We start from the raw sequence: 133013 nt of genomic DNA, 5'->3' as shown, positions 1-133013 counted from the left end.
CCAAGGCCGTCCATCACAAACCATCATCAGAATGATGGGTAGGCATTTCGCCCAGCCATTGATTCAAAAATTAGACGGAGTGGAGCAATGTGCGAGCAAATCCGCTGTCATTTGTTGCGTAGGGGTTTCGTGAGTAACTATCGGGTACGGAATACGCACAGTGAGGGCGGCCTTAATGAATCTAAGACAACAATAAAATACAAAAAGATCGGGCTGCAGCCATGCATGGAACCTGGGGGGGGGGGGGCTCTACCGTTCGATGGTAGAAGCGGCTCTGGCGGAGTGGAAGACGGAGGGGGAGGCTGATGAGGAGATGGATTTCGGATCGGATGATGAAGCCTTACGGGCTAAGTATAGCCAGTTTCGCCGCTTCTGGATGGCTCTATGGTCCAACGTCTTCGGTTCATTCGATGGCATCAGTGAGTTCTCGATTACTCGTCTGCATCTATTATCTTAACAATGGTTCATTCGGTTCATTCGATGTTTTGCATCTGGATCGATTGGTAAGGTAATATTGCTAACTTACCCTGATGTTTGTTAAATCCCACTAGATACATAGATGTGTGTACAGTAGTGGAGGAACGTGCTATTGTAGACATTATAATGATTGCATTTGTCAACAATTTTTCACTGTTTACACACGCATTAGGTAATTATCCAGTAAAGATTCATGTACGCATGCTGTTGGTTGCTGCCTAGTGCTGTATGCCTGTATGTACATGGATTTGGGTAATGGGCATTTGAGTTTAAGTGCTGAACGGTGTTGGCTTGCTGAACTAGTAAAGATTCATGTACGCATGCTATTGGTTGCTGCCTAGCTAGTGCTGTATGCCTGTACGTACATGGATTTGGGCAATGGTCACTTGAGGTGTTGGCTTGCTGAACTTCGGAAAAGGTCATACAGCAGAGGGACTCTCCCAAAATTCTTCACGTGGGTCCATGCTCAACCCTTGTTCCGCCTTTGTGTGTGTAGGGCCAGTAAATTACAATAGATATTCTACCCCGCACATGATAGTTACTGTCATTTTTGCTATTATTACTGCTGCTGCTAGTTGATATCATCCTAACCCACGAAATATCCTTCAACATTGTGCAGCGCACATCCCTGCCATGCGTTATACAGATGATCCTTCACCACCACGGCATGCCTGTTGCTGTCATACTTTACAGTTCTTTTCAGCTAAGATCGCAGAAATAAGAGGGGGCTTACAGTTTCCGCTCGATGTATTTGGTATCATTGCTGTACGTGACTCAATTGAACCAAGACGCAATATTGTCTTCAGTCGTCCAAGGAACAACTGCCAAACACTCACTCAGCAGGTTCACAGCATTTCTTAATCAACATTCATTCTTTTGGCTGTTTCTTGCTTTGCTTCCTATCACACCTTATCTTCTACAAAGTTTCAGTTGAACCTGTATTCCTTATTAATTTTCATCACCATGCATTCGTGTATAAAGTTAGCAACCAACTTGTATTTACTCATGTACCATCTCAGTCAATCCATTCAATTCCGTCAATGACAGCCTTTTGTGATCTTACAAAACAGAGCCCATGGTTTTTCTTTGCATTAGAGTCATCTATACAGATCAACTTATGTGCAAGAAGGTGAAAAGAATATTAAGATAGACATGTTGTAAAGATCATCATATGAGAGCTGAGCATCAGTTGGTAGAGCAGTGAGTCACTTTAGGTTTAGGGGTTGCCCCCACTTTTTTATTTTTCAAACAGGAAAAAAAATAGTCATATTACTGTGTGAGGGCACATGTGTTGTTCACTTGGACAAAACCAATTAGGCAATTACTGATTCAACACATCAGCTTCGGTTCTTGCATCTAGCTTCGGTTCTTACATCTTTAATATTGGGATAAGGGAGCTATTCCAAATTGTGGAGTACATGCAGAGCCTGTAGGAAAACACATTCTGCATTTGTTTAATTAGATGCTGAAAGTACCATTCAGAACTCCAAAACCTTTACATGCCAGTGCTAGATGGTTTCAAGCATTTCAAGCCTGGCCTGTAATTGTTTCAGGTTTTATCTGCAAACCATTGGCATAAAAATACTTTTAATGGTACACATCTTGATGGCTCTGGTTGTTTGTGCCTAGCAATCCTGGTCTTTTCATCATAATCATTAAGTTAATAGTTTCGTCCATCCTTTTGTGTCGCACACCGTACATGTTATGCTGACACTTTGCCGCTAAATTTCTACCTCTTTTTAACCTTTCCTTTACCCATTGTTTATGTTTATGTAATGGTTCGCAGGATCCATATTTAGAACTGATAGGCCCTACTCGTGCCATTGTGGTAAATGATCCTGCGACCATTGAGGTTATGCTAAAAGTGAAGGGCAGTGCTGAATCTGACGATAGAATCCTATGCATTCAAGCTGAGCAGTTACGAGTCTCTCCTACAATCCAATGTCAGCGCCTGTTAGAGAGAGCTTTCATTAGCAAGCGTAGCACAGTGTTTTTTACACTTGGACAAATTCGTTCATCGGTGGAGGCCACAATCTTTGTTCGTGTCATGGGTGGGTCATGGCGATGTGGTTTTCATGGTCAATTTGGTGCCCGTGTTACCAGAGATCCCCGTGGTCGTGCTCCTGACACCAGTATTGATTATGAGAAAGTCACCCTGCTTGTCTGTGAGGACTTGGTTGAGCAGTCACGTGTCACTGATTCAGGAGACATCTTGCTTTCCCGCCGTGTTCTCTCTGCTGTAGCTGGTGGAAAGCTGATAGTTTTTGTTAGGGCATGGCAAGATGACGGCAATATTGTGAGAAATGAGGCTGTTTTCACGCCGAAGAAAGCTGGTAGAAGCACATCTGATAAGCTTGAATTTGGTTTCTGTACAATGGAAGTCACTGTCGCCTGGTCGCTCATATCATTTCGGGAATGATTGGTGTGTCTGCTAATTGAAGCTTACGGCCTGTTTGATCCAGGGACTAAATTTTAGTCATGCACTTTTAGCTACATGTGTTCGTGGACATGCTCCTGTTTGGTACCTAGTTAAATTTATGCGTCTACAATTTCATGGGCAGGCGTTTTGACGTTTGTCACAAATGTCAATGTGGCTACCCATGCCTTTTCGACTCGGTGCTCCACTTATTATCTCGATCATGTGCCACTTGGCATGGTTTTAGCAAAAATGTGTGGTAGGGTGTGGAAGCAGCAGGCAACAGGCCTTGATTACATTGTTCTCGTTAGCGGGGTTATAAGCTTCATACGCCATACATTGTGACTCCCTCTTCCTGCATTACAGTAAACAACATGGATCCGAATACTCATCGCCACTTGTTGAGAAATATCATGGTCGCTGCTTGTTAGGAAATCAGGTTTAATTTAGCGCACTTTACACAAGTTTTTAGGAAAAAAATGTTTTAGCAATATAAGCAGTAGGGAGTGGCATTATGCACAGGTTTCATACTTTCAATCCTTACGCGAAATTGGTAGAAAGCATCAAGTAGCACCAAACAATTAGACATAGATTGAAGACTTGGGTTTTCTTAATACTTCCTCCGTTTTGGCTTAGAAAGCATAAGTTTTGGTGCTTTTCTAAATACATAGATTTTACTATATATCTAGATATAACGTGTATCTATATGCATAGCAGAAATCATACATCTAGAATTGTCAAAACAACTTACAATTTAAAACTGAGGGAGTAGAATATTAAGATTGGAAGATTTGCTAGAGGACATCGAACAATCATGGTCATTGCTACAGACACTTTCCGTCTGCAAATAAAACCCCCTTCAGTATTCCATAGCAATTACCACAAGTTTAGTGTGTCCTCTAGCAAATTTTGCCACCTCATGGGTGGTGGCTAAATAGTTGTTACCGTGTACATGGTTAGCAAGTAGATGCAAAAAGGTAATTTCACTTAGACTCTCGTATATTGTGCTTGTTTATATTGCAATCATCTAAATCTGTATGGTTAGTAATTTTCTCCCCACGAGATTTTGAACAGAAAACATGCTTTCAGATATTGAGATGGCCTTCTATGGAGTTTATAGTATTAGTGTCATCTATGGAAAGTATAGTGTTGTAAAACAACAGCAACAATAATTAACTGAGAGAAGAGAAGATAGTAGAATAGAAGATAATTCAACTATATAGAAAATATTGAGATTGTAAGTAAAAGGACATATTTAAGAAGGTAACAGGAAAAAACTTTATATCAGAGACTTAGCACTGTTAGGTCACCGAAATTCAAAATTATATAACTCAAAACGATGGATATTTCTTCACCGCGTTTCTAAAAGATTATAGTCTCATTAGATCACAGCTAATTATATACAAGACCAAGACGAAGTTTACAACTTCAGAAACTGCTCCAATGATGAACACAGGAATGATTTACGCCATTCCAGGAGAGCAGGCAGCAACTGCAGCTAAAAAGCACCTTTTGGTACCATTCATGCCATCCCTTGAGAAATGACAACATTCAATGCCTTCTCATCCAGCAAAGATAGAATCAAAAGAGAAAAAAAGAAGAATCAAAATCCCCAATCATCTCTATGCAAAGATAATTCTGAACCTATGCAAAGATATGTTACTGCATATAATTCTTTATCAGTAATTCTGAATGTGAATGCAACTTCAAACCCAGTGCATAGTAAACTTTTCTCAAGAAAAAGTTGACCATAGCTTTACATCAACCATAATACTCAGACATACTTATTTTTTAACTATAAATTATAAACAATTTGCAATTGGTAATAGAAGGGGCTGTTTCCTTTTCATGAATTAAATTGGGCTACCTCTTTGGATCACAGTGGCAAAGTCTTTGTTTGGGTGTGCTGGAGCTGGTTACAACATTCCTGAAACGAACATGATTCAGCTGGGCACAAAAGAAACCAACAATGAATCAAATAGCAGCACATAGATGCAAATTTTACCTGAGAAATAGATAGCTGAAGAATTTTAATGTTCGAGCAGAGAAGCATCAGTTAAGCTTCCACATAAACTTGAAGCTAATTTTCCATTGTTTGCAAGCACATAGCCAGTCGAAAGCTCTATTAGGTTCCCAAGCGCACTATGGCTACAAAGAAAACTGAGTGAAAAATGCTACGTACTGAGGGAGGGAGGGCTCACTGACCTTCCGAAGGTACAGGATCCTGCAGTCTTGGTGAAGCTTATTTGGAGACCAATCCTGCAATTTCAATAATAAGAGATCCATTAATCATGTGTAACAAAAAGCATAAGGCTATAAATGTTGAAAACCAGAGAGCCATTGGAGATATTCAGTGAGAAGCTCTTCACTGTCTGAACTTCTGGAATGGCAAGATCTTTCTTTCGTTTTTAGATTCACAGTGACTACAATGCTGGAATAGTAGAATCGGGATTTCAGAGTCCAAGCAGATCATTAAGGGGTGTTTGGTCTGAGCAACCAACCTATTCTAGATGAAGTGGTGCATCATGAGTCCATTCCTCAAATTTGGCGAAATAATCCTAGTACTAATTATTAGCTTGCGAGGATTGGAGTGATGATGGATCAACACCTTCCATTCTATAAACCCAATAAAAAAAAGTAAGGAATGAGAAGATGATGGACTACCTAATTCCTCAAACCAAACACCCTATAACATTACTGATCTCTGTAAGTCTGTATTCTAATTCTTTGGTTGGGAGATAACCCTAGTACAAGAAGAGAGAGGTTTGCATTGACAAGGGAAGAAAAAGGGCAACTGACACAAGGAACTCAAAAGAATTAATCCATCCAAGCATCCATCGCATTCACAGGTGAGAGATTTCAACATGTAGAGAAAACATCAATCTTTACCGGCAGCTGTAGCTGGTTGAGCAACAGGCGCCCTGAAACAGGAGCTGGCGAATGTCTGGATGGTGAGCACGACACGGCCCCGGCGTTGACGCCGAAAGGCATCTGCGAAGTCCGGCAACCCGCGCCCAGGAACGTGCCGTCGTCGTCCCACCCGACCTCGACACGCCAGGGCTTGGCCTTGCCGGGGGGAGGGGCCGACGACGAGGGCCTCCCTGGCACCTATTCTCGCAGGGAGCTCGTCAGGGATGTGCTGCAAAGCAAATGCAAGATAGTCAGTTCCACGGCCGGGCCGGAGACAAGCACCCCGGCGAAACGAGCGCAAGCAACTGAGTGTCGCAGGTAAAGGGCAGCCGCACCCTTGAAAGCCTGGCCGTGGCGGCGCCACCGCTGGCTGACGACGCCATTGGGAGTCCGCCGGACGCGCGCGGATGAGGGTGGTGAGGCTTTGGGACTCCGCCTGCAGTGCCGCCAGCCCCACCGCCTGGCGCCTGTCAGGCCTCCGCGCGTTCCCTAAGGACGGCAAGCCCGGCCCTCCGCACCGACGGCAGCAACTCAGCCAGACCACGAGCGGCGGCCATCACCACTATGAGTTGCGGCGGCGCTCGCCGCAGCAACCGCGTGGATCACGGCTGGCCGCGTCCGCGCTGCTCAACCCCACCGGACGACCTTTTTGATCGGTGAGGGCACCTGCCAATGGCGGTGGCACCAACCCCGGCAGCAGATCCCTTCGCGACTGGCCTCGCCTACTCCGGCGGCGCTCGCTTGCCATGTGGATCCGATCAGCCAAAGGGACCACGGCGCGGAGGGGCTCCCCCGAGCAGCGGCTTGAAATTCCCCAGGCACGGCAGCGGCCTACTACCGAACAGAGGCCGCCTGCAGTAGCTCCCCCTCCTGCACAACTACAGAGGAGTCGCGGTCGGGATGGTCGCGATGAGGTGGCTCCCGATGGTCGCCGCGGTAGCGTCGTCTGGTGCCTGCCCATAGCGTATGACGGCTGCTCGGGCACGCCGCAGCAGCTCCCCATTCCACTCCGGCGTGCCGCCAATCGGATCTCCTCCTGTTTCCCTCCGCGGGTGCCACCCCGGGATCGTAGAAGGTGCCGCCGATCCGTTTGCCGGAGATGGTCCGTGCGCCGGAGATCGATGGAGCGAGGGTAGGCAGGCGGCTGCTCGGGCTTCTGGCGTTGGGAGATTGGGAGGCACAGGGGGAGTTGATGTTTGCAATTTACGAGGGCTATTTTGCAAAATCGACTCCATCGGACAATCTCAGCCGTTTGCTCTGGATCAGACGCTCGACAAACGGGTATAGCGGAACGACGTACGACGAAGCCCTTCTTTCTTTTCATTATACAGCAAAAAATATTATTTTTGTCTGATGGAAAAAATTCATGTATTTATACAGCATATTTTTTATACAGTCATAGATATAGAGTTGTGTTTTTTGTAGTATTAGCTGGACCGAAGGATTATATTCCATTGAACTGGCATGATGCATGGTGCTTCTCTAGCGTCGTTTTTTTTCTAAGCACACAGGTTTCCATGGTAGGTAGGAAACATGCTTTCATGCTTTGATGGGAAGCACAGTCACACCCAACATAACCGCCCAGATGTATCTTGTTCATTGCTGCAACTTCACTTCGGGCTAATGCCAACACCGACTCCAATGATGATTTTCTAAGTATGTTCTCATTCCGGTACATTAAAAAAACCTCCGTTCAGGTACATGCACTGTCCAAAATTCTAAACCAAACAATGAATAATGTAAGATACAAATGGATGCAGAGCTAAAACTTTGCAACAGACACCATCTATAGAAGTAGAACTGAAGATATACAGCTAGAGTATGCTACTTAGTTAAAGAAAGAATAGTAGCACGTAGTTTCATGACGTTGCAGAGAACAAGCACTCCATTTCAAAACCATATAGAAATAGAATGCTAGCATGTAGTTTCATAACGTAGCAGAGAAAGTGCAGATAAACACTCCGAAACCATCACACAGTCTTTCTAACTACCTCCAAAAAGTGATAGACTTCTTCACGTACTGAAATCTCATTAGTTTACGGGATCCTCATCGGCTTCGGCTCCCCCCTGAGGCTCATCGAACCCCGATTCTTCCACCTGAGTGGCTGCACCTTGCTGCGGTGTGAAGAGGGTCAGCTCCTCATCATCCGTTAGGCCCAACTTGCTGGTGTCGATCCTGACGAGAAGAAGCTCCCCGTTGTTGCCTGGTGCCGAGTATCCCGCCCATCGTATCGAAACTGTGTACCTCCATGTAACGCTAAGGCAACCTCTAGTCAAGTGCTATAGTACCATTGACACAAGCATCCAGAACCTCTTCTGAGAACGTGCTGAAGTAGTGGATTTTCTGCCAGTGTTCTGAGATCAGCTTTGTCGGAGGAGCGTTGTTGGCGATTCTCTCATCCATCTCCCTTTCTAGAGACCCCAGCCATCTCGGCTCGCAGTAGGTTACCATCATGTTGTAAACTGCCCGCTTGAACTGGTCAGTGATGCACTGGTTATCTTCAAACTTGGCAAGCGCAAACCACATGTTTACGAGAGAGTAGTCGCCACCAGGCATAACTTCGTCACCTGAGAAAATCACAAAAGTTGCACTGGCATAGAGTAAATGTACAACATCAATATAAAGGGCTGCTCTGTTCTAAAAAAAATGCACATGGAAGCGAAGTAATGAGTTGAACTTACGCTGAGCCGTAACCACTGTTCAAACTGATGGTTGTAGCGTTGATGAAGGGTGGAAGAGCAATATCATGGTCATTGAACTGAAACCACCTGCCATTGGCTTGCACTCCAGCTTGAATCTCCTCATCTGTTAGTAGAAGCACTCGACGAAAGGTGAGGAAATACAAGTCACTATCCCTGATAAGGAGATCCACTGCCCAGTAACGTCCGAAACATGATGAGTTGAACAACCTCAGTATATGGTGGCTGGATATGCCCTGATAGGATTATGCACAGGAGTGACTACCACAACCTGCCCTTCAACCACGACAAAAAACGGAGCGCTGGCAAATGTCCATCTCTTGAGAATGCGTAGAGTCTCTCTATAACTGTCAATCTCTCCAGCAACATCGCCATGGGCAATGGGAACATCCTAGCATCATATCATAAAAATAATTTGTTAAAATATGCAATGCATACTTGGAACATTATAGAAGATTGTGGAGATCTCAAGAGACTAACTTTGCCATGTATAAGGATAAGATCATGGCAAGGTATGAAGGTTCTAGAAAATTGGGGAAAATGCATAAGCCATAGTTGCCATGCTTCATGGTGAAGTATAGAATACTCTAAAACTAGATATTTTAGTATGGTAGAAATATAAGAAACTAGATAGCGATGAGGAGGATTTTAGAATTAGGATATTTTGTATGGAAGAGTGTGGAAGTTGCCATATGGCAACATCACAATGATCATGAGCACCTATAAATAGAGGTGCTCCCCTCCCTTCTAGCCATACCATGGCATAGAGTGGCATGTGAGCCATAGGTGAAGAAATGGAAAGGTTGCAATGTAGTGTAGTGGAGTCATTGTATGGTGGTCACATAAAGAGTGTAAGAGTGAGTGTTGTATCAAGTTGTGAGTAGGTGAATAAAAGATTTGAGTTCCCTTGTAGAGAGTTGGTCTCCCGTATTGGTGCCAATGCGAAGGTCTCCTCAGAGTAGTGTGAGTATAAGGTCCACAGAAGAAGTGGTGCCACACCACTTTGGTGCCACTTCTAGGGAGTCGGTATTAAAGTTTGGGCGCCGATTTCTTCACATAATTATTTGTAGTTTATGGAGAAAAGAAATCCCCATGGATATGTATCTTGTTCATTGCTGCAACTTCACTTGGGGCTAATGCCAACACCGACTCCAATGATGGTTTTTTAAGTATGTTCTCATTCCGGCACATCAAAAAAAACCTCCGTTTAGGTACATGCACTATCCAGAATTCTAAATCAAACAATGAATAATGTAAGATATAAATGGATGTAGGGCTAAAACTCTATAGCAGACACCATCTATAGAAGTAGAACTGAAGATATACAGGCAGAGTATGCTAATTAGTTAAAGACAGAATGGTAGCATGTAGTTTCATGACGTTGCAGAGAACAAGCACTCCATTCAAAAACCATATAGAGACAGAATGCTAGCATGTAGTTTCATAACGTAGCAGAGAAAGTGCTGAGAAACACTCCGAAACCATCACACAGCCTTTCTAACTACCTCCAAAAAGTGATTGGCTTCTTCACGTACTGAAATCTCATTAGTTTTCGGGGTCCTTATCGGCTTCGGCTCCCTCTTGAGGCTCATCGAACCCCGGTTCTTCCACCTGAGCGGCTGCACCTTGCTGCAGCGCGAAGAGGGCCAGCTCCTCATCATCCATTAGGCCCAACTTGCTGATGTCGATCCTGACGAGAAGAAGGTCCCCGCTGTTTCCATCGGTGCCAAGTATCCCGCCCATGGTGTCTAAACCGTGTACCTCTATGTAACGCTGAGGCAACCTCTGGTCAAGTGCTATAGTACCATTGACACAAGCATCTAGAACCTCTTCTGAGAACTTGCCGAAGTAGTGGATTTTCTGCCAGTGTTCTGAGATCCGCTCTGTCGGAGGAGCGTTGTTGGCGATTCTCTCATCCATCTCCCTTTCTAGAGACCCCATCCATCTCGGCTCGCAGTAGGTTACCATCACGTTGTAAACTGCCCGCTTGAACTGGTCAGTGATGCACTGGTTATCTTCAAACTTGGCAAGCGCAAACCACATGTTTATGAGAGAGTAGTCGCAACCAGGTATAACTTCATCACTGGAGAAAATCGCAAAAATTGCAATGGCATAGAGTAAATGTACAACATCAATATGAAGGGCTGCTCTGTTCTAAAAAAATGCACATGGAAGCAAAGTTATGAGTTGAACTTAAGTTGAGCCGTAACCACTGTTGAAACTAATGGTTGTAGCGTTGATGAAGGGTGGAAGAGCAATGTCATGGTCATTGAACCGGAACCACCTGCCATTGGCTTGCACTCCAGCTTGAATCTCCTCATCTGTTAGCAGAAGCACTTGGCGAAAGGCGAGGAAATACAAGTCACTATTCCTGATAAGGAGATCCACTGCCCAGTAACGTCCGAAACATGATGAGTTGAATAGCCTCATTATATGGTGGCTGGACATACCCTGATAGGATTATGCACAGGAGTGATTGCCACAATCTGCCCTCCAACCATGACAAAAAATAGAGGGATGGCAAATGTGCATCTCTTGAGAATGCGTAGAGTCTCTCTATGATTGTCAATCCCTCCAGCAACATCGCCATGGGCAATGGGAACATCTTAGTATCATATCATAAAAATAATTTGTTAAAATATGCAATGCATACTTGGAACATTATAGAAGATTGTGAAGATCTCAAGAGACTAACTTTGCCATGTATAAGGATAAGATCATGGCAAGATAGGAAGGTTGTAGAAAATTGGAGAAAATGCATAAGTCATAGTTGCCATGCTTCATGGTGAAGTGTAGAATACTCTAAAACTAGATATTTTAGTATGGTAGAAATATAAGAAACTAGATAGCGATGAGGAGGATTTTAGAGTTAGGATATTTTGTATGGAAGAGTGTGGAAGTTGCCATATGGCAACACCACAATGATCATGAGCAATCCTATGTACACTGATTTTATCGTATAGTGGTTGAGGTTTAAACGTAGCAATCCTATGTACAGTTGAGCCTTATCACTTGGATCGCTCACTTGGAACTCAACAGCCACAAAGCACATGCTGTGGTTTATCCTACATAGGCTCAACCCAAACCAAATAAATAATGTTGTTTTCAACGAATTAAATTGTGAAATAGCAATAGTAGGTAACAAATGTTAACTAACTCACATGTTGTATACAGGCAAAAGGTAATAGACACAAGTTTTTAGTTAGTTGCAATAATCTAATTTATTTGCATATTGAATAGAAATATTTCCTAGATGCAACAATGCTAGCCAAAAACAATCAAACTAAGGGCATTTGTCTTGCAACTACATAATTGTAGCTCTGTTGATGCTGAGAAGTTCCCTAAACCAAATAGTACTTATCAGTAACCTCGAATGAGGTACCGTTGCAGCCACTACAATGGAGCGTGCAGGTCCTGACCACCGCTGGTGCATGGAAGAAGGAGCAGCGACCCTTCCTGCGACGTGGCGGGGCATCTTGGCGCACGGCTGCCTGTGGCCGCCACGATCGTGCTCCCCTTCGAGATAGGTCTCCCCGGATCATCGAGGTGAGCAGCTAAAACAAAAAAATAAGCTAGATGTGGAGGAGGGGAACAGAGGAACTCCCAACTCCATCCATGGAGACCTCCTGTTCCTAACCCAGTTGATGGAACCAGCTACATTTGGGTCATGCCCCCTAATCTACACCCGCGAGGCTACATCCGCGAGCCATCAGATCTGTGACGGAGTCAGGGTTTAGGAGGAGCGAGCTGGAGTGTTTTTTTTTTGCGATCTACTTTGCAGGTGACACAGTGATGATGTCGGCGGTGATGGTGCAACGGTTAGGTCGGCCGCAAGGCAGCGGTGAGGTCGGCCGCGACCCGCGATTGCTCCACTTCCGATCAACTCCAAACGAAGTCCCAACACCAAGTGCGTGCCAGCAATAAAGGGCGAGATGAGAGTTTTTTTTTACCACAGCCTAGCAGGGGAGCACGCGCACATCTGTAGCGGTAGAGTTCAAGACCTACTGGCGGCGCTCTTGCCGGAGACGGGGGAGAAGTTAGGGTACCATGGGGTTTTCGACGCCAGTGGCGATGACGGCTGAGTGTGAAGCCTGTTGTCTTAAATGCAGGATGGGTTAGCGTGGGGTTTGAAACGGCCAGGACATTGTTTTAAACTGATGCGCAGCGCAAGCGCCAGTCAGGCACGACTGCTTTTGCAAAAGCATGGCAGGGCTAGGCGAGGGGCGAGTGCTACCTGACAACAGGTCACAGCTGGAGAAGTTGAAAGGGTAAGGGTTCTATTCGCTTCAGCTTATAAGCCACTTGAAAAGCTGAAACGGCTGATTTGTTGTGAGAGGAAAACACTGTTTGGTGGCTGATAAGCTGAAGCGAACAGACATGATTCAAAAACTCAAACACAGGAAAGTAAAAATAAACGTTTAGATGTAGCATAAAAAATACAAAAACGTAATAAGAGAGGGTGACACAAAGGAACCTTTTACGAGGTTCAATACTTGGTACAATTCCTCCAAAATCTCCGTAGAACAAGCCACCCTAGTACAAATTTTATAAGATTTGTAACAACTCAATCGTTTGTTCTAAAGGGCTTCATAGAAAAGTTTCCTATAAGATTTTTATTCTCTAAAATTCCTCAAATCTTCCTTCGTTCCAAATGGGAGAGACGCTAAGTTTTGCTTTTCAAAAAATATTAAGTCTATATAACATTTAAAGATACTATAATGGTGTCTTATTAAATCTTAAATATTTTCTTGAGTAAATTGCATTTATTATACATCAACTTAACAGGCGTGTACAGATTGAATCAACAACTTGTAAATTGCTTAATTTGCTGCGACAACTTGGTAAACTTATGTAATCTTCTTGTTTTCTTTGTTTTGTAAATATCTTTTATCTTTTTAATATATAATCATCATGGGCCTCACACCCTTTCAGTTCCATAAAAAATAATTTGGCAAACTATTCATCCTAATTTCTCTTTACATGAAAATAAACTAATATACACCATTTTTCTGCTCCACCTAAACCAAGCAACAAGAACTCCTTCCGACGGATGTTAGTACCAGGGGTACCTGCATGTCAATGGCTGCAGGCCCACCAAGTAAGACTACCGGCGCGTCCACCGTATCGCTCTACCTCACCTAGATTAATCAGCGGGCCCAATTGAGGGGTTGACATCATCCGCGTCTTCCTAACCTGTCCGAGTGGATGGGCTGAGCCCAGGTGCGGGACCTATTTCCGATCCTCCTAGGCTGGCCCCTGCCTCGAGAACCTGCCACCCGTCCTTGGATGCCAGCCTCGCAGGCGCCCTGACCCCGTGAAGGGGTTCGAGCGGGGAGGGCGCGACCAAGGCCTTGGTCAGTCAAACATCCTGTTGACCCTCTGTGGCCGCCCGTACTCGGCGATGCGATGCAAACAATCAGGCCACATCTAGCCCTATGCTACACAGGACCTGACACGAGCCATACCTAGCACTATGCGGGGCGTGCGCTCCACTATTCTAACCACCCCTGGCGTTGCGCCCGCACCGCCTCGACAACAGCGGCACAACAATGGCCACGCCTCCCATGACGCAGCATAGGATCTGGACGGTGCTAAGACCGCGTGAAGAGACTACAACGGGCTTTGTTGGCACTCCTTAGCCTTACAGAATAAATCCGCAAGCGTACGTATATCGATGTAGCGTTCACCCGGGAGTATTCCAGAGTATCGATTTTCACGGGGAATGTGAGGTGATCTAATCCTAAACTAATTTATCTAGATGGATGGTAAGGGTGATGACAAAGAGAGAGGAGATAGATAAGCAGGAGGGTAGAGAGGGTACTTGTGTAGTAACACCGACTATTCTGATGAATCAAACGGATCATAATTACACACGCGAGTTCACTTCGGGCCTATCCCTAAGTCCTATAGTCCAGAACTAATGTGGTGGGCTACGTCGACTGGATAGGACTGTCACCATGGCGGCTACTAACTATTCCATTGAACTAGGTGCAAACCAAGGTAATCTCTAGCCTAGACACCACGTCAACACTTTCGATCACTACCTTACTCGAGCTCAGAAATAAGGCACTCACTCAAAGTAGGATAAACTACTAAGCAGCGAACGAGGAACCAGTGAACGAACGTAGGCAAGAACTCATGCTTAATTACTTATAGGAACAAGAGTTACCAAACAAGAACTGTATGATACTCAAAGTTGAGCCACATCTGCCGAGGTACAAGGTGGAAGAGGGGCCGATAGCTCCGGCTCCTCCCCTACATTCTCACCTCACCTCTCTCCCTATTTTCTAAGTGTAGTATTAGCAGCGCTTCGCTTCTTGGATCTCCTCTTCTTGTGTGTTTGCAAATGAGGTGAGATCCTCTTATAGCTTCAATAGGTTGGTTTTGGAGGAGGGGGTACTCTTGTAGGTGAGCAGCAGAGGTGGTTTGGTTGTGGACTTGGGGTCGGCCGCCATTTGCACCATCTGAATTGCTTCCTAAGGTCGGTTGGATGATGGACCAGGGTTGACTTCCTGTCTAGATAAGGTTTGGTGGGTTGGCCCACCTTGGGAGGGTCGGCCCTAAGGTTGGCTGAACCTCGTTTTCCACCATCTTGACACGTGCCATAGCATGGATGGCCTCCTGGAGTCGGTAAGTGTCTATCTTGGGGGTTGTATATCCGTGGCCGCCAAGGGTGGGCTCGGCTGAACCTAACTACTGGCCTTGCAGCCCTCCGATCCACTGCTCTGAGTCCTCCCTTCCCCCGCCGGCAAGCGTGTCGCCCCTTCTGGCCTCCCTCCATCGGCGAGCGCGCCGTCCCTCCCGACCTTCCTTCACCGATGAGCGCACCACCCCTCCTAGCCTCCCTCCACCACCGGTGGTTCTCCATGGCTGCTTCTTACTCCACGGGGGAGGTTCTCCATGGCTGGGCAGCGGATCTAGGCGTGGAGCTCTTGGGCCTAGGCAGTGGATGGAGAGGGGTGCCTAACCAAAATTTGATTTCAATCCCTTTTGCACATCCAAACTGGAAGTTGAATTGGAATGATTCCAAGGATTCCAAAAGTCAATGCATAGTCATCCAAACAACAGAATTTGAATTGTGGTCCAATGCAATACCATGACAGATTTGGTATTGGAACCAATTCAATGCCAAGCTCTCCAATATCAACATCCAAACGCAGCCTTACCCGATTCACTGCTGTGATGCCGTTATAAATAATGGAGGAAGGTATCCCTTTCGTTTTCACCTTTGCCATCTGCCTCTTCATCTCCTATACTATAGCCCTAATGCCACCGCCACTGTCCGACCTTGAGCACTAGCGCTGCCATCCCTCAATCCCGAGCCCCCGAGCATATGCAAAAGCAAACACTCATGACATCTAGGATGGGGAGGAAGGCATCCAGGTCCAACCCTGCCAAGGAGAAGAAGAAGAGTAGAGGCAAGAAGAAAGAACCTCAACTGCCACCGCCCAAGTATGGGCATGTCAACACTGATGCGTCGCCCAATGCTATCTATGCTTGGAAGCGCTCGACGACGATGGAAGAGGACATCCAGGCGCTCGTGGGTGCCAAGCTTCTCCAGGACAAGGACACCGTCAAGTGGAGATGTGCTCTAGGGAACACAATTCCCCTAGAGACCTACGAGAACAAATCGGTGATCTTCCCTTACTTCATCGCGCGTGGTCTTCTTAATTATTATAAGTTGGAGCTGGTGCATCTCAACCCTAACGGGATCCTCCATGTCTCAATCTTCGTCCATGTTAGTATATTTAACGATCACGAATAAATCTGCAAGTGTACGGATATACCATTGTAGCATTTCACCTTGAGAGTATTCCAGGGTATCGTATTTCCCAAAGGAAGGCGGGTATGTCAAAATAGTTTACTTTGTATATGAGTATATCATAGGATGAGTAGATACATTACACAAGATAATGATAGGATGGGTAGTGTGACACACACACAGAAGAATCATCTTAAGATAACTAAGCTAGGAAGAAAGATCTAAGAGTTAGCTTTAGGTTCATATGTATTTCCTTATATACTGCACAGATCATACAGTTAGGGGGCTCTTCTATCTGGCTTCCGGAAGCTACTAGATAGGAGGCGCGGCTTAGAGGTCCAGATCCATCTGTGGCCCGTCTTTTTGACAAATAACGCTAGTCCATCCACCGCTCCTGCTATCATCTTCCCCAGCGCGCTGCCACTCCCGCCCCCTTATCCTCCACCCCGACCAGCGGCTAGCTCGCCGCCGCGCCGCCCGCCCACCACCGACCTTCTACCCACCCTTCCTAACCCGGTCATATCTGCCCCTGCCACCAGCCACGGGCCACTGGAGATCCGACCCTGCTCAGCTGAACCATCACCAACACCGGGCCACTCCCACCGCCGAGGCGCCGACCTCCTCCTCTAGAACCGCCGGCTATTAGAAGCTCGGAAACACAGAAACCCTAACCCTAACCCTGCCGACCTCGAGATCGCCGCCGGCCGCTCTGTCCACCTTCCACCCCCTTCCCAGCTCTCACTCCTTGCCAGTGTGCGCAAGTGACAGCGACGTCGTTCCTAGTGATCGGAAGAGGAAGAAGGAGATCATGCAACCCTCCGCACGAATCTCAAACAATAGAAGCCATATAGCTTCCGGAATAGAAGACTGGTCCAGCTGCTGTGTGATGTGTTCGGCCCAGCTGTTTTGAACAGCCCATCAGGGTCCATTTTAAGTGGTTAATCTTTGCAAATTGCTAGTTAATCACTGATGTCTTGTTTAGCTACTTAGTACTTTATTACTCGATAATCTCTGTTAATTATTTATTTAGAGAATGCTCAGTCAAGTAATGGTTTAGTGGTGGTTAGCTTAATTTTCTCTTTAGTGCAAGCTTTTCAGAGACTCATCTTCCGCTATGCTTTGAGCTTTTCCAATTATTCTTAAAGTGAGCAGGTCACAAGTTGGCTTGTGTTATTTTGGCGATTAGAAGAGTGGTGTATTGGGGGTGGCAATTGGAATATAGGTCTTTGTTCTCGGAGAGAGTTTTAAAGGCTCCCATTCACCCTCCTCTGGTTGCCCGTTCTGATCCTTCATCTCCTTTTTGAGGCCATAGATGTAACAATTCTCTAGAAAAATTAAATCAAGTGTAATTAAATTCATGTAATTCGGGTTCCTAAGATTGCGCTTTGGTATATGAAATATCGCATCAGCATCTCCTTTTTTTTATCATGTATCACTGTTTTGTTCAGAAGAATGCATGCAGAAGGAACAACATAACAGGCTCGCGTGATTAAGTCATTTGTTAGATTCATTGGCAGGTTAGGAATCCATTTAGCGATCCAAATAATGGTGATGGTCTGATGGAAAACCCTTACAGTGGGCGGTGTGGCCATTGTGTTTTCCACGATTGACTGCATGGAGCCGCACTTGATGGTGACTCCATTTTCGTGTCTGATGTGGTAGTACCAACCACCTACCCTATAAGCATGTACAACGAAGATAAGGTACAAGAGGCATGGCGAATATTGTAAAACGAATTTCGTTCAAAAAAATATTGTAAAACGAAAAGGTTGAACCTTTTGTTGAATCTCACTTTCGTTTCTTGAATTTAAAAAGTGAGTATGCAGGAAAATGAATGAAAAGGTAGAATAAGAAAAGGTGAATGCGCGTGATCAATTCACTATGCAGGCGTGTGCATGATTGATCTGGAGCGAAACAGGACGAACGTGAATTTTTCATTTGTACATGCCATTCATTTTTAACTTAACAGTGAGATGAATCATTAGTAGGTGAGAAGTATATGAGGTAGGTAGTGGATTAACAGTTGGATGGAGAGAAATCAGCGGTTGAGATAAGCTATATAGTTACGTGTACATGTAGTTTTGCATTTTTTCCGGACAGAACCGTTGGAGAACTTTAGGACACATACCCTACTAATGTTCTTATGTGGACCGATGTCCATGATTCCTTATCAAAGTTTAAACTCTTAATTTCATTTCTTCTTTTTCGAAGCAAAGACAGTGATTCCGGCCTCGTTGCGTGAAAAAATGAAATAAAATTAGTGCAAAAGCGCAAGTGCAAACAAAGCCGTGTTGGTCGATCATCAAAAAGGCTTAGTTAGCATGCACAACATCTAAACAAGAAGTGATCAGTGGTCAGTAGTGATATCTTCCTCACCCTTTCTGCCTGCTCGGTCCACTGACCCCACTTGGTACACCAGAAACCCGTCGATTTTCCTCACCTCCTTTGGTGCCCTGCGTTCCTCATTGTCTTTCCCGTTGCCGTGTTTGGCAGTATTTTAACTCTGATAATTCTTCTCGTCTGTCACTGTAGCAACTATAACTGCCTAATTTGTCGCTGAAAGAAAATTTATAAATGTCTAATTAATCCTCGCCAGATATAGTAGCTATTACTGCCAATAAAAGGGAGGGGACAGGCCACATATTCAGCTTTCCTTCCTGGACTCTTCTCAAGTACTGCAGACACAAGGTTAGGTTAGAGGGTTCCGACCTTCCATCTACAAGAAGCCATCGGCGCTGCTCTGTTCTGTTTCTCCTGGCTCTTGCCATCGTCTGGTAGCTCTGGTTCAAAGGTACGATCCCTCTGAAATCATCCCTCTTCTTCATGTGGGTAATTTCTTCTCTTTGCTCCTGTTGAATCACGTCAGTTTCCCCTCTAAAATCATCTGTCTTGGATTAGGTTTCTCGGTTCTTGGCACCGTCAGCGTACTCATCTTTCTTTCCCGTCAGTTCTCGTCGAACCCTTCGTTTTCTTCTGCTGAATTCTTCAGATAGCCGCGCCGCCCCCCTCGTCGAAATTCACAAGCTTCACTGAACTCAATCTTTCCGTGCCCTTCTCTTCCACTCTTGGCCGCCAAGTTTGAAGTTCTTCAATCCCCCTCTGTTATTTGTGCAACGAATTGGGCTTTATTTTCCCTGGTATCAGGTTGCAGAATTAGTATTGTTGGATTTTTCACGATTCGATCAAAGTTGCTGCTCTTACAAGAGCTGACGTTAGATGCATGATTCGTATCTCTCTTCATAGATGAAATTAGTAGTTGAGGTCTTGAGGATGTGCAGGCTGCAGAGAATTTCCCTGAAAAACATAGGATGTGCGCTTGTGCAGCCAAGGATATGTTTTCCATGTAGCTAGATGTTTCAGCTTTACCAACCGTTGCTGAGATTAAGAAGCACACACGCAAAAAAGATGGTGGTATTAGTTCATCCCCAACAAAATAGTGTCATTTGATCCTGACCTCCTGAGTCAGGAGTCGGGAGTGGGATTAGAAAATTCGCGTCTGACTGTGACGCACGCGTATCACTATCCTCGCCTTCCAAGAGTCGTCTCTTGTTCGGCTTCTGTTGCATCATGCCATCATGGTGGGTATGTTATGTAATTCATTCCAGAAGGCTGCAGGGCTAAAGAAAGTAGTAGAATTTGACGATCGCAAACAAAACCAACCATGAAACGCATGGTGCTCCTCCCTATTGTCACATTGTCTATACCTTTCAAAAATTTTGTGCACTGCAATCCGAAAATAAAAAACCAGGACGTTGAGGGTGTTTTTTTTAACAGGAGCACATTATTGGATTTACATCTCTCCTGCATATCTTTGGAAAAAAAGAAGAAGTAATATTGTGTGCAAACCAAAAAAAATCAATGTGATCATGCTAAACTCTGTTTGCTATGATTCCTTGAGCAACTTGTTTGCTGAATTACTTGCCCTAGCTTTCTCTCCAATACTCATTTGACTCATCTGATGTCTTTTATGTGCCTCAATTAGTCTATCTGATGTATGCATTGGCATTGTCATCGTAGCAGGTGGTTGCCGAGAATACTGTCGGTTGGACAGTGGAATAGTAAAATGTTGGACAAAACATTGCACGGATGCCTGCTTCTTCTCGTCGTCCTCCTCGCTAACGCATCAGGTACGTGCAACGTAGCTTTCGCTCCAGTAGTCGCATCCCGTTTCTCTCTTTCTTTTTCTCATTATTGAGATTCCCAAGGTCACTGAAAATCGTCATAAAAGTAGAGTAGCTGTTGTGGTTGTGAATAGCTCTTAAGCTGAAAAATATCTACATACATGACACTCTAGAATCGCTTTGCCATCACTTTCATGCCGTAATATCAGTGAAAATCACTGACGCTCTTTGTATATTGATCCAGTACTTTGTACCCTTTTTACTTGTGCATGTCAAGTTCACTGAATCACTGTCACTTAGTTCCAAGTACATATACATCTTTACATGTATGTCAGTATGTGTGTAGGAAAATAATTCTTAGGATCTAATAGCCTAATGACATGAACACCTAAGAATTTAATTAATTAAGGACTTAATGGCACTTACTTGTAGATCGGTAGAAGCCCCTAGGCTGCTGACGTCCCCGTGCCTGCTTGTGGAAGCAGGCGTGATGCTGAAGAACTCCGGATGGAGAACACCATCACGGAAGGATAGTGGTTGACACAGATCATCTAGTCCGTGCCCATACCGAGATGATAAGCCTAATCTCGGTTCCCTTCTTATAGTACAGGCCGTCTTAGGGATTAAGCCATTAGTTGAGTTTGTTGCCTCTTAACCAGGGCAATGGGGGTGGGGTGGCTGTTAATACCTTAGAACTAGGTCTTTTTTATTAAGCCAAGATCAATTCCAACATGTGGAGGTTGTAGTTTTGCTTGTGTGTTGATTTGTGGACTCTAGAACACAATATTGGCTCTGATGTTACGCGTCACAACGTCCTCTGCTCTCACAACATGCAGGCAGCCATGCTGAAACCACCGTGGATTCAGAGCAAGCGTTGGCGCCGGCCTTGCCAGATTCAGATGAAGGCAAGAGGCGATCCCTGGCCACGGGGGGCGGCATGTTCTGCGTGGCGAGTCAGGGCGCGGACCCGGCGGCGCTGCAGGCGGGGCTGAACTGGGCGTGCGGGCCGGGGCACGCGGACTGCACGGCCATCCAGCTGGGCGGGCCGTGCTACAAGCAGAACAACCTGCAGGCGCTGGCGTCCTACGCCTACAACGACTACTACCAGCGGAGCGCCAAGACCAGCACCGCCTGCGACTTCAACGGCACCGCCACCACCACCACCACGGATCCCAGTAAGTACTACGCAGCCACGCTCTTTCCTGTATTCTGTTTCCTCTCTCTGTCGAATGTTTCTTTCAGAAGATCTTGAATAGTTGTATGTAAAATGTGTGTTTCTCTGTTGTACAAAGATTCAGTCTCCCGCCTTTCAAAAAAAAAAAGATTCAGTATCCGGGAAATTGGCAGTAAAATTGTGCCAGAATTCAGTTTCAGGAAACTCCATAGCACAATTGATCTCATGCAGTCTGTAGATTTTTTTTCTAAAAAAGATAACTGTTCACGATATTGCAGACAAACACAAATTGTTGTTCAGTCTGAATGAGCAATGTTCACGATCTCTAACATCTGAATTCCCGTTTCAGGCTCGGGACAGTGCGTCTTCACAGGAAGGTGAGCATGTCTAGAGTACAGAATACATTCATGCCGTACATGCCATTCTCTGACAAAGTTCAGAAACGTTCATCAGCTAACACGTAGTAACACTTTTCTTCGCGTGCAGCTCCATGGCAGGAGGTGGCACTCCGACGGCGAGCGCCCCCAGCGGCCTGTCCCCGTTCACGCCGGGCACGGGTGGCTTCGGCAACGGATCGTCGTCCTTCGGCAGCCCGACCGGCGGCCTGGTCCCTTTCGATGGCGCGGAGAGCCTCTTGTCCGGCGCCCGGTGGGCGGTCTGCGTCCTGCTGCTGGCTCTGCCGCTCTTCTTCTTCTTCCTCTGACCAGCTGCGGATGTGGATTCAACTACTTGCTAGAGCGTTTACAGCTACAACGTTTTGTTCTTGGGTAGATTCGCTTGTGTGGTGGGTGTACATGCTGTCAGGATCGCGTTTGGATGTGTTGGGAGATTACATAAGCTGCTGCACAGATGGATCGTCTGTGGACTGGACTGGACTGGACCCCGTCATGTTCCCATGTATTTTGGTCTCGGATTCGTTCATGGTAGAACCCCAGATGTAAATGAATCATGTATTCATGTTGCACACAGAGATGATGACTCTACATGTACAAGGGAGGAAGGCACACCAGGCTAGGATCATCAGCGAATTCTAGCTTTCAGAGGCTTCGTCTCTGGCGGCTGATGCCGTCACGTCCAGCGTTGGCCTGGCCCTGGACGCTGCTGCTGCCTTCTCCCGGCGGAACCTCTGGAAGTCGGCGATGAGGCTCACGTCCACGTCCCGCTTCATCTTCTCCGCTAGCGTCGACAGGACCTGCATTTTCATCCGAAGCCGAAGTTTCGAGGCCTGACGAGATCGATCTAGCCTTAGAATCTGCAGACGACACGCCGATCTAATCATCTTACCGATTCGGCGACGCCGCGCAGGACGCTCTCCGGCACGAGGCGCAGGGGCGGCGGCAGGACGGCGGTGATGGAGATCTCGAGGTGGCCCCTCATCCGGCACCCGGCGCGGCGGCCGCGTAGGCTCCGGTCCGCGTACAGCGACCCGCTCACGCCGAGGTCGAAGCTCGAGGGCGCGTGGTCGCGGTCCAGCCCCCGCAGCTCCCACTCCGTCTGCACAAGGCGGCATTTCGATCACCACACCACTGGCGGTCGCCGGAAGGTGCACGAAGAATTGGTAAAGCTGGGGGTCAAGCTTTTACGCACGATTCGGAGGTCGAGCCCGCCGGCGCGGTGCCGCAGCTGCATGACGACCACGGGGCGCACGGTGACGAGGAGGAACTGCAGCGGCAGCATCTGGACCCGCCACTCCCCCTGCAGAATTTCGTTCGCTGCTCAAACACTAACCAATCGATTCGGCGAACGGGCTGATGAAGAAGAAATCGACGGAGCGCGGGAGCGCGTGAGGGGTAATGGGATTACACACATCGCCGATCCGCTGGCTCCTGCTCTCGTCGGGGAACATGGCGCGGAACACGCGCGCGCGGTCCTGGAGGTACTCGTCGAAGGAGGCCTGCACGCCACACGATTTCAGAGCAGCAGCTTCAGCTCTCGTCCCCCAATCCACTTCCATGGCCGCGGATTGCAAGTGGGTAGGTAGGTAGGCAGCTTAATTAGCTTACCCCGGGGGGTTCGTGGAGGGGCGTGTTGGTGGAGATGCTCGCGCTGTAGGTCACGGCGTCCGGCGACGACGGCCGCACCTCGGCCGCGCCGGCCTTGGTCCTCGCCGCCACCACGGCGCGCCGCGGCGGCCTTCCCGCTGCCCACGCATTCGGGGCACCGGCAAATCCCGTGCTAACCAGCGCTCTGGTCGCCGTGGTGGCAGCTGGACGGCCGCTGCTGCGATTGGCGCTCGCCGCAGCCAGCGCCCACGGCTGGTGACCACGGGCGGCTGTATTTGCCACGGCGGCCATGGCCGGCCGTAGCGCACTAGCGCCCCGCCCCTAGAGCTAGCTGACACGCAACGCCGCAGTAGCAAAGCAGAGGCGAGTCACCACTGGTCACTCTCCCTCACGCCCCGTTTCAACCACGTGTGATGGGTAGCGACACGCCCCACGCTGCGCCCGGGGAACGCTGGCCTCACATGCGTTTTGGGCAGCGCAGCGTTCAACGTGTCCGAGCGACGGAAGGGAGAGCCTTGGATCGCCGATGCTGCAGCGTTTCCGGGCAGCAGATGTTCTCAAGGGCTCTGTGCGTGTGGTAGTGACGTCCCCAAACTCGACTGCAGGGTGCAGCCAAACGGTCGCATGTGCTTGTGCCTTTCCGGTCGTGCCGACGTGGACGCGTCATCTTGTACGAATTTTACGCAGGTACTTTCTCCGCTCCCAAATTACTATTTGTTTTAGTAATTTATTTGAATTTTCTAAATACACATATCTTGATATGCACCTAAATATATATATTTATATCTAGATAGATAATAAAAGTGATGTATCTAAAAAGTCAAAACGAATAATAATTTGGGACGGAGGAGTAAGACTGCAATATAGAAAACTGCACGCCCGAAGACGACACCCTATGTCTTTTTGAAAAGTTAGCGAAATACATAAAATGGATGTACACACACCTATTAGAAGAAGCACAAACCTCTTTTATGTTGAAAGAAGATTGTTGTGATCAGTCAAGTATTTATAAGTCATGAGTTTGATAGAAGAACATTTATAAATTCAAGCGCGAAGCTATCAAAATTGGCGAGTCGTATCATATTTCCATGCATCATTATCATTTTGTCAAAGGATTGTAAAACATTTATTTTTTATTTATGAGTTTGGTGCTGGGTTTATGAGTTGAAGTAGTGAGATGCGAAAATTAAATGAGTTATATATGTTTTGGCCTTTGAACAAATGAATTTAGTTACATATGAATCAAAATTTAATGAGTCAAAGCTGTGGAACCCGTTTCAATTTAACGAATTATTCTTCCTCTCCAATTAACTGACAGCTATCACAGATTTTCACAGTACGCACAGCGGCAAGCAGGCGGGTCACGTCACGAGTTCACGACTCGCGAGTCGAAAGCATTCCCGACGCGGCGCACCGACGCCGTGGATCACATCGTTTCGCAGATCTCGACCGCCAGGCGTTAACTCACCTCCAGGTGGGCCCACCTGTTGACGCCATCTCCTTTTAAACCATCGGGCGCACAAAGCGAGCCCAACGAGCGGCCGCGCAACCGTAGGGCGGAGGCGGAGTGGCCAGCGGAGCGGCCCGCGTGCGGCGAGGATCGTCTCGAGACGCCGTAAGCCCCCCTTCCCCCCTTCCTCACTCCAGAACCTTCTAGAATGTACTCGATCCCCGCCGCCGCCTTGCTGCGTTTGGGGGCGGAGGTTGATTATGTGCGTCCTTGCTCCGCCATGGCCGGGCCCGTGGGTGGTTGGTTCAGTGTGGGGTTGGCGCTTCGTTTCTGATCGAGCGGGGGGTTTGCATTGGTGGCGAACTGGCGATCGGGCGTGTTGCTCCGCGATTCCTCCGATTTCAGTTTCCAGTGTCCTCGCTTGCACTTTAATCGTTTGTTTTGCGTGTTCATCCGTGGCAGTTCGGTTCGCCATTTGGGGTTTTGGTGTGGGTTTTCTGATTAGATGGATGCGGCGCTCTGGAGCAGGTAGCTTGTGGAATTTTTTTCTCGTTTTCTTGGTGATTTTTAGATAATTTTGCTGTCCTTTCTGGGCGATTTCTGGCAATGTCGTCTCTATGGTCCTATCTGCTTTGGTTGGGCCCTTATGTCCCAGTTCGCTTCTTACTTGCTTCAACGCTTGATCGGTTGGTCCGTTGGTCGATTTGATGTCCCAGTATCTTTCTGAAACATTGATTCGGCTCGGATCGTGCGGGAGCACTTGTGGCTGGTATGCTGTGCCTGGATCGTTTCAATTTATGGTTGACTATTCGGCCCCAATTCTGCAGGCAAATGTGTGAAGTTATGTTGCATGTCCTTTGTTGGTTATTTACCTATTGTATCCAGACACGTTATTGCCCCTGATGCTTGGATTGCTCCCCAATCAACTGCTTGGGTGGGTTTATTTGTGGTTCGGGCATGGTTAGGGCCTAGAGGAGTGGAGTAGTGAGGCAGCATCGGTTGTGCTGGAGTCTGATGATCATCTGTTTTCTAGGAAGTTACAGCTTGCTTGTACTTGAGCCATACAGAAAAGACGTGACGTCCGATTTTGCTATGGTGTTTGGATGCTTCTCTATTGTTTTCGATTTTACGTTTGGGGTTCTTTTTAGCTTGTGGCAATTGTCCTGTTAGTCCAGGAGGTAACTCATAGGCCTTTTGTTGATCCTGATCATTCTATCTTAATTTTGGTGGGATATATCTCGTAGATTATGTTTTCGTCAATATGTGAATATTTGATGAATGTGTTGAGAGGCACGATCATCATGGTATTGTTGTGAGCCTTCATGTTTTTCAGTGATGAGTAATAAGGTTATGTTGATTCTTCGAAGATTGAAAGTTGCTGTCCTGAAATCATCATTACAGGCAAATAGTTTGTTTGCAAATTATTTGTTTGCAAATTATTTTCCAGCTAGCGGTTTGGGTCTATTTGATACCTTCAGTTTTGCTATTATACCTTGGAAGGACTAAGAAACAGGATGGCTTGTGAGGTCCCATTGAGACTTTATGGTTAGCATCTTTGTCCATTTACAGTGCCTTAGTATATGACTCAATTTACTGCCAAATTGGCACTTTATCCTTTATTTAAGCAATTTGACCATCTTTATTCAACATTCTCTGTAGTTTCTTTTGCTCATAGCACTAGTGCTATATGTAGTGTTTTTCCTTTTATCTATTCGTATCATGTGATGAACAATTAATATTCTTTTGTTGGGCAGGTCTTACAGTTCATAAGAGCCTTTTGGGAAGGTCCTCAATATGGATCTATCACATTCGCTAACTTCATCCAGTGACAATGAAACCAGGGCACTCAATACATTGCTTGATGTGTTCGGCTGTGCTTTTTCACTTGATGATATAGCTGATGCATATGTCAAATCAATGGGTGATGTCAACAAAGCTGGAGATATCTTAACTAACCTTCAACTTTCTTTGCCTCATAACAATGATTTCGAGCCAAGTGTCAAGACTAACCTTTCCCAGACTGATAAGGCGGTTGAAGAAAACTATATGAAGAATTCAAGCCAACCAAGAACTCTTTCCCAGATTGAGCAGGCAGTTGAAGCAAAGCATATGGAGAATTTAGCTCAAACAAGAATGCCTGAAAAGTTGCAAAAGTCTAGTGCTGCATTTGGTACTGTCTCCAGCATGTTAGGAAAAGAATCTTCCAGGGCTACAACAGCAGTGAATGGAGCATCAAAAAAAGACAAACCTCTAAAGGTTGAACTGCCAGAGTACATGCGTGATGATTTTAAGGTGAAAGCTGATGATTCCAATTCTGCCCCACGGAGAGAGACTTTGAATAACAGTGATGTTGAGGAGTTTCTGTTTTGCATGCTGGGTGAAGGATTTAAGCTTAGTATGGAAGTAATCCGTGACGTTCTAGGTTAGCATGTCTGTTATATCTGACCTGCAGTTTTCACCCATTCATTTCATTGTTCCAAGATACGTTTTGACTGTTTCTAATTTCTTTTTGCAGGTAGCTGTGGATATGACATTAAGAAGGTACCAATACATCATTGTTGTTATTATATATTTTTTGTCACTCCTCATCTTTACAAATGCAGTGAAAGGGTCTAGCATTAAGGCTTTAGGCTTTAGAATACATAATTTTATTCTTGGCCTAATAATATAGCTGTGCTTTTGTATGTAGAGCATGGAGGAATTGATTTCATCTTCTGAAAAGCATCTAGACAAAAAGGTAGAAAACAAACATAATGCGATACAAGTAAGACTTCTTCTGGCCTCTTCATCTGTAACTTCTAAACTCTGCTCCTGTAGCTTTGCAACTTGTTACTCTGCTATGCTCATCAGAATTCTCTTGAGGACTGTATGTTCTTTAAATATTTAGATGTACTATCATATTTTTTTTGGTCATTCTTTGTCCTGAACTCTGAATGTAGCCTTTTACTATTCATTTTTTGCCAGATTGGATTGCCCACCATTTCTTGTGCTGATGTTTTTTTTCAAAAAAATATATTTAATGAAGAAAAACCATTTAGTACTGATATATTTTCAATGTAGTATATGATCTTTAATACATATCTAATAGGGCTGCCCTTGCTAGCTTGACATGGTATATTTATTTGTTGTGTTGGTTAAGATCTTGTTTTGTTCCTTTTGAATAGTAGTTCTGTGCCCAGTCAACTGTTGGTCCATGTTACCATGTACCATTGCTCCTACTGTGCTAGTCTATATATGAAAGTTCCCTCTGAATGCATTTGGCATTTCTTTAATTTGTTACAGATATTTGACTAATTGTAACCCATAATGTATCCATTGTGCAGGATGTAGCAGTCGAATGCTCTGTTTCCAAGAGAAGGTGCTTAGGCTCACAGTCGACCCATAGCTCTTATTTATTGGTTTCTCCCCTCATTCCGCCATTGAGTTGATATTTATTTTGCTTTCTGTAACATTTCTCTTTGTAGCACCCAATCTTCGCAAGAGGGGATGCAGAGGTCAAAACCACAGATTTCTCCAGGAGAGTTGATAGAAGCTATCTTCACTGTACCTGGAAGATTGGAGGAGGAGCCAAAACTAAAAAGAAATGAACTGGGCACAAATCGAAGAAGAGTCTCATATCAGAAACCAATATCGAAACCTCTTGAGGACCTTTCAACATATTCTACTGATTTTCCCATGAAAGTTATCGTAGGTAGCAAAGGTATACTCAGCATACTAATGCTTTCTTTGTTTTCAGAATTCAAGTTAAGTGTGCATTTTATAAGAAGTATATTCCATATAAATCTTTGTCCAGGTGTCTTCTGCTATTTCTACATATATAATCTTTTGCACCTACATATTCAGTTAAGCCTATAACACATTTACTGTTTACACTTGAAAAAGAAAAAAAGGGAAAATCTCTAAAGTGAACAGATAAAACCAACCATAACACAACCTTTCCAGCCGCTTGACATATTATACTGATAAATAAAACCAACATCAGTATCAAGCCAGCCATATTAGTTATATGATTCCGCATTGTTGTACTGATTTTATGTGTTAGAGTTATGTTTACAAGTCCACCCACTTAAAATGTATGGTAGGAAAAAGTAAAGTTATCATTCATTTCGTACCTGTTGTTAATATTGTAAAAAAATGTTATCTGAACACTAAGTTGCTTCTAGGTGTTCTCTACAGGATTTCAGCTAAATGAATTTGATGTATTTTCCAATGACAAGGTGCAAACTGTGGGATATGTAATCTGTTTTTTTTTTCTTGGATTGAAGTCTGGTGAACCTTAGCAAATCAGATCTGTGTCCTATGGTTTCTCAAAGTGTACTAAGGATGCTTATGTTTACAGCACAAAACAGGTGTCCTGAATCAGAACAAAGAGCTTAATTGCTTTTGTGTAACATTTTGATAAGTGGGTTAAAAGTTAAAACAGCTAACATGAAATCAAGCCCCTAAATAATTTAAAGCCTGTGTTTGTACTATGTATCATAGTGAATTGTTTACCCGGTGATATCATTCTACCTTTTATGGAAAATTCTTATAACTTATTTTGAGTTCTTTGGATTTATATTTAGAACCAGCTGTGAATGAGGAGGATTACCAGAACTACCGCAGGGCTGCAAAGCAGCACTGGGATATGATGAAGCAGTACTATGAGAAGGTAAGGGGTTCCAAGATGATGTTCGATTTTTTTTCTTTGGAGAACACTGATGGCATCCATTGTTTAATTCACTTCCACTAAACATATGTGTTTATTTATCACTTGTGCTATGTTCTGCCGAAATTGCAGGCTGCTGATGCTTTTAGGGAGGGCAACCAGAAAGAAGTCGATTATCTTATACAGGAAGTAAGTGTCACACTTATTTTTTTGGGGAGAAGAGAATGGATGGAGACTACTTTCTTTGTCACTTTTGGCCAACATAGACTACATAGCAACTGCATACAACTGTTGGGGATTTTGTTGTGTGTAATGACCCGAGGTCTGAACGGTAGATGACGACAAGGGGAAGGGAGCAAGTCCCTTCTGCCCTGCTCTGGGCCTGCTTAATGCCTTTGAGCTACACTAGATTCTAATGAAAAGATTTCTCTACCTGTTAAACATAAAACATGCTAAGGTTTTATCTACCTGTCTGGTTATGATGGCTACATGATTTAAGAAAATAAATTACTTTCTTTGTTGGATATCCAAGGGCAAGCGCTGTTATCAAATGGCTCGACTGGCTGATGAGAAATCTGCTGGGGAGATTATCATGTCCAAGTAAGTATACTATTTCTTTTGCATGTTGGCTGGAATTATTGGGCTGTTTTTGTATTTTTTTGTGTAAGAGCTAAGTTTACTTTGGTTACATGGTTTGAAGTGACACTTGTTATTAAAGGTGGTTCGAGGTGCACCAAGTGCATTGTCCAAAATGAAATTTGCTCGTTCTGTAATATTAGAATGTGAACTTACAATAACCATATATTGCATTGCTGCAGGAAAATAGAGTCCAGAAATGAATTTTGTCTTGATTTGCGCACACAAGATCCAGCAAACGTATCTAATCTCTTGAGACTTCATCTTAAACAGTTGGCAAACATTCCATGTAAGATCAGTGCGTGGCCTTTTGAGTTTATAAATTCTCTTGTTGGAAACCATCCGATTTACTTGATGCTTCATGTTTGCAGCTTTTGATTACCTAAAAGTTATTATTGGTGTTGATGACGGCAGTTTCAAGATGGGACAAAGAAGAAGAAAGGTGTGGTTTTATCAGATTATCTGCTACATGACTATACATACTTTTGCCTTCTCCCATCTGTCTTCCACCCAATGGCAATAAACGCATTGTATGCCGGTCTTCACCTATCAAATGCCTCAATATTCTATGTTTAGCAGACTCCTGTTATAGCTCACGCAGATGCTGCTATACGTCTTCATCTGACTAGTTTGATTGTTTGAATATTGACAGGTGATGAAGTATCTGGAGAAGAATTCGATTCAGTGGACCGAAGAAGAGCCCCACTCTGGGAACATCCTCGTCGGGATTAATCAGTTGGCAAACTAAAGTGGCGTGACACAAAACTGACAGAAGACGATCATAGCTTGCTGTACATATTCGGGTGCCGTGCTGAATAGGTGTTATCTGTTCTTTTGGCGAACGAGCCATGTAAGCTGCAATGATGGCATTCTTTTTGTGCACAAATAGCAGACGTTTCAAGTTAATTGATACAGTACATCTCTAGCGACTAGAGATGAAGAGGGAACACAGGTGATGATCTGGCGGAAATAGTAGCGTAACAGTTAGATACTGAAACGCTGGTCTGACGCTCTGCATTACCAGTAGCTTCTGTGTTACTAGTGCGCATGAACAAGTTGTTGTTTGGAAAGTGGAAACCATTTCGCCCTGTTCTTTGTTGGATCAGAAGCTACGGTCGATGCTGATTTCAATTATCATCTGGAACTCTACTCCATCATGGAATCCCCACAGCTCCATTACATCTAGGTGAGCTTAGACGCCACCTTCTCAAAGGTAGACAAGTATTTGGCAGGATGGCAAGCTACTCTACTAAGTCCGGCGTGGCGCACGGTTTTGATCAACTCAGTACTAGATGGACTGCCAACCTACATCATGGGCGCCCTCCAACTACGGCGTTCTGAAACAACTGGACGCACGCCGGCGAGCCTTCTTGTGGACAGGCACTGACACGGCTTCAGGAGCTCAATGCTTGGCAGCCTGGGAGACTGCGTGTAAGCGAAAGGAAGGAGGACTGGGAATTCGCCAACTACAAGTGCAAAACTCCTGCCTCCTCCTAAAGCTGATCCATCGACTACACCATCCAAATGGGTCTGCCTGGGCTGCGTGGGCACGGGAACGAGTACACCTACACTCTCTGCAAGGTGCGGTAGAAGGCTCACACTGGCAGGCGCTGCGCGACCTGCTCCCAGCATACAGGTGTATCACCAGAGTGCAACTTGGTAATGGCCACACGACAGACTTCTGGGAGGATATCTGGGAAGGCGAGGTGTCCATGTCAAATGCGTTCCCGGCTCTTTACAGCCACGTCATCAAGCCGGGGGCAACGGTGAACGAGATAGCTGACCAAGGGCTGCTGTCCTCTCTTGCACCACGGCTGAGCTCTCAGGCCACGCGCGAACTGCAGGCCGTGGAAGAGCTTCTCGCCGACCTGGTGCTCACCGAGGAAGAGGATGTGCGCACGTCCTGCTTTGAATCCGGGGAACATCACCTACACTCCAGTCAGATCTACCGTGCCTCAGTCCACAGAACGGAGATGACTGCGATCTGTTCAAATTCGTCTGGCGCAGCCATGCCACACCCCGCGTCAAGTTCTTTGGTTGGCTCATGGTGCTAGACAAGCTGCAATGCAAAAATAATCTGCTAAAGAAGCGAATCGTAGACTCCGCTACTTGTGATCTCTGTCATCAGGAAGAAGAGGACGCCGAGCACCTGTTCTCCAAGTGCCACTTTGCCCGCCTGTTTTGGACAAAGCTAGGATGGCTGGAATCCTCGCTCCCTTCACCAGCCTCCATCTGGAACTCTAAACCCCCCGAGGGGGGTCCCTGACACTTTGCTCTCGACCTTCCTTCTCTTATGCTGCTGGAGACTATGGAAGCACCGACACGACGTCCTATTCCGGGGAGAACAACCTAACCTCGCCCGGCTGTTCTGCGGTTGCAAAGAAGACTGTGTGCTTTGGAGACGTCGCCTGCCTCGCAAGTTCCGCTCGATAGTTGGGTGTGGTGTAACTTGTTTACTATGGCGTGAGTTCTCCTCCCTTTTCCCCTGTGTAATATCTAGCCCAAGGGCGCTATGACTCTGTAATCGGTGCAGGCACCCGGTTCGCCGGCATCTGTGGAAAAATTTCAGGTGGGGACACTCATCCCCTCCGTCGTTACCATAAAAAAAAAAAGAAAAGCTTAGACGCCACCTCTGCATCATATCACACCCTTTTACAATGTACAGAAACAGAACACGTCAGTCACTTGGTCAGTTCTCTGCGAACAGCATCACGTTCTTCTTCAAGAAATCAGAACAAGAGCAAGCACAGGAGCACGAACACGAATCGAACAGCTCATTCCCCACCCCTCCGACGCGCATCGGACGGTCCAGGCCGGAAACAAAAAGCTTGCTGCAGTCGCCGCCGCCGCGGCCCGTGCGGTTTCCTGTCCGCATTCCGAACGAAGAAGAGAAACAGAGCTCCCGCGCGCGGCCGGGTGGATAGCTGACTGCTCCCCGTCCCCCCATCCGGCGGCCGTGCTCCACAGTCCACAGTCCACACCGCGTGGCCAACAGCATGCGCGGCCGCTTTCTCCTAAACCCCCTCCCGCTCCTCCTCACCCCTAAACCCCCCTCCCGTCCCCTCGCCGCCCACTTCCGCGCCGGCGCCGGCGCCGGCGCCGCGGCCCATCCGCCCGCACCCTCGCCCACGCCGCGCCGCGGGCCCGTGGACGAGCCCGACGTCGGCATCTCCCGCTTCGCCTCCTCCGTCCTGGGCTTCCGCGGCGCGCTCAAGCAGCGCTACTCCGACTTCATCGTCCACGAGGTCGCCCGCGACGGCGCCCTCGTCCGCCTCACCTCCTTCGATCTCCCCGACGTCGACGAGGTCCCCCTCCCCCGAAGCTCCCGCGCTGCAGTCTTATCGGGCACCCGTGAGGCTCTGACCTCGCTTCGGCTTGTGTGGTGCTTGCGGATTTGCAGAGAGGGGATAACGCGGCGGAAGGCGACGCCGACGCGGACCACACGCGGGCGCTGGAGTCGTTCCGGCTGCTCTGCGGCGAAGCGGATTACGACGCGTTGAGGGGGTTTCTGGAGAGGGTTTTGGAGGGAGATGGGGATTTGTCGCCAATCATTCTCTCAGCAGATGCCGATAAGGCTCATCGTTTGGTGGGTTTGGTTCTCGCAGTTGTGGTTTCGATGGTTCCTGGATGATCAGTGTGTCATTGTTCTGTTCTACATTGTTTTTGTGCAGGAGGTGCACGAGTTCATCAAGAGGAATTTCAAGTTCCTGATCACGGATACGGTTGAGCACGGTGATGGGATTCAGAAATGTATTAGGGTGCGGTTGGGATCAGGGCCACACGGTGGGAGAGGGAGGAATATGAGAGGCATGGACGGTTCAGGCTGGAGAGATGACAGGCCGTTTGATAGTAGAGGCTCTACATCCTGGCCTTATCACCTGGGGAAGTTCCTGAGGTGATGACATATTGTTTGTCATTTGCATCTATCCTCACATGGTTTTAATCTATGACCTGTTGAGAAAAGAATGTGTTAGGATGCACATTTGGCTTGCAGTTCGTATTTGATGTCTTTTGAAACACAATTGCTAGCTGATAATAGTAAACAATATTACCAGGTTTCACCTTTATAAGGAGAACAGAGACACACAAGAGGCACTAGGAGTTATAGGAAAGATGCTAGGGGTTCAGGTAGGTGCCATGTTCTGCTTCACCAAAGTGCTTTTGCAGGTTTTCTGTTTTGAGTCGTTGAATCCATTCATCGCTTCTGTTGATTGGTTGGTGGCATTGATTTCCACAGCCACGATCATTTGGATTTGCGGGGACAAAGGATAAACGTGCCGTTACAACCCAACAGGTACGCCCTGAGTTGTTTTCATTGGTTGGTTTATTGGACAATCTGGGTTCAACTTCAACATGGTCTGGTCGGGAAACAAAGTATCTGAATAAGCTTTATCAGATGAAAGTCTGATCTTAGTGGTAACTGCAGCCAAGAAAACCTTTATCGGAAGCATATGTGGTGTAGTTTCAAATGAAATACTAAAGTTGCACTTTTTTTGGTCATTGAGTTAAGAATTTTCTGATTCCCTGTCTTCTGATCAGGTGACACTTTTCAAAGTACATGCCAGTAGGTTGGTCGCTCTTAATAGCAAACTCGCAGGTATCAGAGTTGGAGACTTTAGGTAACCAGTAAAGCATATGATCTACGAACTCCTTTCTTAATAAATTAACTGACAACTTAACTGCAAATATTTCCCAGTTATGTGAATGAAGGCCTTGCTCTTGGTCAACTCAGAGGGAACCGGTTTGCAATTACTTTGAGGTGCGTATTCTCCTTGCTATGTGTGACACTATTGGCACCATATCATGCTGGTAGTATGTCAGGTACGGTCTTAGTGAAATTGTTTGCACTTTGCCAATGTTATGCTACACACGTGCTGTGAAATATGCTATCAGACTCATGATAAAATACTTGTTGGCTTGCTTTAACACAATGTTTTCAACTATTCCATGGTGGCTATAAGTTTTAAGTTACAACTTACGAGGAATTGTAAAAGTTTGTCCCTCATTGTGGGCTACTATCTTTAGTCCATGCACTTGTGCCACGACCTTGTTTTGTAATTAAAGAGACAATGGATAATTCATGCTATTTCTTTCCAGGAATGTTGTTGCAGAATCAGATGATGTGATAAAGGCTGCTGTTGATGGCCTGAGTAAAAATGGATTTATCAATTACTACGGCTTACAGGTAAAGGAAACCTACCTTTTTTTCCTAGCCAAGTTCATACTATTTTTAGTTTTTTGTGTCATGGGTAGTTCATCATTTTTGCTTGTTATACCTTTTTAAGAATGTTTCCATTGTGTTGGCAGCGCTTTGGTAGCGGTTCAGTACCTGGTCACTTTGTCGGTGTTGCTTTGCTTAGAGGAGAGTGGAGACATGCTGTTAGCTTGATTCTTGGTACAAGGGTAGGTGATATTGCTTTTTCCCTGTTAAATAACTTAATATTTTATGTCAAGTGTGAAGATTTGAAACTTAATTTCATTATGCAATGAATGAGGTGCAGGTACATTATAAGGGCCATGGCGATATTGATGCAGCACTTAGTGGAATCCCCCGATATCTCACGATGGAGAGAGCTATGGTAGGCTCTCTTTTTTTCTAGGCTTACATGTTGCCAAAAATAAATCCGTAGACCTTTTCCTTCCTAGCATATCTAGTACATATCTTTTGGATACATATGATTGGATTTATCTTTTGTGTTTCCTACCTGCCATGAGCTTGCTTTACCATACAGTACATAGTTTCTGTGAACCGTTAAGGTGTCCATGCCGTGCCATGCACGAATTTTAAGTTCTGCTCAACTATGTGCTTTAAACTATAATACTAGTTTAGGCAGCCCTAGGTCCTATGCATCACCATGCAGCCCATCTTGCATGCAGCAGATTGAAACATTGGAGAGCACACAATTATATATGTTCCATGCTCCATAATGTTATGATGATCTAGTTTTGTTACATCTTCTATACCAAATATGCCCACCCAATAGAGAAAAGTTGTCAACTTATACAGTAAGAGGTAATAAATAAAAGTATTTCCTTTCTGTCCTGCTATTTCGAGCTTGAGTTTTGCATTTGGTGTTCCCATATTCACAATTTTACATATTTTAATTTTCTCTTTTACCATTTTAGCATTGACTTCTATTGCATTAATGTGGGACCCTTAGAATTATGCTTTCTTTCATTTCCAGCTTCAGCGTTTGAAGAAGTACCCTGGCAACTATCTACAAGCACTAATGGCTATACCTAAAACATTGAGACTGATGTATGTTGCAGTACATTGACCTAAATTCTCGTTTTTATTATTAACTATGTGATGAAGAATGTAGCACAACACTATTATGTTGTTTAAGAAATTACTATCTACAATCTCCTGTCAGAATAGGTTGCTATAGCGTTTTGTATTTACTGTCTGTGCTCTGGTATTCAAATAGAACCATGCTGTGCAGGTATGTACATAGTTACCAGAGTTACCTATGGAACCATGCTGCAAGTATGAGAGTTGAAAAGTATGGTAAGTCTACTTGTGCAATGTGTTCTGCTGTACTCATTCAGGCTGCTGTTCTAAAACTATATTTCGGTTTTCTAGCATATACTCTTGTTTTGTCTTTATATGCTAATAACTGCTGAACTCGCAGGTATTTCACAAGTTGTAGAGGGTGATTTGGTTTACAGAAAGGGGTGCTCTCTTGGAGAAGCAGCCACAGTAGATACTTTCGACAATGATGATAGCAATACTAATTCACCTGAAATGGAAATATCTTGTGAAACACTTCCTGAAGAAGTGATCCAGTCTGTGAAGGTTTGCTAGACAATTGTTATAGAGATACTTATACTGACAGCAAACCTGTGCATAACACTGATATAACAAAATTCCCAATCATGAACTTCTCTTGTAGATAGTTGATTCTGAAGATTTATTGAACACAGCTTACACGTTTGAGGATGTTGTCCTCCCTTTGCCTGGGTGAGGATCACATGCTTTATGCTGTATAATTTTGTGATTCAAGTGCTATCCTTACCTTTTCCACGCGCAGTTCAGAAACATTGTTCCCTGGGAATGAAGTTGCTGAGATTTATCATGAAATAGCCAAGAAGGTAATGAATTTTATGATGAACATTACAAATATTTCAGAGGATTGTTGTGGTATAAATGGAAGGAACATGTATTAACAAATAATTAAATACGTTGTACAACATGCATTTTACTTGGAGTTTAAGTTATGATATTACACGTTTTAGTCTGAAAGTTATGGTAAGGAAACAATTTGTTAGGGCAGGAAGTTGGTTTCAACTTTTAGCATGGTTATGCTACCGGTTAATGCATTATCTCCTTTTTAGAGAAATTTGTGAGATTGAGAATCTTTGACAAACTTGTGGAATACAAAATTTTTCCAGTCAGATTATGAAGAAGTGATTGAGTTTCACACATTCAAATAATTTCTTCTCAAACGATTGCCATGACATTTATCTAATTTTGTGACTCAGGATGGCATTAGCCTGGTAGAGAGTGTCCATGGGATCAAGTAAGTCACTCTGTCACAAGGTCCATTTTTTTCTAGCTGTCTCCTCTTTTGAACAACTTTATGATCCTACAAACTACAATCACAGTGCCATCATGGCGTGAATTTGGATTCACGCCAGATGGTTAATGAGGACTTAAAATGACATTTATCTATGCAGAGTCCATATGTTGTGTCTTGCATATTGGGAATATAACCATTTTGGTTCCTTACACGCAATATCCTTAAAGGCCAGCAGAGCAAGTTCTTATCTGTCATATTTCCTTGATTGTCATTTGTTAGGGACTTCTCGATTACCAGCATGAAAGGAGGTTACCGTCGGCTACTCCAACGACCTATTGATTTTGAATGGTACACACAATAGAAGTAGAGTTTTCCTGTTTTGTTTAATCAAATCCTTTGTTCTTGTCTTTTAGTTGTAAGTTTGCTTGAAACTATATCTATATTTTCTGCAGTGAATAGCGTAGATGAGCAACCCTAGCTGTACATGTACTCATGCAGTCATGTAGGATATTTGGTGCTATTCAATTAAATTTGTTTTTAATGGTTGCAGGGACCTAATGACTTACACAGATGACAATGTACCTTTATTGGAAACTGATTTAGTTGTTCTATCCAAAACCAACCCATCAGAAGCAAATAAGCTGCTATCTGATGGGATTTCCAGTTTCGCATCATGTGATTCTGGATTGGATGCTTCATTGGACACCTCTGGACCAACCACTGAAGCTAGCTCAGTGAAAACCAAATCTAATGGCATCTCAGAACCGTTACCCGAGAAACTGGCTGTAAAATTAGAATTTACTCTACCAGCATCATCCTATGCCACAATGGCCATCAGGGAGTTGACAAAGACTTCAACTTCAGTATGTTCCTGACCATGTAGTTTATTTGGTTTTTAAAGTACTTCATCAGTTATCTTCTCTATCAATGAAATAGGCACAATCTCATAAAAAGCACTTCATTATCTTCGCTAGTCCACTTCATCTTTTGGTCCTTGAACTGAACCACTGGGGCTGTACCAGGATTGTATGATTTTCTGTAGGCATCACGCACAATGCTTTTCTTTTGAAGAGACTGCTAGTGCAGTGGCACTTCAATGCTTGGACTCATCCACCATCTCTTGTGTACAGGTTTCTTACCAGAAAACGTTGAACTCCTGAGCCTTTTTGGGTAAAATGCATTCTGCACAAAAGCTGATCTCCATTGTGACGAGAAACATCATGCAGGTTTAGCAGGTAATTTTCCTCACTAATTTACTAATTTTCCTCAAATTCCATGTTATGATTTTCAGACTTTATGTTTGTGCTTGCAGTAAGATATTTCTATTAAATTCACATCATATGCGGATATGCTATTTGTGGATAGATTGGGAACTGGAATGACCGCTATCGTCTGAATCTGAGTTCCAAGTTGATTTTTCCCCCCTTCTGAATGAAGTCCGCACTGAAGGACACATGCCGTGGGAGTGTTGTGTGTGTTTGCTGTGACATGGATAAGTTTCTGAAGGGCAACCATCCGTCGGCTGGAAGCTGGTCGGTGAACGAGTTGTGGTAGAAAGCGCTATCCAGAGATGCGCTATAGGAAGAGATTATTAATAGGGGCAAGAGGAAGAAATTATTCGGGGAAGACGAAATACTCCGGGGGGAAACTTGAGGTGCTTGTTTATTCATTGCTTGCTGAAACAGAAGCATTGCAGCGCCACTAGGATCCAATAGTTGCAACATGAGCATGTGGTGCCCTGGCCTAGCAACATGACATGAGTGCAATAGCACAGGACTAGGGAGCAGTAGCGGGTCATGGCACATCCGCACCGCGTCGGCACGTGTTCTGTAGTCAGTTCTGAGTTCTAACCCAAATAAGAACCAAGCCAACATGGTGCAAAACTCTGCAATTGTAGTAACAAAGGCAAGCTTTTGTTAAACGGAAAGGGTTTAGGATCGAGTGACGCATGCATGTGCACTAAAAAAGGGGAACTTTACCACATTACAAAAAGGGAAACTTTTCCGCATTTTATTGCAGTCAATGCCAAAAAAGCATAGTATATGCTAATATGCTTGCCAGAGGGAAATCAGAAATGTCCAAAATTTGCTTATCCTCTCATCTGATCTTCTTTAATCAAGCTTTGCTTTCCAAGAGAATGTGTAACTTCAGTGCTGTCTGACTTTGGCCAGGCATCAAGTGGTGCTAATCCACACGTCTATTTATTAACACAAAATACTTGGTCCTCAATGTTTATCTCTTGTACAATAGGCACCCATGCGACGAACCAACCGATACATATTCCCACAAATGATGAACACCATTACCAAAGTTCTGATGTGGACGTGGATCATCATATATAATCATACGGCCACCCTGAAACTTGCCGATCGGCCAATCGCCATAGAGAAATCAGAGGCCAATGAATGACAATGTATTTCTTTACCCGAGGATAAGGACATGTTGATAAGCATGCTCACGTCATTAGACCAAAACACAAGTCTTGTTTCGAAAAAACAAACAAAAGCACAAGTCAATATCAATATCTTTCTCGTCCTACAAAAATATCGACGTCACCGTCCATCCCATCAGTTGCTGCACGGAAAAGAAAAGAAAGCGAAAAGCTAGCGGAGCAAGGGACCGGTTGTGCACTCGCGGAGACGGGAGACCGGGTCTCCAAAGGCAGAAACTTTGTCAAAATCCTGGAATCCATGTGCCGCACATGGAACGCGGATGCTCACCGGTCACCGCTGCTTTGCCGACCACTGCCATCACTGGTGATTGGCGAACGGTGATAAGCGCGTCGCCCTCTCGCTGTCAGCCGCGGGATCGGAGCACGCGAGCACCCCCAGCGAGATACGCCGACGCACACGCAGCGCCGTGTCAGCCTCAGGGTGCCCCGGGAAAGCATGCGCCTTTGTTCATCCATCTGTCTAATCCCGACTCCCGAGCCCGTCGCTTTTCGAAACCGGAAAGAGAGCTCGACGGGGACTGGAAGGAGAGCACGCATGGCGATGGGAATGGGATCGCGCTCGCTAGTCGCTACTGAGGCAGCGCCGCGGTTGCATGGCCAATCAGCGTGTTGGTCGCCTACACGGCTACACCGTCTTCTGCACGGTCGATTTCTCCGAGGTTGCTGTAAATTTTGGCCAGTCATGTTCGCCATGCTCTCGTGCAGGCCCCGTGCGTGCAGAGTGGATGGCTCGATCCGAAATGGCTCAGTCTTGGTGGCAATTTCGTGGAGAATTCAACTCTTTGCTTTCGAAGTCAACGGCACGCACGAAAATGGAACGAAATGAAGCGAATGGCGTCCGCTCCGTGGAAAAATCGCCGGTTTTGGATGCATTTCACTTCACCCTGTGGGTCCGATTGGCCTTCCCAAGCCAGGCTGGCACAAACGACAAGTGGAGGGAGGCGTCGGTTAACGGGTTAAAAAGCAAGCGGGTTAGCTCGGGTTTATTACTGATTACTCCTTCCATCCCTTATTATTTATTGCTTGGGAAGCGGGTTTGTGAGGGAACATGATTTTCTAGAGACGGATAAAAAGGAAACATAGTTTTTCAGAGACAGATAAAAAGGGACAGAGGGAGCAGCTCGCAGCGTTCAGATCAGATCTCATGCACGCGGCCCGAGGGAGAGTTAAAATCAATCAATCCCCCGCACCGGAATAATAGGATTTCCGGAAAGGAAGCGACACACACACGAAGAACCTCTGCCCGCCCACTCATCATCAGATTCATTCGGTTCGGACCACCACGCGACGCGCCCTGAGGGCCAGGGCGGGAGAGACCGAGAGATGAGCGGGGCGGAGGACGCGGCGGCTGCTGCGGCGGGTGGAGGGGGCTCGGGCGGGGGGAGCAGCGGCGCGGGGTCGTCGGGGGGCGGGAGCGGCGGCGGAGGGGGCGCGCGGCGGGGGAGGTTCGACGACAAGGGCCTCGTGGCGCGGACCTCGCTGATCCTCTGGCACACGCACCAGAACGACGTCGGCGCCGTGCGCAAGCTGCTCGAGGAGGACGCCACGCTCGTCAACGCCCACGACTACGACAGCCGCACGCCGCTCCACGTCGCCGCGCTCCACGGCTGGCACGACGTCGCCGAGTGCCTCATCGCCAACGGCGCCGACGTCAACGCGCAGGACCGCTGGCAGAACACGGTGAGTGGAGCGGGTCGGGCCAGGCGACCCGCGATCGATCCTTCTCCTGCCTGCCTCTCTCGTTCCTTGTCTCGGCGTTTGGGCTCGCGATTTTTGCGTGTTCTTCTGGCTTTGTTCCGATGTTACGGGCTTGATTTGGGTTGGGTCGTGCTACTGGCCTCTGTTCGTTGCGTGTTGAAATGGTCCGGATTTTCGGGTACGGGTCCGTTTTGAGATCTTACTAGCTTCTGTTGGGATACGATTTCATGTGTCGTGTCATGAATCGACGATTTGGGAGGAACACGATTAGCTGCAGCCCTTAGTTTGCGCTCTGGAGCATTTCATTCGAATGGGTGGTGGTAACTTGTCATGTTTTCTTCGTTGGACTTGGAAAATCGGTTTTGTTTACTGTTTGCACCTTGCTGCATTTGACCAATTTGTAGCTTATCCTGTGAATTCCTGGGGGCTCCTGCTATGTTTGGTTGTCAATGCGTGTTACTGCAATGATCCTTCGTTCATCCAGCTGCTGAAGCATATTTGTATGGCATTTGTAGCCTTGCAATGTGTCGCACTTGCTCATTTGGTTTGGTTTGTTGTTAGTAAGCTTTGGTTTCATGTAAAATTGGTGTGCAACGTTAATGTAAAGTGGAACTTTAGGTTTCTGATTGCTAATTGGGGTTGCGTTTGTGATGCAGTGGTGTAAATATAGGTTGGCTTTGTCTAGACTCTAAAATATGATGCCATATTGAGGACCATTGCTAATGATGCTAACTTATCTTTTTTTTTTATGAACAGCCACTAGCTGATGCGGAGGGAGCTAAGAGGCAGGCTATGATTGAGCTGCTCAAGGAGCATGGCGGATTGACATATGTATGTGGTCGATAACATGGGTTTGATTTAACAGGTTGCCTTGATCATCGCATTGCTAAGTTTTAGGGTTGTTTAGGTTTGACCAGTAGCTCAAGATTACTAAATCTATAACTTGAACACCAGGTATTCCAATTCCACCTGTCACTGTATGATATGGATTTAGTGGGTGAGTCCCCTGTATATTGCTCTGCAGCTGTTACCGGTATAATGTTTCTGAATTTGTATCCAGGAGACCATGAATGGTCCCAAATGTTGTTATCGGAAGTAGAGGTGTCTTTTCTTTTGGAAGCAAAATATTAGGTGATCTAAGCTGGGCATTATTAAGAATTTGGATAGCTTGGTGATTCACACATGGCTATGAATTTAGACATGGAAGAATGTATAACAATTGTGCCTCCATTGATAAACAAAGAGATAGCATCCACTTTGGGGGATCATATGTGTTTATGTGTTCTGTTAATTGAGAATTTTGGTGTACCTTTTGCTCGCAACTAAATCAACCATGCTCTTTTTAGTTAGAAAAACAAATGCTCTACTGGACTGATAGTTTTGAAACTGGTCATTTTGATATAATCAGATTTTGTTAGGCTGATGCATCATATGATCTTTCTCATCTCCTTCGGGTTTGTCCTTTAATTTCCTGTAGGGGAAAACTGGAAGCCATTTTGAACCGAAGACAATTCCGCCACCTCTAACAAACAAGGCTGACTGGGAGATTAACCCACTTGAATTGGACTTCACAAAAGCAGTTGTCATTGGAAAGGTTCAAGTCTTCAAACATCTCTTACTCAATGCAGTTATTTGATAAAGCATCATCATAGTTTACTGATGTACGGTACTTCACTTTTAGTTCGTTTTGTATTTGGGTTAAATGTAAATCTTAAGTTCGTCAAACCTGCTACCTACAACAGGGCTCTTTCGGTGAAATTCTGAAAGCAAATTGGCGAGGAACACCTATTGCTGTCAAGCGCATTCTTCCATCCCTATCTGATGACAGGCTGGTGATGTAAGTAAACTATCAGAACAACTGTTAACCTCCCTGAGTACTCCAACCGATTTGATTACATGAATTTAATATGAATTGTGTCAAACTAATTTTGGTTGAATCTGTAACTGTAGGTGTTCTAGTTGTAGGACACATGTTTGTGTATGTGTTTTTATCTAATATTTTCTTATAAAACTTTTGCTTAATCTGCAGCCAAGATTTTAAGCATGAAGTCAACTTGCTAATAAAGCTGAGACATCCAAATATTGTCCAGTTCCTTGGAGCAGTTACAGAAACCAAGCCTCTAATGCTAGTTACTGAGTTTCTACGAGGAGTATGTATTTTGTGTCGCAGTTCAACTATCATTTTGTGTGTACTATTCGGAACCTGTTCATGAGTAAGTTAAATGCATTTTCAGGGCGACCTTCATCAATATCTGAAGGAGAAAGGTGCACTCGGCCCACTTGTCGCAGTTAATTTTGCTCTAGACATTGCAAGGTATTTTCACCTCATGTGCTTAGTTATGCCACAAACACCATATCCTTGAGCCTTCATGTACTGCCTGCCTGTATTTCTGACTCACTGCATCACATACCAGTGTCATTCATACAATGCGGTAATTTGGTTTGCAGTAATTCTGACCTGTTATAATTGATTCATGTGTCATTGTCTTCATTGATTTTCTGTTTTGCAGGGGAATGGCATACCTTCACAATGAACCTAACGTTGTGATTCACCGAGACTTAAAACCAAGGTCCGTCAGATTGTTTTTTTTAACATGAGAACATTTTTGGTCCGTTCTAACTTAATGTGTCAACTTCTAGAAACATTCTTCTGGTGAATTCTGCTGCCAACCATTTGAAGGTTGGAGATTTTGGTCTTAGCAAGATCATCAAAGCTCAGCATGCCAATGATGTATACAAGATGACTGGGGAGACAGGAAGCTGTAAGCTTCAGGAGCTACCACTCAACTTTGAATCACTTCTCTTGAATTTGTATGTTAACTAATATTTAACTGTTTTGATTTTCGTACTAAAATAGACCGCTACATGGCCCCTGAAGTTTTCAAGCATCGGAAATATGACAAGAAAGTTGATATCTTCTCTTTTGCCATGATACTATATGAGGTAATTTTTTAGCCTAAAAGCAGGGGTTGACCCAAGGGCCACTCAGATCATTTGGACCTTTTCCTAGAGCCGTGAAGGCCCTTGCGCTAGTGGGTCCCCGATCAGTTTTTGGGCTAGGCTGAATGACCAATTGTTCTGTATGATTATAGATGCTGGAAGGCGATCCTCCTTTCTCCAACTATGAACCTTATGAGGCTGCTAAGTACGTCGCAGAAGGGCATCGCCCGGCTTTCCGTAAAGGACATACTAATGAACTGAAGGAGTATGTACAAGCCAAACAACTCTTGACACTACAATTGTCACGTTAAACATGGCTGCTATTTTAGTATTTTAACTTGCTTTCTTTTGTTGCAGTTTGGTTGAGCTATGTTGGTCTGGGGATATCAACCTGAGACCTTCTTTCTTGGAGATCCTCAAGAGGCTCGAGAAGCTCAAGGAGCAATTTTCACACGAGACCCACTGGCATTTGTTCCAGTAACAGTGCATATATACATTCATTACTACAGGTGGTGTTTTGAATAGGGTTTTCTTGGGAGATCTAACATTGATGAATGTACAAAATTAGGTGCCTCGAGAAAGCTCCACTGAGACGGTGAAATTTTCTTGCTGTTTTACTTCGATGCTATTTCTGTTAAAGAAAACAGAAACCTTGTTTGTACTGCAGCATTACCTCTTTTTCTTTAGGTTTCGCTCTGCTTCAGCTAAAATTGTGAAAAATCTTGAGAGCTATTAGATCATAGTTCTGCAGCATATAGGTGGATGTGGCCATGTGGGGTTCTATAGATCAGAAAGTTTCCTGCTATTTTCTGTTTCAAGATCTTTAGTTTGTTGATGAGAATTGCTTCGCTGCCTTTGGAAAGTGATTCCTCGTGCATATTCTATAAGTGTCAAAACAATTTACTGTAAACTTATAAAGAGAAATATTGTTGGATTACAAGGTTTTGTTGTATGATCTAAGTTTATACCCTGTAGAAGCTGGTTCTTTGATCCGGTTTCTTGGATGATCTGGTCATCTTACGGCGCTGCAGTCTCAAACTTTCTTGCAACCTTAGCATATCATAGTTGTCAGGTCATGAGCTACAAACCAATTTGATGCAGTTTTGGACGAGGCTCCCGTTGCTGTAGATGCCGCTGCTGGAAGGCGCCTCTCTAAGCAAGGCTCCCGTTGGCCGTTGCTACTTTCTAGCCTGTTAGCCATGCTGCATACTATAAGCAGCCATTACGTGTGCCGTCAATTCATTAGGTCCAGGGCGGGTGCATTTAACTATAAGGATGGCAAAATTATGACGATCACAGCAATTATCTGGCATGGCAAAGAACGAAAATGGTGCCCCCCAAATTACAACATGAATTATAGACCGGAACGCATTTGAGTTTTTCTTACAACTTTTTTTTTTGAATTTCGACTGAACAGACTAAAGCACAGTGAAGCACATTTCTCAAGTATGACACACATCGTTTCTTACATGGGTTCACGCTCTGTAACATAGATTAACCGTTCACACAATAAAGTTACACCTGTCCGCTCTAGTGCTGTGTGCTATCGTGAATAATTGGGGAACTACAGCAGCTTCTTTCTCTCGAAGAAAGTCTTCAGGTGCCACAGCTGCAAACCCGCCACTGATAAGCAGATGCCGAGCGAGAGGAACCCGAGCCAAGCCATCCTCGAGTTTGTTCGCCTGTTCAGGTCCTGCATTTCCTCCTCCCTGGACACATGACATGGCCACAATGTGATACAGGAAATGCTTTGCCAACGTTAGTTTCAATGTTGCCAGTCATAGTCGATACTACGTACTACCTTTCACGGAGATAAAACATTTCTTCATGTATATTTTTGATGGTTTCCTCTAGCTTCTTCAGCTCTAATTCCATCATCTGCAGCATACAAGCAACAACACATGCATAAACAGAGGTACTAGCTATAAGAAACAACATGCAAAAAAGCACTATATGCACCATTCTCACAAAACAAGACAAATATGTCAATTCGAAGAAATGATTACGAGATCCTATAAGTAGTGTTGGCACAGCTAACAGCGAACCTGAGGAGCAAAGACTAGATGACACAATTATTAGCAAGATCAGTAAGTGTTCAATTCCTAGGTAGCACTAACAGTTTAATCTGCAGACCCAATTATATGTTAATGAGGTGAAAATACAATAAGCTACCCAAAGTCCCCTAAGTCAAAGTCAGAAACCATAAGTCTTCTTTTCTCCCATTCTTAAGTTAAAAAATATGCTTATGATAAGCATTAGCAGGTTTCGCCTCTGTTCAATCAGAATATGATTCTAAATGGCAAAACACAGTTGCAAGGATGTGACACTCATAACTAAGTCATGCATAACTAAAACAAGAAAGAGAAAACACCAAATCAGATATTAAAACATACAGATGTCAATTGTGTACTTATTGTCCATCCAGGCACACTCAGTCCTCCATTTTTAAACCATTTGCATAACTTTTATGAAACTGAAAAGCACATAAGTAACCTGTAGGCTACTAAAAAAATCATACTTGAACCCAACCTCAGGGTTAAAAAAGATTAACTACCACTTGAAAAATATGCTGCTCAACAAAAAGTGGCAACTCTACAAAGATCCAAGTAGTGAAATGACAAAATATGTGTTCATACCTAGATTAAACCTAGTGTTGTTTTCTACACCAGTATACCAACAATTGAAGTACTCAAACCAGTAGAATCTAGCAGCCCACTTACAAACACAGCAAAATCACAACCAAGCTGAACGGTGCAAACCATGCTCTCAAACATCAACATGACACAGAATTGATCAACAAACTATCAGAATGCGAATTAGTAAATTACTCCTGTCTAATGCTAATCACCCAAACCCACAACTTAATCCACACCCAGGCACCCAAATTTACAGAGCAATCCTGCAATTTCTGTTGTCACAACCAAATTGGAATCATGATATATTTGATTAATTCGACAAACTGAATCACTAACCAACACTACAGCCTGACCAGATTGGTAGCGATTTGAGCAAAACGAAGGTAAGAATCTGGAGGGCGAAATACTCACATCGACCTTGCCCTTCTTGGCAACGCTGGGCCAATCCTTGGCCGAGACGCCGCTCCTCCAGTCAAACTCGAAGCCGATGGTGACCGGCGGCTTGTGGTCGGGCGCCCAGAAGCAGGCGAGGTAGTCGCCCGCCTCCGTCGCCGTGAAGGCAAAGTGCCCCGACTGCACGTTCTCCGCGTAGTGCATGCTGTTCCCGTACGGCGACGTCACCTGCGCCACCATCAATCGAAGCAAAGAGCCCCAGTTACTCAAACACAAGCATGGCCATGGCTTCCGCATCCCAAATCACCGGACGCCGACGGGCGCATGGCGCTGCTCGCTTACCCTGAGGGAGATGCGGTGCGATTCGGGGAGCTGGGCGTCGGGGAAGTTGGGGTCGGGCCCGACGACGTGGTACTTGCCGACGGCCATGGAGTTGACCTTGATCTCATCGGAGATGCACTTGGTGTGGCCGGACTCGAGGTCGAACCGGAGGGCTCGCGCCGGCCGCGGGGCCGAGAGGAGCGCGAAGGCGACAAGGAGGAGCAGCGCGGACGGGCGCGGCCACATGGAGGCGGGGGATCCGGGGCGCCGCGCGGCCATCGCCGGAGATCGGGGAGGTCACGGGCGAGGGACTCGCGTTTGGCTTGTGGGGAGGGGAAGGTTGATGTGCTCGTGGACGCTTGGACCTTGTGAGCGCGACTAGTTGAAGAAGGTTTCTCGAGTCTGACGTCAGAGTGCTTAAAGCTGCAGTGTTAGCTTGCAATTGCAGATTAGGGGAGCTCTAACCAAAGCTTGGTAGTATGACTGGTTTGTCCAATATTTGTTCGTTGTGAATTAAGGTTTAGAGGACCATAGAAGTCTTGGCACCAAACTAAAAAAGTATAGCAAATTATGGTGAAATTAGCGAAATCTTGGCTTGGCAAGATTAATATGCTATCGTCTACTTTGTCCTAAATATCATATATTTGAAATGCAGGCACCCAAAAATTCTTATACCCACTTTAAAATTAGCTTGTCCTAAACATTGTATGTTAAACTAATTACTTTATCCTAAACATCATATATTCAGAAAAAGGAAGTATTTCTTAGGATCCCAAACTGAAGGCACAAAAAAAAATATGCAGTGTTTGGTTTGCACCAAACCAGCCCTCACAAAATTTAAGCGGATTGGCAACAAATGCTAGGGTACATCATAAAAGAGAACGCTGAACGCAGTAAGAAGAGGCATGCAAACAAAAGCCGAAATTCTTTATATTAGCTAATTTTTGGTTTGCACAAAAAGGAAATCAAATCGGCATGTGCGTTGTTTGGGGATGCATCATTTACACAATCCAGAGACAAGGTATGTTCCTGTCATACTGAACATAATACTACGGTTTACTCCGTACTGAGATCATTGGTTAACATACTACGCGTGCGACCAATACCAGCCTCGTCAGTTTACAAGCAGGTGTATAGACACAAGTCACAACAAAAATGTGTCGATCAGGAAGATGGCAACACGAGTACTTCAGTGATCCAACTGTTTTCACCGTATTGGTTATACTCTGCCGGCACTAGCCTAAACTAGGGCTACTGCTAGCGCAGACCTGTACAGAGTTTGGTAAAGTTCGACACATTCTTGAAGTAGGTCAAGTCTGAATTATCAAGTCATTACTCATTAGAGTTTTCAGTTTTCAAGTCATTAGTCTGAATCAGAGTCTGACATCTCCCACTGACGTGCATCTTTTGGCTCAACGTCTGCGATAGATTCAGAAGGCTGACCAAAGAGGGACGTGCTAAGCTTCGGACGAGGCCTCTTGGTCCTGTCTTTCGGAGCTTTTTCCTGTGAACCGCACGATATAGTATCAGAGTTCTGAAAACTGACATTGATGAATCCAACATAAACATGCTTTCTGAACTGCAAAGAACAGTATGTTCTGATTTGCTAGAAAACATAGTACTGTAGGTTTTGTAGGTTTTATGAATGCAAAAAAACATCAGATCAAACACCATCAGAGTGACACTTTTTTGTGGAAACTAATGAAAGGTGAATCATGTGGCAAGTGTAATGATTAGATGGTATGAGAAGCAAAATAGCATTTGCAATTTATAAAATTTGCACATGCATAGGCGCATAGCACACACACAAAACTAATGCGCATCATAATCTACGTGTAACTGACTGATCAACGATTACTAAAACTGTGCATGGGAAAACTCCAAAGTTGTTTGAATCAGGAAAACACTGAAAGAGAATGCTCATTTAACTTGCTAATCAAGCATGCACTTACCTGTCGAGTGCTCTGAGCTGGTTTGTTGTTCCTCAGCCATATTATTCCCAAAGAAACACATCCGCACATAAGCAAAGTTGAACCAATCCTTGGGTCAGTTAGGTAATCTTGGAAATGGAAACCAAAGTTCTCTTTTAGACTTTTCCCTGCTGAACGGATACTTTTGGTACTTCTTAGCCATTCCTTGCTTGTTTCCTCGGGCACAAGATCTGGCACCTTTGAAGTCTACAGACAAAAGGGCAATGGAAGAATTAACAAAGAGGGGATTTGGTATACTCTTTGGGCAATGTAAGCTTTGAAAACATTATTTTAAGAGTTTAGTGAGAGCATTTTCCACAACAGCAGTCAGTGTTTAGACCACAAAAACGAAAACCTCTACATGCTATAGAGTTTGTTCAAATCAAGTCATGGTGAAATTTTACTGGTAGTGCCAATAACTAATATAGAATAATCTAGGTGCTTGGGTAGATAAAAGGGGTGGTCATAATACAACAATGATTAGAGGCAAGTTTCATCGACCAAATAATGCTGACTGCCGTTAAAAACAGGAGGTACATTGCATAAAGACTGGATCAAGCACGGACAAGTCAAGCAACTGAGCGAGGCAACTTTTGGTATTCTTTTTCTTAAAAGATGTGTTGTTCATATTTTTAATTTCTTGAGCATTCTTTAACTGAAAAGGCCAATCTGACTCAAAATCATGACGGAATGGACAATCCTGAAGTCTACATGTCTAGCTAACCTTGCACACAAATGTCTTTTTTTCCTTGTAAAACAATCAATTCAACAAGGCAAAAGTTGAGTGCAAGGACTGGCAGATTTCAAGTTACAAAATTTAGTGTTGCAACCTGCAAGAGACTTACAAAATAAGGAATTTCTCGAGTATCACCATCTTTGATAATCTGAGAGATCCACCTGTTTATCTGCAGTATTAGTTAAGAGGTAAGGAATCAGAAATGCATCTGATCTTTTAGTGTTGAGATACCTAACTTGATCTAATTATCAAGGGGCACATAGATAAGGCACTAGAATGTAGAAATCATTAAATTCACACCTCTTGAATTTCATCTGGACCCTTGTGCCTTGCCACTAGCTGGGAGGCATAAGTATGCTGTCCCTGAAGAGCCTCCATAAGATTGTTCCTTTTTTCAGCTTTCAGCGCCTCATATGTTGCATTTCTTTGGAATCGAACAATGAAAACTTCAGGTTTCTCATTGTCATCTCCAAAGCCTCTAGGACCACAGGCTCCACTATAATCAGTGGCAAGGTAAAAGGCACAAATTTGCTGCAAAAATGTACACGTATACTGTTATATAAGATTCTACATTTACAAATAAGATGAGGAATCAAAGAACACACTCCTTTTTTAGAAGATGCAGTTATTTATTTGATAGCTAACAATGATGCCCCCACCCCCAAAAAAATTGCTGAAACCAGGATCTGATGTATTTCCATTACTCAGGTTTCAGTGACATACATGTGAATTAAGGACAACCTTAAACATAACTGGAGTATTTCATTTGGTGGGGGATGCATCTTCCAGGATCATTATCCACTACACAGTTGAAACTTGAAAGTGATAGAATAGACAAAAGAACAGACCAATCTTGCACGTTGTGTTTTTTTACAGAATCAATGAAGCATGCAATACTCCTGATCCACAGAACCATTATGACTTGGCGGATCTTTTTGAATCAATCAATCAAATCTACTATAGTTCTGTCAACAATTTTCTAGCATTCTGGCCTCTAAGGTAGAACTTGTGATCCTCAGATCACATGCGGGATAACTATCCCAGAAAAATGAGGCCGCATGGCACGCTTGAAGAGGAGGGACTTTTGGAGAAAGATGAGACTATGGACTGGTCCGAACAAATCAATCTAGGTCTTCCAACCAACAAGAGAGAACCTCCAAACTAGATATGATCATATCCTGAAGATGACTAGATAAGATATGGAAATAAGAGATAAATAGTAAAGTTTAAAATTCTAAAATGTACCTTCTGTACTTCTCCATCTAACCAAACAAAGGTCAACCTTTCATCTTTAAGGGCAGTTGCAGCACTTGATATCTCCACTGAATCATCCACATTCCCAGAAGTACTTCCGTCAACAGCACCTATCAGTTGGTCTTGGGCCATACGCAAAATCTAGTTTCAAATTGCAAATCAATACACTTAGCAAACTAGCATTGCAAATAAACCAGATTATTCAAATAATAAATCACACCAACTTGCCCATTGCAATTAACTTTGAAACTTACTTGTCTCTTTTTACTTAATTCTACACCAGGACGACCAGCGACAATTACACAATACCAAATTGTTGCATCATTGCCAGCACGTGAATGGCCTCTAGCATCACAGCCCAGTTCCAAAGATGTGTCACTTCTTAGCTGTCGCAGTTCTAAACAAGAACAATAAAGGAGTGAGTGCAATTATTAAGGGGGAAAACATGTTTCTTTCAGGTAAAGAAACAACATCCTCTTAGATACTATGCAAAGCTTGACAATTCAGTAAATAATTGGTTCACAAACTGTTTAACAATACCATGGTGCTTGTGCTCCTCCATCATCTCTGTGAACTCTGACTTGCTAAAAGTTCCTGAATTAGAGGTCAGCAATCAGCATAAACTCTGCATTGCAAAAATCAAAGAGCTTAAGGGGGGAGAAACTTGCCATGGTGTACAACAGGCTTTGTGCCTGGTCCTTTCAAGAAAACTAGTGCAGGAGCTGACTCCACCCCTAACCTGATCCGGAATAGACAAGAAAATTTTAATGACAAGATCGTGTGACCAATTTACCATATGTACTAACAGATGGAACCATGTTAAGATTTTGCTTCATTAAAATGCTATGCTCAATTGCTCAATGCTCACTGATTTCAAAATCACAACTTTTGGATGCTAAGTAGCTACTATCCGCAATATCCGCACTCGATGTTCAGACTGTAACCCTAATTATATGATTAGGAGTTTCTCTACACCCAGCAACTGGGAAACTTTAAAGTTAAGGTATATAAACATAGCCAAAATAGCACTTTGGGGGCAAAAGGATCAGAAAATAGATCATCAACTAAGCTGAGTGAGACTTTATTGGACTATAAGGCTGTATGTGCTATCGTATGTTAAAGTATATATACACATATAAAAAGACATGCGCAATAGGACTAAAATCAATGATGATGATGATAATAGTAGTAGTATATAATACTACTCATCAAAACAATAAAAGCAGCAAGATGCGAAGGATATAGAAAAAATGGGTTGGTTTTGATTCAAACAAAGAGTACTTGGGTAATTCTAATCCAATAAATCAAAATATAATATCATGTCATCTGAGAAAATTGATTATTAGCTACTAGTAGCTAAGCACGAAATAATTACTGGAATTATGAAGTGAAAGAATACAAATGTCCACATGCAGATTCTGCGGAATTTATTTCTGCAACCAATTAGGCCTAAAACACTAGCGCTCAATTGTTTAAGTAAATTGTATCAGCTGATGGTATTTTTCATATTTACTCATTCTAAACATGTATTCAATATTAAACTGTTAGCTAGCTACTGTTGTTAATATATTATATATAAAGGCATGATTTAGATAACAAAAAATTGGACACCATGCACGTACGAGTTCCACCAAATCTGGGACTCATCTTCTCTCCATAGGACAAATGCAAATGATACATAGCTCGAATACTCTTGGGCAGCTTGGCGAAGGAACGGCGCAGCACGCTCTCCAGTACTTGAGAAAAAGATAGCTTTGACCTACATAATGCATGCAAAAGATGGCATGAGCAATTGTGACTGGCCAAAAGGTAAAGGTGCTGCAGGTTAATTGCATTTCTCAATGTTTATTCCTTTTAAGTTCCAACAGATTCATCATGAAAGATAACTGTCTTCACTTAGAACAGAGTATGTGCACTCCAGGTTATATTATAGAAAAGAATGTAAAGTAGTTTCAAAAAAAGAAAAGAACGTAAGTAATTCCATAAGACAAGAGATACAGGAAAAGCTAGTCTACCTTATGATTGCCGCTCTTCCCAATGAATTGTGGCCCCTGAAAATAAAAACAGCTCAGCATCAGAACCATAATTTCTCTCAGGTAAAGTCTATCAAAACTAACTATAATTGCCGAATAATAACAATGAACAAGGCAGCAATCTGCAAAACAACAAGAACAACACATACAGGAGTGGTGTTGATTGGTTATACTTTTATAGTTACATCAGCCATATGTTAGGATTGTGCAAATAAAATCGAGTCATGATGTCATAAGATAAGTGTCCCAAATAAATGAGCAAGAAACCTAGTCTAAAGTAAGAAATGGTGAATTCTTAGCTAATGAAACTAGAATCTGTACAGATGCAGATTCATACTCATCATTCAGTAGTGTCATATTGATCTTACTTACTAACTCAAATAATAGATTATTCACCAACAGGCCCTCAATTTGCTTTGAATTTTGAATCTTTAGGAGAACCACATAAATATAGAATAAAGTAAACCAGAAATACAACTAATCATAAGTCTCACCAATGTCTCCTTTGAATAGTACAAGATCCGAGGCAATCCTATAACTGATGTTGCAACCCAATCAACAACAGAATCCACAAAGAGCCCACCTGGGTACCTAGGCACAGGAAACAAGGTTAGTTAGGCCCCGCATACCAAATATGCCATGTCCTTAGCACATATGGGAAAGGGCACAGCATAAATCTCATCATGAAAATGCTGATAACAGGAAAAGAAGAGTCACAAACTTAATATAATTGTGTAACTGACAGTCTGGCCAAAATAGTCACCTCATGTAACAGGATGGACTTCTGCAGTTAGCTGGGTACGCAACAATTGCTGGTACACCTACACATATAGAACGAGCATGGAGTGAATGAATTAGAACAAAAAAAAAAGCATACCTTTTTCTCCCAAAAAAAATAAAGGATAGAATCCCTCCCATATTAAAAATTAGCAATTCACTTGAATTACTTCCCTCACGAACCTAATTTGACCTACTCAGCTGGACAAAATCCATGTAACAAACTAATAATGTTTAAAATAGAAACTCAATATGTTGAAGTGGTAAGTGATGCCACCTGCAAACCTAAATTAACTTAAAGTTCATATCATTATGAATAACAGGGCATGTTGCATACTTGCATCAACATACCATTACGGAAAAATGGCTGTTTGGAGAACCCTTTTTCAGTGAAATGACCAGCCAGCTGTGAATCACCAACTTCTACCATAGCAATTTTGGCGATACCATCCAATCGAGTGCCTAGACCATGGAACCAAATATTGTCAGGGGGGAATGATAAAGGAGAATTTTTTTGGGAATTTTAAATTAATGATGTTTGTCGGTAATTATGTTGGCAACACCAAATTATTTCTGAAGGAACGGAAAATACGGTCAACTCAACTGCCAAAAGATCCACAAAAGTATCCTCACAAAATATGGCTAAAATTCAAAGTTTGCTCCCTCAAAGAATATTCTCAATCTTAAATAGCAAATCCAAAATAGAATGGTTGAAAGTGGCAAAAGTTTGTACCATCCAAGTACTTCAGTAGACAAATTTGATTATATCAGAATATGAAACTTTTCTCTATATATGGCATACCACTTGGCAGTGCATTAAAATAATGAATATGTGTTTTCTATATCTCACACAGCAATACCTCAATTCAAATTTTATTCATCCTTCAATAGTATTAAAAGCTAAGTTGATGCAACTTTGTTCATTGACAGTAAATACTTTCATGTAAGACTGTCAGAGGGAAGCGACAGACAAAATAGCAGCCAAGCCCAAATATTTCATCCTTCAATAGGTTGCCTTTTCCATTAAGTGTCCAAATGTGTTGGCCCTTTTTTCCCAAAAGAAGGCAACAAATAAAATAGAAGCCAAGTCAGAATGAAGAAAGATACCAATTTGCTTCCAGTACTCAATAAATTGAGCACACCGAGGACTACCTTTTGAGTATACCTAGAAATTAGAGCAAGAATCAGCAGGCAGTCTAGTGATTCTTTCCAGCAGAAGATACTAAGACTTGTGCATAAGTAATGTAAATGTAATATCCAAAACTTTACTTAAAGAGATAGCTAAAGGAAACAACTAAGGCCTTTTAACTAACCATTATTATTAGCGGGTATTCTTCAGCAATAGCAGCATTGAATGACTCATGTGTGAGTACATTGAAGGCATCATCAGTCAAACCTAAGGAACGGAAATAGTTTTATGTCAAACACAACAAAAGCAAGGAAATATATAAGTACATTAACAAGTGATTGATAAGCTGAACTTACTAACTACAGAGTCTTTTAACAACGGGAGATCTATTTTCAGAAAGTGCTCCTTTTGATATTGTTCTTTGACTCTCTCAAGGACATCCTACCAGATGAAAGGAAAAAGTCAGGTTAGACCAGTAAGGAAAACAGGAGTAATCAAAGTGAAGAAACTTTCAAGCGATAGACATGCACATAAACATAGAGAGGGAGGGCGAGGGATCACCATATGCTCATCCAGTCCAAAAAGATCATAATCCCTCTTTAAAATTGGATTTGTCAACAGCTCATATGCATAACGGATCTGTACAAACCATCAAAGAATTGTGAACTTCCATATTACTTCAATAACAGGCCAACATCAAACATTTGGAAAAAGGAAAGAGCGCTGAACGGTTCCAGTTTGTAATCTCAATGGTTCTTAAAGCTGAATGACAGAAGGTGTGCCATTCAAAAGCGTATAGTATGCAATATCATATATAGAGACATGAATGGAGAATCTGATATGGGAGGTGCTTCCATACAACATGGAAAGTTGTCTCCATGCATAGGATGTAGAGGCATTACTTACAAAATGGTCACTAAATTCTATGCAAACATTACCAACTACAAAGTCTAGTAGACTGAGCTCTGGATTTTGTTCTCACCTTTATAATATCAACAGTTGGTTGGTGATTCGTTTCAGATAGCCTGAGTTCACATCGACAAAGGATTCACTCAGTTTCCATGAAAGAAGATATCCAAAAGAAGAAAAGCAAATGCTACAGAGAAAAGGCTAAGAAGCATATTTCTAGCTCAAACAACTTTCCTTCCAGGTTTGGAAATGCCTACCCGTCCCCCATCGGAGTCAGTGAGTCACATTCCACCTGAACCTATCTCTTTGCAGCTACAGATAAGCAACAGACAAGCATTCATCCACAGTATATTACTAATTTTCCCTCAAACAAACAGTATCTAACTAGCACTGGATTGGAAAAACGAATAATATTTCTGCACTAGCTCAAAGCTGGGGATCCAGGCAGGCATTGATCATGTCCAGACAAACTCATCCATATAGGCAAAGCAAATTAGATTCCAATAACATAAACAAGTACAGAGACACCACCAAACTGGTAAACTCCAAATAGATTACCCCCATTACGACTTCCAGTAGTCGAGAATTGCACTTTCCACTACGAAATCCGCGGAACAAACCACACTGCCGAATTAATTAAATCAGACAGCAATCAGCTAAGTCAGATCAATCACACTCACCATTCCTTGGACAGCCGCTCGTAGGCCTCGACCACCCGCTCCACTGGCGCAAACCTCTCGATTCCCAGCGCTGCAAATTACAGAGCCCAGTTAGCCCGTAAAATATCTCAGAACGCGGCCGCACCGGGCGTCGAATCATGGGGAGCGAGGTGGGAACGGGGACGAGAGGGCTCTCACCGTCGTAGTGGGAGGGCGGGAAGTGGCCGGGCAGGACGATGAGCTGGAAGAGGAAACCAGCAGTGAAGAGGAGGATCGGCAGCCAGTAGCGGCGCACCTCCGCCGGAATCTCCATCGCCATCGACGGAGACGGACGGCGCGACGCGGGCGGAAAAGGCGAAGGTATCTGGGGGTTTGCGTGGGGACGAGGGGGTTAGCTTTGGTTAAGCTTTTTAGGAGGCGCTTAATTTGAAGATTTTTCTTTATCGCCGTGTGCTTTTGTTAAGATTTTCATACGTCCAAACGATCCTACGGATCGGTGTGCTTTGAACGGTCGAGATTAGGCTGGGGAGCCAAGGCGAGCAGACGCGTCATCGCAGCGATATTGACTGATTTTTGTTCTTTTGAACGGTCGATGATATTTGCGGATTTCGCGTGAGTTTCAGTGCAATGGCGTATGGTTATTGTTATTGTATTCTGCTATTCGCATCTTTTTAACAAACTTGTCTCCAATGTTTTGGCTGAAACTTGTTGATTTATTTTATTTTATTTTATTTGCAGAAAGCTGCAACATTTTACATGGAAACGTGAAACAATGCACAAATACTTGCCATGTTTGATGGCCCACAAATACATCGCATACGAGGCCGTAGGGGTGCAATGTCGACGGCCAAAACTATGTCGTCCTTAATAGCACAAGTGGTTAGCCCACTTCATTGTGCGCCACAGGCAAGATCGTGCTGGCGTCTGGGGTGTGCCGAACGCCAATCTGTGTTCACATTCGCGTGATTCTAAAAGCAGAAAGGGTTTGGCCCTACCTATAAAGAGTAGGCTTTTTTTTAGTTTTAGGTATTTGGTATTTCGGCCTTTTGTATCGTGACCGTGTGTGCTTTAAATTTGAATGTAGGGATGATATTGGCATGGATGAAATTTCTTGCAAGTTGCAATAGCAAGCAGCGGCTGAATTTTTTTTTTTGAAAACTATACAGCGGGGGAGACCCCCTGTGTATGGCTGAAATTTCGTGCAGTACCTCGTCAGGGAAATAAATTGTGAGAGACTGCGAGGACCTGAACGTTCAGACAGCAACCGTACAGCCTGGGCTCGACAACTCACGTTCGCTTGGGCTTGTAAGCCGGCTGAAAAACTGAAATGGCTAATTTGTTGTGAGAGAAAAATACTGTTTGGTGGCTGATAAGCCGGATGAATAAGCTGAAGCGAATACTATGAATAAGCTGAAGCGAATACTGTGGGAACATCTTGTGCTTGCAATTTTGAACAGCTCAAGAATGAGCAGGTTAAAAGAGCAAATGGACCCTCAATGTTAGAGGCAGTTTATCAATTTATTCCTTTCGAGCTTGAACATTACACTACACGCACTAAGCTTTTTCTCTGGCATTATGGCTGTCAAAAAAAAGTGTGCTAACTGAAGATAACTTCCTAAAGAGAATATGGAAGGGAGATCTGAGTTGCTAAACATGGTTCAGCTGAAACATAAAAACTAAGTTTACTTTCCAGATGGATCATGCATGATACATGCCATCACAAACATTCTGAAAAAATGTCAGATCGTAACTCACATCTGTTCTTGACTGCTGCTATGTATCGCATGTGGGCACAACTCTCTCAAGATTTCTACTTTCTTTGAAAGCGCAATTAGCATAAGAGCGTGTGTTCATTGCAGGCCGGGAAAATCTCCCGGTATACAACAATTTCACTCCCAACCTTTCATTATCGCATCTTCTTTTTACTCATAATAAGGAGGCAAGAATAGAAGCTAGAAACTAACACTTGGCAAAACACACTATTAACCTCTAAATTGACATAATTCAAAATTGACGCCTTGGCTTTGATTCCGCAACTGTGACTCGGATCTGCCTGCCATCCAAGTCCTGCATTACAAACAACACTCAGTTAGCACATTTTCTAATTGAAATGACAATGCAGAAGATACACAAAAAAAACCAACAGGATGTAGAACTTACGATGCCATCAAGGTTTGATATGGCATTGTTGACCTCCTCAGCAGAGCCATAGGTGACAAAACCAAATCCTCTTGACCTGCCGCTCTCCCTGTCATAGATGACCTTAGCATCAAGCACCTGCCCTTGCTCACTGAACAGGTTCTCAAGCGTTGAGTTGTCGACACCCCATGAAAGGTTCCCTACGTAGACCTTGTTTCCTGAATCCACAAAGTTTCCACCACCACCACCACCCCTTGGTGCTCTTGGTGCAGAGTCATCCCTAGGCGGTGGTGGCCCAGAGTTCACCCTTAGTGGTCTGCCTTGAAATGTCTGTTTGAGAGGCAAGGCTAATTAGTCAGGAGCTCAATCTGCTACAACGCACTATGCACTCAAGAGAAGTAATTCAGTTCCAAAAGCTATGATGAAGTTGTTCCTAAAGTTTTCGGTTATGCTTCGATTCACATTTCAACCTTTTATAGAAATGCAAGCTTCAGTGCAAAACCTGCATCTGATCTTAAAATGGCTAGACAACTTTGTCTGTTTAGTGTTGTTATATCTTTTTATTTTTCCTTCAACTGGATAGTTAATCTTCTCCAGAAGCATACCAAGAGAAAGGTAGCTTAAACCATGGAAGTATACTCACATAACCGTTGAATTGCTCAACAGCGGCTCCAGCTTCTTCAGCTGAAGACATTGTCACAAATCCAAATCCACGGCTTCGTCCAGTCATTCTATCATATACAACCTGCAAAGCAGTTATGAACTCTTAGAAACTTAGAATAGTGAAGGGGAAATAGTGAAACGCAGAAGGTTCACTCGATGCATACAGCTCTGTTGGACTTCACAATTTGAATATTGTTTCGATTTCTGGTCATAATTTACCACAAGTACATAACCATATCGGTGTTTCAAATAGTGTAACAATATGTAACTTTACTCAATTACTCCTGACTGGTCAAGTTGTCCAGTACTCCAGTTCCATTCCAGGTGACCATACGACAGTGAGCCAGACTTTTTTAAAAAATAATATATTTCCTATTTTAGCAAAATGACAATTTCTGACACTAATTACATAGACGGGGCGGCACAATTAACTCGTATATACCTCGACCATCTCGACGGAGCCGGCCTGCTCGAAGAGCCCGGCGAGCTGCGCGCTGTCGACGCTGAAGGGCAGGTTCCCGACGAACAGCTTCAGGTCCTCGGAGAACTCCTCGGCTCCCTCCTCCTCCTGCTCCGCGCCCTCGGTCTCGTACTCGGACGACACCGCGACGGCCACGGGCTCAAACACCCGCCTCCCCGGCGCCGACACAGCGCGCAGCGGCAGCCTGAAGGGGAGGAAGGCGGAGGCCACGGTCGCAGCGGGCTTCGGGGAGGATAGGGCGAGGAAGCGGGGCGAGAGGGAGGTGGAGAAGAGTGCGGCGGCCATGACGCTCGGGATGGGGATGAGGATTTGGATGGAGATAAGGTTCCGGGGATTGGAGAGCTGGAGGTGAAGGTCGATGGCACGGGGGGAGTGGGAGAGTGAGGAGGGTTTATATACTGCACGGGAAGATGGGGGAACGGCTTGCGCCTAGCTGTTCGGATATTTGTCAGTCTGAGATATTTTTGTGGCGCTGGGAAGAGGATTAGGAATGTATGGCCCACTGTCAGTGTCAGTAAGATACTGAGAGGCCAGCCGACTGTTTTGCTGGACGAGCTGCTACCGCGTAGAGCAATACGGCAGCGCAGAGTCGTGAAACTACGCGACAACACTTTATTCTGTGCAGTACCGCTAAAATGCAGAAATTTTATATGTGATAGAATAATTCACGAAGTAAATGATGTGACGTTGCCACATCCAAGTTAAAACCACACGGAAACAAGTGGGTAAAAAGATGATAGGCTTTACGCCCGAACACAAAATAAAGGTCAGTATACTAAGAATCCAATGATACGGTACAGCAAGTGAGCAACAGTCTTAGAGTGCAGAGAAAAATACAGGCACTTCATGAAGCCGAAGGTCAGAAGTCAGGAGTACATTACATGACACACATAACACCCTGCAACTTCTTCCCTGCTTGACAATTCACTCTTTTGCCATGATGGAAATAATCAATTAATCACCATAACCATGTATGCTCACTCAAACAGGCTTTTTTGTACAGCTAAGGATACTTGTAGCAAGTGTTGTCTCAGCAGTGTCATTCGTTCGTCAAGGTGGCAGTATCTTTCAAGCGGTCGCGCAGTATTTCACCAAGCTTACTGCAAGCATCCATGCAGAGCTCAACAGCCTGTAGATGAACATAACAAAATGTTAGTAACTGTGACTGCTTACATACAACCACAGTATATGTTAGTGCAGTAGATAGGGCATACATTGGTGATTTTGCCATCACTCCACTCTCCAGTGAGTGTGAGTTGGGTAATCTCCTTGCGGGCTGGCATGAAAGCTACCATGAGGCTTCCGTCTTGCCATGCTTCCTCATCCGAGGTTGGATCGATGATGATGTTCTTTCCAAAACAGGACTGGCACAAGGAAGTAAAATATGATCATCCTCAGATTTAACTGATGGTTTAGGTGCAAGTATCATAGAGCAGAGACAACATGGGGACATACCACAGATACAGATGTAACGAGGTCATACATCATGATTCCAGCATCTGCCAGTGCAAGACTAGCGCACGATATAATGATTGGTAGATCACCTGAAATAAAACAACTGCTAGTAAGGTCCAGCATAGTTCAGATCATCTTAACGAAGGAACTTATGCAGTTATGCGGAAAGAATTAGCCACAAAAAAGGTTTCCATTGGAACAATAAAATTGGAGATGGGATGCAATCTGCTGTTGGACACTTGGACTGTAAATTATTTTTTAAGGGGAAAAAGGAGCTGTACCATGGTTTATGGCAACAAATTAGCACTATAAGACTGGCTCAAGTATTAGCAACTCAAAACACATTAACTCTACAGTTTTGAAAAACAAATATTAGAAAAGGTAAACACTAAGGTATAAGTAACATGTTCAGACAGGGCATTTGTTAGAGCTTTAACTCGCGAGGCTCTAGCACGTTAAGAAGATGAGCAGGCATTTCAAATTTTCCTACTTCAGCATGAGCAGAACTTCAACAAATGTACTAGACTACTGAACCCCCAAAAAAAAAACATTGCCTTCACAAAAATGCAAAATCTAGTGTATTATACTTGTCACCAAAAGCAAAGGTTAGAATAGTATCATACTGCCACCAGACTCAAGAACCAAGGCAAAAACATCAACAGTGGTCTTTGGAAAAGTGTGTAGCATTACTGCGCCTTCCAAAGCTTTATGAAGCATTGATGAGTACTCTTTGTTGTCCGCTCCCTGGAAATAAGATGAATGCTGTCAACTCCAAATACCTTCTAACAGATAGTCCGAATAGAGATATGAGAGGTAAGTAAACAGTTTACCTGTCCACGTACTGGAGTGGCAAATGTCGTATAGCTCACATTGCAATTGAGCCTACCAACATCACTATACATCATTGCTTTCTTACTTTCTCTTGGCCCAAACCTGCGAAGGTAATCATTAACAAAGATGGAAAATCAAATAATACTGTTCAAAATTAAGATAGAGGAAATTAAAATATTGACGTGCTAAGAAGCACATAGTAGAGCCCAGGAAATTTCTGCAGTGAGCAATGGTTGACCGTATAGCTAAACATCATAAGTGGCAAGAGCATTAGTAGCATAAAACTAAACCATGATTTCCACGTCACGGACAAGAAGTACAAGTACATAGATCCAACTGGAACAAACAAACTCATTGAAAGCCGGTGTTTATTAAGGTACAGACTACAGGCTTACTTTGGTTGACCCTAACTTGCTCGTATTTGATTCCAAAGACACCAATATAAATCTTCAACAGAACAAATTTTACACTTGTAGACCAAGGAGACTACACTAATTTATGGAAAACTGAAGTGAAACACAAGTTTTTGCATTCAATATCCAAAACATAAGACAGCTGGTTTGAAGGATGTTGCACTTACACAGAGACAATGACCTTTGTCTTCCCAAATTCTGCATAAGCAGACCCTGATGCAGCAGTAGTTGGTCCTGTTTGCATAACTGCAGGACACATTTTAAATGATCAGTGACTAATGACTCTGATGTGCAAATGAATTCAACAAGTTTCAACACCGTAGAACACAACATTATTCACATTAAGGTTGATGCAGAATTGCAGAGTCAGCAAATTACTTTTGTATACATGACCCAGAGGAGACAACTCAAAAAGGCATGGCACCTAAGCATCAGCAATGAAGTAACTATACAAATTTAAAACCAACAAATGGCATATCCCCGTCGCGTCAGACATGCCCCTACTCCTCACGCATAACATCGAACACCATAAGTGCGGCCTGGGCGAGAGCAGACCGATGGCGCGCACAATCCTTTAGGACAAGCATTCTACCGAGGTGGCCGCTACACGGGAGCAAGAATTCAGACGAGGTTGGGGAGCGAGGAGTTACACGCTGGCCGGCAGTCATGGAAGGAGCGTCCGTCGGCGCGGGGCCAGTCGGCATCCTCGGCGAGGTGGCGCCGCAGCTCCTCCCTCCTCTCCCGCCGCTTGTCCCCTGACGCAGCCGCCGGGGAGTACGTCCCTGTCCCCGCCTGCGCCGACATCGCCTGAAGCTACGCGCGCGCCGCCGCCGGCAGCCTGGCCGAACAACAGCGGCGACACGGAGCCTGCGCCGGACTAGCTGTTGAATGGAGACGCGTGTGGTTCGATGGTGCTGCTCCTCCCGTGGCTTTGCTAGGGTTTTTGCTATGCTTGGACCTATGGGCCCGCCTTCCATTACTACATGAAATTAGACCCAAAAAGTGTAATCTATGGGCCAATTTTGATGCAGCAGCGAGCGGGAATGTACATTGGCCCATAGTAGGAGTCCAGAAGAAGATTTAAATTGCAAAAAAAAAAAAAAAAAGAACACGAAAAAAAAACATGGCCTATGCAGGTCTCGAACCTGCGACCTTCGCGTTATTAGCACGACGCTCTAACCAACTGAGCTAATAGGCCTTCGAATAGGAATGAACTAAAAGGTTATTTGATATAACAGTTTCATTCTTTTCATCCTTCAAGTCAACCTCATTCGCCATTGCTCGGATGAGTGATGATGCCGAGAAGCCGCAGCCGCAATCTGCAAAGGAATCGTATACCGCGCAAGCGGTAGTTGAAAATTGCTCGCTTTATTTATGCCCGTGTGGAGTGAGGATTACTGCATATCTGGCACGCCTCCCGCGATCAGAATCTCAGGAGAAAAGCAGCCAATTCCTGGGCTCCTCTCTTTCCAATAGCAAGAATATATTCATGCAATGGAAACCAGCGATGATTGCTCGTCGCGTCGTCGTTTATCTTATGCGCGGTGTGCCATTCACTTCACAGTTAGAAAATCAACCACACCTCAGGAGCTCCAGTCCAGATAGGCGATAGCCAGGTATATAATAACTGGTTCGGCCAATTCGGTACGCGGCATGTCATTTTAACTCATTTCTCTCCCCCTAACTTTATATGACATATCATTGCAGTATATATATTTGAACAAATTTTGGTTTGAACTAATTAATGACCCAAAACAAATGGTACTTAGGTCCCTAGCAATAGCAGTGTGCACACCTGCAGGCCACCGCCGGCCGGCACTGATGTTTCCTGTCAGCTACCTGCTACGAAGCTAAGCCCACCCCGCGCGCGCACACGTTAGTCATATCCCATCAACATCTCGCACGACCCCTCGCTGGGCTGCTAATGCCAGTGCTAGCGACCGTCGATCCCCTGGCTCTCGTAGTCTCGTTACGTACCCCGGCTTGGACCCGTCCGGGGCACGTCGGTGTCAGCAAGCTTCCACAACGCCAGCGGCCAACTCTGCAGCACCCCCCTGGGAACCTTCCTGGAAAGACGGCAGCAGGGCAGCAACCTCTGGATCCCGGCCGGCATCAGCGAAAAGAAGAAGAAATATCAAAAGCTGTGTGTGTCCTGATGAAAAAGACCGGACCAAACTCGGCGAATTCGGTAGGGACGGACCCAAACAATGCTTGAACGTTGAAATCATTGCTCATGATTTTGACCCCCGATTCGCAGAAATTTTAGGCGCGCGTGGTATACTACGAACAGTGAGCTCAAAGTTCCAACACATGGACTTTTACCGTCAAAGACATTCAAAGAAATTATGTCGTCAAGATAACGTTCAGGAATCGTCAGTAGATCACCAAAGTGAGTTCTTTGCAAATTGATCAGCTCCATTGATTTGTTTCCTTAACTTGGGAATTAGTGCGTTAATCGCTGCACAGTCCATCATCCACCCCCAACTCACGCATGGCAGGAGGAAAAAAAACACACGCACACCGTCTCCGAGGATACACCACTACTCTCACATCTCCTGCCACGAGCTGAGGCGACGAAAGGAATTAAAAGGGGGGAAAAATGAAGTAAATAGTCAGTTCCTCATCCGGCTCTCATCACAAGCCGTTCTCGAGGAAGCCGACGAACTGGAACAGGCTCATCCTGCCGTCCCTGTCGCCGCCGGCCGCGTCGATCATGGCGCGGCACGACGCGGCGTCCTCCCGCACGCCGAGCCTCGCCAGGGCGCCCTGCAGGTCGGCCGCGCCGATGAACCCGTCGGCGTCGGCGTCGAACACCGCGAAGGCGCCCCGCACCTCCGCGAAGCTCGGCTCCTCGGCTTCGAACAGCCCGGACACCTCGTCCCGGCCCATGACGGCCGCCAGGCCCTCGCCGCGCCCGGCCGCCGCGAGGCCGATCGCGCCCATGATCGCCTCCACCTCCTCCTTGCTCAGCGCGGCGTAGTCCTCCGCCTCCGCATCCGCTTCGTCTCCGTCGCAGCGCGGTGCGGGCAGGTCGGCGCTGACGGGCGAGGCGCTGTGCGCGCACTTGGCCGCCGCCGCCGGGACGAGCGCCCTCGCTAGCGCGTGCAGCAGCGAGGAGTGGCTCCGGACGAACGCCGAGGCCGCGGCGGCGAGGAAGGTGAGCAGGTACGGGATGATCAGGAGCGGCTCCCTGAACGAGAGCATCCGGCGCAGGAGCGGCCGCATCGCGTTGTTCCTCTCAGCCATCGATCGAGCTTACTCTGCAGTGCTGTAGAGTTGTAGACGAGCTAGAACACGAAGGAGCCTTTGTTCTGGTTGGAGAGACGGTGGGGGAGGGAGGCGAGCTTTATATGACCCGCGGGGGAGGGCAAAGCGGGCTAGGAATATGGCGAGGTGTGACAGCTTTGGACGGGGAGAGGAGGAAGGTCACTTGCATGGTGGCGTCGGCTTGGCTCGGCGCAGCAGGAAGGTGCCCGTCTCCTTCCGCGAAGTACTTGGGCTGCGAGGGATGGCTTACGTCACCACTTGGGCTGCGAATTCCGCCCGAGGAAAATCTTTACTTAAAAACGCTTGTGGAATAAGTGTGGGCGCGAGAAAATGTGAGGAAACTGGTAGGGGTGGGTGTGTTGGGTGCGGGTTCAATTCGTGTGGATGGATCGGTTGACACTGCTCGCTCGCTCACTGCTGGGAAGCTTCCCGGAAAGTGTTGGGTGTGTTTGGGTTAGCCGGCAGTGAGAGTTCCTGAACTGATCCGACTAAATCTGAGTCCACGCATTCATTTCTGGATGGTTGCAGTTGTGAGGGGCCTGTCACTGTGATCTCGACGTGCTTGGCATGAAGATTGTGATCGAGAGATATTCGGATAAGTCGTGCCGTGCGTGGCTTCCTATGAGCGTGAAAATGCATGTAAGTTTCCTTTCCTATCGTCTCAGCTCTCAGGTAATTAGAGTGGAGACGTGAAACGTTTCAGCCGTACAGATAGGACCGACCGTGCAGTGCGAGAAAGAAAAAAAAAGCAAAGGCGCTCGTGCTGGATTGTTGGGTTTGGGAGTGGAGGAATTGAGCGGTTTTACAGTTGACTATCCAAGTCTTGGGGTTCATACCCCTTAGATTCAAAATACATGTTGTTCATGCTGTGTTAGGTAGGTTAACTTTGCGGTGGCCTTGTAACTCTGTCCTTCGAGGCTATGTTGCCGGAATTTCGGGGGGTTTTTTTCTTAATAAATACGTGCCCAGGCATGTTTTCAAAAAAAAGTAAATGGTGTTTAACATACGGAGCATCTAGTGCCTCTTGATCTATGGAAATCTTTATACATTAACAACCAAAGATTTAAAAAATAATTGCATGGAAATGCATCACAAAACGAGATGTATTTTGAATCGGATCAACCAAAGATTTAAAAAATAATTGCATGGAAATGCATCACAAAACGAGATGTATTTTGAATCGGATGGAGCAGCTCGTCGAGTACATCGAGCACAGCTTGCTACTTCCGCGCTATATTGGCCTAGTATTATCATAGCTAGGATTAGCGAAATGTGTCACGCGAAAGAAAAAGGGTAGCAATTGTAAAACATATGCAGAGCCCTCTTCTGTCGACCGCAATGTGCAGTCACCTGAGCTGTTAAGCAGGTTACTTAGCAGCGCAGAGTTACATTAGTAGTAGTACAATAAAGCATAAATACAAGTGAACATCAGCTGTCCATCCCACGCAGGTCCGGCAAAGAGAATCCCCATCGAAATTACTACTACGATCTGATGAAGTTCTGAACCAATGTCCCAGGCCGGCAGTCCCGGCCAGACGGCCGACGTGCGAGCTCACACCTGGCTCGCAAGCATCCGGATCGCACGCACGCACGTCGACAACCACACCCACCCGATTAGCCGATTAATCAAAGTGATTAGTGGCCATCCTGCCCCCATTTCTTTATCGCTGCACGTACGCTGATCCGGATCTGGTGTCGGGCCGACCCAGGCTTAGCGCTAAGCAAGATCAGGCAAGTGGCCTCGCGCGGCCTCGCTGGCCGGGTACGGGCGTGTCGGGGCGCTGTCCCGGCCTGTCAGGGTCAGTACAAAACATCGCCGGCTTGGTTAGCGTGAGCGTCAAAAGACGAGCCCCCTTGCTCGATGCCGTACGTGTGCTCGCGTACGTCGTGGACACGATCTGGCCGCCGCCATGTGCGTGTCCCGTCCGCTTGCCGCACGGTTTAGCTGGCATCACGCCGCGGTAAAACCCCGGATCTGATCGATCGGGCTTCTTGTTTTTATGACAGCTAAGTGAGAGTGGTTTTATAATTAGGGGGTGTTTGGGAACACCGTGTTAAAGTTTAACACCTGTCACATCGGATGTTTGGATGCTACTTAGGAGTATTAAACATAGGCTAATTATAAAACTAATTGCACAGATGGAGTATAATTTGCGAGATGAATCTATTAAGTCTAATTAGTCCATGATTTGACAATGTGGTGCTACAGTAACCATTTGCTAATGATGGATTAATTAGGCTTAATAGATTCATCTCACCAATTAGCATAGGGTTCTGCAATTAGTTTTATAATTAGCTCATGTTTAGACCATTTAATTAGCATCCGAACATCCGATGTGACACTGTTAAAGTTTAGCACCTTGTATCCAAACACCCCCTTAGTGCAGTGATAGAGAGCATGCGTATAAGGAATTGTACTAGCAAGCAATGGCATTGCAAGTTGAGACGAGAGTGATTAGAAATGCTGCAGATCGATGGACAGCTATGGCGGCATATTAATCGGAACATTAGTTTTTGGCATGGTGTTGTTTGAACTAGCTAGCTAGTAGTGGATTAAATTAAAAAGCCTGTGCCAAAACTTGGTCGTGTTCGCACGAGTGATTGTCAGAAGATGCTGGATCGTGACGGGAAAAAAACAATCGCTGCTGGCGGCCTGGCGGGCCGGCAGGAAATGATGCTGAAAGTTTGGAGTTTGAACGAGTACGGACGACGCTGCTTGCTAGACCCCGTCGTCAGTCGGAGCGGCAGCCGGCCGCCCGGCTCGTTCGCAGTACGAGCATGTCGTAACGACCATCGGTTAAGGAATTAATCGTACGCGACCATCTGAGAGAAAATACAGCTGAAATAGCGAACAGGGCTATGTCAAACTGATAACATTTTGTGGAGTACGCTTCAGTTCGCTCGTCTACTTGAGGTTTCTTTTTTTAACGCCAAGTCGATCCGGATGACATGAAAAGAGCCGTGCAGGCTGCTAACCACGCTAACTGGCTGCATAGGCTCGACGTAGACCGCCCGCGGCAATCGTTTTGGACCGTGGAGGGGGACTTCTTCACCTGAACTCAACGGTTTACAGCGACCCCGTCTACACTGACCGGCACCAAGCTTTGCCACGAAAGCGTCCAACAGCACCCGGTCCGGTTTGGGTCGATTCGATCGGCGCTTGCGAGTCTGACCCTACCCTTCTTCGCACTTCGCCAGCCGGTCGCCTTTTCTACCGTTAGTCCTCTTGGAACTTGGAAGAATCGGAACGGGAAGGAAGGACGGCGGCTTGACTCTGCAGGAGACTTCCAAGAAGCAGACGTTGCAGGCGCAGGCAAGTCGCGGAGCGGGAGGACCGGAGGAGGGCTCGCGGGGCGCTACCGCGCGGTCACCGCGTCTCGTTTGGCGGGATTATTCGCAGGGGGCCGCCGCACAACGAGCGGACCGCGGAAACAAAGGGGGCCAACGTCGGTGGGCTTCGGTGGTGGAGCGGTTCAGCCCGTGGCCCACGTGGGTCGTCTGAATTCTGGGCGAACGGAGGCCCACATGTGAGCCTTTCATGGGCTTGTTCTGCGGCATCTGTTATAAGAGAAGCCCAGAAAAGTTCTCCTTTTTTTTCTTTTCTTTTAACTGATTTCTCTGTATTTTTTTAAATAACATTTTTTGATCGATTTCGAGCTGCCTTATTTCCTGTCGTCAGGACAAACCTGTAGGAATTGCAGCCGATGAGAGGATATGCATGTGCTCTCATCGACAGCTAGTGGATGCTATCCTCCTTTCCGTAGGCCAACAATAAATCCACTTCGAAAATCTCAATGGCATTGATGCACCTATGAATTTCTAGGCACATGCAAATCTACAATTTCTAGGCGCAAGCAAATAGTAGTGGATGAAATCCTCTTTTGATAGCCTACAAAACTACCACTAGGCTGTACAGGAGTGCAACTCTGCTGACTTTTTGAGAGCCTTTGCCGTTGCCGTGCTGCAACAGCAACGCTAAGTCAGGTTAGCACCAGTGATTGAATAATCAACGCTGATCTCTGCATCTCATAACCTCAGTGTCCTCACGGCCGCACCTTCACACTGTCCAATTAAGCAGGCATTAGCATACATCATTCCATCTGTACAGGTACTCAGTCCTGAATCTGAAAATTGCGACTCTGTATTCTTGCAGAAAACTGCACAATCATTCCACATAATTAAGGTTTGTGCGGATTCCACAAAACGACTCAACCACGTAGCTCAATGATTTGTTTTGAACCACTCGTTGAGGTCTCCAAGGGTCAGAAGCAATCACGCGCTCACATCAACGTGACAGCTGCTTTAAAAACCAAAAAACGCATGATGAACACGGTTGACCTTATCGGCACATCTTGCTTTCATCCTAGTGTCCACCAGCCCGTTTTCAGTTATCACTTCAAATTCCATGCACTCGTGTCACGCATAAAGACAATGGCATGAGCTAAACAAGTACTAAGACATCTGACCACATGTTTCTCCAACAGTCACATATTCTCGTTCTTCTTCTGAAACCCTGATACATCGACTGGCCAGAGATAGCAGCAAGCAACTCGTGCCAATCATTCAAACGACGCAAATTAGCGTAGAAAACTTCAAGAAATCAGCAGGTTGATCAAGCTGACAGTACTTCTGAATTCAGATCATTCTCTGGCACTGGATCGTGAACTGGACGTCAGTGTGAGTGCGACCCAATGCAATTATGCAGAGAAGAACGGTGCTCAGCACGTCAGCAGATGAAGAGATCTTGGGACGCTACCCTTGATTTGGTGCCGTGCTCCGTCCAGCAAGGCCGTCTACGTCTACTGCTACTGATCTACTGCTAGCAGCTAGGGCTGGGACTCTTTCCTATCTTTCTGCAAGACCAGTGCACAAAGCCATGTTAGGTAGGCGGCCAATTGCGTTTGTGGTGGGCGTCAGAAAAAGACTTCTTTTCCTCCGTGTGCTTTCCTTTCCAGAGTTCCATGATTAGGTGTCGACCGTCAAAGACGCAAGAGGGCGGCCACGCCATGGCCTCGCAGGTCGCAGCTATTTAACCTCGCCACATCGTCCAGCCAAGAGTCAGACACGCTTCGGAGGTGGAAGCCATGGCGATGGCGAGGCTGACGGCCGGCCGGTTGCTGGTGATCCTGCTCGCTCTGCATCTCCTCGTCGCGTCCACTCATGCAGCTCGTTTCACAAGTAATAATTCACCCAAATTATCGTCTGTTTCTTTCATGCGTTTCCCGATTAGATGAATAATTTGATGTGGATGCAGGGAGATTCAGCGCGAGGATGGTTGAGCTTGAGGCTCCGCCGTTGAAGGGTGCTGAAGATACAGCAGAGGTACTTGACTAGTTGCAGTGGTAGTACAAATAAAATGCTTAGAGATTTAGGTGCTTGATTTTGTTCTTCACAACCTAAATATTTTCATTTGAATGAAACGTCAGTTGAATTACTTGTCTTTGTATAGTGTGGACTAAGCGCAGAAACAGTAAATGATTCAGAGTTAAGAGGTCTGAAGCTGCAATATGCAAGTGTATATATTGAGTTATCTGAAAGTGTGATTCGAGTTCATCATTCGTGTAACGGTTACTCAAAAACAGTAAGATCAAACAAGATGATATGGCACACACGAACCGTACTCCGTAAGCCATGTTCATAACTTATGCCAAATGTTCAGAGAAGCCTGCGCAGTGGTCGTAGTCTGTATGTCTGAGTTCATCTCAAAGTGGCCATTTCCCAAGAACTAACCTTACTGGTTTTGTACGGAATGTTGCAGGATAACTGGAGAAGAAACGCAGTGGTTGAGGAGATGTTTGGAAGGATGGCTCTGCAGATAACCGACTACCCTGGTTCAGGCCCAAATGATCGTCACACTCCCAAAGCACCGGGTCCATGATTTTGACAAATACAAATTATGAGCTTTTGCTGAACTATGACGACATGTACAGAGATTAGCAAGCCCATCATTAATCGTCTATCAGCTAGTAAAACAGTAGCAGCCTTCAAGTGTAAATTTTTAGTGTGAACTTTTCGTTCAGAAAATTTGTAGCATAACAGTGCAGCTCCTGCCTGAATTCTTGCATAGTGGCACCAGTCCATGGAAATTCATGGAAGGCTTTGGGTGCTTTCTATTTGAGAGCAGGGATCGATGAATATATCCTGTTACTTACTTCTGTAGTTGTAGAGTAAGAATTGTACTAAGTATGAACAAAGTAGCTGCAGATTCTCTGCACAGTAAGCTACACACTGAACTTTGAGACCTTCAGCAGAACCTGATCAGTTGTTCAGTTTTCTCAAAGAGTAAAATACACCGGTGGTCCCTAAACTTATCTTGTGGTGTCATTCAGGTCTCTAAACTCTCAAAATGCATTTGCAGGTCCCCAAACTTGTCTCAAGGTGTCATTTGGGTCCATAAACTATCAAAGCGTATATTTAGGCCCCCGAACTTGTCCTCGGGTTTCATCCGGATCCCTAAACTCTCAAAATACATTTTCAAATCTTAAAACTTGTCACATGTCGCTGTTGGCAACGCTTCCTCCTCGCTCGTTGCCTTCACAACCACCTTATGCTAACCGCTCATGTGTTCTTGGTGCTTTGATTGGGTATGTTAAAATGCACTTTGAGAGTTTAAGGACTCAGTTGACACACTGAGATAAGTTGGGGGATCTGAAAATGTGTTTTGAGAGTTTAGGGACCCGAATGCATCTTGAGATAAGTTTATGAACTTGAAAATGCATTTTAAAAATTTAAGGACCTAGATGACACCCCATGACAATGTTCATGTATTTGACTCTTTCTCAAATGAGGGTCCACTACTCCACTGTCCATACTGATCCAATTTGCCAGTCTCGGCAGGATGAGCATACTCAATTAGTCAATAATGTGGATCCTATCTTTTCGCAGGACATGGATCGCAAGAAACAGCACAGAAGCACTAGCTTCGTTCTCCATCCGTTGTGCAGAACTGAACACATGGAACTTCAGTCATGATACATGTGAATCACCTGCTTTGGTACATGAGAATCACCTGCTTCATCCATTTAGCAGGTGCGCCATCTGAAGAAGTCAAATCTAGGACTAGAGGTTGCATTAATCCTCACCACGGGCGCGGTCGTCAGCACGCATCGTTGAGGCCCTCGATCCAACTCCAAGTCCAAACGGCGGCGCTGGCTGGATCCAGGGTGCTGGAACATCTCGACCCGCCAGAGCTGCGGGCGGGGGAAACGCGCGCGACGGGGCTGGGCGGTGTCTTCCCAGGCGGCGCTGACCACGGGCACAACGGCGCGCGAGATGTCGGTCGCCGGCGGCGGCGGAGCGCAATGCGGCGAGCGGAGGCGCGCAGGAAATGGCGCAGGACATGATGGCAAGCGCGACGGCGCGGCGGAGCGCGCCAGGCCACAGGAAGGCTCGGGGTGGACGGTATTTCGTTTACCGTCCACCCCTGAAATATTTATAACCGTTGGATCGGGAGGTTACGGTCACCGATTCGATAGGGGGACGCGGCAGCGCAGCTGGGCCAAGCGGAGGCCCAGTTTATTGAGCCCACCCCTCTTTTGGTGAGGCCCGCGTTGGGGAATTAGTTGTCCGCGCGTAGTGCAGACGTTGACCGCCGCCTGCCGCCTGCCGCCAGTCCCCGTCCCTCCTCCCCTTCCTCACTCTCTCTCTCCCGGTCTCCCCGTCCTCTTCTCTCGGTCCCAACAAGCACGGGGACGCCGGCAGGCGGCAGCTACCTCGCGCGCGGGCAGCTGCTAATGGGGGCTCCTGCATTGGCGGAGAGCGCTCTAGCGCGCCCAGAGGGCGGCGCCGAGCTCCGCGCGGGCCCGGCGGCGGCGCTTCAGTGGTGCTTGCGCACGTGGTTGGCGGCGGGCGGCGCGCAGGCGGCTGCGGGGAGCGCTCGAGCGCGCGCGAAGGACGGCGGCGAGCTCGCCCGCAAGCAGCGGCGGTCGCAGTAGCCGGGTTACGCGGGAACAGCGGCGAGGACCTCGGGTGGCGTGTATCAGGTGGGGCCCAGGCGATGGAAACGACGGGCCTGTTCGCTTCAGCTTATAAGCTGGCTGAAAAGCTGAAACCGCTGATTTGTTGTGAGAGGAAAACACTGTTTGGTGGCTGATAAGCTAGCTGAATAAGCTGAAGCGAACAGGTCAAGAGTCGACCCAGCGGGGGTCGGTCTCAGCCTCAGCTCGGCGAACGGCAGCCTGCCATAGATGGCAGGAGGCTACGGCCAGGAGTCGGAGACCTGATATTCCGAGCTGAAGCCGGAAGCCGTACGGCGGCGGGTTGGGACTATTTCTACGTCTCTGCGCCACGGAACCCACCCGAAGGGCCAAAGGCTACAAGGACAAGACCTAGGGGTACTCGGAGCGTCGCCGACGGCGAGGACGGTTTTGCTTCGCCGTGCTCTGCTCGTGCGCGAGCAACCAGATACAGAGATGACCGAATATGATGAAGACTCCTGGATGACGCCAAGCCAATTTCGCCGTGAATGGGACAATCTATGGTCCGGCAGCTACGGTGTCATCCATGTTACGTAGCTAATGTCACTATATGCACGGATCTCTCTGCCGGTGCGGGGCGGCAGAATGAATCTACTATTGTTTGGCCAGGATTGCAATGGGGGCATCGATGTCGGTATCGGTACGGTGGTGAGCTAAAAATTCTGTGGAAAGAAGGCAAAGAGCGCGGGAGAAAGCTTAACACTACAGCGAAGGCACGTCGCTCTGCCGATAGCTGGAAATCTCATGCTACTACGGGGATGGATCATGGATGGGCCCTATCATACTCAAAAAATGCGGAGCATGAATTTCTTGTGAATGATTGAATCGACTTGACAAGGTTAGCTTATAAACTAGCTGGATTTGCCTGGTCCACAGCTCAAAGCCTCAAATCATGGTACAAACAAACGGTTTCAAACTCAGGAACGCTGCCTTACCAGCCAAGCATAGATTCAGAGTTGGAACTGAATGAAAAACGAAGCGGGCAGAGTATTAGCACACACCTGAGCTCAACGCCTCCCTACGAGTATCCGCAGCACCATGTCCCGAAGTCGCACGCAAGAACTTTCCCTTGTACCGCAGTTCTTCTCAGCTGAATCAGAACAGAGTCGTCTTGGCTCTCGAGTCTTGGCAAAACCACCGCCCTCCGCGGCCTCTGAACCGCGGCTTATACTTAGCAGGTTTCACGCGACGGTGGGATCGGGTCCCGGAGCAAGAACGACGCGGCTGCCTGGAAAAGGAGGAGGCGGCAGCGGCGGCGGCGCCGGCGGCGTCCCGGAGAAGCCGGAGACGGTGAACTAGAAAGGAGAAAGAGTCGGTAGGAAGGAGGAAGAGTCGGTGTAACGTCCCGAAAAATCCACCAAGTTAAATCACTCATTAAAAATCATTTTCAAAATTATTTCACCGTTTAAGTTCCCAAATTCCGTCTTCCCGACGATTCCACCGTCCTGGCACCAAAGCCGACCACTGTCCATTTTCCTTCTTTTTCACCCGTGTGTCGCGCCACGTTGCCGGCCCGATCACTTCTGCGAATCTCCGCCGACCACCATCCATCGTTTTCCCTTTCTCCTCTCCGCGAGTCACGCCGCGTGCCGGACGGAAGACCGCCGCGCGTGCCCACGACCGTTCCCGCAATCGCCGCCATCTCTCTCTTTTTCTTCTCATTTTCCTTCCCCTTTTTCCCTTCCTTTTTCTCCTTTTCCTTCTCTTCCTTTTTCCCTTCATTTTTCTCTCTCCCTTTCTCTTCTCCTAGCCGCGCGCCAGCGCTCCTCCCTGGCTCCCAGCACGCACGCGCCTGCTCCTGCGCCCCAACGTCGACCCCTCCCCCTCGCTCACAACACGCGTCCACACCGCTTGCCCCAGCACCGGCCCCGCACCCACACGCCTCCATGGCACGCATGCGCCCGCTCCCGCGGCCTCGTGCCTAGCCCGCGCCGCGCCCTCTGGCCCGGCCTCACTTCCCGCACGCCGCGACAGAGCCGCGCCTTGCCCCTGGTTCATGGTCACCGCGCTTGGCTCCCAATGCGCTAGCGTGTGTCCCCGCTCTGCGCCCCGTACGCCGCTGCCTGCCTCGCGCCGCGCCGCACGCTCGCCCAGCGTGTGCTCCTGCCCAGACCCGTGCCGCGCGCACCCGTGCGCCACACACACACGCCACCGCGCCCTGCACCTTGGCCACACCCGCGCTCGCCCCGCACGCCGTCGCCCTGCTCACCAACGCTGCGCCGCTACCTGCCGCCTCGTCGTGCGCGCCCAGCCCCGGCCACACCATCCACGCGCACCGCCGCTCGAGCAGGCCACCCCGTCCCTGTTCACCTTGCTGCGCGAGCCCGGCCCCGCCACGCCGCGCACGCGCAGCTCCACCTCGCCACGTCACCGTCCTATGTGCCTCCTGTGCACGAGCATCCTGCTGCCATTAACTCCGCACGTTCCTGTGCGCCTCTCGTCGGTAGCCCCCTCCCCCTCACCTCCGGCCTATAAAAGGCCCTCCACCCCACCACCGAGCTTCCCGGATGACTCCCCCTCGCTCACGAGCTTCCAGTGCGCTCCCACCATCTCCCGCGCCGCTGCTGTGGAGCCGCCTCCACGAGCCGCCTCAGCCCGAGGTAAGAAGAGGAATCGAACCCCCTCGGTCTCCTCTCCATTTTCCCTCTCTTCCCGACCGTCACCGCACCTCGGCGCCGCCTCTCCCCAACCATGCCGCCTCTCATGTTTCTTCTGTTTCTTCCCGTGCGTGATTCTAGAGGAGGAAGAAAGGGTGGTTTTGCATTTTCACCCATCCGCTTATTCCTTTTCGCATCCAGGCCCTCCCACCTCTCTCTTTCCCTTTTTCATCAAAGACCTTTCCACTTCCGAAAATAATTACAGAAAAATCCCTGACTCCTTACAAATAAGCCCTCGATCCCCTATTTAGCACCTAAAACCACCTTTACCTCGTCATTTTATGCACCAATCCCCTCCAATGAACCCCAAATTCGACTACGCCATTCTCAAATATATTTTCACCGAGTCATCTATAAAATCCCTGAAAATACTCTTCATTTCCTATTTTTAGTTCACTCCCTCTCTTCGAGCTCAACGGGTAAAACTTTATTTTCTTTTATTTATTGTGTGCCCGTTTGTGTGCACCATAGATCGCGCAATGACCGAGGAGGAGCTCGAAGGAGAGTTTGAAGATCAGTACCGCGAGCTGGAGCCTGAAGACCAGTACCGCAAGCAAGAACCCTCGACCGACTTTGAGGACGGCAAGTCCAATCTCATCCTTTGATGCATATTTATCCCAGTTTTTCAAACACAACCTATTGGCCTGTTTTATAAAATTGCATATTATTTTATTGCTGAAACACGGTTGGACACCTTGATTGTTATGAATATTCCTTGACGTCCTATAATTATCTCTAAATATGACTTGCTCTATTTGGATGATAATTACTACTAGAATGCTTAGGACCTTGTTACTCATTTTATTACACCCCAAATATGACTACAATGTGTTTTATCAAAGAATAAATGTGTAAATGCTTTAAATGAGATAAATGGGTTTTCGGGAAATAAAGGAAAGAAAATGCTTAGATGAGATGAATGGGTGTTTCTTGTCTGAAATGTCAAGTTGGGCTCATATCTTTGTGGTTGAGTAGGTTGGGAGATATCCATCTTGTCACGGTTAAGGACCGAATTGATGTGCCATCTTGCCTAACCTAATTTACTGTGCAACCACTTGACCGTTGTATGCGACAACGGCTTAGCATAAATCCCACTAGCTGGTCTGTTAGCCATCAGGAGAGCTAGTGAGCAACGGGAGATCATGGAGAAGGAGTAAGAACTATGTGACTTAGATCCCGGTTGAGACCTCGTTGGTAGGTCATTAACCCCTTGGTTGCTTTCGTCTTGGCTAGTCAGGCTTAGCTAAGGTGGGTAATAGCTTTGATAGGATCTGCAATGATACTAAGGTGATCGTGCTGTGGTACCCTACTTGTGGGTAAAATGTACACTTCTGCAGAGTTAAAACCTATCTGGGTAGCCGTGTTCACGGCATTGGACGAGTTACGGCTTGGACACATGACTAGTGTTTGGGAGATGGATAATTTTTATGGTGTTGTTGGATTTTGGAAGTGTCCGGCAGTTGTGCCGTGAGCTACTCCGAATAATATACGTTGTGCTAATTACAATTTTACCATATCAAAAAATAGCCTATACTCCATACTACCATCTGTAGTATTGTGCACCTTAAAAGAGCTCCTCCATTAACCATCTCAGGCCTGCCTTTTGCTCATCTCTTGTGTCACATCTCGATCTGTTGATAATGGAATAATTGTTTGATGCTACCTCCTAGTCTGTCAGGAATTGCCTTTAAAAAATAGTCTGTCAGGAATTATCGGTAATACCGGCATATCGCTTATTATGATGATGTTTATTAGATAGTTGACATGTAAACTTGTAAAGCACAGTAGCTGAGAAGCAAACCTTGCTCAAATTCTAGTAATGGTCACTACTGTTGTTGCTATTACTTCTGCAGCTATTGGACTCCATCCTAAATCACTTGAATTTTGAAATGTTTTGCAACTACTTGCAGCAAGGATCCCGTCCATGAGTTTCACAGACGATCATACCACACATTACAGCGCCTATCCCATGGATACTGTACAGATCTTCTCAGTGAAGCTTGCTGCAACAAGAGGGAGCTTACAACTGCCGCTTGATGTGTTTGGCACGGTTGAGGTGCGCGACCACATTGACCACAATCGCAATATTATCTTCCAGCGCACAAGGAACGACTGTCAAACCCTTACTGAAGAGGTTTGTAGCACTTCTTACCTGTTCGTTGTTTTGTTTGTCCTACCATGCTGCCTAAGCGAAACACAACTCTTATAACATTCTACCTCTCTGATTAAACCTTGTCTACCCTTCCTAATTTTTATTATTACGCTACTCAATATTCACCTCTTTCGCTTCAGTTTCATTTTATGGTATCTTGCATGCAGGATCCATATTTGCTACTGGCTGGTCCTACCCGTGCTGTCATGTTCATGGTATCGAGTCCTGCGGCCGTCGAGATTGACCTTAAAGTAAGGGGCGCTCCTGAGTCCGAGGATGAAGACTTGAGCTTTCTAGTTGCGCCAGTGACATGCTTTTCGACGATGTATTCATGCCTGCTTAACTGTGCTTGCACTAGCAAACTTAGCACACTGGAGTTTACACTTGGCCACATTATTAGCTCTGTGGAGGCTACAATATTTGTGCGAGTCATTCATGGGTCATGGCCAGATGGTTTGCATGGTGTATTTGCTGCCTTCACTACCGGTATCTACGATGATGCTGTTTTTTTGGAAAAACGTGTCGCTGGCATTGGTCATGAGAGAATCGTGCTGCTTGATTCTAGAGGTGAGAGATTGCCTATTACTGGTGATGGCAATATCAAGCTTTCACGGCGTGTTGTTTCTGTTGAAACTAGTGGAAAGCTGGTAGTCCGTGTCAAGGCATTGGAAGGTGATAAACAAGTGGAAAAAGAGACCAGCTTCGACCCTTTGGAAGCCAGTAGCAGCATCAGTGACCTTGAATTTAGCTTCTGTAAAATGGAAGTCACTGTTTTTTGGTTGCTTATCTCATATTATCCTGAGCTTTGAAGTTAAGAGATTGTTGAGAGATGAATTGGTTTTTTTCTAAGGAATCCGAAAGTTGGAATGTGAGACATCATAAGGCAGTAACCCTGCTATGAGAGATGAATTGGTTTTTTTTTCTAAGGAATCTGAAAGTTGGAATGTGAGCCATCATAAGGCAATAACCCTGCTTTGAGAGATGAGTTGGTTTTTTTCTAAGGAACCCAATGCTACGTATGGATTATTGATGCAGGCTTTTGTAAGATGTTGCTGTAATTAGTCTGCTTAATGTATTGTAGTTTCGGAATCTTAACTATTTATGCTGAAAATGTTGCTTGTAAGTCAGTATGGATCTCTAAGTCTATTTTATTCTGGGCGTGTTTCCTGTGCTTTTTGTCTCTCTACTTCGAGGAAATGCTAAACTTTGGAAGAAAGAGCACTTGAATTTTGTACTCACGTAGAGTTCCAGGGCGGGATAGACGACATGTCTGATGGAGGCTTTTGCTGAGGGAGGAACCCAGTCGCCCATGTCTGAGGAAACCATGACGACATGCGCAGAGATTAGCAAGCTCCATCGTTGAACTAGTTCCTAGCAAAGCGGTAGTGACTAGAGACATTCAAGTGCGAATTTGTAGTTTAACAGTGCAGTTCATGTCTTAAATTAATTCTTATATGCTGCCAGAGGGAGGGGACAAGGAATTTGGTATAGTGTGTTTTCTATTTGAGTTTCGACGAATAAATGATGTTATTAGACTTTATATTTGTAACAGCAGTTGCAGTGTAAGATTTGCATGAACAGGAGTAGCTGAATTTTTTCTGGACAGACTTGTGCACCATCCTGATTTTTCTGACCGTCAGCTCCTGAACAGAGTTCATCAGTTACAGCATGAGTTTTGTCTCCTGACAGACCAGGTTTCAGTGTTTCACTGACCCATTGGCCAATCTGAACATCATGAAAGCAGTGTGCCTATCCTCATAAGTCAAATTGAGGTCCAACACCCATCGACGTATCAGGTTTCAACTAAAACCCGTATATCCATGAACAGAGACTAGCTGTACGCTTCAAAGACTATTAGCTGTACGCTTCAAAGAAAAAAGAGACTCCAGCTATAGCAGGTAGGGACGCCGTCGGCTCCTTACGCCGGAGCAGCAACACAGGCGACAATAATGATGGCGAGAAACAGAGAGCAAAACCGATAAACGAGTGAATTCGCATGAATTTTGCACAACAGCTGCTTATCTTTCCGAAAACGAGTAACATTGATCCAGGAAATTGAACCCCCGTGGTACATCGTCTCAGGAATAACGAACTATTCACAATTTCCCATATCTCCCCATGGCCACACCACTCAGATCTACCAGTATGTACAAAACCACCTCCACCTCAAAACCAATCCGTAAACCAATTGGAAGAGACTAGAGGCCTAATCCTAATCCTAATCCTAATCCACGTCCTCTATCCTAATGGTCCACGGCTCCTCTCTCTCCGGCTCCTGCTGCTGCTGCGCCTCCTCCCGCTGGCCTCCGACCACCAGGTAGCTCACCAGGACCGCGGTCCTCGGCCTGCGCCTCTCCTCGCCGCCCTCCGCCGCCGCGTTGTCCACCTCCTTCGCCGGCGGCAGCTCGTGGCGGCAGGTGGGGCAGTTGCCGTGCACGCCCAGCCAGCGCTCCAGGCACTCCCCGTGGAAGCGGTGCCCGCACGGCATCTCCTTCCCGGCGTCCTCCACGCCGTCCAGGCAGATCGCGCAGTCGCCCAGCGGGCCCCCGCCCTCGACCTCCCCGGCCTTCACCTCCTTCAGCGCGGCGATCGCGGCCTTCGACGCCGGCGGCACGCCGCCGCCGACCCCGCCCGAGAACAGGTCCCCGTCGCCGTCCAGGATGAAGTGCTGCACCACCAGCACCCCGGGCCCGCCGCCGCCGCCGCGCTGCATTGCCGAGGGGACCGGCGCCCCCGCTGCCATCCCCAGCAGCAGCCGCAGGATGCCCGCCGCCGCGCGGTCGCCGTCGTTCGCCGAGGCCATGGGAGGAGGAGGCGATCGAGCACGAGAGAGAGAGAGAGAGGTGGAGCCTCGAAAGAAATGAAAGAATCTGACTATTTTATTTGTTTGATTTTTGGTGTGATTTTCCGGTGGCTTGAATTGGCGGGTATATATGACCTGGGGAGGCAGAGTGTGGTGAAGGTTCTGGAAGATTCCGGAGCTGGCGGCTCGTGTCTCTGAGCTGTGGGCCCTAAACGGCGGGGTCCGTTTGGCGGTTGGACACGCCTCTCCTCATCCGCGTTGGGAGGTAGATGACCCGTTGCCGTTTTTGTTGGGTTCGGTAAGGAGCATGTGCAGGTGGTTCCGGAACCTTCCAGGGCCAGATATTTTCCTCGGCTCTTGGGTCGCTGACTTGCGGGGTCCACGCGGGGGACGACGGCGCTCGATAGCTTCTACACTCCACTGGAAGGTTGCGGAGAGCCGGAGAGAACGGGAGAACAGAAACGGATAGCCGACCGAAAGTATCCGTTACTGATGATGGGCCGTTTCTGGCTTTCTGCGCCCAGAAGTTTCGGCCCTTTCAGATGGAATGACCTAAATCGAGCGAGTATCGGCCTATTTATTTATGGATCGAAACCCACGGCTTGTTCTCGCAGGCCCATGATAAAAGCAAACTAGAATTGAGCCCAAAATATCCTGTTAATTTTTATCTTTGGAATTCATTTATCTTTCTATATAAGCCCAGTGACAGCGACGCAAAGTCAAAAGGATTTTTCAGCTGGATTTGATACCGACGTGGACCCAGCTCGCGACCAATACGGAATCTTAGCCGTCCAACCAGGCGTCGACGTCTCAGATGAATCCTCCGTCCACCTCCGCGCACCGTCACCGTTGTCTTATGGCGCTTTCACACCCGCACATGCCTGACACCCTGGCCCACCTGAACTCGACGCCTCTCTCCCTCTCATCTCCCTCCCTCTCACCTCTTGCTTCTCGCGCTCGCGTCCGTGTCGGCTCGCACGTAAGATCGGGGGGAGGGAGGCGGTGGACTGGTGGTTGTTACCCCGCCGGCGGCGAGGCTCGGGGCATAGGGTTCCCTGGCTCGGATCCGCTGCCTGGCCTATGGGATCCGAAGGCTTCGTGGCCGCCGCGGCCGCGTGCCCAGCCGCCGCCGAGGCTTTCGCCAAGTACTACGGTGAGCTCCCCGCCGCCGAATTCGCTTTCTCGCGGGTGTTTCGGTCGATCCGTAGGTAAAGGGTTACGGTGGATTCCCTTCGGTAGCGGCTTGCGGGTTTAGGTGGGTTTTCAGTGGTTCGCCTTTTGGATTCTTGGGCGGCTTTTTCTTTCTTTCTGCGAATTTTGACGAACCTGGTGGTGTTTAAGTTGCGAATTTTTCGAAACGAGTGGTTTTGATTACTAAAGAAGTGATCTTTTAGGTTATTCCTTGGTCAATTGTCTGACTTGTTGACGGAAATAGGTCGTTCTTAGTAGTTCTTGCCTTCTTGGGCGTTAAAGATTTCCAAGAAGTGCTTGTTAAGCACTTAGGGTGTGCTTGTTGGTATCAAGGTAGATGCTGGACGAACGATTTGTGGAAAATGATATGATGTTCGTTACCACAATTTATACTTCGCGCGTGTATATGTTTGATAATTCTTGTGCATTTTGATCATATCGTCCTCACCTAGGGTTGGCATTGCCTTCTTGGGTGTTAAAGATTTCCAAGAAGTGCTTATTAAGGACTTGAGCGTGTGCTTGTTGGTAGCAAGGTAGATGCTGGAGAAACGATTCGTGAAAATGATATGCCATTCTTTACTGCAATTTATACTAATATGTTTGATAATTCTTGTGCATTTTGATCATATCGTCCTCACCTAGGGTTGGCAAACTTTTCTCTGGAATTAGAACTAAGCTTCGTCAATAGTACATAATTTTTTTGGTCCAAAATTAAGGCTAAGTTTCATGTGCAGTGAATTGTTCTTTTGTTGAAATAGTTAGCTAGATTATGTTCATTGGGGCACTATATCATCCAATTGGTTCTTTTGGCCTTTGTTTTGCTAGGTACTGTGTCAGGAGGTACAAACGTGAAGGCAAGACAAGGATTGGTTGAGCTTTCACACGCTATAGATGGAATCGAAGGAATGAGGTTAGCTGTCTTGAGTACACTTTTGTACGCCATGTACTTCTAAAAAAAAGCGGATGTGGTGGTTTCCCCCCTTTTTTGCCATGATGAAATGGAATTTTATAAGACTATGCATGTTTCCCCCCTTCTTGCCTACAAACGCGGAGTTGAGAGAAGAAACATTGTCTGAAAACTAAAGAAATGCATCGACCCTTATTACTTTCTATTTACAATCTGGTAGAGGTGTAGTTTGACTGAGATTAAAATGTGAACAGAACAATATATATAGTTGTTTGTACTTATCTTTATGTTGCTGTAGTTATATAATATATATTCTGAAGCTTATTTTCCTGTGCTAATATCATGGTGGCTAAACTTCAAATGTTACAAATATCATGGCGGTTTCCATTGCTTGTGGCTCGTAAATCCTGGCCAAGACAAACACTGGCATCCTTAACCAGCCCAGGTCATATAAACCTGCATAATGCCCCATACAGTAATAATGTATGATTCTTTTTTGTATCGCGTTTGCTTCTATTTTACTCTGCATCCTATGTTAAACCTTCGTGTGATTAAACACCTAATTCATGCAGGGATGGAATATTCGCTGACATTCCAAAGCTCATGCCATTTATTGATTTAGTAAGTGATGCTCTCCAAGATGCTTAAGAGATTTTATAGATCTTCACTACCTTATGTTAACTGAGAGCCTTCTCTTTTAGGAGGATATGGGCCTATTCAGTTGCTTCTACGATTTTGTCTTCTTCATCTGTCGTGAAAAGGGGCAAAAGAGTATAAGTAAGATCCTTTATTCTCGAGGATGTTTGTGGACACTACTGGTATACTTATACCCATAGAACACTAATCCGGAATGCCCCATTTTTTTCATGAGTATAGCCATTCAGAGAGCTGTAGCAGCATGGAAGATTGTTCTAAATGGAAGGTTCCGGTTGCTTGATCGATGGTGTAACTTTGTTGAGGTATAGAAAATGTTCATAATTCACCTCAAATATGTTCTGGTAACTTTTTAATGATTGTTTATTAAGTGTTAATATGCTCCATTCTTGTTCGGTTATCCTAGAGGCTAGTAAAAGCAAGGTTGAAATCAATATGCTATAGTCCGATTCTACCAACAATTTCTTTACCAAGGCTATCATAATGCATGAAGGATAACTACGCCACTCGATACTTATGTTCTCGTACAACCTAAACTTCTGTGGCAAGAATGCAATATGCTAGTTAGTATTTGTTACAAAATGCATAGTTCTTTTTTCTCAGCATTTGGCATCTTGTGTTGCCAAGAAATATTGAAGATAATCCATCAGGCTGATATCTTCCAGTTCCCATGATTTGTTCCAGTTTTGGGCTGTCTTTAGTGATTTGGGATGTAGAGTGTTTAGCTTATGCTGTAACTTATTTACCCTTTTTCTCTTTGAGTTCTTGAATATTTCTTCCTTCCTCTTCAGAAAGGCAGACTAGCCATGCTAGACTTGCATTTTTCTTAGCTAAAACTATAATATTTCTTTCTCAGAAGTACCAACGCCACAACATATCTGAGGACACCTGGCAGCAGCTACTGGCTTTCAGCAGGTGTGTAAATGAAGATCTGGAAGGCTATGACCCACGAGGTTCAAATTCTTTCTATATGATTAGTTCTTTGATTTTCAATTCTATTTCTGGAGCTATCTTCATAGACTTAACTCCATGATAGTCAAGATAATTTCTTAATTCCCGGTGCCTGTGTCTCTATTTTCAGGTGCTTGGCCTGTTCTGATTGATGATTTTGTGGAGCAAATGCACAGGTCTGCTGCCGCAATATGCTTGTGTTCTCTTGCAGTTCAATTTATTGACCTTAATCCTGTTGCATGAACATAAAGCATAATCATTGCTGTGCTGTCCAAGTTAGTAATACTTAAAATCAATAATGGAAGTATATAATTTGTTGAGATGTATAATTACCTTAGTGAATTTTGGTTTCCACTGATTGGCTTTGTGATGTCAATATACCTCCTGTGCATGGTAGCAATCTCATTGCACTGGTGAATAGTGCATGTCCTAGTTGTGCACTGGCTTATGTGTCTCCACTTGTTTAATGCAGAATTTATCACTCCACTGACTGCAGCAGTGCGATGGAATCACAATGTACCATTTCCAGTACATTTAAAGGTATTATGTCAATGTATTGTTATGTTTACTAGTAGTTTGTTTAGTTGGCTTCACATTATCACTCTGTTCCGACTTCTGAATGTGGTATTACAGGACTGGACCTTCTACCTGGATCAAAGAGGAAATGCCCTCCTCACTTTAGGTCCAATGAGGAGGATGTAGAGCTTTCGGATAGTTTTACACGCTCTGTCCATCTGACACCAATAAAACGACTGAAGGAAAGTCATGGCACTAACTATGGAGTGGGGGAATCCAACAAAGGTACAGATTTCTCAAATAGTTGCTCAGACTACCTCGAGGATACGAATTTACACAATCCAAGGGGCTGTCTTCAGAACTCGCCTTGTAATGTTGAGGATGCCCTGTCAAAAGGGTTCGAGGGTTGCATCTCGATGAAATGCTCCTTTTGATATAACCAGGAATGCATAGGTTAGTCATTTTGTGGCAGCCATAATCTGCATACATTCCAAACTTAAGTGCCACTATCTTCCAGCGTGTGTATTTAGTCAATTTTTTTAGAGGTGATATTATTCTTTTGTACTCGAGTGATGCTGTATAGCTCACAGCGGAGTATGTGCCACCCACGTCTCATCATTGAAGGCATTTTTTGTAATATTTTCCTATGTCAACTGTATCAGCGTGATGAGGGCAATTGTCGATTGAGCTTGCTTGGCAGCATATCCCATGCAACACTGCTTGCATAAAGAACATGGCGAATAAGTGCTAGAGAACCAACACATTCCCATCTTTTTTTTTACTTGTGAGATGACATTGTATTGCAAGATAGGCCATTCTGCATTAATAGCTAGGGAAAAAAATTATCACTGGTGAAAACCGTTGTGAGCACACGGGATAACAACACCTTTCTGTGCATCTAAGATCTAAATCATCTGAAATGTAACCTGGTGGACTTATACCAAGAAAATGATTGTAAAGCAGCGATTCATACAATCTTGCCATTGTCACTTGTCAGCAAGAACAAGTTCCTGTGAAGTTGAACCCTAGCAATAAAAATGCTAATCCCTGGAGATATAGATATATGTAGTAGCTTGTTGTCCCATGGAACGCGAGGTTGTATGATGCACATAGGAAGACAAACACCGAAAATCCAATCTCTTGCAAATTAACTCTGAAAGGGAAACACAGTATCAATAATGTATGCGGTGTGGTGTCTGCTAGCATAACTTACTAATCCAGAAAACGTTAGCTGAGACATTTTACCTGTCCCTTAACCTTTTTCGGGTTTTCTGAAGCAAGGGAACTTCACTGTCCGCTAGATCATTCCCCACCTTCTTGGTCACAACCCACTGGTTAAATCCTTCTAATTCCAGCAGTCCTGTCAGTGCAGCTCTCATGCGACGCACTGTCATCACACTCTCAAACAAAATCCAAAATGGCATTATGTGTAGATTTCTGCAGAGATAAATTGAAGTACATTAGCTTTAGTCCTGGTGAAAGGACAGATGGACAACGTAGTTTTAGAACTCATGGCACAGTTACATAGAAACTTACTTTGGATGTCTTATGGCTGTGACTATGGTAAGCACCGTGGGAATATAGGCGATACCCCAGACTGGTAAGTACAGCTCCGGGATTGTGACTGAAATGGGGAGTATGATATTGTAGAGAATACAGGCAGCGGTTGGCGCTATAACTCTCCGCACCAAGAAGAAGCTATAGAGCATATAGGTCTTCTTGAGGAGTGATACATCCTAGTGGTAAAACAAATGGGGTTGATTTTTAGATTCTTTTTTTTTTCTAGACATAATCTGTTAGCATGGGAGGACATAAGCTTACCTTGGCAACCAAAACATCCTTTGCCATCTTACGGAATAAGTTTGCACCACCACTGGACCACCGGAATTGCTGCCGACAGTAGGCCTTGTAAGTAGATGGCAGTTCACTCTTGACCTACATATACAACATTTTTGCATAGTCAAACGATCACATCAAACAGGTTTACTTTTGACAAACACTATCATATGATTAGATCTACTCACTCTGACTTCCCCAACATATACGAATTTCCAACCCTTTAGGGTTGCTCGAACTGCCAAGTCCATGTCCTCAACTGTAGTGCGATCCTTCCAACCTCCTGCTTCTTTTATGGCTACTGTACGCCACACTCCAGCAGTTCCTAGAATAGACACGCCAAGCCATTAGAAGATTGTATGGTTTTGACATCGAAATTCTGGGGTTGTTCCCCCCTCTTTTCGAACTAAGGTGCTATGCGGATGCGGTGGACTACAAATTCTCTTGTTGAATGCAAAAGAAGCAAGGGAGTTGTACTATTAGAAGTCTTAAAAGATGTATACCATTGAAACTGAAGAAGGCAAAGGTTGCTGATCCTGCTTCTTGTTCAACTTTGAAGTGGTAATCGAAAAACATCTTCTGTACCCTTGTCAACAGGCTTGTGGTGTCATTCACTGCAAAATTCTGTCAATTAAGAATTGGACCGATCAGAGTGAATAAAATATTATATTGCTGGAGAAGTTTATACATTAGCAGTTTTCTTATTCAAGTTAGATTATATTTGAACTGTTTCTATGCCTTCTTTCCGGTTGGCATCATCATGAAACATTGGAGTGTATGGGAGATATATTAATACCATGAATATACAAGGAGAGATTTATTTTCTGAGGCCAAAGCAGTCAGGTTTTCTGTTCCAAGTTCCTTGTGCTAGTTGTATGAACCACTTGTGCAGTTCTCAGTTCTTACAAGAAAGACATCTGAATATGGAGAAAGTACTCCATTATGGTGATATGCTTGAACGTGGGAGCATATCTGGCAAGTTTGACATGAGAACTGAGAAATATTTCCCAGGGCCCAATCCTTTGCATTTGTGATGAATGGTAGCTGGAAGAGTTTGCTCAAGAGCTAACAGGAAACACAGTACTTACCGAAGGACCACCGAGCTTGAACAAGGGCAACTTCCGGATTGTTCACAAGGAATGGGACAGTTCGGAGCAGAAAGTCCGGTTCAGGTTGGAAATCAGCATCAAATATGGCTATGTATTCGCTTTGCCTTGCATAGTCACATTCCATTCCTTTCTTCAGAGCTCCTGCTTTGAACCCCTTGCGGCTGGTTCTTGTGGTATAGTTAATGTTGACACCTTTGTTGGCCCAGTTTTCACATTCAAGCTCCACCAAATTCTGCAGCAAGAAGTAATCCAGTCATCATATATTCTTTTTTTTCTTAGACCCAATAATCTTCTAGAATATCTAAACCCATTAATGACAACAAGATGGTTGCACTGTTGTAATGGCAGTTCATTTTCTATGAAATGCTAAACAAGGTTTGTTGCATGTTTTTTGAAGATGTAAGACAAAGGTTTGCGACTAATTGCTTGTCAACACAAAATGATTCATTTAAAAATAAACACTAGTGCCTCAATGTAGGATGGATTATCGATATATCCGATGGCCAAAAGACATCTTCTGCTATTTGCTAGGGAGGCCATCCGTGCTTTATCAAAGGTTCCTCGTGCAGTTGTGCTAGCAAACTATTTCTACTACATTGCAGTAAACTAAACCAACCCATTTGCTGAACCAATTCAATCAACCCAAATGGATCGATCAATATTCATATCAGTACTCTCACATTCCATATAATTTATTGGTAACTTGCCTTTCCTTCATAAAATTATTGGCTTCAAACGGGCATTACTTTATGAACATGATTAGTCATGAAAAATCACAAGACTTTTGCATGAAAATGGACCATAATCTTGATTTCAAGCCATGGAAATAGATGAGATTGAGGGGTTTTTATAAGAGCAGTCCTGCATATGCATCGATATAGCAGGAGGTCCAAATTATGAAGTGATTTTTTTAGAGCTGAAGGAGATCCATTTCTAAAGAAAAATATCCCCACCAATTATTGAACCGTTCCCTCAGATCTATGGCTCTGAATAAGCAAAGATAAGTCGACAGAGGGGGCTGGTTATGCTGTGAAATGTCAGGAGGCAGTAGTTATGCTCATGTGGTTATACCATACAGGGTGTTCTGGTCTCAGCAATAGAAGGATAAAGGGGTAAAGGTAAACTTCCCATGTGCTGCTGACAAAGTTTAGTAATACTATCAGTCTCATACCCCACAGTGGCTGTTACTGTTAGATTCCAAATAGTTTCTCATCTCTAATAATGCTATTTTCACTGTAATATTATCAGTACATATACAAAGCTGCTAGCAGACATGGGCAGGAAAACCCAGACAGCCGGGTCCGTCCTGCTGTGGCCATGTGAGTGAATGGTCCAGACTCCAGATGACTATTCACCTTTGCTCTCACTCTCAGCCTCATTCCTGCGTTCGAGTTGTGTTCTTCCACACAATCTGTCTTTGCCTCATCAAAACTTCTAATCATCTCTCCCTGTTTGGATGATGACTTATGATTGTGAAAGGTTTTATCCAAGTGACGCAACCCTTTATGCCAAATGCTCAAGTTGCTTTCATCTAACTAATCTCATAAAAGCACTTGCACAAACAAGGGGCATCTGTTATATGCTTATACTAGCTACTCACTTCACAATGGATAATGCTCTCTCTGCACCCACTTAGCCAGCCCAAATAATTAGCATGCTCCTATGAGGCTATGCCAGTTAGTCTCGTGTCAAAACTTTTATCATCCTTTTGATTCATTCCACAAGTCTGAGTGTTCCTCAGCTACCAGCAATAGGTTTATGCCTCACTTGTTCTGATAGGATCTAAATGGAGCTAAATGAATAGCTTCTCCCAAACAAAAGGTTTCATAGGAATAATCCCCAGTCCTGCAAAAGACGAGGAACTAAGAAAGGCAAGTGTAAGTTACCTTGATGAACGGATCGGTGGAATCATCCAGCACTTGGACTATTATCCTGTCCTTCGGCCACTGCAGCTCACATGCGGCCGCTATTGACAGCCTGTACACCTACACGCCCATCCCGCACACAGAAAACGCAGCACATCAAGATAAATATTTAATCTCACAAAGCAACAAGAGACGGAACAATTCGCCGAATAATCAATCGATGAATGGCTAATAATTTCCGAATTTTAGCAACTCTTTCTGTGCTGGTCTCTTCTCACCTCCAGCTCATTGTACATGGGTATCTGGACCAGCACCAAGGGGTAGTGGGCGCTCCCCTTCTCGTCGTCGCCGTCGAGGGGCTCCCACTTGAACCTCCACTCGGGCCGCCACCCGATGGCCTTGACGGCGAGGCTGACCACGCTGTTGTACACGGCCTCCACCACCAGCATCACGGACATCACCATGCAAGCCCACACCGCCACCTGCAGCACCGGCGCGATCACCCCGGCCCGCACCGCCACCCACGCCCCGTACACGTCCGCCGCCGCGGAGGACGTGCCGTCGAGGACGCCGATGAGCCAGGACACCGCCTGCTGGAACCCGAGCGGCACGCCCGCTGCGGAAGAAAAGCAGGAGAAGAGAGCGCACCATGAGCCAGCGAGCGGTGCGGGACAAGTCAAATCACGTGAGCTGTAGAGAGCGCGGCGTTCGAGCGAGAGAGAAAGGGGAGGAAAAGGGGGAGGGAGTAGTGAATGCGTGTACCTGTGGGCGAGCGGCTGAAGTCGACCGCGCCGACGGAGATGGCGGCCGCGACGGCCGCGGCGGCGGCGAGGAGGAAGAGGAGGGCGCCGCCGATTTCTCCAGCCTCCATTGGGGTGGCGCGGTGGTTGCAGCCGAGCCGCTGACCGGGGGAGGAGAAGGGGCGATGGAGCGGAGGGCGACTGCGTGATGCGCCCGCCGATGCCACTGGGGGCTTTTCTTAAGCCCACGCCACTTTTTTACTCCTCTTTTTTTTTCTGTTGTTTAAGCTGCGTTTTGATTTGTTGCACTGATGGACGACCTGTACGGTGTACCTGGGTAAGATTAGGATTAAACAATGAGTAATTACTGTATTGCAATGCGAACTTTCTATATTGCCATAAGACCTTTTATTTTTTTATAAATAAATATTGCCATATGACCTTTGATGAGGGAGTGACGCGCTGTAATAAGATGTGTTGTTACCAAGAATTACATTATTTGTATATAAAAAAAGAGGGGTGATTTTGTTGAAAGATGGGAATTGCTTTGAATTTGGAAGGCAGGTAGCAGGTACCGACCTCAACTGCTACTAGCTTTTGTATCGATATTTAAATGACAAATGCAGATGCGTATTGCCTACATGGCTACAATTTAACTGTATACAAGAATTTAAGCATGCTTAAGCACATGCATCTGTACGTATGCAAAGAAGCATACTATTCGTACTTATTGTTTAAATTGCATTTGTGATGGATAAGTACCAACTTCCAAACTAGATCATTCGCAGATCCAAGCTAAGAGGATCATGTACTGCTTCCTCACACGTTGTTCCTGCATCTATTTACTTCGCCTAGTTTGCCTGTACACATAGCAATAAGCAAGTAAAGCCACCAGTACCACCAGAGCGAATCCTGGCCCATGTGACGAGCGGTCTGCGGCTGAGGTGGCTCTTGGGTGCACGTTCCTTGGGTATCTAGCATTTGCTCTCTGACGACCGTAAATTTCGCAGCGTGCCGTGGGCACGCAGATGCAGATCCAATGAGCGCCCTTCCTCGTCGAGTCGTCATCGCATCTTGGAACCCCAGCAGCAGCCTCGTTGCAGATCTGATCGGGGTTGGCCTGTAAGGCCATGTTTAGTTACTCCCAACTCCCAACTTTGACACTATGCAAAAAGAAGATTCCCTATCACATCAAACTTGCGGTACATGCATGGAGTACTAAATGTAGATGAAATTAAAAACTAATTGCACAGTTTTGTTGTACTTTGCGAGACGAATCTTTTAAGCCTAATTAGTCAATATTTGGACAATAATTCACAAATACAAACGAAACGCTACAGTGTGCTACAGTGCTGTAACAGTAATTTGGCACCTCCCAAATTCCCCAACTAAACACGGCCTAAACTCGCTTGGGTCCACGGCTATGGCAACTTGCAAGTTGCAATTTCTCCCTTTTATTAACAACTGTAAATCCAAACATGCCAGGCTCATAATTCACATTTTTTTATTCCATGGAATATGCTGCCCAACCTCAAATAGGTCCTGAGCCTCCCTGGAAGATAAAACTCTGATACCTACGTACAGTACCAATTGTCATGTAGGGCAAGTGGACCCCACAATCATCATGATACGAAGGAAAGGGCTCATCCTTTGCTAATCCTTTCTGTTCATGAATTGCTCATATCGAGTCAATGATTGGAGTGGCATGATGACCGATGCGGTAAGGATTTGCCAGTTTTATATGGGGTGACGCCATGGAGTTCCGGTGAGGGATGCCTATCTTCGAGATTCGAGAAGTGTTTAGCTGGCCTCTTGCATGATTTTGGATAGAGTATGTGCAGGCAAGTAGGCAGCCCTGATTTGTTTGAATTCACTATTGGACACCTGTCTTTGGCCTACTTTTGTCTGAACTCCGAGCTGTGAGGCTCCAAGGATGAGCAAGCTGATGCTACCTGCCTGCCTTGCTGTGTCAATGGTGAAGTGTCAGTTAGGTACTTTCGAGATGATACTTCAAAGGAAAACTTTTGCATTTGATTTCAGGCTCTGTGTCAGTGCATGGCACGTGGATTTGGAACGTGAACCGTTTCCTAATTGCAATATAATAAACACTCTTTTGGTCAAATAAGATGACAATACAAGCCGCGCTCACATAGGGTAGGGGTGGTAATGGATCGTGTCTCCCATACCTTCTTTACAATTCAACCCAGCTTTATCTATTTTTAGTTTAAAATCATATATTATTAGGGTCTGATTATTATTGAGCCCGATCCTTAAATTTACTAGACTAAATTAGAGGGTCCTCTACCACCCCTACGCCCACGATAGCATCCACTAAAGAAAAAAAAAGTGTTAGAAATTTTCACAAGATGGGAACTTGTATCAGAGAAAGAAGTGGACCCCTGATTGAGAATCTTTTTGCTATGAGGCTCTTTGAAGATCTAGGAGGCAAACAGGGAGGCAAGCAAGAGGAAAAGGTTGTAAACTCTTGTTAGGTCGCCTCAGTAGCCTCACTAATCTCTGTCAAGTCTGTTACTACTCCATCCCAAAAAATATATAAGGTGCACTTTCAAGATTAAAATCTTATAATCTTTGAGCCATAATTAGCATCACCTAATATAATTTTGTTTTACGAAAATAATATCACTCGATTGACATTCTGGTTACGATTTTATTGCTATAAGCATTTTAGTTTACCATGGCAACTCAAAACAAGTCTTGCGTTTTTGAATGGTGGGAGTAGATTATGTGTATGAAGTGTCCTGATGATGTTTGTGTCCATGGACGCAAACAAAAAGCCCAGCTACATCCATTTTCAGAAAGAATTTGTGTACTCCACCCATGAGCTAAATAAAAGGTCAAATATATTCGTTTTGCCGAATCCTCATGTAGAATGTGGGCACCACCTCCATCCTCCAGTGAACGAGACCGGCCTCAATCATCTGGTGCAATTTTGGATGCTAATGGGCATATTTGAATTCACCAGTACTATTTGAAGAAAGTGACGAGTCCTCAATCCTCTGATGCTGATGGTTGGTGGCTTGATTCCTCCTCACTGAAAGTGCCATGTCTGCTTTCGAGTCACATTCTTTTTTTTAAAGGAAAAATATCAAATTGGTACAAAAATTTTTCTAAAAATGAAAGCTATCTGTCAGTGTTCTATTTAGCATTATTTGATCCTTAGTTGTTCGTGTTCCTTGTGTTTTATTATGAGCAATAAAATACTAATAATAGTAACAAATATGATGTAAACAACTCTAAATAGAGTACCAGCAATAGCATTTTTTAAAAAACTTCTGGTACAAACTTCATATTTTTTTAATTTGAAATAAATTAATTATGAACTTTTTTTATTAAATCAAAATTTTTTAAATTTCTAGAAAAATGCAAAACCACCCAAAGGACCAAATATTCCTGGTTTTGATAGTTGGATGGTCGTTTCTGTCCGGTTTTGTAGTTATGGGTTGAAAATCGTACTTCTGCTATAGTTCCTTTTTCGAAAAGAAAAGGAAAGAAAAAGCGGATGAATAATTTTCTTAAAAAAATTAAGTCTTAGTCGCAGCATGCAAATAACCAAACTATTTCACTTCCTAAAAAAAATTCACTGAACAAACTGCTCCAAGATCGATGCTGTTGCATTGTTTGGGCCGGGACAGCAAGCACTGCTGCTATTGGTACGCTGGTAGTTTCTCAGGGAAATAGCGAGTTTCCCACGCGTTTTATCTCAAATTTCTGGTAGGAAAAATCCACAGCCACACGCATCATCCTCTCCTCTCCTGTAGAGTTCTGGCTCTGGTAGGCTCTCCGCTCTCGTGACTTCGGTGAGATCACAAGAACACAGCCCGAGACTTCACCAGTTCAACACAACACTGGGCTTGTGTGGTCTTCTCTCTCCCGCGCACCACGGGCTCCGTCTCCGCCGCTCGTGCTATCCTGTCAGGTGCTCGCCTCTTCCTCCATCTCCTGCTTACTTCTCTGTTCTTTCTCTCCGCGTGTATGCTTCAGCGCTTGCTCTTCGCGCGTGCAAAATGGCCGGATTCGAAGAGTTCGGGCGGCGTGGAGGCGGCAATTGCCGGCTGCCGTACGTCTCGCCTACGGACTCGGTGATCACTAGTAGTAAGATATTGGGAACCATCTGATTAAGGAGCGAGCAGGGCTGCCGCCTGCCTGAGCCTCAGAGCCTGTGTGCCGCCGCAGGGCAAGTGGAGTCGATTTTGGTTTGGGGGATAGAATTATAGAAAGACGGCGGTGTGCGCACGGTGAATTTTGGGAATGGAGTGGCGTTCGGGTGTACGAGTTAGCTTGCCGCGCCGACGCAGTGTCAATCTCCGCGGTGGAGGTGCGGCATTGGGAAAATGGGAGGTAGAAGCAGAAGTGGAACCTGCTTGAATACGAGTGGACGACGCTGCTCTGTTGGAGGGCAACACCAGTCAGGCAATCGCCATTCGCCAACGAGGGGAGCGTGAGGCGAGTGCATTCATAGCGCTGCTGGGTCGGCAGCTGGTGTGCCGAATAGATAGCGCATCGCGATCCAATTTTATTTGGGCCGAATCAACCTGCGAGATACTCCGCAATTTTTGGGCCTCTGATCTTCAAGGGCCTCGCTGGAGTGCTGGCCCGCATGTTTGCTTTGAGCCGAATAGGTGTGCTACTAACAACTGAATATTTGTGCTACTGATTTTTCAATTCTACGTAGTACTGAAGCTTCAGGTCTGAACAACTGAATGTCTCTGCATTGTTTTCGCAGATCCTAAGAAATGGCGGCGGCAGCAATCGCAGCCCTATCCTTCGCTTCAGTTCCTTGCAGAGAGCATCAGCTTCGACACGGAGCCAGTACCTTCAATGCGCAACAATTCAGTGCTTCCAGCTCCCACCGGCACACCGCCAATCTGAAATCGGGAGGACCAAGAAGACTACGCGCCGCGAAGCGTGTCATCGTCGCGCAGGCCGGCACCGGCAGGTACAAGGTGGCCATCCTCGGCGCGGCGGGTGATATCGGGCAGCCGCTCTCGCTCCTGATCAAGATGTCCCCGCTCGTCTCGGCGCTTCACCTGTACGACATCGCCAACGTCAAGGGGATCACCGCCGACCTCAGCCACTGCAACACTCCCGCGGAGGTCGCCGGCTTCACCGGCAAGGACGAGCTCCCCAGCAGCCTGGCCGGCGCGGACGTGGTGGTCATCCCCGCCGGCGTGCCCCGGAAGCCCGGCATGACGCGGGACGACCTGTTCAGCGTCAACGCCGGCATCGTGAAGGAGCTCGCGGAGGCGGTGGCGGAGCACGCGCCGGGCGCGCTGGTCCACATCATCAGCAACCCGGTGAACTCCACGGTCCCGATCGCGGCCGAGGTACTGAAGCAGAAGGGTGCGTACGACCCGCGGAAGCTGTTCGGCGTCACGACCCTGGACGTGGTGCGCGCCAACGCGTTCGTCGCGGCGAGGAAGGGCCTCCCGCTGGCCGACGTCGACGTGCCGGTCGTCGGCGGCCACTCGGGGGCCACCATCCTGCCGCTGCTGTCGAAGGCGCGGCCCAAGGTGCCGTTCACGGACGAGGAGGTGGAGGAGCTCACGGCGAGGGTCCAGAACGCCGGCACCGAGGTGGTGGAGGCCAAGGCCGGCGCCGGGTCCGCGACGCTGTCGATGGCGTACGCGGCGGCGCGGTTCGTGGAGGCGTCGCTGCGGGGGCTCGACGGCGACGGCGACGTGTACGAGTGCGCGTACGTGCAGTCCCAGGTGGTGCCGGAGCTCCCGTTCTTCGCGTCCAGAGTGAAGCTCGGGAGGGAAGGGATGGAGGAGGTGGTGGCGTCGGAGCTCAGGGGGCTCTCGGAGTACGAGGCGCGCGCGCTGGAGGCGCTCAAGCCGCAGCTCAAGGCCAGCATCGACAAGGGCGTCGCCTACGTGCAGCAGCAGCAGGAGGCCGCGTTAAATTGAACCTGCTTATTGACTGCCGTTTTGTGTCAGGTCTCTGGGTGCTTGGCTTGGCTGTGCCGGTTTTGTAGCACTGCACAGTGCACACCCAACATTCTTTTCTACTGGAGGTTGGACGGAACAGTGAAAAGAATTCTGATTACACTGAACACTGTCACGAAACTGCAACCCGGTTCAGTTTCAGGTGCATCACACACATAACTTTACAACCAAATTCTTTTGATTTTCGAGACATCAGTTTCAAGTGCGATCGTTGGACAAAAAAAGGACAGACAAGGTTAGCGCTGGCTCGGCAAAAAATTATTCTAAGCGGACTTTTATTTCAAAAAAATTATTCTAAGCGGACTTTTATTTCAAAAAAATTATTCTAAGCGGACTAGGACTCGTCCGATGGGCCGAGTTGAGCACGTACTAGCCGGAAGTCGTGCAGGCGTACAGCCCTATTTGCGCGACGCAGGCCACCCAAAAGGACAGAAGAACCAGACCGATCTAGAGCTTCCTGCCCAGAGGGAACGTCGGCGAGGGCAATCCGGCTTTTGCTCTGGACGAGCGGCCGCAGATTGGACGATGAGGTGGCGAGTAGTAGGAGGAGCAGCAGCAAGAGCAGCAAGGACTCTATTCCGGAAATGGAGAATCTGCCGGCCGAGGCGATCTCGCACCGGGAGCGCAGGAGGAGGCTGTTCGCGAAGGGGTGGGGGGAGGTGACTTCGCCGGCGGGTTCGATTTCGCATCGGGACTGCGGGAGGAGGATGTCTGAGGGGCGGGAGACAGACGACGACGAAGAGGAAGATGAGGTGGAGCCTCGGATGGAGGAGCAAAACAAAGCAGATCCAGATGTGAATGTGATTCAAATGGATGAATCCTCCTGGATGACGGTTAGCGAGTATCGCCGTCAGTGGAACGATTTATGGTCCGGCTACTACGGTTCTTCCGAGGACACCAGTGAGTTCTCCATCCATAATCTCATCAGGCCTGGCTTTGGTTCGCTTCTCTGTTAAACAATCTTTGATTCTTTGTGTATCCTATAGCTGTCGATGGTAGAAATTGCTTATTTAGCTAACCCATTTACTATCAATAATACAACATAATACTATTGTATTAGTTTTGCTATATATATCTGTTGACAGAATTCTTGCAATGAATTCTGTTAGATTCTGTGCTAGCTGATTTAGCTTTGTGATGTGCGATCTGGTTGCTGGATTCTTTTTGTCTCGCATCTTATTGTTTGAAATTACTCTAGCTTTAGCGTTTAGGTTGTCTTGGTGCTGCCTTCTTTTGGATTTAGCAATAATTTTGTTTCGTGGTTAGTTTCTCTTGACTTCCATGATTCCAATGTATGACCTAACTTTAACATTAGATCATCTCGACTATAAAAGCTTTCTCAATTGCATGTCCTTCCCTCCTAAAAAAAGTCTTCAAACTCAACAAAAAAATACATAAATCATAAAAAAAAATGTGAAAAGTTCTGCACCCAATACTCGCCATATGCATTGCCACAGAACCAACCATAGCCAAGCTTGGAGGGCACCATACCTTGCGTAACCAATATACTACACTTGCATCTATCACTAGAAAATGACTCACATGGTCATGGTGCCTTTCCAGTCTCGAACTCCCGCACTTGCTCCTCCGTTGGCCACAACAGCTTAGGCCCATGGATATACTCATTGAAATCACATAGTGGTCATCCGTCCTACGTATAAAGAATGAGAAGATTACACGCTACATCTAAAACAATATAAGTGCGACTTGCAAAAGCTTGAAACATTATGGTACAAAATGTACATGTGTCTTTAGCGAGCATCAGAAAAATGGAGTGAACTTAGGTGGAACCCCTATATTAGGAAGCATAAGCTTAGTAGCAACTCCATACTTACACAAGGGATGATCCCTCACACGCTTGCAGGCAGCCTCCTGCTTCTCCTCTTCGGTCATTGGAGGTGGGTTTGGTGGAGGAGGAACCCAAAATCTGAACTGCTGGTAATGTTCAAGCTTCGTCCTATCGTATGGGAATAGGCGGATCCTAGAATCATATTTCTTGAGTCCATCTATCCACTGGAAAAATAACAAGGACTTGCAGGTATAGGATCAAACTTCCACTTGCACACATAGTAGGCTCTTCCAGCGGTTTTTGGGTGCCTTGATTGTTTCACCTCAGCTGGCACGCCACGTCTACAATCTGGGACCAAAAGGGTTGGAGGTACGGGAGCATCTGCATTCGACTCTTGGGTACTGTATATAGCCCATGCGCCACTTGTATTTATACCCGGTCGCCGACATCACACCTACACAACAAGTGAGCAAACATGAATTTAGATTTTTGAACAATACGATTGTGTTGCCAACGAATAGGTCTAACCATTCATTTACATTATTCATCTACATTGCATGCCTCCAACTAAATCATTACCAACAATTCTATCATTCATCTACATTGCATACCTCCAACTAAACCATTACCAAAATCTCAAATCAAGCATATGTTACATTTTCTAAACGTCAAATCCAGGGGCAGAACAATACCTAGAAGTGTATTGCGACTCCTATCTATCACATGAACTTCCATTGATTCAACATTCAACATCTTACCCTAACCCTAGCCTAACCTAATTGTTCAAATATCTACGAAATGTAACCGTAAAACAAGGAAAAAGTGGCGGAATACCTTCCCAAGGACGTGGGATCGATTCCCCCCACTTTTCCCACTAGAAAATGCCAGATTTGGGGGGAATCAGGGGGCGCGGCGGCTGGCGGCGAGAAGAAGGGTCGGCTCGGCCAGGGGCAGCAGCTGGAAGAAAGGAGGGAGAGGGAAGGAGAAGTTCTCGCGCTGGCCTGTATGCCACTGCCACGCCAGGCGGTCTAGCGCGACAAGCGTCATGTAGCCGCTGCATGTGGCGCGGCAACGCCTCACCCAGTCAACGTCGCGTTGGCGCGGCTTGCCTCGCCGCACCAGCATAGTCGCGCTGCTGCATGTGGCGCGGCAACGGCTAACTGCCGCGCCACGGCGCACGGTGGGACCAAAAGGGTAACGCCGTGCAAATAAAGTTCGGGAGAGGTTATTTTAAAAAATATATTTAAAATGGGTTAAAAATAAAAAAATCCACAGTCGTGGGGATCCTCTACCATGAATGCGTAGAATTACACAGCAACAGCAATTAGACATAGTAGCCCTTGAGCGTGTTCTTCCTTCGATGTAATTGACATGTTGATTCGAAGCATTTCAACAATATGGTTTTTTTTTCAATTACACATACCAAGCGATTTCTGTTCTTTCATGGCAAAGCATGTTTTAGCACAAAACAGATGCTACCTTTGTTGGGCCCCTTCCCTTCTTTTATTCTTGTTCTGCTTCTGCCATTGTCATTGTCCTTCACGTCTGCCTAAATTTAATGGAAACAAATGCAACAGAGGCAAAAAGGGGCTGATGCAAGAAACGGTATCTCGTCATCCTTGATATAACACTTCAAAAATCTACGAGCTTATTTTTTGAAATGATTTTTTTTAACTTTGAAACGAAGTCTACGAGCTTATGGAGCAGGAGGCCCAACTGTGGATCGAGTGACCTGGAGAGCCGTCGTCTTGGTTGTGTAAGGCCGTGTTTAGTTTGGCGAATTTGGGGGTGCTAAATTACTGTTACAGCACTGTAGCACACTGTAGCGTTTCGTTTGTATTTGTGAATTATTGTCCAAATATTGACTAATTAGGCTCAAAAGATTCGTCTCGCAAAGTACAACAAAACTGTGCAATTAGTTTTTAATTTCATCTACATTTAGTACTCCATGCATGTACCGCAAGTTTGATGTGATGGGGAATCTTCTTTTTGCATAGTGTCAAAGTTGGGAGTTGGGAGTAACTAAACATGGCCTAAGATGCGTGTAGGTGTAGTAGGTCAACGCGTAGCCATAAATTGTTAGCATGTGGTTGCGCCTGGTAGTGACTATGTGTATCCCAGATCGATTTAGGACCTGTTTAGATACCCTGTGTTAAAATTTGTTAAGTTTTAACACTCTCAAATAGAGTGCTAAAGTTTAACACATTGGGATGTTTGGATGATGTGTTAAACTTTAACACCTTTGGTGGGAAATGACTCCATTGCCCCCTTTTTTATGGCCGGCGGAGAGAGAGGGAGGAGAGAGAAGGAGTAAACTGGGAAAAAGTGGAGAGGGGGACCACTTTTAACAACTTTAGTAATTTTTAACACCTCCTCCATGTGTTTATGAAAAATAGGGTATTAAATTTTAACACCTCACTTTTAACATAAATATTTGGATAGGAAAGTGTTAAAAAGTGTTAAAAGTTTAACACCCTCCTTCCCAAAAAGAGCCTTATTTGGCGTGAGCTCGACCACTTCCCGTTACGTTCTTGTATACTCATTTCGTCAAAAAAAAAGGAGCAAAAACAACGTTCAATTTGGGATGAACAAAGTAACACAACCAATTTATTATTATTCTTATAATACATCCTTCTGCGTGTTTGATAAGCAAGGAAAAGAAAATCAAATCGAAATCGAGGCGAGAGATAATCCTCCTCTTCTCCACCTGATCAAAGAGTAGTACGATTCCAGGAATCGAGCTAGGAAATCGTCGAGTCCTTGGGCAGAACAACACGAACGCCGATCAGATGCAGCCGCGTCCTGTGGCCGCCGTGGCTCGTCTCGCTCAGAAGAGGGGCAGCTTGACCTGGTCGGAGCACTTGCTGCGCTTGTGCAGCGGGCAGTCGATGAGCCGCTTCGCCTCCCGGTCCACGCACATGAACACCTGGTACAGCTGCGACTCGCCGTCGGCGTCGCGGTTGCAGTCGAGGTTCGCCGTGAACCCGGTCCCCTGCGTGATGGCGTCGCTGACGCTGCTCACCGAGTAGGTCTCGGTGGCCGACGGCACGATCCCGGCGCCGGCAAGGATGGCCGTCAGGTTGTGCGCAGCCTTGAGCGCGAGCGCGCGGGCGAAGTAGTCGTGCGGCTCGAGGTTGGAACAGGTGCCGTGCTTCTTCCACTCGTAGCTCCAGAACTCGAAGCTGCGCCCGCTCTTGCACGACAGCGTCGGCCAGCTCCGCTCCAGGGACGCTATCAGGTCCCGGATCTCCCACGGCCGGAGCGCGTTGTCGTCGTAGTCGCCGCCGCAGTACTGCGGCCAGCACCGGCCCCGCCGCCCCACGATGGAGAAGAAGGCGTCGTCGCCGAGCACGGCGCGGGCCAGGCCGTAGCGGCCATGGCACTGGGCGTAGTTGGGCCACAGCCCGTGGATCCCAAAGTCCGCCGCCGGCTTGCCGGAGTCCGGGAAGCAGCACCCCCTCCACGTGTCACAGTAGGAGCCCGGCCACTGCCCCGGTGCGATAAATTTTCATCAGAAAAAACATTTGCCAACAAGATCAAGAAGCACATTTCAGATCAAAGAACAAGAATCCTCTAACTACCTGTTGGACAAAGTAGAAGAAATCGAAGCGCTCCGCCGCCGCCGAGACGGCGAGGAGGGAGAGCACGAGCCCGAAGGCGATGACAAGCTTCATCGATCGATGATCCTTTCTGCTCCCGGCGATTCTCCCCCAACAGTATCGGTGTCTGCTAGCTTCAGCGCTGATAGATCCGAACGGCAGCTATTACCTACTTATAACCGTTGACACAAGGACAAGTTGGCAACATGGGTATAGTTTTTGATTCGCACAACCAACAAGGCACCAATATATTACTGCCATGGACCCGGTGTCGAAGGAGATAGCATATGCTCCGGATCAGGAGGCGTCGACGACGTGTATGAATCAGGCAGGCCTTATCCAATCGTTACGAGCTCGCTTGTGTTCGTTTCTTTCTCTGAATCGGGAATCTTTTGGGTGATTGGGTCGTCTGTGGACTTGGTGCGCTGAGGTTATTGGCCGATGGTTGCTTGATTGGCTACGCTAGGTAGGTGAGGGGACAATAGACGTATCTGAGAGCAGGCTATTGAAATGCACAGATGAGTACTGTTTAGGGTGTGTTCCGATACCCGTGATAAAGCTTAGCACCTGTCACATCGGATGTTTGATCCTAATTAAGAGTATTAGATATAGCCTAATTACAAAACTAATTGCACAGATGGAATCTAATTCACGAGACGAATCTATTAAGCCTAATTAGTCCATGATTTGACAATGTGGTGCTACAGTAACATTTGCTAATGATGGATTAATTAGGCTTAATAGATTCATCTTGCAAATTAGCACAGGGATTCTGCAATTAGTTTTATAATTAGCTCATATTTAATCCTCTTAATTAGCATCCGAACATCTGATGTGACACTGCTAAAGTTTAGCACTCAGTATCCAAACACCCCCTTAATTTGGCATTATCAGCTTGAGACTTTTCCAACCAGGCGGAAGCAGGCAAATATCAGAATTGATTCTTTTTGGCTTGGTACAAATTTAAGCATCTTTTTTTTCCCTCTAAAGCAGTGTTTGATTTTGGAGGTTGGAATTGAATGGTTAATTTTTGGCTCCGGATGACCGGCTGGAGTATGCATCTCCAATTCTCCATCATATCCAAGCAGTGCCGTTCGGGCCGCACCTCCTCCTCACCGGTGACAGACAGAAACCACTCCAGCGACGGGTCCCCGGGCATCTGGGAAGTGAACGGCTGCTGGGTCACCCCGCTCTCATCTGCTGGGCCTCTCAACTTGCAGCTGGTCAATCTGACGCAGAGCGCCGGCGCGCGTCCTGTCGACGTCGATCTTCGACGGGAAGATGGCGACGCAGGAGCAGCCCGCCCCCGACCGGGAGTAAGGGATGTTGGATTTCTTGAGCTAAAGTGTAATTCTTGTCACATCGAATATTCGGATGCTAATTAGGATTAAACATGAATTAATTATAAAACTAATTACATGGATGGAGGTTAATTCGCGAGACGAATCTATTAAGCCTAATTAATTCATGATTAGCACATATTTACTTAGCATCACATTGTCAAATCATGGACTAATTAGGCTTAATAGATTCGTCTCGCGAATTAGCCTCCATTTGTGTTATTGATTTTGTAATTAGTCTATGAGGGTGTTGATCAATGGACTAATTTTTAGTTCGGGTCACATCGGATGTTTGGATACCAATTAGAAGGACTAAAAGTGAACTAATTATAAAACTAATTACATAAACCGTGGCTAATTCATGAGACGAATCTATTAAGCCTAATTAATCCATAATTAGCACATATTTACTCTAGCATCACATGGTCAAATCATGGACTAATTAGGTTTAATAGATTCATCTCCCGAATCAGCTTTCATTTATGCAATTGGATTTGTAATTAACATATATTTAATACTTCTAATTAGTATCTAAACCTTCGATGTGACAGGGACTAAACTTAGTCCTTGGAACCAAACACCTCCTATATTTAATATTCCTAATTAATATCTAAACATTTGATATGATAAAGACTAATCTTTAGTTCGTAGAACCAAACGGAACCTAATAATGCACGTCCCGTTCCACGTGTACGGCCTTGCCAGCGGCGGAGTGCTGCAAGGGCCGAACGTGACCATCGAGCCGTTCGGCATCAGGTGAACAACGGCCTCGCCGTCGTCGGCCGCCCGGGGGGCCAACGCACGCTCTTCATCAAACGTCGTGACAGCGGCGGGGCTGGATGGCCTGGGTGCTTCGTGACGGACTGGCGGCCCCAGCAGCCGGCGCAAACGCCGCACACATGTTGGCATCGGGTGCCTGCCCAGTGCGCGCAAGGCCCAGGCGTGAGACGAGGAGAAAAAAAGACATTTTAACTCAAGTACAAAACCAGCAACTACCGAGGTTTGTTACGGTGCTTGCAAGGAACCTCAGGTTCCTTTTACTGTAATCAATTTGTAACCAAGGGTATTATAGTAATTTATGCTTTGCTAATTACTTTGGACGGTTCTTTCACCGAGAGAGAGAGAGAGAGCGGATCAGAAAAAAATAGTCTTGTCTCCGCCTCCGCCTGGCCTGCGTAGGGGCTCGCCGTCGCCCGACGTCCACCTACGCAGGGAGTCGCCGCCGGCCATCCACTCCGAGCTCCTTCTCGAGTTTAGCACTAGCAGTAGGACAAACAAACGCCGCCGGCAAGCGCCACTGTCAAAACCTCATCAAAACAACAAAAATCGAACTTGGGCCGCACGGCGCCTGCCTTGACGGCGCACTGCCGGTTCTCGTGCGAGCCGCTGCAGAGCGCGTAGAGCGCCGTGGCGTCCTTCTTCCCGCGTGCGCCGCCGGTCTCGAGGAGGGAGACGAGCAGAGGGATGGCTCCCGCGCGGCTGATAGCGGCCGCGGTGGCGCCGTTCAAGCTGGGACAGCCGGAGCAGCACGCACGCGGCGTTCTCCCGCGCGGAACCACGGCGGCGATGCGGCGGTCCCGGGATTCCTCGTGCACGTCACCGGTACCGACGGATGGAAAACGGTCAAGCCGATGGGCCAACGGGCTAACATGGGCCGATGATCTAATCGAAAGTACAATTATAGCCTTCGTTTTATTTTTGAACTAGTTCCTGGCCCACAAAATATAGGTTCCGGTCCACATATTTGGGTTACAAGTTCCTTCCACTTTTTAACCATTATATCTGAATACATGGACGGCTCTTAAAATCCTCAAGCACCGTAAAATTTCTCTACATATAACAAAGGGTAATATGGAGTACGTATTAGAATTTGTTTAATGTAGACAATATATTGATGAACTTTAAGGGCATATTAATATAGAGGTACAAGACTCAAGAAACTTTAAGATGGAGATTAGGAATGGTGATCTATCCGTTCCTATTTAATCCTTGCTGTCGTGATCCTCAAGATAGTGAGGTGGAACTGGAACCTGCTGACCAGTTTGAGTGTCACACGGCAGGCCAACGTGAGACACGATCATCAGACGACGGGCAGCTTGACGCTCTGTCAGTGCAGTTGCTGCTCGCGGAGGTTGGAGCAGGTGCCGTACTGGTCTCGGAGATTTGCTCGATCAGTATACCAACGTCCACTGTCTAGCTGCAGCGTGATCGATTTATCCTAACTACAGCTACTAACAACAGTTACGTTGATGCGAGAACAACGCCAACATGTCTATAGTTTTGACCAGTACACACCTAGTATACACACCAATAAGTTACTGTGAATCTGTGATGGATCCAGTGTCCAAGGAAATAGCATGTGATCAGGCATTCATCAGGCTTCGCGGACACAGCGTGTATGAATCAGTGCTCACGTGGAAACTGAGCAGGCCTTATCCAATTGATCAGCGTTATTAGAGTCCGGTGTTTTCAGAATGGGGAGCCCTAGGTCAGTGTATGGACGTGTTGCTCACGTTACTTATCTGGTTGCTCTTCATTGGCCACGCCAGCTAGGTAGGTGATGAAGGGACAATGGATCTGTTCAGGCCATGAAATGCAAAAATGACTACTCAACGGCTTACAAGTTTTATTTCTCACTATCAATGGAATCTTTTGCGTACGAAATTATCTCAACGGCTTACAAGTTAAATACAACCACTATTACTATCCTCACAACATTTTTAAAATGTTTATTAGTTATGATAAAAATAAAAATGATAAAAGTGTCACTGAATTTGTAATCAAAGTATTTTGAGGTCGTAATTTTTTGCTCGTGCTTTATGAAAAATAAATTATTGAAGTTTGAACGTTATAGAAAAAGTCGATAAATATTCATAAATAGAGGGATTAGCATGTTACTACTCCATAAGATCCAAGATGCAAGGTGTGTTTGGTTGGTTGTATTATTTGATTCATGTATGAAATGATTCAAAATAATAATGATCCTTTTGTTTGGTTAGGTGAATTGCACCAACTCATCCAGGATGAGGCCATCCCACTTAATACATTATTCTACTAATTAGAGTGAACCATATGGTACAAGTAAATTGGTTGAACCATCCCATCCAGGATCATCCATGCATGCATCAAGTGGTGCATGCAACCAAACACACCTAGGTTTGGAAAAAATGTTGCGAGGGTATATAATATACCCTCGCAACATTTTTTTTGGAAAAAAATATTTAGTTAATCAAGATAGTAAAAGGGTCAATGTATTTGTAATCATAAGTACTTTAAGGTCATCATACAGTTATAGATGTTTGCCCGTGCATTTATGAAAAAAAAAATGAACCGTCGAACTTTTAAACCAAAGTTGATATAATTATTCATAAACTGAGGGTTAACAAGTTCATATGGTGTTTTCTAGTACCGAATTTCATTTGCAGTTTTCAAATGCGTCAGGTCATGTAAGGAGGAGACGACTGCATCCGGACGTCATGCAAAAAGGCTATTGCAACCGGTAGGCTATTGCATCCGGTAGGCTAGACCGTTTCTGCATGCGTGGTGCGAGCCAGGCTACAGCGATACGAGAACCAATCACACCGAAAAGAGATTTGGATTGGTGAATGAAACGATACCCCGAATGCAAGGTTTAATTTCTAGTTTCATATGTCAGTCATAAAATTTAATTGTTGCATTTTGTTGTGAAGCAGTTCAGGCATAGTGGCATGTTGTTAGCGGTAGAGGTGCTTTGCCAGCCCAACAAGCCTCTAATTAGGCCCAAGCATTGCACGTTGCACATCACGCTATGCCAGCCCAATAAGGCTCAGCCCTCATAAAATATCACTACGTTGGCAACTAGCAAAGGTGAGAGGAAATAGAATCGACACGATGATACGAGATAAAAAGACACGAAAAGATCGATTTTGCTTCTATTGCATGCCATGCTAGCTGCTTAAGATGTCGTCATGACATTCAACCATTGTATCAGGTCGCCAATCGTCACCAAGGGAAGCACGTTATTCATATCCGCTCTAAAACACGCACGCGCGGGGAGTCGACCGGCCCATATGCATGCGGGCATGCAGCAATCAGAAGACTGGCAGCTTGACCCGGTCGGTGCACTTGCTTCGCATGGACAGCGGGCAGTCGATGAGTTGCTTCACCTCTCGATCCACGCACAGGTACACCTGGAACAGCTGCGCCTCGCCGTCGGCGTCGCGGTTGCACTCGAGGTTCGCCGTGAACCCGGTCCCCTGGGCGATGGCGTCCCCCACGCTGCTCAGTGAGTATGTCTCCGTGTTCGACGGCACGATCCCGGCGCCGGCGAGGATCGCCGTCAGGTTGTGCGCCGCCTTGAGCTCCAGCGCGCGCGCGAAGTACTCGTGCTGCTCGAGGTTGGAGCAGGTGCCGTGCTTCTTCCACTCGTAGCTCCAGAACTCGAAGCTGCGCCCGCTCTTGCACGACAGCGTCGGCCAGTTCCTGTCCAGGGACGCCACCAGGTCCCGGATCTCCCACGGGCTCAGCGTGTTGCCGTCGTCGCAGTACTCCGGCCAGCACCTGCCCCGCCGCCCCACGGCGGAGAACAAGGCGGCGGCGTCCTCGCCGAGCACGGCGCGGGCGAGGCCCTGAAGCTGGCTGCCCCGGCACTTGGCGTAGTTGGGCCAGAGCCCGTGGATGCCGAAGTCCGCCGCCGGCTTCCCGGCGTCCGGGAAGCAGCAGCCCTGCCGCGTGTCGCAGAACGAGCCCGGCCACTGCATGCACCGGGGAACGCGTTGTTAGATACTCGTCGGCCGTGTGGCTGGTTAAATTCAGACCACCCGGCGATGCATGCAACGCGTTCGGATAATATGTACAGACGCATGTCTAGATATTGATCGATGGTCATGGTGGATCGATACTTTCATTAAAAGATTTATTAGATAATCGATCGAAAACAGAGGATCCTGAGTACTAATAATCGAAATTCGGAAGAATTGAGTAGGGGAACCTTGAACATCTCAAAAAGCTCGAATTCGATTACATATAGAAAGTCGAACTAGAAGCAGAAAGTATTGAATTATGAATACTCTGAACTCGTTCATCACCTGCTGTACCAGGTAGAAGAAATCGAACTTCTCCGCCGTGGACGAGACGGCGAGGAGAGAAAACAGCAGCACGAAGGCGATCGCAGTCTTCATCCTTGCCGATCGCCTATCTCCTGCAAGCTAGCTGCAATGGATCCAAGTAATGCAACCAATGGTCGGTTATATACAGACACAACGTTGCAGGATCCGAACGACGACATGCCAACTTGTCCTAAACAGAAACATTGCACTGCAAGCATTGCACATGCCAACATCGCCGATCTGGGCATCATGCCAACATGCCAACATGTCCTAAACAAAAACATTGCACATGCCAACATCACCGATCTGGGCAGGTATTGGGATCAGGTTTTCGCAGAAACAACGTGAGCCCATGTAGAAGAAAAACGGGCAGAGGCTAGCCCAATCCGTTACGAGTCCGGCTGCAATGTTTTCTCGGTTTGGGAAATTTTTTCAGGTCATGTACGTGTGAACTTGTGTTCTCATGATAGTACCTTGGTCCGCTTGCTTCCTCGGCCACGCAGGGTGGTTGGAGGAGGAGCGATGGATCTGGGCAGGTATTGCATCATTGCACTGCAAAAACGAGTGTATAGTTTTGGCGACTTGTGAGGAACTACACCTCGGATGCTTAGCCAGATTTGGACGGCTCTGATCGAGAAGAGAAGAACGTGCATGGATCAGGAGGAGGACGAAACAGCAACGGAGAGAGATCAACTAAGGCGTAAAGGAATATATCATCAAGTGACACTTGATTAATAATTAGTTAAATACTGGGCTTGCAATGAATTAAAAGTGTAGTAGGTTGATTAGGCTTCAAACAAATGGCAACTTGGGGAAATGCCGGCCAGTGCTAGACGCATTGCATCGTTGCATCATCGATCAGACACGCTGGTTGAAAGTTATGGTAAAGTAGTATATATCACTATTGGAGAACTAGACATCATCCAACGACAAATCTCTCGAACAAAATATATTTGATGCAGGGCTAGTCCACGGTTGAATTCTTTTTTACTGTGGATGATGATGAGATCGGATCGCCACGAAGGAAACAGTCAAACAGCGAGTAGAGTCCAATCGTAAGGTTAACGTCGACAGTGTCGGTATCTACATGTCGCCGAAGCATATGCTTGTCAATTGGCATAGTGACATATGTAAACCCTTTCTGTTAATAATAATTAGACTTTATTATTACCCTGTAACAACTAGTCAAGATGGCCGAGTTGGTCTAAGGCGCCAGTTTCAGGTACTGGTCCGAAAGGGCATGGGTTCGAATCCCATTCTTGACAGATAGTTCTTTTTTTATTATTTTTCTCACTACTCTTCTTCTTGACAAATAGTATTCGAACTATTCTTACATTCTTGCCTCTTTGGCTCTTTCCATCTTGTAATAGCAAGACTGCAGCAGGTCACTGTATGGCAAGCCTCTGGTCCAAATATCCAAATCGGTTGTTTTGTTCACTGATCATAGGTCAGTATATGGCGACTGCACTCCAGTACCTTCATGTGAACAGAAAACGAACTGCAAATTGCAGTTGTGTCTAAAGCGTCAGTTTATCGATTCAAGCTCATATCATTGGCCCTCTGACTTGCTGTTTAGATGTCAGTGTCCAAAGAGAAGGCAACGGAGGGACGGACAGCTGTGCACGTAGATCTTTAGTATCACCTTGTCATCCCTCTCAAGAGTAGTTGGGGCTGTTCTATGTGATGAAGCAACAGTGGTGCTTTCGTGCATTGCCGTCCTGAACTTATTGTCGACCACATCATGGCAGCAGCCACGTGCTAGTACAAGAGTACTTTCATCACCGATTGCTAAGTTTGTTTGAGTGACAGTTTCTGGAGCCACCGCATGCTGCTGACCCAATTAAAACACCTGCCATTTGTGCCTACAGATCTCAAACTAGTTTCAGACCTGTCGCATAGATGGATTTTTTTGCCGGATCGCAGCGGCAGCGCTCAACTTTCATTTCTTCTGGTATGCAGAACTTCTAGAATCGGTGGATACTCATGATTCAGTACTTCTAGAATCAGTACTTCAATCAACTTTCATTTCTTCTGATACACAGAACTTTCATTTTTTGCCAGTACTTCAATCGGGTATACAATGTGTAGCTGATTCAACTATCAACCGCCGATCATGAATGAAGTTTCACACCTAAAGACGTTTTGGCATTTTTGAAAATATGGCGTTATTATTGAAATACACGAGCACCTAACATGATCCTTACACTAGAGAGATTACTAGTAGTAGAATTTTATTTCTTTCAGATTATAAGAAAAGAAGCATCTAGAATTTGTACCACTTAGACTTCTTGAAACATTTTTACTTATGAACTCAAGCCACCCAACTGGATAACTGATCTGTCAAATGTTGGTTCAGTCTAGGCTACTTGGTAAAACTCTACTGTCCGTTGCATAATCCAATAGAAGATTCGTCAGATGCTTTCCGGTTCCGAGTCTTCAGGGTTGTAGCAGGATTTGAACGCCTGCTCAAATGACTGCATTTTGTGCTCGATTTCCAGTATCTTCATTTGAGAAGTGAAGGTACAGACTGATCACCGGCTGACCGTCATTCCGTGATCTGTTCACACGGCAACATCCTTTTGGTCAGTATCTTCTTTAAAAAAAATAAAAGTAGGAGCACTGCTGCTATATCATTTAAGGAGAAGATCAGAAGAAGCATGCAAATTATTCCAGTCAGTATCAGCTCCGGAAGAATGGCGGCAAGGTCCACGAAAACTTTCGTACTCATCACTTTCAGAGTAATGAGGCCTATTCTTGATGATCAGGCAATAGTACCTCTTTTGTAGCATTCATCATGAGCTTATTATCGTCTTGCTAATTATGGCTACTGTCACATTTTCTTCGGTGACAGCTTGGATTCCTACTATGCTTGACATCTTTTTGCTATGTCCAGTCAGCAGTGTCTTTTATACTTTGTTCCTGTCTGAAAACTATGCTCTGTTCATTCCTGACCAAAGTTCAGCTTCGAAATAGCAAAGGTTGATATGGCAATGCTTGGTCCACCGACAGGAGAAGAGCGCGAAGGAATTGTCTTAAACAATCACATGGAGCGCTTGATACCTGACGTACCCTTCAGATGCACGTATACAAGGCTGCAAGCAACAGCGAAGGAATAGGGAAGCTGTCAGCTCATGCTGGCAAACGCTCTGAACTGCAATGCTTTTTTTTTCTTATGTACGAGGAACTACGGCAGGCAATTAGCCGACCTGAACTTTCATTGTGCCATGCAAGTTGAGCTTACAAGTTTTGTGAAAAGGGGGGCAAAGAGTGAAGAACTTTTTCATTATGCAATGCTAATTGTAAACCTGTAGTTACACTAAGGGCCTGTTTGGCAACCATGTGTTAAAATTTAACACCTGTCACATCGGATGTTTGGATGCTAATTAGAAGTATTAAACATAGGCTAATTACAAAACTAATTGCACAGATGGAGTGTAATTCACGAGACGAATCTATTAAGCCTAATTAGTCCATGATTTGACAATGTGGTGCTACAGTAACCAATTGCTAATGATGGATTAATTAGGCTTAATAGATTCGTCTCGCGAATTAGCACAGGGTTCTGCAATTAGTTTTATAATTAGCTCATGTTTAGTTCTCCTAATTAGCATCCGAACATCCGATGTGACACTGTTAAAGTTTAACACCTCGTATCCAAACACCCCCTAAACAACCATCTACTCTTCAAAACATCTAAACAACTGTCTGCAACTTCTATCCAAGCATTCATGACACATTCATTAATTCAGTACACTCTGTGTTTGACCTCATGAGCTGTTGCCTGTTGCTGTCTTGCTCGGTCTTGTCTTGTGGCGGCAAACTAAAGCAAAAGCAAAAACTCTGACGAATTGGGCACTTGGACAGTACTGGTACTGAAATACTTCTACTTAGTACTTATTAATCAGTTTGTTGGCTAGTCATTTCCTGAATCTTTATCAAGTTGCAAACCCAATTAAAAGCTCTGTCACCTGAGCCTGAAGCTATAAAAACTAGTTTTCATACGGCCTGTTGGCCTGATGAAATTGAATCGTTTTGCCAGCTGATTGCAGTGCTCAACTTGGCTTCTTCTAACCCTATCTAATCTACCACGAATTTCTAGAATTGGTTGGTGCTCGTCAATTAGTACGAATACTGCAGATTATAGTTTTGAAGGTTATATAGTACAATGTGTAAGTGACTGTCAATCGTAGATTCGTAAATGGAGTTTGACACTGAAGACGACTTTTTTAGTGTGAAGAGTTTTCAGAACTAGTACACGTTATCTACTCCATCATCCATGGCCAAGTGGCACCTCTACAGGAGCATGTATCATATGCTCTCCTGTATCTAGTATAAAAAAAGAAGAACATATCATTTGCATCACTCTGAAGCTAACAGTTAGCAATCCTGAAAGAAGCATACGTATGAACCCAGCTGAATAGCATACTGATCTGTCGAATGCTGGTTCGGTCTGATGAATTGGGCCAGATCTATCATGGGCCCGCCCAGAGCTCACCATATCAATGTACATGTCGGGTACCCCACACGTTCCTTCATCACCTTGACCTATTCTTCTTCTGTATCAAATCATTTAAAAAAACAAAATTGTTGCCAGCCTAGATCAGTTGACGTTTGGGGTACTCGAAGTGGGCTCAACTCAACTAAGCTGTTCGTTGTTCTTGTTGTTGAGGAGGCACAGTGCGAGCCCAGAAATTATCGTTTGTCCTTGCTTATGTTCTCTGTAGAATTTGAACTCCAGTGTTTACGCATAAGCATTTTGTTAGCATCGGTCTTCTATTGATATCCAATTACTATAATGCATGAGTGAAGCAAATCGTTTTTTATTTTCTTTCTTTTTTTAAATGGAGTTATCAGAGCCGAGCTTGACTTATCGGTTGACTTATTGGATCAATGCAAGCATTAATGGCTAACACAACGAATTGGACTCAAAATTCCTGTGCTCGATAGGGAAAGCACAAAGCCAATCAGATCAAATCTATTTCCGGCCTTGTACACGCGTCAATGTGGCTGTAAGCTTTACAAAAAAAAATGGAGGCTGGACAAGTATGTATCCGGAGACTAGAGGTCTAGAGCAATGACGGGGTGTCGCTTACCATTACGTATTGTCCACGGCATAATGCTGGCCGCATTCCGGAAGCGTCCAAGCAAATTCTATCAAGCAGTTGACTTTTTCGTACCACTGTTCTTAGCTTCGAATTTATTATGGTGGCCCATGCTTCTCTAGGATGGGCCTCGGCCCGTTCACTCGAACGTCAAACGTCAAACAATATCCACCAGGAAGCCCCATGTGTCAGTTGGGGAAGTCGAGGCTACCGGTGGGCCACACCGATGGCCGCCCGGCCCAGCCCGATGATGGGTGCCACAGACAGAACCGTCGCACTCGCATGGTCAGTCTGGTTCATCCTGGTCAGGGAGAAGGATCGCGCCCAGCCCGCGGCCCCACGCGGCGAGCTCCGAGCATGGCGAGCGAGCTGCGGCGTCATGGCGCGCGACAGGGTACGAGCCGACCGCGAAGTGGCTTCGCGCGTAGTCCTCCTCGGATACGCGGTACGGGGTGCACGGCGACGCGCCCATACGCGCGCGGCCGTAGGCTAGCCGACCTCGTCCCGCCGGGGAGTAACGCCGGCCGGCCGGGATCCCCCAAAAAGTCTCCGAACGGAGACCGTATGTGAGCAGCGTGCGTGTGTCAGATCAGATAGTGTGCTGCTTGGCGTTCTCACTCGCGGCGCCATGTGCACGACATGTTGTGCGTGATCTCGTACGCTCTCGAGACCGATCGCGCTGCCGGGGGACGACGCTAGGGGACCTCCTGCAGGCTGCAGCTAGGTTCTGGCTCCTGGCCGGCTCCGGGAAACCTGGGGAATGGACGCGTGTGTGTCACTGGATCGGATTATCCAGGGAACGGCCGGCCAGGTCGGCACGAGATGGGTCACGACTGACGTCGCTGCTGTTTGTCAAGGACGGCATGCATGCAGATCAGAAGATGCAGCCCCACCGGTCGACGTACGTACGTGTCACGGCTCAGCAGCATCACTGCGTGCGTCACGCATGGGCTCGTGGTTTCCAGCCATAAGCTTGCCATTGCCACACTCCCTCTTCATTTCTCTATGGCCACGGTGATCTTAGCTTGTTGATCATGGGATCGATCAACCACCCCTCGATCCTTTCCTCTTTTCTTCGCCTCGTTCATCGTCTAGGTCCACTGCACCAGGCAGAGTTGAATCCTGCCCGTCCATCTCAGAACCAGTACTGCGTGTCAAACCTTCAATGCACGTAGCGTCACCCTGCAACCCTTTGGCCCTTTAGGGTAGTCGGCAACGGACGGGCCGGGCAAGGTCACGCGAAAGATAAGCTTGAGGGGCGCCGGCGAGGACGGTACGCGTACGGCGGCCTTGAATTCCGACGTTGCTGTTGCAGCATCGACCTCAAAGGATCGGAGACCCATCGTCTCCGTCGGCCTGGCCAGAGCTCAATTCCTCGACCCGTCACCCGGCCATGGTGGTGGGCTGGTGGCTGGTCTCATCTGATCTCAGCACCAGAGATTAGCCGGATAGATCCAGCAGCCTTATTATAGCTGTCCTCGTCGTCTCCATTGCGCCGACGACAGAGACGCGTAACGGATTAACTAAGCCTCTCATGATCCATTGACGACGGACCTGCTGTCCCTAACTGCAGTACGAAGAGGGGTTGATTTCAGATTTGACTCCAGTCCATGTCCATCGGCACACAGTACCTTTCTTGGTTTTCTGCAGGCCGTACGTGTGAACCCTAGCTCACCAGTTTCCATGTTTTCGGCCGGCTTGCCCTACTTCTCCTGAGTAGTTTGCAGTAAATTACCTCATGACTTTCCCGTGCACAGATTAACCGATCGATCAGCTCATTTCAATCAATCAGTTGGCTAGCTCAGAGTAATTAAGAATGATTCTTTTACCGGAGTAATAATTACTAAACTAACCTCATGTTTGCTCACTCCATTCGTACAGAAGCGTTTCTGGAGATAAAGTCATCAGCGAGCGAGTTCTTCTGATGATGCATCATGCAGGACGAGATGAGCACGCGCACAACAACATTCTATTCAAGCTGGAAAGGGAGGGCACGGCTGTTTTCCTAACCAACCGATCTTAATACGCATTAAGATACGTACTAAGTGATGACACTAAATAACGCTTTCGGTATCACATTGTACGATCCAGTACCGGTCACCGTCATGGCCTCAGCATTCGATCATCGCGCAGCAAAAACGTTTGCTAAAGAGTGTCTAGGATAGGAGAAGAAGGAACGATCACGCATTGAAGATTTGAAGCTAAGACGGGAGCCACTTGAATTCGCTGTCCGCCTGTCCGGCCGGAGACCCCAAATGATCTGGTATGGTACCGCGACTGCAGGCACTATGCTAGCTTAAATTTGGACGATAGAGGTGGCTGTCAAGCTTTACGCACATCCCCCAACTCGAATTAATCGGGATGTCCACCTCCTTCTAAAGCGAATGCTAGAGCTCCTGACAATGCTTTTCTTTTTTAAATTCTTGTGTTTTGATTAGATCGTCTAAGCATGTAGCCATGCATGTAACATGCATGTCATATTTAAATTCATAAGCTTGAATTGAACTAAAAAGTTTATGAATCTAAATACTTGGTAACGAGAGTTTATGGACTTAGATGACAATTTTTAGTAAAAAGAATCGGGGGAAAAAAGAAAATGCTTAATCGCACATGCGTAATTGCTTCGTACCATCTCGAGTTGTTTATCATTCGATGGCAATTTCGCGGAATGCGCCGGGTGTATTTGGATAGGCGTCTCGTGCTCTGCCGGTAGCAGCCATAGCAGCTGATGAATGGCCGCATGGTGGCACACCACACCGCATTAATTCTCTGCCCGGCTGAGTGCTGACCAAGTCTTGTGCTAGATAGTGCTAGCCATCCATGCTGTACTACTACCAAACAGCCGTACTACATGCTTGCTAAGCTACTCAAAGCCCTAATCTAATTCAGTACGGTCATCTTTTTTATTGATTATCAAATCGGATTTGCTGACTTAACTAATCACGTACGCATTGATCAGACGATTTGGTGTGCGGCGTGCTATCGGTCCCTTTTTTTTTTAGGTGATGATGAATGCTGAACGAAATTTGTGGAGGTGTTTGGTTCTGTTTCATTCCAGTTGATGTTCGAATTCTTTGCGTGCAGCATCAACATCCATGTCCCTCCGAGAAAAGAAATGAATCTCTCTTGCGTCTACATGCAGTGTAGAGTAGACGGTATATGTCATGCATTACTGTGTTCGTTTCAACTTATCTTGAACTGGACAAATTTTAAAAAGACTTATACTGCATTTGTATTCGACGCAATCTAAGAAGAAGCAAGCTACTTGTAGGCGCCCATATATGGCTATCCAAATCCAAGTGAGTCTTGTACTCGTGCTGTCCCGTGGACGCTCTGTTGACTTTGCGTCACAGACCCTTTACTCCTGCTCGTTGACCTTCTAGAGTACCGGCACCCAGCCAGCCGGCTGGCGCATGTGCTGGTGCTACTCTACACCCCGCATTGGCGCCGGCCTGCCGCCTGCGGTTTGGTGCGCCACATTGATAACCCGATACATACATACATATATATATATATATATATATATATATATATATATGTATGTATGTATGTATATATTTATATATATCTCTGCAAATACTCGAATCGGTCTAGCTATGGCGCTGAAAGTACCAAGGTGACACGAGGCATTCATTGCCCTAGTGCCACTTTATTCATGTGCCCTCCTCTCTACTGTGCTGGCTGCTACTGCTAGCTGCCCTATTCACAGGGATCGTCGTCGGTAGGCTGCACCGGAAAGCCTGCCTTTATTGCGTCGCTTCCGGGGAACGTGACGACGCAGCGCCCGTCAAACTTCGTCAGCGTGCCATGGCCAGTGACCCGACCTCGGAGGTGGAGACCGGATCGCCGGAGTCTGTCAGTGTATGGTTCCGGAGAAGGCGGTCAAAAACCGGCGACGGCCGGCGACCGGGTTTTGGCTCCCAAGTTGGTAGGAGTACTAAAGCCGGCCGCCGGCAGGCTGGGATTCATTAGCTAGCTTCGATTTGATGGGATCGTAGGAGTGTGAGGGATCGGTGGCTTGGTGCATTGTGACGTAATGACGTTCTAGAGTGCTAGTAGTAGAGATCAGGGCACGTTTGTCATCGTTCCTCCTGTCCTGCGGCTACAATAGCAACGGCTCCTATGAGACCTGTCACATCCGTAGACAATGCCTTCACCAAGCGAAAAGGCACTCGGTTACAAAGACTAGTAGCATCTGAGTAGTACTATACAAGAATTTGTCTAAGGGTACCAAGCCAAGACAAAAGTTGTAGTTGTAAAGATGAGCGATGCTACGGGTACTAGCGGGTTTTCTGCTCAAATATTGCTGCTCATGCATGCACTGAACTTAGAACGACCATGACAAAGCGCCAACCGAGAAAGAACTTAGTTCCAGCAGACCGAAACAGGAATGCACTGCACCTACGGCTCACACCAAGCCAAAACAAGAATCGGAAATGAAGGACGCACAAAAACTAGACGCGCGATGTATACACGACACGAGTGGGTCGGAGGCTTTTCCGAAGGCACGACAAAAATGTGGTTGGCCATGCAATGCACCTGGAGTTGAATCCTGGCGACCAAAACGTCACCGCGGCAGCGAGCAGTCGCGGTAGGCCGTAGCCATCTCTTGACTCGGTCGTCTGATCACCGGAGGTGGAGTGGAAATTGCGTTGGAGGGCACACGCACATGAGATTGCCTGCCGCCGGTGGCGCTCGCATTGAATCCGAGGGCAGGGTCCGCGTCCAGCCGCTGCGTAGGGCAGGATCAAACGTGAGGGAGCGCAGCGCTACAGGGCAGGGGCAGGGGTCCTGATCGCATACGGCCAAGGGGATGGAAAGGAAAACCAAGTGCGTGCGCGGCAACATGCCATCTGAGCCCACACACCCGGCGCGTTTAATGCGACGCGGCATTCGCGCACGTCGTGGCGTGGCGAGGCGGGCGGCTCCGGCCGGCCGGCCGGGCGAGGCACCACAGCCAGGCAAGGTCCGGCCGGCCACGGCCACTGCTCACTGCAGTGTGCTGTACCGCTACCGCCCCACCACCAGGCTGACTTTGCCACGAGCTCGGAGTAAATGCACGCTACTCATCTCATCTCTCTTTCTCTCTCTGGAGGAGTAGCTATGTTTGCTGCGGCTGGCCTAGCTGTCTCGGCATCCTGGCCGGGCGAGGTTAAGCCATAGCCCACACAGCAAAAGGTCAGCGCTGTTCTGTGGCCGCGGCGGCCACCGTTATATAAACACTGCTGCACCTCTCCCCTTGGACCCTTGTCCTCAAGCCACCACCACCACCACAACGGCACAACAGCACCGCGCCGGCTTCTTCTAGCTCAGTTGCTTGCAACGAGACACGCACAGATCCACCTCGGCCTGACGGTTCGCGCTTGTTCTTGTACGGCGCCGGTGGCTAGCAGTTAGCCCTTTTGTTGTTGCCCACCACCTCAGTTCACTCACATCACACGCGAGGCTCTTTTTTGTCTGCTGAGAAAGGGGTCTCTCTCTTAGCTTGGTGATCCATCGATCGATCGATAGACGGCGACGACGACACCATGGTGAGGCCACCGTGCTGTGACAAGGAGGGCGTCAAGAAGGGCCCGTGGACGCCGGAGGAGGACCTCGTCCTCGTCTCCTACATCCAGGAGCACGGCCCCGGCAACTGGCGCGCCGTCCCGACCAGAACCGGTATGTGCTTAGCTGCTTGCTTAGGATGGTCACCCTCACCCATGCCGCCATGCGTGCGTGAGGGAGAGAGAATCTAGCTTAGATCGTTGTACGGATGCGATCTGGATTATTCTGACCGGTTCGATCGGATTCCGCGCGCAGGGCTGATGCGGTGCAGCAAGAGCTGCCGGCTGCGGTGGACCAACTACCTCCGCCCGGGCATCAAGCGCGGTAACTTCACCGACCAGGAGGAGAAGCTTATCGTCCACCTCCAAGCTCTCCTCGGCAACAGGTACGGAGAGATTTTGCGTTGCTTCTTGTATGGACTATGGGCTAGCTCGTTTGTGTGAGCAGGGAGGCTCATGGGCATGTGGTTTTTGTGTAGGTGGGCGGCCATCGCGTCGTACCTGCCGGAGCGGACGGACAACGACATCAAGAACTACTGGAACACGCACCTCAAGCGTAAGCTGCAGAGCGGCGGCGAAGGCGCGGCCAAACCGCCGGCGCACAGGCCGGCCTCGTCCTCCAAGGGCCAGTGGGAGAGGCGGCTGCAGACGGACATCGACATGGCGCGCCGCGCGCTTCGCGAGGCCCTGACGCCGCTCGGCGACCTGAAGACGCAGCAGCACGACGGCGTCGACGCGGCCGGCGCTGGCACCGGCGGCGGCGACAGCCCGGCGTCGAGCTCGTCGGGCGCGTCGCAGTGTTCCCCCTCGGCGGCCGCGCCGGGGCCGTACGTCCTGACCACGGAGAACATCTCGCGGATGCTGGACGGGTGGGCCGGCGGCAGGAAGGTCCGCCGCGGCGGCAGTGCCGGCCCAGGCACGCCCGGCGGGGCCGAGAGCGCGTCCACCGGATCCTCGGACGCGTCGGAGGTGTCGTACGGTGGCGCCGCCGTCGCGTCGGCGGCGCCGGCCACGGCTGGGACCCTCTCCGAATACGAGACGAAGCCGGCCGTCGCGGCCCCGCAGATGCCGCTGTCGGCGATCGAGTCTTGGCTGTTCGACGACGACAGCCACTTCCACCAAGTCCAGAACGCCAGCTTGCTTGACGTGCCCACCATGGATTACCCGTTCTAGCTATAGCTATAGTGTGTTCGAGTGATGCCGCTCAAGCTAATCACTTCAACCAGGGAGTGTGGTCACAGCGCCATCGCCTAAAGAAAACTACATAGATCCTACAGTATGTCAGTGACTAATCGGTTGTTGCAAGTTAAGTTAGTCGCTTGATCTAAGTACTTTACTTAGGATCTGCATAGTTTTCATTTAGATGATTTCAAAGAACATAGTAGAAGCACTCCTATGTTATTATCCTTACTAAGACTGAATATGTTCTTGGGCCTTTTGGTTTTAGCATCTTCAGCTACAACTCAAGTCGATCCCCTTGTGCAAGTTGCATATTGTGTGAGAGAAAATAACGCCAGTATGTCGCAAACTTGTCATAAATTGTATTGCTATCACTAACATAGCAGATAATTTTTAGTTTCGTGTTTTGCATATATCAGTTTTATTTACTGTATTTTTTGTCCTATTTGCAAAGTAGATCAAAACTCTTTTCTGAGAAGCATATATCGTTCAAAATAAAATGCTAATTAATCACTTGCCACTCAGTCCTACATAGTTTTAACAGGTCTACCAATATTGGGAAAGATCTACAGAAAACCAAATGTCGTAGCTCGTGTGAGATCAGTTTAGGTACATGGTAGGCATGTAGCTAAGTACCTATGTACAGTAATGCACATGTAATACACATGTTTGTCTGGTTTTTAATTAGAAGCGATCATAATACGTTCGGTATTGATTGGCCGTTTGGTACGCCAGATATATCAAGATGTATACAAATTAAATGCGCATGGTTTGGAATATTCCTAGTTAGCCTTTGCATACGAAGAAAAGACCTGTAAATGATTTGCGTTTGCTCCAAAAAGATCAAAAGAAGCATTGCCATATTTTAGTACTAGCTTGTTATATGTAGGGTGGTACCATGGATAATTTTAAGCGCAGGCATAATTCTTTAAAAAAATTGGATTACTGATTTACTGTAAACAAAATTTAAATTTTGCATCAGAGTCAGGTTTGTTGTGAAAAAGAAACAAATGCTATAACCAAATTCCCATCCTAGTTGCGCAGGATCACAAATTAATGAATTATCACACCATGTTGGCATAAAAACCGAAGTCCAATTTTTTTTCCATTTTGAGGATGTGAAGAGCAGTCCAATGAATTATCACACAAATATTTCGCCATCTTGAGGATACGAAGAGCAGTGATAGCATATTCAGAACATTTTGGTTTACCTGCTGACTGTTACTATCATTGCAACACAGCTCAATCATCCTAAGCCGGAAGCAGTACTGGCTAGCTGGATATGCACATTTCCTGAATTTCGCTCTAAGAACTGAGCTGTACTACTGTTACTAGAAATCAATGCGATGTTTCTATTTTCTTTAAAAAATATTTTTTTTCTTCGGAACAAGAAAACAGGAACTTAGCAGTCCTTAAATACACGACATGTGTGATGGGCTTGACTCCCGGCGACGACGACACGGGCACACAGCCTCGTCGCCAGCCCATGCACCCAACGACCAATCAATCATGCACGCAATGCATTTCATTTCGTTTCATTTCATTTTCCAAGCTGTAAAAATGGTGAAAAGGACTAAAGTGGCAGCCATCCATGGGCACCCTGCACGCCCAAATTGCCAAATGGCCATGTCGTATGCCATGGCATGCATTCACGGCTCTCTGACCCAGTCGCCCAGGCTTTGTTGAAGCTTTTGCATCGGGGCCTTGAATGCTCTGAGGGTCTGGGAGAATATGGAGCACATATTCAAGCCACATGGCCCCAACACCTTTGAATTCGAGACATTTTTGGAAGGGAGGTTTTCCCTCTCACTTGCAAAGAAACGAGAAGTTTTAGCGCTTGGAGATTACATTAGCATGTGGTGAATTTTTCTCCTCCTGACAATGACACACAAGTCACAAAATGGCCCCCATGCCCTTGTCTACATGGCAACCCATCTTCAGTTTGCAGCCAATCCAGTGGGGTGCACTGCAATTTGCCCTTGAGGTGCCGTGCTCTTTGTTTCAGTTCTCGCATTGGTTCCTCGATCGGGTACTAGCAGTGCAACCAAGATCATCATCTCATCAGACACGAACAAAACCCACTCCATACGGTACGTGAGATGCTAATTACTCAGTGTAATCAACACAATGCTTCGCTCTGCGGTCCTATTCGCTTGGCCGTACCTCAGGGCGCTGCTATCATGCCCATTGAACATCTCGTGTCTTAGTTTTTTTTTAATCGAACACGGAGATAACATCTCGCGCCCATCTACAAAACATTGCATGTTAGTATAGCTTCCCATCTTGTCCCAGCGCTGTTCGTGGGCTCTTGCATTGGTGATCGGGTGCAGATCATGAATGCTATAGCTGACCAAAACATCGGCTTAACACCTTGGTTATTGATTCTGGCGTCCGCCACTCACTTTACAGAAGAGGAGGTCCGGGAGCTGAGAGCATGCATGTTACAGTGTCACAGGTTACGTGCTAGTGACAACTCCGACTGCATTATGCCGTGATGGCACAAAGCGTCACACCCCGTGGACAAACGTGGAAAAAGTTAAAAGGATATAAGGTACAGGAAAAAAGAAAAAGGAAAAAAAGAAAAAAGATGAAAAGGGAAAAGAAAAGGTTGGCAAAGTGTTGTGGGGCGCACCTGTACAGTATGCCGTGTATCCTGATCTCCCGTGGGCGCGCCATGGCAGTTCGGTGAGCTTGCTACTACTTGCTAGCTTGCACAGGCTGGCCGACATGGCATGTTTCTTCATTAACTGCTCAACGGAGACCCCAGCTTCCACACGCACGATGCAATTGGAGCGACGCGTAATATCCTCCAAGAACCCATGGCCATGGTACTCCTCATCTCAGCACCGGCATGTTGTCCACAGATTTCCCTGTAGACTTTCGTCTAGTCCGACGAGCAAATTAGGCTGCTGACTGCCGCCGCACACCATCGGCGCTGCCCTGTCCAGAGATCGTACCGAACAGTGTGATGGTTCTGTCGTGGAACGCAGTAACTGTGCTCGAGCTGAAGGATCATATTTCTGTGGAGAGGAAGAGAGGAAGCCAGCTCGGGATGGTTAGGAAAGGCGCCAATCGACGGTGGATCATCCGTGGCCACTGTTCAGGAGCAATCATGGGCACTCGCCGCGTAATTTGAACAGTAGAGCTTGGGAGATTAATCGCGATGTCTCTGTCTGATACCCGCGCAAAGTCAATGGAATTATGGAATCAGTGCGAGGCGCGACCGCGACCCGGCACGCGCGCGACGGGGCGGCCGAAGCCAGGAGGAGCGTCGTTTCCTCGGTCGATCGATCGGTCGGCACGGTCACGATCGCACACACCATGGGCGCGCGACGAAGCACGCACGGGTCCTGCATGGCGCGCACGTAAACCTGACGCGCACCGCGCGGCGCCCGTGCGCCACCGATCGACGGAACCGTGACTGAGGCCGGCCGGAGCCCGCCGCCGCGCGTCCGGGTCGGTGTCACCACGCGTTCCCGCTGAATGGCGCAGGGTCCGAACGCAGCGGCCGCCCGCCGTGCCGCGCGCGGAAGGCACGCGTGGGGTGGCTGCGTCTGGCGGCAGGTGCGCGCGGCGGGCTCGGCTCCCTCCTCCTCCTCCTCCTCCTCCTCGTCCTTCGCGCGCGGGCGATGCCCCATCGAACGGGGCTTCCAGACAGGGATGGTTGGATCCATCTCGCGTAGTGCGAGCGTGCCAGGGGCCGTAGGTGCTTGTCTGCGGCTGGTTCCGGCGTTACTCGTGGCCCGTGACGGCGGGGGCGTGTCGTGGCTTCACAGGCGTCGGCGCGGTTCGTCGCCGTGCGTGCGTGCCAGGGTAACACGCGAACCGGACGGTAATCCTTGGTACGGCGCGCCGTTCCTGATTTCCTGTCAAATCCTATAGGCGGATCTGTTTCCGTGGGCGGCCGGTGCCCGGCCGTCCGTGTCAGCAGATGGATCGTCTATCGCTATAGTCAAGCTAAGCGTAGCTCAGTTACTAGCCATGCAAGTTTGCGTAGAATTTGTTAGAAAGTGGAAAAGTGGAATGATGTAATAGAATGGGATGATTACTTTTTACATATTTATACAAGCTCAAGAGGTATGGGATGACGGAAGGGACATGACCCCTTCACCAAGTGGCCCTGTTGGTGAAAGGTGTCTCCCTAATCCATGTGATAATCACATGTTTAATTAATTACATAATTAAGGTAATTGATACTAACGTCACTAATCCATATGATAATCACATGTTTAATTAATTACATAATTAAGATAATTGATCACTAATTCTAGTGATTCACCACACTCCCCCTTATCAATTGTTTCATGTGATCTTGTAACCGTTGTTTGTGTAACTCTTTAAAAAATCCTATGGAAAAAATATAAGGAGTAGTGTAGATATGTCATAAGAAAAACTCCTTTAAAACCCTTTAAGGGAAAATATAGGAGAAAATGTTATATGACATATATGATTGCTTTGTAATGCATATTGCCTCATTAAAAACATATATATGAGAAAATCTTGATAGGAAAAACTTATTAGGAAAAGAGTGCAATATTCATAATCAGAAGATTATGTATAAGTTATATCAAGGAATGACTCCCCCGATGCTTGCAAATTTTTGAGTCGTCTCATACATGTTCCAAAAACATATTTATGGAATAATGATGTTAGTAAGCACTTTGTGAATAAATCTACAAGATTATCACATGATTTGGTTTACAAGATTTCTATCTCTTCTTTTTTCTGTAATTCGTGAGGATAGAATAATTTAGAAGCAATATGTTTTGTGATATTGCTCTTTATATAGCCTGTATTCATTTGTGCTATACAAGCAGAATTATCTTCATAGATAATTGTAGGATTCATGATCGAACCCATACCACATGACTGTTGTATGTGATTAATCATTCTGCGAAGCCATACACATTCACGTGAAGCTTCAAATAATGTAATTATTTCAGAATAATTTGTGGATGTGGCTACAAGAGTCTGTTTTGATGACTTCCATGATATAGTTGTTCCACCATGTAAAAATGCAAGTTCCACCGTGTAAAAATACAAATCCTGTTTGAGATATGGCATTATGAGGATCAGATAAATAACTAGCATCTATATATCTAATTATAGTTTTATCTTGGTCAAATTTATAAAATAATCCAAGATCTATTGTGCCTCGGAGATATTGGAAGATATTTTTATCTCCCGTCCAATGGCATTTTGTTGGAGCAGCGCTATGTCTAGCTAGTAAGTTTATCGCAAATGCAACGCCAGGCCTTGTGCAATTTGCGATATACATTAGCGCTCCAATGGCACTGAGATATGAAACTTCTGGTCCCAATAACTCTTCATCTTCATCATTTGGTCTGAATTAATCTTTATCTATATCGAGAGATTGAACGACGATAGATGTTTTGGATAGATATGATTCATCCGTAATGAATTTCTGCAGAATTTTCTGGATATATGCAGACTGATGTATTAAAATCCCTGTTGAGAGATGCTCAAGCTGTAAGCCTAAGCAAAATTTGGTTTGACCTAAATCTTTCATTTTAAATTCCGTCTTAAGATGGTTGCGTACTTCATTTATATCTTGTGTATTGCTAATGATATTGAGTTCATCAACTGAGGGATAAGGGTACCCACGGGTCCCCACCGACTAGGATACTAGCCGGCCTGACAAGTTACCTCCACCCAACCATGGCGTGCGGAGCAAGGCATGAAGACGTGTGAAGCACAAGCTCGGAGGCTGGGCGAACAGATTCCGCCCAGATATCGTGGGACTCATGTTGTAAACCGACTCAGATTGATTTCCTTGTAACAACCGACTAGGATTATATCCTATCCGACTTGTAACCCTAGGTTGTCAGCCTATATAAGGTGGCCAGGGACACCCCCCGAGGGTAGCGAAGCCAACGCAACTCATACCAGAAATACAATCCACCAGAACACAAGATGTAGGGTATTACTCTCCGGAGGTCCGAACCTGTCTAAACCTTGCGCCTCTATGTTACCATTCGAGCTTACGATCTCCCCTGCCTACAAATCTACCACCTGAGCACCCCTAGTGGACTATCGATCACTAAATCTGACAGTTGAAGTGCTAGGTAGAGGTGATCATGAGATCCTCCTAAGCGAGCTTGATGGCAGTCATCAACAATGTCTCCTAGAAGATCAGGTGAGTCATTCCTAACCTCATGGTTAGATCGACCTGCTATTTCGAGTTCTTAAATCGCAGCTTGGTTTTGTTTTTCGAGTTGATGCCTTGTCATCGTTACCCGCATCTAAGATTCTCCATCAACGCCGACCTATATCAATGTTCGGCTGAGTCTATCTACGTCGAGCGGTAGCGGCAGTGCAAGACTCTGAACTGGCCCTAGCTGTTGACTAACGCTTGGAGGAAGTCGTTGCGTGCGGCCGTTTGTTGGTATACGCTAGAACCTGCGGTGGCCGGTACAAGGATCCGGGCCCACGGATTCAGCGTTGCCACCTCTCCCTGCAACATGCACGCTGATCAACATCTTGCGGAGTCCAGACTCCAACATCGTGTAAAACAGGGAACGGTTTCCCCTTCCTTTTTATTATTTAATCTATATTCGTTTACTAGTACTCGATCCTCAGGACCTTGCCCTTCCTCAAAGGTTATTACCAGTGGAGGTACGTCTTCGACAGTTAGAGGCTTCTTAACGGCACGCTTCCCAGCGATGGTCCGTTTCTTCCTTGGTGGTGGAGCCAACGCAGCCTTCAGATCATCTTCAGCTGCGCACTTCGACGATCTGGAGGATGACCTAGCCTTGTCAGATGGTCGGGCCTTGAGCACGAAGTCCTTCGCAGCTTCAGAATCAGAGCTGCTAAAGGACTCAATTTCTTCTTCTTCCTCCTCCACAACTTCACTCACACTCGCTACCGTATGAATACAAGGAGCAGCTTCAATGTGTTTTGATTCGGGAGGAGGAGGGGTTAAAAGTGTATATCTTCCTGCACAAGCAGACAAGTTAGTACATCAAAATTTGCCAAAAATGAATACTTAGGGGTTGTGGCCACGTGTACTTATAGTTCTTGGTAGGTTGGCGGTGTAGAACTCTCGCACAATCGTCGGGATTTTGCCCGCATTCTTGAAGAGATGCCTCAATTGTGCCATGACCTCATCCACACTAAGTTCTTCTGGAGACATCCTGGACTGGTCATTGACACCTGAGTAGTCATAGCCCTAGGTGCACCGCAGTTGCAAGGGTTGAACTTGCCGCTTCATGAAACTAAAGGCTACCCCAACTCTTGTTAGCCCTTCTTGCTTGAGTTTGGCTATCGTGTCCAGGAGCTTGGGTAGTTGCAGCCAGTCTCCGTGGCTTGGCTCGTCCAGCCACCTGTTATTCCAAGTCGGGCGATAGCCTGTCATCTTAGGGACCTTGGGATCGTGGTTGTCGATGTATAACCACTTCTCTTTCCATCCAGAATGTGAGTCTACGAGCTCATAATCCAAGTACATGCCCTAGAGCTTCTCACTCATCTGAATTCCAGCCCCGCCGACTAGTTCGGTGTGCTGCATCTTGGGCTGTGGCTTGACGTGGAAAAACTTACGGAAAAGCTGGAAATAGTGCTGGATCCCCAAGAAAGCCTCGCACAAATGTACAAAGATTGCGACGTGCAGAATGACATTGGGGTTGAGGTGTACAAACTCCAACTTGTAGTGATCAAGCAAACCCCGGAAGAAGTCAGAAACAGGCAAAGCCAGGCCACGTTCAATGAAATGCGAGATGCTTATCGTCTAATCCAGGTACTCCTCCATTGGCCAAGGGCTGCTAAAGGCAGGCCTCCAATTGATGACGTCTTTTCCTTGGAGAAGGTTGGCTGCCACCAGCACCTTAATGTCTTCCTCCTTCAGCGACGATCGCTTCCACGCGCATGCTGAAGTTGGCGGCGCAGTTTGGTCTGTCTTTCCATACTTAGGGGCCGGCAATTGGATCTCCTTCTTGTTGTCCACCTTTTTCTTCCCGCCTTCCATCGTCTTGGCTGCAGCTGCTTTTCCCCCATCCTTGTTGCCACGAGGGTCTTCCTTCGCATACGCTCGGGGGCTAAGTGGTGGGGGTGGCAGTGCTAGCGCTCGAGGATTGGGTAGCGGCGGCCCTAGGGCTTCAGTGCAAAAGTTGAGAGTAGATGGCAAAGGTAAAATGGAAGGGATGTTTTCCTTCGTTATTTATAAACGCAGCGCAGTAACAGCAGCAGGAATAAAGGAATATTCAGGTTTTAATGGACCCAAAGAATTCGCACCTGATTGGCAGTTACCAGTATTTTTAGAAGAGATAAGGTTACCGTTGATGGATGGTCATGTTGACCAAAGGTTGACCCTTATATCCACCAAACTAGTCGTGTAACGACTCGGTGGCTGTGTGCCACGTGCCCATCAGCTAAAAAGTTTTTCCTCTAGGTTCTAAGGGATAAGAGATGCAAGTTACAGATTGACCCTCAGCCTGATTCTTTGATTCAACCTAAGGCTCGGGGGCTACTCCATATGGAGTGCGACTTTCATCGCACGTCCATATAAAAATTCAAGATTCAAGATTCAAGATCAAGTTAAATGAGGCTTAAACACATTGTAGCCGCATGGCAGTGCTCGGGTACATTTGAAGACTCAACCACGATGAAGTACTCTAAGAGCACCAAAACTAGTCGGTGAGGTCTACAAAAGTACTCAGAACTGTTGTATTTGACTAAAAAGTACCCGGAGCTTGTCGTACATATATCTATGGGCCCACCAGAAGGTTTGGATAGTCCTAGATATAGGGCTGGATACCGAGACGTGTCTGACATGGAGGCTACAGCGCAGGACGGCGTAGTCTACATGGAAAGATAGGAACTAGTCAAGGATTGGAAAAACTACTCGTAGCAATTAGAGTAGGACTCACCTAGTCAAATCTGACTAGTATTCTTGTAAAAATCTGACTAGTATTCTTATAAACAACCGACCTGTAACCCTGCCCCTAACAATATAAGGCGAGGCAGGGATCCTCTCCAAAGCAATTCAATTCAACCAACACATAGGACGTAGCGTGTTTCTACCCCCGGCAATATAAGGTGAGCCAGGGATCTCCTCCAAAGAAATTCAATCCAACCAACACACAGGACGTAGGGTGTTACGCAATCTAGCGACCCGAACTTGTCTAAATCATGTGTCTGTGTTTACCTTTGAGTTCCTAATCTTAGCGAGTCCCACTAACCAAACACTACCTCAGGCACCCCCCTCGATAGGTTACCGGATCTAAACACCGATAGGAACTGCCTGTGGCCGTTGGTGCCTGGCGTGGTGTAGGCTGTGAAGGGCCAGACCGCTAGCCTGGGCTTTGTGGTGGAGCACGGTGAGGACTGCGCCAACGAGGTGACCAGCGTCCCCATTGAGTGAAGCCACGACGTCCACGGTCACCATGGAAGCGGCGACCACGTCAACCACAACGTCCTGTAGGATGGTGACCATGACGTGCAGAGAAGTGACGGCCCTTGCTGTTGAAGCAAATCCTAGGGCCTCGTTCAGGGATCCATCGCCGGCCACCATGAAGAGGAATGGTAAGGAAACAAATCTTCCAGAGCAATGAAATGAAATGTAAGTCTCCAGAAGCCATGTTACCCAGTGATGGTGAGGCCCTCTAGCCTCTGTCCTTCTTCTTGCGCTCAATGTAGAATGAAAGTGGCTGAGAACGTGTTAGAAAGTGGAAAAGTGGAATGACGTAATGGAATGACATGATCTCATTGATGTACTATTTACATATTTATACAAGTCCAAGGAGCACGGGGGTGACAGTTCGGAAGGGTTTGTCCTTTCACGAAGTGACCCTTTCACCAAAAGGTGTCTCCCTAATTAGTAACTGCTAATGACATCACTAATCCATGTGATAATCACGTGTTTAATTAATTACATAATTAAAGCAATTGATCACTAATTCTAGTGATTCACAATAGAATTAATGGAATTTCATATGTTTGTGTGAAAAAGATTTCAGCTCGCTACGAATACCTTTATCTCTTACTTAGTGCACACTTATTCCAGTGAAGGCAACGTGACGTCGACGTGCATTTCCGATAGTCGCTCACCCTTGGCAAATGGATGAAATTCTCGATGGTTTACACAATTACACGAGCTTGATATAAACCGTCTCCGCAAGATCCAAGAGCAAGCAATCGCAGTTTTCGGGTCTAAGGTGGTGACTAGCGATAGCTGTAGCTCAGATATGCATGCACCCAACTTCAATGGTGTGAGTTTTGCAATACTCTCTCCGATTTCAAATACATGTCCTTTGTGACGTTGTCATGGTCTATGAGATGAAGCTTCGTACGATAATTTTATACAAAAAATAAAACAATTGAAAGTAAGGTAATTAATTAATTTAAACTACTTTTTTTTGTGTTGAATGTAATAACATATCTTACACAATCAATTCTTTTAATATTGATGGCTAAAGTAGAAAAAGTTTGTCCAGAAAAAACCTAAAACAACATGTATTTTGAATAGGGGGAGTAACAATCAATAAGTAAAAACACTATGGTTTCCCTTATTTAGCGAGAACAAGGAATCTTTCTTATGGTGATCCGATCATTTGGATGACTAAAATCAACATTTTTTTAGTTGATGGATGTCTGTCATCGTTTCGCAAACTGGATGGTTTATCAATCCTATTTGTTTGGACTTCCTACTACCATCTGGACGCTGGAAGTCCAAACAAACAGGCGCCTTGCGAGCTGAGCTTCTTGAAAGCAAGAAGCTCGAGAAAGCCAAGCTTGCACGGGAAGCTCGAAAGCCAGGATACATGTGCTTCCCGCAGCTTTCACACCAACTTCGTTGTAATTTCGCCACCAAGTTCGCGAATCGTTATTTTCTTTTCCTCAGAACCGTTCGTGGCCGCCCGTCGCTCCCATCCCTCCCGCCATCGCGCGCCTCCCATCCCTCCCGCCGCACCCTCCAAATCTTGCCTGGAGCTGCTGGCCAAGGGCCACCGCCGGCATGCCGCCCTTCCCTGCTCGTCCCCACCAGCAATTCTCCCCCTCTCCGTTGGTTCCCCCAACACATCTTCGAGATCCAGTGCCCCTGCTCCAAGCTAGCGCGGCTA

The 133013-nt window shown here is 46.2% G+C and overlaps 20 protein-coding genes, 1 long non-coding RNA gene and 2 other non-coding genes across 30 annotated transcripts; 11 read left to right on the top strand and 12 right to left on the bottom strand.

Moving 5' to 3' along the window:
- The first annotated feature begins 255 nt into the window (after positions 1 to 255).
- LOC101777384 lies at positions 256 to 3091 on the top strand. Its single transcript, XM_004958370.2, has 3 exons — positions 256 to 419; positions 1097 to 1320; positions 2264 to 3091. The coding sequence occupies exons 1-3, from the start codon at positions 260 to 262 to the stop codon at positions 2894 to 2896; spliced, it is 1017 nt and encodes a 338-aa protein (XP_004958427.1). The 5' UTR covers positions 256 to 259; the 3' UTR covers positions 2897 to 3091.
- Positions 3092 to 4170: 1079 nt separating this feature from the next.
- Positions 4171 to 6983, bottom strand: LOC105913872. 3 transcript variants are annotated; one of them, XR_002676576.1, is made up of 5 exons: positions 6139 to 6983; positions 5783 to 6032; positions 4899 to 5152; positions 4761 to 4820; positions 4171 to 4451 (listed from the first exon to the last, which is right to left on the bottom strand). It is a non-coding gene; the product is annotated as an uncharacterized LOC105913872 (long non-coding RNA). The 3 variants fall into 3 exon arrangements; XR_002676575.1 differs by having other exon boundaries at positions 4171 to 4426; XR_002676574.1 differs by having other exon boundaries at positions 4171 to 4820.
- An 11915-nt stretch (positions 6984 to 18898) lies between these two features.
- LOC101776298 (PLASMODESMATA CALLOSE-BINDING PROTEIN 5) lies at positions 18899 to 22543 on the top strand. 2 transcript variants are annotated; one of them, XM_012844080.3, is made up of 5 exons: positions 18899 to 19056; positions 20283 to 20392; positions 21223 to 21561; positions 21910 to 21937; positions 22047 to 22543. In XM_012844080.3, the coding sequence occupies exons 2-5, from the start codon at positions 20329 to 20331 to the stop codon at positions 22261 to 22263; spliced, it is 648 nt and encodes a 215-aa protein (XP_012699534.1). In that variant the 5' UTR covers positions 18899 to 19056; positions 20283 to 20328; the 3' UTR covers positions 22264 to 22543. The 2 variants fall into 2 exon arrangements, with proteins under 2 accessions (XP_012699534.1, XP_004958425.1); XM_004958368.4 differs by having other exon boundaries at positions 18901 to 19056; positions 20286 to 20392.
- LOC101776974 lies at positions 22497 to 24051 on the bottom strand. The gene is made up of 5 exons (XM_004958369.3): positions 23564 to 24051; positions 23368 to 23454; positions 23148 to 23255; positions 22845 to 23054; positions 22497 to 22752 (listed from the first exon to the last, which is right to left on the bottom strand). The coding sequence occupies exons 1-5, from the start codon at positions 23852 to 23854 to the stop codon at positions 22591 to 22593; spliced, it is 858 nt and encodes a 285-aa protein (XP_004958426.1). The 5' UTR covers positions 23855 to 24051; the 3' UTR covers positions 22497 to 22590.
- An 849-nt stretch (positions 24052 to 24900) lies between these two features.
- On the top strand, positions 24901 to 31391 carry LOC101775891 (putative nuclear RNA export factor SDE5). Its single transcript, XM_004958366.2, has 12 exons — positions 24901 to 25178; positions 26768 to 27435; positions 27529 to 27554; positions 27703 to 27777; positions 28337 to 28371; positions 28478 to 28713; positions 29579 to 29664; positions 29794 to 29850; positions 30194 to 30261; positions 30480 to 30586; positions 30669 to 30739; positions 30950 to 31391. The coding sequence occupies exons 2-12, from the start codon at positions 26808 to 26810 to the stop codon at positions 31043 to 31045; spliced, it is 1485 nt and encodes a 494-aa protein (XP_004958423.2). The 5' UTR covers positions 24901 to 25178; positions 26768 to 26807; the 3' UTR covers positions 31046 to 31391.
- A 1276-nt stretch (positions 31392 to 32667) lies between these two features.
- On the top strand, positions 32668 to 39866 carry LOC101756993 (pseudouridylate synthase 7 homolog). 4 transcript variants are annotated; one of them, XM_022824675.1, is made up of 20 exons: positions 32980 to 33602; positions 33698 to 33883; positions 33969 to 34192; positions 34353 to 34425; positions 34535 to 34591; positions 34837 to 34916; positions 34994 to 35056; positions 35395 to 35482; positions 35605 to 35700; positions 35799 to 35876; positions 36483 to 36556; positions 36741 to 36805; positions 36930 to 37093; positions 37191 to 37258; positions 37329 to 37389; positions 37780 to 37817; positions 38097 to 38165; positions 38368 to 38680; positions 38948 to 39052; positions 39164 to 39866. In XM_022824675.1, exons 1-19 carry the CDS (start codon positions 33294 to 33296, stop codon positions 38975 to 38977), a joined length of 2136 nt encoding a protein of 711 aa, XP_022680410.1. In that variant the 5' UTR covers positions 32980 to 33293; the 3' UTR covers positions 38978 to 39052; positions 39164 to 39866. The 4 variants fall into 4 exon arrangements, with proteins under 4 accessions (XP_022680412.1, XP_022680411.1, XP_022680410.1 ...); XM_004959791.4 differs by having other exon boundaries at positions 39130 to 39866; XM_022824677.1 differs by lacking the exon at positions 38368 to 38680 and having other exon boundaries at positions 32668 to 33602.
- A 1524-nt stretch (positions 39867 to 41390) lies between these two features.
- LOC101775475 (serine/threonine-protein kinase STY8) lies at positions 41391 to 45870 on the top strand. Its single transcript, XM_004958365.4, has 11 exons — positions 41391 to 41949; positions 42724 to 42798; positions 43445 to 43561; positions 43710 to 43804; positions 43997 to 44117; positions 44202 to 44281; positions 44478 to 44537; positions 44608 to 44729; positions 44825 to 44910; positions 45060 to 45172; positions 45265 to 45870. Exons 1-11 carry the CDS (start codon positions 41593 to 41595, stop codon positions 45386 to 45388), a joined length of 1350 nt encoding a protein of 449 aa, XP_004958422.1. The 5' UTR covers positions 41391 to 41592; the 3' UTR covers positions 45389 to 45870.
- A 365-nt stretch (positions 45871 to 46235) lies between these two features.
- Positions 46236 to 48668, bottom strand: LOC101775068 (transmembrane emp24 domain-containing protein p24delta9). The gene is made up of 4 exons (XM_004958364.2): positions 48279 to 48668; positions 47955 to 48164; positions 46709 to 46785; positions 46236 to 46616 (listed from the first exon to the last, which is right to left on the bottom strand). Exons 1-4 carry the CDS (start codon positions 48534 to 48536, stop codon positions 46472 to 46474), a joined length of 690 nt encoding a protein of 229 aa, XP_004958421.1. The 5' UTR covers positions 48537 to 48668; the 3' UTR covers positions 46236 to 46471.
- Positions 48669 to 49170: 502 nt separating this feature from the next.
- LOC101774667 (dnaJ homolog subfamily C member 16) lies at positions 49171 to 58133 on the bottom strand. Its single transcript, XM_004958363.3, has 20 exons — positions 57923 to 58133; positions 57746 to 57815; positions 57139 to 57181; positions 56718 to 56795; positions 56513 to 56597; positions 56341 to 56423; positions 56135 to 56192; positions 55379 to 55489; positions 55014 to 55071; positions 54745 to 54841; positions 54233 to 54268; positions 53840 to 53976; positions 52886 to 52956; positions 52758 to 52811; positions 52472 to 52614; positions 52209 to 52358; positions 51264 to 51494; positions 51073 to 51132; positions 50210 to 50434; positions 49171 to 49761 (listed from the first exon to the last, which is right to left on the bottom strand). Exons 1-20 carry the CDS (start codon positions 58041 to 58043, stop codon positions 49621 to 49623), a joined length of 2052 nt encoding a protein of 683 aa, XP_004958420.1. The 5' UTR covers positions 58044 to 58133; the 3' UTR covers positions 49171 to 49620.
- A 1254-nt stretch (positions 58134 to 59387) lies between these two features.
- LOC101774258 (RNA-binding protein CP29B, chloroplastic) lies at positions 59388 to 61292 on the bottom strand. The gene is made up of 4 exons (XM_004958362.4): positions 60969 to 61292; positions 60507 to 60608; positions 59885 to 60193; positions 59388 to 59791 (listed from the first exon to the last, which is right to left on the bottom strand). The coding sequence occupies exons 1-4, from the start codon at positions 61290 to 61292 to the stop codon at positions 59729 to 59731; spliced, it is 798 nt and encodes a 265-aa protein (XP_004958419.1). The 3' UTR covers positions 59388 to 59728.
- Positions 61293 to 61733: 441 nt separating this feature from the next.
- Positions 61734 to 64636, bottom strand: LOC101773858 (exosome complex component RRP41-like). The gene is made up of 7 exons (XM_004958361.3): positions 64357 to 64636; positions 63874 to 63952; positions 63293 to 63395; positions 63086 to 63206; positions 62463 to 62551; positions 62222 to 62371; positions 61734 to 62136 (listed from the first exon to the last, which is right to left on the bottom strand). The coding sequence occupies exons 1-7, from the start codon at positions 64508 to 64510 to the stop codon at positions 62047 to 62049; spliced, it is 786 nt and encodes a 261-aa protein (XP_004958418.1). The 5' UTR covers positions 64511 to 64636; the 3' UTR covers positions 61734 to 62046.
- Positions 64637 to 64830: 194 nt separating this feature from the next.
- Positions 64831 to 64904, bottom strand: TRNAI-AAU. The gene has a single exon. It is a non-coding gene; the product is annotated as a tRNA-Ile (tRNA).
- A 1192-nt stretch (positions 64905 to 66096) lies between these two features.
- LOC101773440 (probable calcium-binding protein CML45) lies at positions 66097 to 67059 on the bottom strand. Its single transcript, XM_004958360.3, has one exon. It carries the CDS (start codon positions 66950 to 66952, stop codon positions 66341 to 66343), a length of 612 nt encoding a protein of 203 aa, XP_004958417.1. The 5' UTR covers positions 66953 to 67059; the 3' UTR covers positions 66097 to 66340.
- A 4879-nt stretch (positions 67060 to 71938) lies between these two features.
- Positions 71939 to 73284, top strand: LOC101773033. Its single transcript, XM_004958359.4, has 3 exons — positions 71939 to 72151; positions 72228 to 72295; positions 72732 to 73284. The coding sequence occupies exons 1-3, from the start codon at positions 72058 to 72060 to the stop codon at positions 72849 to 72851; spliced, it is 282 nt and encodes a 93-aa protein (XP_004958416.1). The 5' UTR covers positions 71939 to 72057; the 3' UTR covers positions 72852 to 73284.
- Positions 73285 to 78085: 4801 nt separating this feature from the next.
- Positions 78086 to 80567, top strand: LOC101756576. Its single transcript, XM_022824372.1, has 4 exons — positions 78086 to 78188; positions 79517 to 79740; positions 79926 to 80258; positions 80301 to 80567. The coding sequence occupies exons 1-4, from the start codon at positions 78086 to 78088 to the stop codon at positions 80565 to 80567; spliced, it is 927 nt and encodes a 308-aa protein (XP_022680107.1).
- Positions 80568 to 81750: 1183 nt separating this feature from the next.
- LOC101772628 (E3 ubiquitin-protein ligase CIP8) lies at positions 81751 to 82674 on the bottom strand. Its single transcript, XM_004958358.2, has one exon. It carries the CDS (start codon positions 82559 to 82561, stop codon positions 81983 to 81985), a length of 579 nt encoding a protein of 192 aa, XP_004958415.1. The 5' UTR covers positions 82562 to 82674; the 3' UTR covers positions 81751 to 81982.
- A 787-nt stretch (positions 82675 to 83461) lies between these two features.
- LOC101771963 (DCN1-like protein 3) lies at positions 83462 to 87479 on the top strand. Of its 2 annotated transcripts, XM_004958357.2 has the most exons (9): positions 83462 to 83714; positions 84578 to 84662; positions 85232 to 85280; positions 85361 to 85436; positions 85536 to 85618; positions 86170 to 86266; positions 86395 to 86440; positions 86737 to 86804; positions 86898 to 87479. In XM_004958357.2, exons 1-9 carry the CDS (start codon positions 83642 to 83644, stop codon positions 87212 to 87214), a joined length of 894 nt encoding a protein of 297 aa, XP_004958414.1. In that variant the 5' UTR covers positions 83462 to 83641; the 3' UTR covers positions 87215 to 87479. The 2 variants fall into 2 exon arrangements, with proteins under 2 accessions (XP_004958414.1, XP_004958413.1); XM_004958356.3 differs by lacking the exons at positions 83462 to 83714; positions 84578 to 84662 and adding an exon at positions 84669 to 85142.
- A 125-nt stretch (positions 87480 to 87604) lies between these two features.
- LOC101771567 (probable mannan synthase 7) lies at positions 87605 to 92547 on the bottom strand. Its single transcript, XM_004958355.4, has 10 exons — positions 92353 to 92547; positions 91869 to 92206; positions 91612 to 91710; positions 89705 to 89957; positions 89120 to 89230; positions 88805 to 88941; positions 88602 to 88715; positions 88317 to 88516; positions 88026 to 88217; positions 87605 to 87933 (listed from the first exon to the last, which is right to left on the bottom strand). Exons 1-10 carry the CDS (start codon positions 92459 to 92461, stop codon positions 87774 to 87776), a joined length of 1713 nt encoding a protein of 570 aa, XP_004958412.1. The 5' UTR covers positions 92462 to 92547; the 3' UTR covers positions 87605 to 87773.
- A 3542-nt stretch (positions 92548 to 96089) lies between these two features.
- On the top strand, positions 96090 to 98477 carry LOC101771167 (malate dehydrogenase, chloroplastic). Its single transcript, XM_004958354.2, has 2 exons — positions 96090 to 96267; positions 97075 to 98477. Exon 2 carries the CDS (start codon positions 97085 to 97087, stop codon positions 98255 to 98257), a length of 1173 nt encoding a protein of 390 aa, XP_004958411.1. The 5' UTR covers positions 96090 to 96267; positions 97075 to 97084; the 3' UTR covers positions 98258 to 98477.
- A 4186-nt stretch (positions 98478 to 102663) lies between these two features.
- LOC101770785 (ribonuclease 1) lies at positions 102664 to 104055 on the bottom strand. Its single transcript, XM_004958353.4, has 2 exons — positions 103667 to 104055; positions 102664 to 103572 (listed from the first exon to the last, which is right to left on the bottom strand). The coding sequence occupies exons 1-2, from the start codon at positions 103757 to 103759 to the stop codon at positions 102913 to 102915; spliced, it is 753 nt and encodes a 250-aa protein (XP_004958410.1). The 5' UTR covers positions 103760 to 104055; the 3' UTR covers positions 102664 to 102912.
- Positions 104056 to 108895: 4840 nt separating this feature from the next.
- Positions 108896 to 110358, bottom strand: LOC101770372 (ribonuclease 1). The gene is made up of 2 exons (XM_004958352.2): positions 110091 to 110358; positions 108896 to 109757 (listed from the first exon to the last, which is right to left on the bottom strand). Exons 1-2 carry the CDS (start codon positions 110181 to 110183, stop codon positions 109095 to 109097), a joined length of 756 nt encoding a protein of 251 aa, XP_004958409.1. The 5' UTR covers positions 110184 to 110358; the 3' UTR covers positions 108896 to 109094.
- A 937-nt stretch (positions 110359 to 111295) lies between these two features.
- On the top strand, positions 111296 to 111376 carry TRNAL-CAG. Its single transcript has one exon. It is a non-coding gene; the product is annotated as a tRNA-Leu (tRNA).
- Positions 111377 to 120372: 8996 nt separating this feature from the next.
- LOC101769962 (transcription factor MYB30) lies at positions 120373 to 122338 on the top strand. Its single transcript, XM_004958351.4, has 3 exons — positions 120373 to 120874; positions 121016 to 121145; positions 121239 to 122338. Exons 1-3 carry the CDS (start codon positions 120742 to 120744, stop codon positions 121930 to 121932), a joined length of 957 nt encoding a protein of 318 aa, XP_004958408.1. The 5' UTR covers positions 120373 to 120741; the 3' UTR covers positions 121933 to 122338.
- Positions 122339 to 133013: the final 10675 nt, after the last annotated feature.

Source organism: Setaria italica, chromosome II (assembly GCF_000263155.2).
Source record: "Setaria italica strain Yugu1 chromosome II, Setaria_italica_v2.0, whole genome shotgun sequence".
In the NCBI taxonomy this organism is placed as follows: domain Eukaryota; kingdom Viridiplantae; phylum Streptophyta; class Magnoliopsida; order Poales; family Poaceae; genus Setaria; species Setaria italica.
The sequence above is the reverse complement of the archived record's forward strand: the minus strand, read 5'-3'. Positions and strand labels throughout refer to the sequence as shown.

What these genes read in the sequence shown, in the direction of transcription:
- LOC101777384 (XM_004958370.2), top strand. Translation starts at nt 260, where the DNA reads ATGGTAGAAGCGGCTCTGGCGGAGTGGAAGACGGAGGGGGAGGCTGAT. An exon ending in CGGTTCATTCGATGGCATCA is followed by an intron (nt 420 to 1,096) that starts GTGAGTTCTCGA and finishes AACATTGTGCAG; the next exon opens with CGCACATCCCTGCCATGCGT. An exon ending in GCCAAACACTCACTCAGCAG is followed by an intron (nt 1,321 to 2,263) that starts GTTCACAGCATT and finishes AATGGTTCGCAG; the next exon opens with GATCCATATTTAGAACTGAT.
- LOC101775068 (XM_004958364.2), bottom strand. Translation starts at nt 48,536, where the DNA reads ATGGCCGCGCGGCGCCCCGGATCCCCCGCCTCCATGTGGCCGCGCCCG. An exon ending in CGCACCGCATCTCCCTCAGG is followed by an intron (nt 48,165 to 48,278) that starts GTAAGCGAGCAG and finishes ATGGTGGCGCAG; the next exon opens with GTGACGTCGCCGTACGGGAA. An exon ending in CCAAGAAGGGCAAGGTCGAT is followed by an intron (nt 46,786 to 47,954) that starts GTGAGTATTTCG and finishes TGTATGCTGCAG; the next exon opens with ATGATGGAATTAGAGCTGAA.
- LOC101776974 (XM_004958369.3), bottom strand. Translation starts at nt 23,854, where the DNA reads ATGGCCGCCGTGGCAAATACAGCCGCCCGTGGTCACCAGCCGTGGGCG. An exon ending in CCCTCCACGAACCCCCCGGG is followed by an intron (nt 23,455 to 23,563) that starts GTAAGCTAATTA and finishes TGTGGCGTGCAG; the next exon opens with GCCTCCTTCGACGAGTACCT. An exon ending in TGCGCGGCGTCGCCGAATCG is followed by an intron (nt 22,753 to 22,844) that starts GTAAGATGATTA and finishes ATGAAAATGCAG; the next exon opens with GTCCTGTCGACGCTAGCGGA.
- LOC101769962 (XM_004958351.4), top strand. Translation starts at nt 120,742, where the DNA reads ATGGTGAGGCCACCGTGCTGTGACAAGGAGGGCGTCAAGAAGGGCCCG. An exon ending in CGCCGTCCCGACCAGAACCG is followed by an intron (nt 120,875 to 121,015) that starts GTATGTGCTTAG and finishes TTCCGCGCGCAG; the next exon opens with GGCTGATGCGGTGCAGCAAG. An exon ending in CAAGCTCTCCTCGGCAACAG is followed by an intron (nt 121,146 to 121,238) that starts GTACGGAGAGAT and finishes GTTTTTGTGTAG; the next exon opens with GTGGGCGGCCATCGCGTCGT.
- LOC101756576 (XM_022824372.1), top strand. Translation starts at nt 78,086, where the DNA reads ATGACCGAGGAGGAGCTCGAAGGAGAGTTTGAAGATCAGTACCGCGAG. An exon ending in CTCGACCGACTTTGAGGACG is followed by an intron (nt 78,189 to 79,516) that starts GCAAGTCCAATC and finishes AACTACTTGCAG; the next exon opens with CAAGGATCCCGTCCATGAGT. An exon ending in GTCAAACCCTTACTGAAGAG is followed by an intron (nt 79,741 to 79,925) that starts GTTTGTAGCACT and finishes TCTTGCATGCAG; the next exon opens with GATCCATATTTGCTACTGGC.
- LOC101771167 (XM_004958354.2), top strand. Translation starts at nt 97,085, where the DNA reads ATGGCGGCGGCAGCAATCGCAGCCCTATCCTTCGCTTCAGTTCCTTGC.
- LOC101774667 (XM_004958363.3), bottom strand. Translation starts at nt 58,043, where the DNA reads ATGGCGATGGAGATTCCGGCGGAGGTGCGCCGCTACTGGCTGCCGATC. An exon ending in ACTATTCAAAGGAGACATTG is followed by an intron (nt 54,269 to 54,744) that starts GTGAGACTTATG and finishes TTTTATTTTCAG; the next exon opens with GGGCCACAATTCATTGGGAA. An exon ending in TCCCAGATTTGGTGGAACTC is followed by an intron (nt 52,957 to 53,839) that starts GTACGTGCATGG and finishes ATTCCGGATCAG; the next exon opens with GTTAGGGGTGGAGTCAGCTC.
- LOC101776298 (XM_012844080.3), top strand. Translation starts at nt 20,329, where the DNA reads ATGTTGGACAAAACATTGCACGGATGCCTGCTTCTTCTCGTCGTCCTC. An exon ending in CCTCCTCGCTAACGCATCAG is followed by an intron (nt 20,393 to 21,222) that starts GTACGTGCAACG and finishes CACAACATGCAG; the next exon opens with GCAGCCATGCTGAAACCACC. An exon ending in CACCACCACCACGGATCCCA is followed by an intron (nt 21,562 to 21,909) that starts GTAAGTACTACG and finishes TTCCCGTTTCAG; the next exon opens with GCTCGGGACAGTGCGTCTTC.
- LOC101771963 (XM_004958357.2), top strand. Translation starts at nt 83,642, where the DNA reads ATGGGATCCGAAGGCTTCGTGGCCGCCGCGGCCGCGTGCCCAGCCGCC. An exon ending in GGAAGGCTATGACCCACGAG is followed by an intron (nt 86,267 to 86,394) that starts GTTCAAATTCTT and finishes CTCTATTTTCAG; the next exon opens with GTGCTTGGCCTGTTCTGATT. An exon ending in CATTTCCAGTACATTTAAAG is followed by an intron (nt 86,805 to 86,897) that starts GTATTATGTCAA and finishes GTGGTATTACAG; the next exon opens with GACTGGACCTTCTACCTGGA.
- LOC101770372 (XM_004958352.2), bottom strand. Translation starts at nt 110,183, where the DNA reads ATGAAGACTGCGATCGCCTTCGTGCTGCTGTTTTCTCTCCTCGCCGTC. An exon ending in TCTTCTACCTGGTACAGCAG is followed by an intron (nt 109,758 to 110,090) that starts GTGATGAACGAG and finishes CGGTGCATGCAG; the next exon opens with TGGCCGGGCTCGTTCTGCGA.
- LOC101772628 (XM_004958358.2), bottom strand. Translation starts at nt 82,561, where the DNA reads ATGGCCTCGGCGAACGACGGCGACCGCGCGGCGGCGGGCATCCTGCGG.
- LOC101770785 (XM_004958353.4), bottom strand. Translation starts at nt 103,759, where the DNA reads ATGAAGCTTGTCATCGCCTTCGGGCTCGTGCTCTCCCTCCTCGCCGTC. An exon ending in TCTTCTACTTTGTCCAACAG is followed by an intron (nt 103,573 to 103,666) that starts GTAGTTAGAGGA and finishes GCACCGGGGCAG; the next exon opens with TGGCCGGGCTCCTACTGTGA.
- LOC101774258 (XM_004958362.4), bottom strand. Translation starts at nt 61,292, where the DNA reads ATGGCCGCCGCACTCTTCTCCACCTCCCTCTCGCCCCGCTTCCTCGCC. An exon ending in GCTCCGTCGAGATGGTCGAG is followed by an intron (nt 60,609 to 60,968) that starts GTATATACGAGT and finishes ACTGCTTTGCAG; the next exon opens with GTTGTATATGATAGAATGAC. An exon ending in TATCAAACCTTGATGGCATC is followed by an intron (nt 59,792 to 59,884) that starts GTAAGTTCTACA and finishes TTTGTAATGCAG; the next exon opens with GACTTGGATGGCAGGCAGAT.
- LOC101775891 (XM_004958366.2), top strand. Translation starts at nt 26,808, where the DNA reads ATGGATCTATCACATTCGCTAACTTCATCCAGTGACAATGAAACCAGG. An exon ending in AGTAATCCGTGACGTTCTAG is followed by an intron (nt 27,436 to 27,528) that starts GTTAGCATGTCT and finishes TTCTTTTTGCAG; the next exon opens with GTAGCTGTGGATATGACATT. An exon ending in TGAAGCAGTACTATGAGAAG is followed by an intron (nt 29,665 to 29,793) that starts GTAAGGGGTTCC and finishes CCGAAATTGCAG; the next exon opens with GCTGCTGATGCTTTTAGGGA.
- LOC101773858 (XM_004958361.3), bottom strand. Translation starts at nt 64,510, where the DNA reads ATGTCGGCGCAGGCGGGGACAGGGACGTACTCCCCGGCGGCTGCGTCA. An exon ending in GGTTCTTGAGTCTGGTGGCA is followed by an intron (nt 62,552 to 63,085) that starts GTATGATACTAT and finishes GTTTTATTTCAG; the next exon opens with GTGATCTACCAATCATTATA. An exon ending in TCGTTACATCTGTATCTGTG is followed by an intron (nt 62,372 to 62,462) that starts GTATGTCCCCAT and finishes TCCTTGTGCCAG; the next exon opens with TCCTGTTTTGGAAAGAACAT.
- LOC101775475 (XM_004958365.4), top strand. Translation starts at nt 41,593, where the DNA reads ATGAGCGGGGCGGAGGACGCGGCGGCTGCTGCGGCGGGTGGAGGGGGC. An exon ending in AGCATGGCGGATTGACATAT is followed by an intron (nt 42,799 to 43,444) that starts GTATGTGGTCGA and finishes AATTTCCTGTAG; the next exon opens with GGGAAAACTGGAAGCCATTT. An exon ending in AAGCAGTTGTCATTGGAAAG is followed by an intron (nt 43,562 to 43,709) that starts GTTCAAGTCTTC and finishes TACCTACAACAG; the next exon opens with GGCTCTTTCGGTGAAATTCT.
- LOC101771567 (XM_004958355.4), bottom strand. Translation starts at nt 92,461, where the DNA reads ATGGAGGCTGGAGAAATCGGCGGCGCCCTCCTCTTCCTCCTCGCCGCC. An exon ending in TATATGTTGGGGAAGTCAGA is followed by an intron (nt 88,716 to 88,804) that starts GTGAGTAGATCT and finishes TTGTATATGTAG; the next exon opens with GTCAAGAGTGAACTGCCATC. An exon ending in CGAAAAAGGTTAAGGGACAG is followed by an intron (nt 87,934 to 88,025) that starts GTAAAATGTCTC and finishes TTTCCCTTTCAG; the next exon opens with AGTTAATTTGCAAGAGATTG.
- LOC101773440 (XM_004958360.3), bottom strand. Translation starts at nt 66,952, where the DNA reads ATGGCTGAGAGGAACAACGCGATGCGGCCGCTCCTGCGCCGGATGCTC.
- LOC101756993 (XM_022824675.1), top strand. Translation starts at nt 33,294, where the DNA reads ATGCGCGGCCGCTTTCTCCTAAACCCCCTCCCGCTCCTCCTCACCCCT. An exon ending in CACCTGGGGAAGTTCCTGAG is followed by an intron (nt 34,193 to 34,352) that starts GTGATGACATAT and finishes CAATATTACCAG; the next exon opens with GTTTCACCTTTATAAGGAGA. An exon ending in TATGAGAGTTGAAAAGTATG is followed by an intron (nt 36,806 to 36,929) that starts GTAAGTCTACTT and finishes CTGAACTCGCAG; the next exon opens with GTATTTCACAAGTTGTAGAG.
- LOC101773033 (XM_004958359.4), top strand. Translation starts at nt 72,058, where the DNA reads ATGGCGATGGCGAGGCTGACGGCCGGCCGGTTGCTGGTGATCCTGCTC. An exon ending in TCATGCAGCTCGTTTCACAA is followed by an intron (nt 72,152 to 72,227) that starts GTAATAATTCAC and finishes ATGTGGATGCAG; the next exon opens with GGAGATTCAGCGCGAGGATG. An exon ending in GTGCTGAAGATACAGCAGAG is followed by an intron (nt 72,296 to 72,731) that starts GTACTTGACTAG and finishes GGAATGTTGCAG; the next exon opens with GATAACTGGAGAAGAAACGC.